Here is a 144,179-nt window from a genome sequence, read left to right on the forward strand (position 1 = left end):
GTACTTAGCTATCGTGCACGGTGGGCGGGCAGTCAGGGTCCAACGGCATCTTCAGCCACGCCTCCTCTTCTGATACTACAGATCTGCAAACTGTTGTGCTGCTAATTGCTATTTACATGGAGTAGATGGAAAAGGGTTAATTTTATATATATACTGTAAGCCGATGACTGGCAAAATAATGGAGGGGGTGTACATCTCACCCAGAGTACTAAGGTGGGTGAGATGAGAAAACTCCAGAAAGAATGTTGAATGATCAAGAATGAAAGAATGACCAAGAAGAAAGTCAGGGCATTTCTTGGCATTGCTGGCTACTATCGAAGGTTTGTGCCAAACTTTGCCTCTATTGCAGCTCCACTCACTGACCTAATAAAAGGTGGGAAGTCAGTGATGATCCACTGGACACCAGAGGCAGAAGAGGCGTTCCAGAGGTTAAAGGGAGCTCTATGCCAGCAGCCAGTGATGATAGCCCATGACTTTAAGAAAGAATTCTTGGCACAAACAGATGCCTCAAATGCAGATTTAGGAGCGGTGCTGTCCCAGGTTGTAAATGGTGAGGAGCATCCAGTAATGTACCTAAGCAGGAAGCTGTCTCCCACTGAGAAAAATTGCACCATTGTGGAAAAGGAATGTTTGGCCATTAAGTGGGCATTGGATGCTCTGAGGTATTACCTCCTGGGTAGAAAATTTAAGTTGATCACTGACCATGCTCCCCTTACATGGATAAAGTAAGGACAGAAATGCTAGGGTTACCAGATGATTCCTGTCTCTGCAAAATTTTGTCTTCAATGTGGAACACAGACCAGGAAAATTGCTAGGAAATGCAGATGCCCTATCAAGAGTGCATTGTATAATGGCCACAAATACCCATCCCTCTGGTCTGGAGAAGGGGGGGAAATATGTAAGCCAATGACCGGCAAAATAATGGAGGGGTGTACATCTCACCCAGACTACTAAGGTGGGTGAGATGACAAAACTCAAGAAAGAATGTTTCTCAGCAGATAACTATTGTCTGCTGAGGGTTATTTCAAAGTTCTGGTTATTGGGCTGGATTTTTAGGAATGGCAGGTAGGTTGGCAGTGGGACCTGTCATTCCACCCCCCTCCATTCCACACTTTGGGGAAGTTCCGGCAGCTACTCAGCTGCAGAGAGTCTCCTCGTCAATGAGGCTTAAGAAGCCAGCTCCAGCAGCAGACTTTGGGCAGAACTTGGCTGAAGAGCAAACAGACAGGTCATATTTTTGAAGCTGTGTCCTGAATGGTTCTACTGGCTTTTTTGATTTCTGTTATTCTAGGTGAGGTAACCTATTCTATGTTCAGTTAGAGCCTAGCCAGGCAGGTATTTATTTTTGTATTGTTTCCTTTTGTTGCTGCACTATATTTTTGAGTGAAAATAAAACTCTGCCTTTATTTTGGACTAAAGAAACTGGACTTGTGTGTCTATGCCATATATTATGCTTTACAAATCTCATCTCTTCTTATTACATTGCATCTTTGCTTCTTAACAGTGAGGAAGAAAGGTATGCATTGACATAAAATATGACAGAAACTAACATCTACAAAATCGATCTGTTTTATTAAATGAAAGAAAATCTGGTTTTGTGGGTCAAATATGAAATAGAATATACAAAAGCTTTACATTAGTCCTCTCAATTGAATAAAACCCTATTGCATGTTAAGCTATAGCAATGTTTTCCTCTGCCTAAAGAGCTTCCAATGAATTATTTCCCGCTCTCAGTTCAGGGCCACACTGAGCTGCAGCACCAGAACAGAGAACCGCAGTTAAAAAAATCTAAACACTGCTTTTCTAGCAAATCCAAACTAATGCACAGAGGAACTTGTAAAAACAGGAGATTTAGTCAGTGAGAATAGTTAGAGGCAAGTGACAAGTCAAGTTTACAATTTTCTCATATCACATTTTCTACATCTATACAAATATATATATATATATATTGTATATATTTAAAAAAATGTTTTATATTGGTATATAAGGAAAGCACTGTTTTCTTTCCATGTGATGGATCTGTTGCCGCCAGTGAACTGCTTTTCTTCTCAGACTACTGTCAGAAAAGCAAGAGACAGAAACATATATATAAAAAATGAGTAAAATAAAAAAAACTAAACAAAAAAACCAAAAACAAACGAAAAACAAAAAAAGCAACAAAATCAATACCCCATCTCTCAAAATCTATAAAGCTTTGACAAAAGCATTTCATGTCTTTGGCATAGCACAAATTTCCCACTTAATACTTGTTTTCTTTGCCTTAGAGAATATGAAATAGTTCTTTGTGTAAAACACCCTTAAAATAACTAGGTCGAAATGTGTAAAACAAGTTGAGTCCCCAGCAAAATATACAAATATGCTACTGTCAAGAAAAAAACAAACTGAAGACAAAAACATCCATACAATGAAACTGAAGTAGCAACACAACAATTCATTTCAGTCATGTGTGCAATAACATAAGTTCCTAAGGTTTCCCTATCGGAAGGTGTGTTCATATGAAGTCATTGAGCTCTGCTTCGATTGCTGCTGCCATTTCATCTGCCTCGGAACTGCTTCCCTCTTCGTTACTGGACTCTTCTTCATCAGCATCATCTTCTTCATCATCATCGTCATCCACATCCAATTTTCTCTTCTGGCCTCTAGAGAAACAGATATAGATTATTAACTCTAATGTAAAAAAAAAATCTGTCAAAATCCTGAATATTAATATCTTTTAAACTTATGATAATATGATTGTTTTTTTTTTTTTTTTTTTAAGAAAAACATAAAAACAAAACCAGTTTCTAGATTTTAGTAAAAGATGTGGCAAACAATAATTTTGGCTCTGTGGTTAACACTGTTGTTTGCAGCACTGGAGTCCTGGGTTTAATAATCTTAGTATAGTCCAACTACCTAGTAGAGTTTGCTAGGATCACCACAATTTCTTCAAAACTTTGACAATACATTACTAAAATCCACCATCGAATATGGTTTACCAGTTATTCCACATCATTTCTGTTCATTTTTATAGAGGTTGGAACACTTTTACATTTAAAAAAGGACCCGTCACCTCTCCTGACTTGTCAGCTTTAACAGAAAAAAAATCTCATTCTCCGTATAATCATTCTGCAGCATCTTTTCTTATAATTCTGTGGAGTGCAGTTCCCCTGTTATTCATCCTAAGAATTGTTACATCACAAGGAACACAATATCTACTAAATTAAGTCCAGAGAGCAGATAATATCACATTCAGGCTTCTTGATGCAACCACTAGAGGGCGCATATGGCATACTGCTCGGGTTTGAAATCAAATATATAAAAGGTGGACGTTTAACCATTTTATGACCAGACCCATTATCAGATTTTTAGCTCACACACTTTTTTTTGAGAGACAGAACATGTTTTTGTTCTGGTTATTCAAATAGTTTTTGTGTCTTTCTGGTGATACATACGGCTTTATTTTTAAATCTTTTTTTTTTTTTTTTTTTTTTTTTCTTGTCAATACCAGGAAAATTGTATCCATTTTTTTTTTGTGCTGCCCTTAACAGACCTTTGGGGTATTTTTTATTTTATTTCCATTTCCCTTGTAACTGGAACAATACAGACCCTAGTACCGTATATACTCGAGTATAAGCCGAATTTTTCAGCCCAGTTTTTGTGCTGAAAAAGCCTCCCTCGGCTTATACTCGAGTCAGCAAAAAAAAAAAAAAAAAAAAAAAATTTTTTTTTTTTTTTTTTTTTAGGAGGATGAGGGGGGTCTATGACCAGCCACAATATCAATGTATAGAATCTCCCATAAAATAGTGCAAAAAATAAAAATAAAAAAATAAAAAAATAAAAGTTCTTAATCCCTCCTTTCCCTAGAATACATACAAAAGTAGAAAATGACTGTAAAACACAAACACATTAGGTTTCCCTGTGTCTGAAAGTGCCCGGTCTACTGAATATAGGGTATCTGCAGTGCTCCTGTTCCGTGGGGAAGGGGTTAATAGGAGCACTGCAGATACCCTATATTCAGCCAGACTGAATTCCAAGTGGGGGAAGAAAAAACAGTCCTCAAGCTCAGGGAAGGGGCAGACAGACAACCAAAACACCCCCTCCCCTTCCCCAGCATCTACTGCACCCAAAAACTCCGACCATTTTCATTTTTGAAATTTTCCAGTAGCTGCTGCATTTCCCCCCTAGGCTTATACGCGAGTCAATAAGTTTTCCCAGTTTTTTGTGTTAAAATTAGGGGGGTCAGCTTATATTCGGGTCGGCTTATACTCGAGTATATACGGTACATACTGTAACAAAGTCTTCTCATGTGCCTATTAAGAGTTGAAAGAATATCTCAGCAAATTTTCATGGGGGAAAAAGGAGTTACATTCAGGTGATCCTGACCTAACTGTGACTGGTGACAGACTCCCTTAAAAAATAATATAAATAATCTTTATATAGGGTAAAAATAAAAACAAATTCTGAAGGTTTACCACACTGATAATGTTCTGTACAGAACAGTAAACCATTTTACATTGGTGAACAGCTGCTATTTAATATAGAAAGCCGCTTAGTTCTTCTGCTGGAATCTTCAAACGGTAAATGGTTTATTAAAATTCAATGAAGCAAGGCTAAAGAAAATATTCTGCCAAACAAAAATGTACTTTTTTAGGGTAATTTAACACAAATCAATCCGAGTCTGCTAATCCAGTAAAACACATGGAGTCAGCACAAATGTGATTTTATGTTGTGAGCTTGAAAGTCAGTGACAGTGTTTTGTGATCATCTCGTTTAGCTTCTACTTCTAAAGAGAAGCCAATAGATGAGGTATAGCATGTAAGATCATTGTACTAGAAAAGACAAGCGGCAGGAAACACAAAGAAACCTACAAGACACTGTATACGCCAACCTCACCCTGATCTGTCCTACAAAGGTTATCAGATGATTACTCTTCAGATCATAGGGGGTTGTCTATAGCATACATGGATCCCAATACTGAAAATGCTATCCTGATGTGTATATATGTGGGTACCTGCATCAAAATCAGAATGTTGAGACTATTATGGGTTCCTTTGGCCATACCACTTAGGCCCGGTTCACATCTGCGTTCGATAATCCGTTCAGGGAGTCCGCATGGGGACCCTCCCCGAACACAGAATGCATTGGCAAGCGGTGAGCAGTGAAACCACAAGGATCCCATAGATTATAATAGGGTCCGTGTGCTTTCTGTTCAGTGTCCGCACAAGTCATGCAGACAGGAAAGTAGATCATGAAGTACCTTTCTGTCCGCATGTTCTGTGCGGACACCGCGCGTAAGGCACACAGACCCCATTTTAGTCTATGGGTCTGTGTGCTTTCATAAGCTCACCGCTTGCCAATGCGTTGGGTATTCCGTTCGTGGAGGTCCCCATGCGGACTCCCTGAACGGATTACCAAACGGAGATGTGAAACAGGCCGTAAAGGGGTATTCCCAAGTTGCATACTCACCAGTCTTCACTGCTGTAAGATCATCTTTCTTCCTGGTTTCTTACATCATTTGGTGGGCGGGGTTTCACATGCAACCTGCTGTTTAGCTCCGCCCCAAATTAGTGCGTAGCTCCGCCCACCGCATAGCGTGATCCTATGGGGCGGCTGAAGGGCCTGTGATGTCATCAAAGGTCCTTAAACACTATATGTGCAATATTGGACTATGAAGTACAGGCAGGATCAACTCCATTCTGTGTTACATACAGAGACTGCCTGTCTCTGCCATAATGAACACAATTGAATTAGCTAGCCTGATAACTGGGAGAACAGAAGAAATGAAAGCAGCTCCTCTCCTCTATCTGAGTGCAGGACCTAGGTCACGTGGTGTAGACACAGGAATAGCTAGAAACACAGGCTCGCTCCCGTGCACTTAGCCCCTCCTCCCTCCGAGCAGGCAGATACATCACTTGACTTTTGAGCAGATAAGTCAAGGGGTGTGTCAACAATGAATTGAATAAAGTAAGATATGGACAAACAAAGCAGTTTTGCTGAAGCAATGTATTTAGGAAAAGTCTTAAATCCACATTAACAAGCAGTATAGATAGGATCCTTGTGATGGGACAACCCCTTTAAGCTAGGTTCACACTAGCATTGTCTCTCTGTTGTTCTGGTCCATGCAGGACCATGTCCTCTGCCACTTTTCAGGTGGACATTGCAGCAGAGTCTGGTGCAAATGTGAATGTAGCCTTAATGATAGCTTTTATGATAAATAACTTCTCAAAATTGTTACATTTGCATCTAATATAATTTTTTTTTCTCCAAATGGCAGCACCAAAGCTTTATCCTGTACAGATATGCTACAAGGCATCAGCGTACAATGTAGGTAAAATGTATTACGCTTAGATAACAGGTTCTTGCCCATTCATTGACTTCAGAAAGCTGCAGAACTTTTTATTATCCAGTGATGAAGCGGTTTGCAAAAGTCTGTAAAACTATTTGTAGATTTTCCTGCATTTTGTATGCCAGAGTCAGGAGTGGATTTAACACAAGGGAAACATCCAAGTGCTTTCTTTATATTTTCCATTCCTTTTCAAACCCCTCCTGACTTTGGCTTAAAAAAACAAAAACAAAAAAACACAGCTAAATCTGCAACAAAAAAACGGTGCGTTTCCCCAATGTGGAGCCTTAGCCTAAAGGCATTGCCTGGAAAATTCAGATTAGATTAAATGATCCGACAAGACTCTTGATGATGGACCTGGGCATTTCAGCCTGGTTTCAACCCCTGGGTCAGGCAAACAGAACCAGCGCTCTCACCCCTCCCTCCTTAACTCATCTCACAAATATTACCTTTTACTAGGAGAGCTGAGAGATCATGGAAGAAGGGAGGAGTCAGAGTAAGGAGGTCCATCATCAAGAGTCTATCGGACAACCCCTCTCCTAAAGGGAGTCTATCGTTGCCCCCAGCTACTTTAAACCGCTCCCACAGTGCTGTAGATGCAGTTAACAGAATAAAAACCATACCTTTCTTAAGTTTCAGAACCCCAGGAATGCAGAGAAAAAGCACTCTTATTCTTTAAATAATTCAAATGAGGGTCTTGAAGCACATTGGGAGTTTTCTTCAATTACTGAGCATTACTGTATCATCAATAAACACACCCATCCTGCATTCAGTCCGTTCCCCCTTCCCGAGGCAGTGTGATTAGATCCTACCAGTGTTAGTGCCTGAAGAAAGCTCCCCCTGTGCTCCAAGATCTGCATTTGAATAACAAATAAAAATGCTTTTTCTCTGCATCCCTGGGGCTCTGAACATAAGAAAGATATGGTTTTTATTCTGATAACAACATCTACAGCATTATGGGAGCAGTTCAAAGTAGCTGGGGGCAGTGATAAATTCCCTTTAAATTATTGCATAGCATTAGGGGAAAAAAATATGGTTTATTTTAATCAAAGACAGTACCACTCATCTATCGGCTGCCATTGCTATAGTTTATCCTCTTTGTACAATGTGAAAAATTAAGCATTTATAAACTAATAAAAATAATAATAATTTGGCTCCAGTAAAATAACTAATGAAACCTGTTACCCTAACCAGTCAAATGTAGACGTAAGAGTGTAATGTACAGCTGCTCATAGGGAGAAGAAACACTATGCTGCTAGTACTACATGTCAAGCCTCCCCCACCTGAGATGACTATTCGTATACTGCATTATTTTTATGTTTGCTTCTGTCTTCCCATTGCCTTTTATTACATACTACTACAAGATGACAAATCCTTTTCCACGCTATTGTGGAAGAGATCGTTTTGAGTCTCCGAAAAATAATATGTTGAGGTAAATTGAAAGATATTTCACAGTCCTTGAAGAGACTAAAATGAAACAAATAGTGCAGAGGAAATGAAGTGTGACTGGCGCCTTAAATCCAATTAATGTGTAATGTTTGATGGTATTGTAAGTCGCAATGTGTACAGTCTACTGCAGGGTGATGCCGCTCAATACAAGAGCAAGGTGCACTGTAAACACTTTAATTACCATTCCAATTAACATTTGCAGCAGGAATCCAATTAGTCAAAAAGCTGCACCAGCCTGCCATTTACTTCTCACTGCACAGTGCCCCTGCTTTCCAAGCAAAAGAATGCACTCTTTTTCGGTTATGCTAATAAAGACCCTTTGTATCTTGTATATACCTTGTATCACTCTCATATTGGCCAAACAAGACAATCATCTGTAGACGGATGTTTCAGGGGGTGAACTGGCATTCTTCCAGTAGACACCTTTCATAAGACTAACAGATCAATCTCAGTGATACATTTGCTCGAGTATTTCAATCCCTACGTATTATCACTTCAATTGTTAACCTCTCGGAAGCCCTTTACTTATTTTACTTACACATGAGAAAAAAATGAGTCTATAAAAAGAAATTACCACCATAAAATAAGTTTACTATTGATACCTTGACTAAAGTACAATCCGACACAAAAGAGGAGTAAGAACAAAGATGCTCTTAATGACTTGCATAGTTAAAAAGTGACATAAAACATTTCCTGTCATCACAGGGAATCAGGACTTCTAATTGTTATCTGGAGAATTGGAACGACAGCGGTGACAGCTAGTAGTTCAGACATTTAATAATGCCAACAAATCCACAGCACTTGTCAGGGCTTCCAGTCACATGTGAGGCAAACATACATTTACAGATGTCAAATTTCTAACTAATCCATTATGCGGATCATGCAAATGGATGCTTACGGCTCGGAGTGTAATTTAGAAAATGATGCTGATGCGGTTTGCCTAATTTGTTGGATGCGCTGACCTTTGTGCCTTTATTTAAATACAACCATGGCGATAAATGCTCATAACCACAGCTTTTCACAACGCTACCTGTCCAAAGCATGTCCTCGGATTTTCATTAAGTCAATAAATTAAGACTCTCACACTGGTAATTGCAACACAGTGAAGTCAAGAAGACAAAGCTCTTCATGCGGGAGGATATAATTAAATATAATTGCCTGAAAATTCTGTCTGCGACGTGTATGAAAACTTTTTTCCTCCAGAAAAAGTAGCAGGCTCTAATATATCATTACTTCCACCAGTTCTGTGTTTTGTTAGTAAAGGCCATGCTTCTAACACTAAAATGGTAGGAGGAGACACATTTTGTTAAGCACACTTCACAATAAAGAGCTATTTTGAGGAAATCAACTACAACTTTGTCTTGCACTGTAAGTGCATGAATATTCTTTATACATATCAATGTATTTCCAAATTCAGAAACTGGATCGCGTACGATATGCCATGCAATGCTTTACCGTAATACAGCCATATTTGTTGTTTTTACAATTTACAAAATGTAATGAATAGATCCCTCCCACACTAAACCAAGGCATGAACGCTACAGTACACAAAACATATGTACTGTTTTAAGCTGCAGATTATCCTGCATGGTCTTGACAGAGTCTTGTAGAAATCTTGCAGAGAGGGGTTAATTGCCCGCTAACAATCTTTTGCACTACTGTAGACAGGACAGTGCAGTGATAAAGAGGTAGGGCAGAGATATCGCTAGGACACAGAGAAGATATCTGTATGTATTACACAGCTTTAATTGTAACATGAGGCACAATAACACCAAGGTAAAGATGGAGAGTAAGGTCCGGTTCAAACAAAACATTTTTTTTAAAATATCCCAGTGCTTTCTCCCCTAGGCCGGGTTCAGGGCAGAGTTTTTTGGACTGGATTTTGACGCGGAATACCTTGACTAAAGAACAATCCAACACAAAATAGGAGTAAGTGACCTTCCCTTTCTTCATGAGGTTTCCTGCGGTGGCGTCCACGTCGTGGCAATCCCTCCCGACAAGGCCCATTCATTTTGGCCTAATCCGGAGCAGAATGCTGCGACTGTCGGAATCCGTGAAAGTTGTGGCAGGAGCTTTTTGGACCGGATTCTGAGGCGACTTCCCACGTCAAAATCCGATCCAAAAAACTCCATCTGAACCCAGCCTAAGGGAGAAAGCACTGGGATATTTACTTTTTTTTTTTTGCATTTTGTATGTTGCAGAAAAGCACGTTTTTGTTGCAGATTTTGAGCCAGAGGCAAAAGTGGATTAAAGGGAGACGTATAAGAGCTTCCTATAGATTTCTCGTTCTGTCAGCTTTCTAGCAGTAAGTAATACTGCCAACGTCAGAGAACATGAACGGTCCTCTTTAAGGACAGAAATACAAAAACAAATTATACTTTCTAGCACCATTTTGGACATGCATACAAAATGCAAACACAACTACAGAAAAAAGTTAATGAACAAGTGTTTTTTTCTAACCTTGGAAACCTCTTTAAGGCTGAGGCCACACACTGCACATAAAGTTTTTTTTTCCAGTTTTTACAGCAGTTTTTTTTTTTTTTTTAAACAAAACCAAACATAGCTAAAAAAGTGAGAAATATAAATATACTTCTCCCATCTGTCTAATCCACTTCTGACTTTGGCTCAAAAATGCAGAAAAATCTCCACCAAAAAAGGTCAGAAGAGAAGGCAAAATCTGTTTTACCGTTTCTGACTGCTCAATCTCTCTCTTAATACTGTATATACAATAGAAGGAGTGGCAGGGTCTAGCAATTCTGGGGGTCATATAAGAGCCTAGAAGTGGCCTTATAGTGACATCTGTCACATTATCAGGGTTGCTTTCCCTTGTAACTAGGGCTGCTATTACAGCTGTAGTTACAGGGGAAACATGTAGTGTAAAAATAAATTAATCATGTCCCCAAAAAGACCTTTCTGGAAGAAGTAGTTACACAGAAAACAAAAATTCTTATTATACCCTGTCAGCACATCAAGTCCTAGCCCAGACGCAATGCCACTTACTAGGTCAAGATATACATCGAAGCTAGCAGGAGCAAATATAAACCACATTTTAAGGTTTCTTTGTGAACAAAAGAAAAGTCATGATAAAAAAAAAATATTGTTTTTACTTTTTGTCACATTCTAAAAAAAAAATTATGGTAATAATAATTGCAATAAATCCTGAATATTATGTATGTAAAAGCGACAAAAATGTCTTTAACAGAATATAAAAGAAAAAAAAAATCTGAACAAAATAAAATACTACATTATTCTTTAACTCAGCTAAAAGGGGCTCTGCTGTTAAGGATGCTTATCCCCTATCCAGATTGTTGGGGATTTGATGATTGGGTCCCTAAATGATCACTGCAGTGTGGATAGTGTCCTTAATGGCTTTATTGATATGCCAATGAGAAGAAGAGTGTGTTGGGGTGTTTGCCTTAGCTTGTCTGGGCTTGGTCTCAGCTCTACACTTCCAGGTAAAGCACTCTTAGGGCTAGTTCACATGGGGACATGGACGCTGATTTTGACAGCAGATTTTGCGGCCAAATCAGCGTCCATACAATGTCCACACTATGTGAACTGCTCCCGCCGCGACCATCGCGGTCGCGGCTTTCACCTCCGCTGTCGGCTCAAATGAATGAGCCGACATGGAGGGCGCTGCGGCTGGGCGGAAGCCGCGGCTCATCGCGAGCGGCTTCCGCCCGAAAGATAGGTCATGTCGCTTCTTTTTCTGCTAGCTCGCTAGCAGAAAAAAAAAAGCGAGCAGTTCACATAGGGATACATTGTATGGACGCTGATTTGGCCGCGAAATCCGCTGTCAAAATCAGCGTCCATGTCCCCGTGTGAACTAGCCCTTACCCTTATTTGTATGCAGAAATTTATGTGAAAATGGGGCTCCAACAGAGGAATATTTGGGAATTGTAGAATACTAGGATTAGGGTTATAATACATTTTCTGCTGAAAAACTCCCATTAAGTGGCAAAGACCGAGCATTCTGCTGACACCACACACAGCGTGGTACAACATACCATAGGTGGTAGAGGTTGGGCGGTATACCAAACTACAGCTGCAATAAAAACAAATATATTTAATAGAGATGAGCGAACACTAAAATGTTCGAGGTTCGAAATTCGATTCGAACAGCCGCTCAATGTTCGTGTGTTCGAACGGGTTTCGAACCCCATTATAGTCTATGGGGAACAGATACTCGTTAAGGGGGAAACCCAAATCCGTGTCTGGAGGGTCACCAAGTCCACTATGACACCCCAGGAAATGATGCCAACACCTCTGGAATGACACTGGGACAGCAGGGGAAGCATGTCTGGGGGCATCTAACACACCAAAGACCCTCTATTACCCCAACATCACAGCCTAACAACTACACACTTTACACACTCAATACCACCTCTCTGACAGTAGGAAAACACCTTGAAACATGTGTATTTGGCACTTGCAGTGAGGAGAGCTTGTCACCAGCAGTGAATTTGGCCCTTGTAGTAAGTTGAGGTTGGCACCAACATTTGTTTTGAAAATCAGGGTGGATTGAGCCTCTAACCAGCAGAGTTTGGGCAAATTCATGGTGGAGGGAGCCTCTAAAAACCCCAGTTTGGACCAATTCATGGTGGAGGGAGCCTCTAAAAACCCCCAGTTTGGACCAATTCATGGTGGAGGGAGCCTCTAAAAACCCCAGTTTGGGCAAATTCATGGTGGAGGGAGCCTCTAAACAGCCCAGTTTGGGCAAATTCATGGTGGAGGGAGCCTCTAAAAACCCCAGTTTGGACGAATTCATGGTGGAGGGAGCCTCTAAAAACCACAGTTTGGAACAATTCATGGTGGAGGGAGCCTCTAAACAGCCCAGTTTGGACCAATTCATGGTGGAGGGAGCCTCTAAAAACCCCAGTTTGGACCAATTCATGGTGGAGGGAGCCTCTAAACAGCCCAGTTTGGGCAAATTCATGGTGGAGGGAGCCTCTAAACAGCCCAGTTTGGGCAAATTCATGGTGGAGGGAGCCTCTAAAAACCCCAGTTTGGACCAATTCATGGTGGAGGGAGCCTCTAAAAACCCCAGTTTGGACCAATTCATGGTGGAGGGAGCCTCTAAACAGCCCAGTTTGGACCAATTCATGGTGGAGGGAGCCTCTAAAAACCCCAGTTTGGACCAATTCATGGTGGAGGGAGCCTCTAAACAGCCCAGTTTGGACCAATTCATGGTGGAGGGAGCCTCTAACCAGCAGAGTTGGTGGAAATCAGGGTGGAGGGAGCCTCTAACCAGCAGAGTTGTGGGAAAGCAGGGTGGAGGGAGCCTCTAACCAGCAGAGTTGTGGGAAAGCAGGGTGGAGGGAGCCTCTAACCAGCAGAGTTGTGGGAAAGCAGGGTGGAGGGAGCCTCTAACCAGCAGAGTTGTGGGAAAGCAGGGTGGAGGGAGCCTCTAACCAGCAGAGTTGGTGGAAATCAGGGTGGAGGGAGCCTCTAACCAGCAGAGTTGGGGGAAATCAGGGTGGAGGGAGCCTAGTATTAGCAGAATTGTGCAACGCTTATGGTGGATGAGTATGAGGATGCGGAGGAATTGGAGAGGTTGAGTACAGACATGGAGTTTCATGTTGGGGTGCTTTACACAGGTGGGCACAAAAATGAAGGCTCTATCCAGTGGTGGTTCATTTTTATCAAAGTGAGCCGGTCGGCACTCTCAGCTGACAGACGGGTGCGCTTGTCAGTGATGATGCCACCGGCTGCACTGAACACCCTCTCAGATAGGACGCTGGCGGCAGGACAGGACAGCACCTCCAAGGCATATAGGGCAAGTTCAAGCCACAGGTCCAACTTCGACACCCAATACGTGTAGGGCGCAGAGGGGTCGGAGAGGACAGGGCTGTGGTCGGAAAGGTATTCCTGCAACATGCGCCTATACTTCTCACGCCTGGTGACACTAGGACCCTCCGTGGCGGCACTTTGGCGAGGGGGTGCCATCAAGGTGTCCCAGACCTTAGACAGTGTGCCCCTCGTTTGTGTGGACCGGTGAGAACTTGGTCGCCTACTGGAGGAACTGCCCTCCCTGCCACCAACGTCACATGCTGGAAACATCTCCATCATATTCTGCACCAATTGCCTGTGGCAAGCATTGATGCGATTGGCCCTCCCCTCTACCGGAATAAAAGACGAGATGTTGTTTTTATACCGGGGGTCAAGGATAGCAAAGATCCAGTACTGGTTGTCCTCCATGATTTTGACAATACGCTTGTCGGTTGTAAAGCACCCCAACATGAACTCAGCCATGTCTGTCACAGTGTTAGTTGGCATGACTCCTCTGGCCCCACCGGAAAGTTCAATCTCCATTTCCTCCTCATCCTCCATGTCTACCCATCCGCGCTGCAACAATGGGACGATTCGAAGTTGCCCGGAAGCCTCCTGTATCACCATCACATCATCGGACAACTCTTCTTCCTCCTCCTCCTCCTCCATTAAACGCGATGAAGCGGACAGATGTGTGGACCTACTCTCCAGCTGTGACGGATCGGATGCTATCCCTAACTCCTCTGTGTGATCTGAGTTATCCCTGATGTCAATCAGGGATTCTCTCAGAACACACAAGAGCGGGATTGTAAGGCTCACCATCGCATCCTCAGAGCTCACCCTCCTTGTGGACTCCTCAAAGACCCGTAGGATGTCACAAAGGTCTCTCATCCATGGCCACTCATGGATGTGAAACTGAGGCAGCTGACTTTGTGGCACCCTAGGGTTTTGTAGCTGGTATTCCATCAAAGGTCTCTGCTGCTCAACCACTCTATTCAACATCTGAAACGTTGAGTTCCAGCGTGTGGGGACGTCGCACAAAAGCCGGTGTTGTGGCATATGCAGGCGTTGCTGGAGAGATTTTAAGCTAGCAGCGGCTACTGTCGACTTGCGAAAGTGGGCGCACATGCGCCGCACTTTCACCAGTAGCTCTGGAACATTGGGGTAGCTCTTTAGGAAACGTTGCACCACTAGGTTGAAGACGTGGGCCAGGCATGGAACATGTTGGAGTCCGGCAAGCTCCAGAGCTGCTACCAGGTTCCGGCCTTTATCACAAACGACCATGCCTGGGCCCAGGTGCAGCGGCTCAAACCATATTGCCGTCTCATCGAGGAGGGCATCCCTCACCTCGGAGGCAGTGTGCTGTCTGTCCCCCAAGCTGATCAGCTTCAGCACAGCCTGCTGACATCTACCAACGCCAGTGCTACAACGTTTCCAACTCGTAGCTGGGTCAATCTAACAGCGGAGGAGGAGGCGGTGGCGGAGGAGGAGGCGGTGGCGGAGGAGGAGGCGGTAGAGGAGGAGGAGGAGGGGGGTGTTCTTCTCGTGTCCCTGCCAGGAATGTTAGGCGGGGAGACGAGGTACACCGGGCCAGTTTGGGAAGCAGTCCCAGCCTCAACTACATTCACCCAGTGTGCCGTCAGTGAAATGTAGCGTCCCTGTCCGCATGCACTTGTCCACGCGTCGGTGGTCAAGTGGACCTTTGTGCAAAGCGCGGAACTAAGGGCCCGCCTGATGTTGAGTGACACGTGCTGGTGCAAGGCGGGGACGGCACACCGGGAGAAGTAGTGACGGCTAGGGACGGCATAGCGAGGTGCCGCAGTTGCCATCAGGTCCAGGAAGGCGGGAGTTTCAACAAGCCGGAACGCCAACATCTCCTGGGCCAGCAGTTTAGCGATGTTGGCGTTCAAGGCTTGCGCGTGTGGGTGGTTAGCAGTGTATTTCTGCCGCCGCTCCAATGTCTGAGAGATGGTGGGTTGTTGTAAAGAAGCGCCTGATGGTGCCTTTGATGGTGCAGGAGAAGGAGATAAGACAGGAACAGGGGAGGATGAGGGAGAAGTCAACAAAGTGGCGGAGGCAGATGAAGTGGTGTCCTGGCTTGTCCTCTGGAGTGCATCGCCAGCACAGTCAGCAGTGGCAGAGGCAGTGGCGTGAACGGCAGGCGGCCTTTGTCCTGCCGTTGCTGCCTGCCACTGATTCCAGTGCTTGGATTCCAAATGACGGCGCATTTAAGTGGTGGACAGGTTGCTCTTCTCAGAGCCCCTAATCAATTTCGAGAGGCAAATTGTGCAGACAACACTATATTTGTCCTCGGCGCATTCCTTGAAAAAACTCCACACCTTCGAGAAACGTGCCCTCGAGGTGGGAGTTTTTCGGGGCTGGGTACGAACTGGAACATCTTGGGAGATTCCGGGTGTGGCCTGGCTTCGCCTAAGCTGCTGACCTCTGCCTCTGGCTACCCTTTTTGGTGCTGCACCTGCCTCAACATCCACACTACTTTCCCCGCTTGACATCCCCCCTGTCCAGGTCGGGTCAGTGTCCTCATCATCCACCACTTCCTCTTCCAACTCCTGTCTCATCTCCTCCTCCCGCACAATGCGCCGGTCAACTGGATGCCCTGACGGCAACTGCGTCACATCATCGTCGATGAGGGTGGGTTGCTGGTCATCCACCACCAAATCGAACGGAGATGGAGGAGACTCTAGTGTTTGAGCATCTGGACACAGATGCTCCTCTGTTAGGTTCGTGGAATCGTGACGTGGAGAGGCAGGTTGAGGGACAATGAAAGGAGAGGAGAACAGCTCTGGGGAGCAGGGACAGTTGGGGTTATTGTTCTGTGAAGCTTGGGAATTTTGGGAGGAAGGAGGACAAGACTGTTGGGTAATAGGAGGAGAGGAGGCAGAGTCTGACTGGCTGCTGGACAATGTGCTGTAAGCGTTCTCTGACAGCCATTGCAAGACCTGTTCCTGGTTCTCGGGCCTACTAAGGTTTGTACCCTGCAGTTTAGTTAATGTGGCAAGCAACCCTGGCACTGTGGAGTGGCGCAATGCTTGCTGCCCCACAGGAGTAGGCACGGGACGCCCTGTGGCTTCACTGCTACCTTGCTCCCCAGAACCATTCCCCCGACCTCGCCCACGGCCTCATCCACGTCCCTTTCCGGGAGCCTTGCGCATTTTGAATTCCCAGTTAGAAATTGGCACTATATACCAGTAGCAAAAATTGTGGGTGCACGTAGCCCCAATATATTCTTTGAATTACCAGTCAGAAACTGGCACTATATACCAGTAGCAAGAAATGAGGGTATTTATAACCCCAATATATTCTTTGAATTCCCAGTCAGACAATGGCACTATATACCAGTAGCAAAAATTGTGGGTGCACGTAACCCCAATATATTCTTTGAATTACCAGTCAGAAACTGGCACTATATGGCAGTAGCAAGAAATGAGGGTATTTGTAACCCCAATATAATCTTTGAATTCCCAGTCAGACAATGGCACTATATACCAGTAGCAAAAATTGTGGGTGCACGTAACCTCAATATATTCTTTGAATTACCAGTCAGAAACTGGCACTATATGGCAGTAGCAAGAAATGAGGGTATTTGTAACCCCAATATAGTCTTTGAATTCCCAGTCAGACAATGGCACTATATACCAGTAGCAAGAAATGAGGGTATTTATAACCCCAATATATTCTTTGAATTCCCAGTCAGACAATGGCACTATATACCAGTAGCAAGAAATGAGGGTATTTATAACCCCAATATATTCTTTGAATTCCCAGTCAGACAATGGCACTATATACCAGTAGCAAGAAATGAGGGTATTTATAACCCCAATATATTCTTTGAATTCCCAGTCAATGGCACTATATACCAGTAGCAAGAAATGAGGGTATTTATAACCCCAATATATTCTTTGAATTCCCAGTCAGAAACTGGCACTATATGGCAGTAGCAAGAAATGAGGGTATTTATAACCCCAATATATTCTTTGAATTACCAGTCAGAAACTGGCACTATATGGCAGTAGCAAGAAATGAGGGTATTTGTAACCCCAATATATTCTTTGAATTCCCAGTCAGACAATGGCACTATATACCAGTAGCAAAAATTGTGGGTGTATATAGCCCCAATTCTATTGCTAGGGGACTTGCAGTGTATTTCTGGGGTGAAGGTGGGGGGGCACACCGTTGGAACGGGTATCGGGGGTATACGGGAATACACTGTCAGTGTATTCCATTCAGGATCCTGGGAAAGCTGGGTTGCGGCGATTGAGCCCGTCAGTGCCACGTTACACTGACAAGCTTCTCCCTGGAATTGAAGTTATATGTAAGCCCAATATATTCTTTGAATTCCCAGTGAGACAATGGCACTATATGGCAGTAGCAAAAATAGTGGGTGTATATAGCCCCAATTCTATTGCTAGGGGACTTGCAGGGTATTTCTGGGGTGAAGGTGGGGGGGCACACCGTTGGAACGGGTATCGGGGGTATATATCGGGTATACCGGAATACACTGTCAGTGTATTCCATTCAGGATCCGCGGAAAGCTGGGTTGCGGCGATTGAACCCGTCAGTGCCACGTTACACTGACAAGCTTCTCCCTGGAATTTAGCTCTTATAAGAGCTGTTGGTTGTCTTCTCCTTCCTATCCTAGCCTGTCCCTGCCTACCCAGAATCTAAGCCCTAGCTAACTGGACGGAAACCTCCGTCCCCGGTGAATTGCAAGCTCAGAATGACGCGAAGCTGGGCGTCGCTGTTCTTTTAAATTAGAGGTCACATGTTTTCGGCAGCCAATGGGTTTTGCCTACTTTTTTCAACGTCACCGGTGTCGTAGTTCCTGTCCCACCTACCCTGCGCTGTTATTGGAGCAAAAAAGGCGCCAGGGAAGGTGGGAGGGGAATCGAGTAATGGCGCACTTTACCACGCGGTGTTCGATTCGATTCGAACATGCCGAACAGCCTAATATCCGATCGAACATGAGTTCGATAGAACACTGTTCGCTCATCTCTAATATTTAACCAAAAGTACCAGTTAAACTATTATAGATTTTAACCACTAGAATTAACATTAAAGCTGAACTAACACTGACAAATGGAAAATTTATGATCGGATAAATTAAATTTTAATCTCTGCACTTAGCATTATGAATATTGAATGGGGTTTCTAGCAAACATTCCCACAAATTGCATTATTTTACAGATCATCAGATCATTTAAACTGCTCTTGAAGTACGACACAAGACAAGGCACAAACTAACAACTAAATTCTCATCCTCAGATCTACACGTTTGCTAAAGACAGGACATTTGTTAGAACATAAAATAGCTCAGACTTTGCCTTTAACCTGCATATACTTCTTAATATTGTATATTAATAAGATTTGGAGATATTCTACTTAATTTCATTTCACATTACACCGTTGGCAAAGTTCCCCAAATCCTGCTGGTCCCTCTTAACAATTAGGAAGGACCCGCTTATTCATCCCCCAGTCACAGCAGAGATTTGCCTTAGCCACCAATTGACTGAATGGGCATTTCTTGTGTTTGCCGAGACAAGAAAAGGAAGGCTTTTTTTTTTTAAGCTACTCTTCGAGATCAGACAGAGAACTACTTTAACACTTGTGTGTTCACCAACTTTTTGATTCGATGAAAGTTTTTTTTTTATTTTTTTATTTTTTTTAGAGCTATAAAGTGAGAATGAAGAGAAGGATGTACGTGGTAAAATACAGCAAAGTCAACTGGTAACATTGGATGATTGTTAAAGAGGACCTTTCATGGGTTTGGGCACAGGCAGTTCTATATACTGCTGGAAAGCTGACAGTGCGCTGAATTCAGCGCACTGTCGACTTTCCCGATCTGTGCCCCGGGTAAAGAGTTATTGGTACTGGTACCGTAGCTCTTCACAGTCAGAAGGGCGTTCCTGACAGTCTGTCAGGAACGTCCTTCTCCACAGCAGCGCCTATCGCGCTTTACAGTGGACCGGGGAGGAACTCCCCCTCCCTCTGCTCACAGTGCTCGTCCACAGACGAGTATTATCAGGAGGGGAGGGAGCGTTCCTCCCCGCTCACACTGTACAGCGCGATAGGCGCTGCTGTGGAGAAGGACGTTCCTGACAGACTGTCAGGAACGCCCTTCTGACTGTGAAGAGCTACGGTACCGGCAATGAAGCATGAAGTGCAAAACACTGTTTTATGTGTAGTCAAAACCAGTTTACAGCAGATGGCACCCCTACCCCAGTTCAATGGGAGCTAAGCTTCAGTGACACCACACAGGCAACGGTGCTGTCCACTTCCTGTTCCATTCTCTGTATATCAGTTGATGAGAGCAGCTAATCTCTAGGGGTTCCAGGTAACTAGCCCCCACTGTTCTGCTACAGTGGTCCTATCATCTGGATAGGTTATAAATTTTTGCCTGAAAAACCCCTTTAAATTTTTGCAACCATTTAAAAATAATGAGATTTTCACAGCAGACATGCATACGGAGAAGCGCAGTGTTTCTTTCACTACACTGTAAAAAGACAGTCACAAAAGATTAATCCACTGCATGGAATGACTTCTAAAAGATTCTACAAGGGATTATTAACAGTCATTCTTTATACAATGGCACATCTTTGATAGCTCATATAATGCTACTTTTGCCTAGCACTGAAAGCATAAAGCTATCAAATGAGGAATTTATGGTCTACTTCATTACTGGGGAAAAAAATGTACAAAGGAACAACAGCCTAGAATTTTATAATGTTGTAAGAACTTTTTGATTTTATAAAAGTAGGTTCAGAAATAAAAGGAATATTATCTTCTACCATTACAGCTTTAAGGAATAGTTTTAACGCCTCAACTTTCTCCATTTGGGAACTGGGGCAGTTGAAATTTGCGGGAACAAGGATGGCGACAATATAGTTTCCTCCATGAATACACTGTTTTCCATACCATTCAGTGCTAATGCTGCTTTGCAACATTCAGATAGTACTTATCTACTCTTGGCAGCCTTTTGCATTAGAACCCAATTCTGCAAGAAGCTTTGAAAAGTAAACCAATTTACTTCGGAAAAAATACATTTGGCACATTTTCTACTTTGAAACTGGAAAAAAAATATGTTACTATTTCAGTGTTTTAGCAGAAATAAAATATTGAGAGCAAACAGCTTAAAGTGGTATTCCCATCTGGGAATTTATGACTTATCCATAGAATATGCTATGAATGCCATGATACATCCCTTCTCTGAAACCAACACCTATCTCAAAAACAGGGCCATGTTGGCAGGCACAAAGAAATGAAGAGGAGCCGCATATACGAGTCTTTAGTCACCTGAATGGGAGGCTGTCTGCTTGGGCTATTTTTGTAACTCCCATATGTGTAAATGGAGAGTCTTGCACATGCACAGCTCCTCCACATTTACTTCCTTTCTTGAATAGGGCCCTCTCTCTAAAACACATGTCAGACCATTATTGTAAATTCTATGGATACAGCCATAAATGCCCAGATGGGAATGCCTCTTTAATTTTCAATCCAAGTTATCTAGAATAGCTTGTTAGAGTATAGGACAGCTCTTGAGAAATAAGGTAGACTTGACTCGTCCTTGCAACAAATGATGGGTCATTCAGCTTATATAGAAGACCATTCATCTAGTTGGCCGCCATATAATATGCTCGGCAAGATCAGCTGGTTGGTGGGGTCATAATCCGCCCCCTCACAATAGGTCTATGTAGACCGCTAGCTGCCCTTTATTCAGGTGGATCTGCGGCTGATTCAGCCACGGCGTCCGCCTCGCGACAGCACGCTCCGGACTACGCACATTCTTTTGGGCCTACTCCGGAGCGGAGTGCCGCGACTGTCGGAAATTGCGGCAGGCGTATTTTGGTCCTAAAGGAGCTTTCCCATGAACATAATTATATCTAAATTGTAGAGAATTAAAAGGTAACATTTTTGCAAATATAAAAGTGAAAGGGGCTCTATCATTGGGAAAAGTCATTTTTAACTAAATATATACTTGCATAGCCCTTAAAAGGCTATTCCACACATAGCTTTCGTATGGTGACATTCTTGGGAACAACTCTTTGAGTAACTAATTATTACATGTCCTTAATTAATTTCTCCTCACTTAGGCTGGGTTCACACTACCGTTGAATTCCGTTATGAAGGTGTCCGTTAAAAAAAGAAAAAACAAACAAACCAAAAAATGGACCACTATCATAACTGACACAAACGGACAGCAAGTCAAGGCTATCAGTTACTGTCCGTTATAAGTCTGTTGGTCATAGACTTCAATGTTAATAAAACAACTGACACTTTTCTGTCCGTTAGAAAAAAACGGACAGAAAAGTCCTGCATGTAGGATCTTTTTCGCGCCACGGACACCGCGGCTGAGTAAGCTGAGGAATCCAAGGCAAGATAGGGCAGCTTCTTTTTTCCGCTACTGTCAGGAGGGTGGTGTCAGGCAGGAACAGACAAAGGGTGTCACTCTGTGCTCTGTTATTGACTGCCTCTGATTGGGGCTCTAAATCATGGTCCCTACCTAACACTGCTCTTCTGACATTATAAAGCTGAAATAGCACATCAGGCACAAAAATCAACTGCACGTTGCTCAGGAAAGAGTGTGTGTGTGCTGCTTGAGTGATATTTTTCCAAGTACTTTTATATGAACTATGAATGTTGTTATAGGAATACCCCTTAAAAGTCATTGAGTAATAAAATAATAAAACAACTGCAAACATATGATTGTTCAGGTATATTGACACAGTGGAAATAGAGGAGTAATTTGAGACCGGGTTCTGCTTCAAACTGCTCTTTAGGCCGGAGTCCCAAGTCGCGTAAACACCGCAATTTGCCCGTGGCATAAACGGCGCAAAAAAAATTGTGGCATTTTCTAGTCTAATCAAAGTAGATGGGGTTCTAGTGAATCCCATGCCCATTTTGCAGTAAAAACAGCAGAGCGGACATGCGGTGATTTCCAAAACCAGAGCGGTATTGGAAATCACAGCATGTCAGTTATACCTATGGAAATGCAGGCGGTTTCCCCATAGGTATAATTGAAACAGAAAGGCTGCAGAGGAAATCTCTACAAACTTTCTGTCTAAAGCACTGCAGGAAGAACCGCGTTGCCACCAGTTTTTCCTGCACCGCTTTTTTGCTGCAGGACACCATGTGGGGCCTTAGCCTTACTTTCCACCCCTCTGGCTTTCACTCACTGATTAGGCTCAGATGGATGGGCTTACTCAGCAGAGATGCTACACTATGGTTTCTGCAGCTGAATCAGCCTCGGAATCTATGACAAGATTGATCAGGGCTTCGTTTTTTTTTTTGTTTTAAATGTCCTGCTTCGATCTCTGTCCTTCACATAAAAACAATGGAAGTCACACTCAGGGAGTCATTTAACCTTGATTTTGGGGCGGAATCTGTCTCGAAAATTAGCGGCAAATTCCACTATATGGAAAACAAAAAAATACCTAAAATTATTTGAACTGGGTAGGTTTGTCTGTTATGTGCAGCAGTTCCAAAGACACACTCTGGCTGAAAAAGAAAAAAAATGACACTGCTATCCACCAAGCAGCAATGCCGCACACTGTCCTGTTATTCCTCACGTAATGAGCCACAACTGCTACTTCTAATTAAACTATCACTTCAGAAAAACAGCACTGCCTCACAGCACATATTCATCAAAAAGCAATCCAAAGAGAACAGAAGGATGCTCGTGGACATCAAGAACATGCCCCAGTTCAAGAGTTTTTTCTTAAAACGTACTTTTATGTTTGCAACCAGTGAAAACAAACACAAAAATTGAAGGCAAAATATATTATTTTTATGTTTGTTGCAGTTCACATACAACCGGTGGATTATGCATTTATTACATGGGTTAATCATTTCCTATTTTTTTGAACCGGCTCACATTCGTTTTATGCTCTCCGCCGCGAAACCGTTTTTTTTTAATCCGGACACAGAGTACTGCATGTCCGACTCTGTGTCCGGATTATAAAACCCGGTTTCGCGGCGGAGAGCATAAAACGCTCAACGCCGCACAGCGTTCTCATCCATTCAAATGAATGGGTGAAAAAGAGTCCTGCAGGTTTCGTCTCCTGCCTCTGTTTTATGCAGGAAATGGAAACCTGCAGTTCGGAGAGGAGAACGCAGATGTGAACGAGCCCTTAGTACAATGTAACATAAAATGGATTTATGAATTTCCAGTGGTAGTCATTCAAATGAATAGAGCTGCACGTGCTAGCCGACAAGCAGCTGTATTCAAAACTGAGGTGCAAAACACTCTTGAGATTCGTGGGGTTCCAACGGTGAGACTAGATACCCACCAATGACCAAGATCCCTGATTTGACAAAACTTGATCATTCTTCTCCACTTTCTACGAATGAGGACTCTACAAATGTTATTCAGACACTCTCCAGAACTACCATCCATTGCATAAAGGGTTACTGAACTCACCGTGGCGTGCCACCTGAGAGAGACTGTTCACTAGATGAAGATGATTCTGTCCTGTGTTCTGGGTTTTTCTCTGAACTCTCTTGTGTTTTATTTGGTGTTTTTTTAACCTTTACAGACTTCTTTTTCTCACTGTCACTGTCATCACTGCCTTCGCCCAAAATGTCATCAACCTGAAAAACATAATTTTTTTTTCTTTTTTTAAAAAGGATTATAATCAAGAAGAAAGAAACATAAAGGCCAATTCAGGAATTAGATAGCAAAAATAGCATGTGAACAGCGAGGGCTGCGAGTAGACACATAAGGTCAGACTATCAGCAGTACTAAACACAACTAAAGAAATAGTAAGAAAAAGACAATGCTATCTGAATACACACTGTATCAATCTGGCTTTCTATAGCATAACAAAGATTATGTACAATAACCAGAACAGGCATATTTTTCTCTTGCCGATCTAATGAGAACACCCATCTGTATATATCTGACTAATCAAACTTTCGCAAGAGTGCATGTAATAAGCTGTACAGCACCCTGCTGGAACATAAGACAATCATCTCAGCTGGCTCTGCACATTTGCAGATGCGAAGCTAGAAGAATTTGAACATTTTATTTCAATCCTGTACTTTCCTTAACAAACTAAGTACATGTTTCCATATCGATGGGTTATATATAGCAGTTAGACACATATAGATCTGGTTGGTAATCGATTAATCTATTGGTTCTATGGTGGTATCAAAGTGAAGTATTAAAGGTATTGATAAGATTCCACAAAAATACAAAATTGTATCTATTGGAATCATTACAAAGATGCATCTATGGTCAGCTATTACATACATACTTTTTTTTTATTGCACCCCGTGTCTGCTTGTTTCCACACTAATCCCTCTCACCTCATTCCCACCCTTCCTCTCTCCCTCCCACTCTATATCTCTAGCTATCCTGTTCTTTCCTACATACTCAGCCCAATCCCTGACCCCATTATATACTTACCCCTCTTCCTTCTAGGCTTTTTCTTGCAGGACAGCTCCTCCTCCTTTAGTGATTCTGCTGGTGCACACTCTTCTCCAGTGCTGCTCTGTTCCCTGCTGCAATGATTCACCTCTACTGCGCATGCGTGGGAGCTGTGCAATAGAGGTGGATTATCGGCAGCAGTGCGCAGAGCAGCGCTTGAAGAAGAGGGTGCGTCTGCAGAATTAATAAAGAAAGATGAGCTGTCCTGCAGGAAGAAGCCTGGAAGGTAAGTATAATGGGGTGGATGAGGGGAGGGAAAATAGCAGTAGTGATGATTAGTTTCCCTGGAAATGGGGAAATGGATCATCACCAGATAAACAGATATTGCCCCTAGGTCAGTCAAATTAGGTATGGGTAACTATACATTTTTGATTAATTACGTTATTTAGGAAGTAGGAGGGTGTTTAGATTAGTGTATGGATTTCCAACTATCCCGGAGAACCCCTTTAAAACTGGTGTACACGAATAATAAAATTTGTCCCAATGTGTTTACGGCTGTGACAAGTCACTGTAAGAGCTTATTGGCATATTACCAAAGTACCGTATATACACGAGTATAAACTGACCAGAATATAAGCCGAGGCCCCTAATTTTACCACAAAAAACTGGGAAAACTTATTGACTTGAGTATAAGCCAAGGATTGGGGGGGGGGGGGGATGCAGCAACTACTGGAAAATTTCAAAAATTAAAATGGTCGAAGTTTTTGGGTGCAGTAGATGCTGAGTGCTGGGGAAGGGGAGTGGAGTGGAGTGTTTTGGTTGTCTGTCCGCCCCTTCCCTGAGCTTGAGGACTGTTTTTTCTTCCCCCACTTGGAATTCAGTCTGGCTAAATATAGGGTATCTGCAGTGCTCCTATTAACCCCTTCCTGACATAACAGGAGCACTGCAGATCCCCTATATTCAGTAGACTGGGCACTTTCAGACACAGGGATACCTAAAGTATATGTGTTTTGCAGTAATTTGCTACTTTTGTATGTATTCTAGGGAAAGGAGGGATTTAGAACTTTTATTTTTTTAAAGCTTTTTTTTTTTTTGCACTATTTTATGGGAGATTCTATACATTGATATTGTGGCTGGTCATAGACCCCCCCCCCCCCCTCAAAAAAAAGGGGGCTTTTTCAGCACAAAAACTGGGCTGAAAAATTCGGCTTATACTCGAGTATATATGGTACTCAATATCAAAGCAATGGAGGCACCAATTCGTAATGTGAGAATACAGTTTGATTCAGGTGGCTCTAACTTATATATCAGCAGGGTTTAGTTCATGTTTTGGCTTCTGGTGATAGACTCCTTTTAAGAATCCTCAAATATACAGCTTTCCTTTCATGACTGTTGGAAAAAAGGTATATTGTCTAAAGATTCATCTATTTTAAAAGTGTTACTATCAAAACATCCATTGTGGTTTTCACAAAGAGCAAGGACATCTTTTAGTAACGGAGTTAGGCAGATTAGCATTTTCTTTTCAGTGGGCTGCTTCTATGTATGTATGAGTCAATCAATCTAGATACTATCTATATAGAAGAAGATTACGTACTAAGTATATCTGCAAATCAACAAATTGCTGGTGTGTAAATATAGGAGAGCTATGCACAGCATCACATGGCAATGCCAAGATATTTGTATTAAGAGGCATTTACATTTTCTTAAACATGCAGGTGACCTTTGAAACAGTATGTTACTTTCTTACATTAAATAATAGCTACAACCCAGCTACAATCAAAAACCCATTTATCATCATAATATGGCCTCCTCATGGCTTCTCGGAAAATAAACCGATGTAGGAAATTCAGAAAGGTACTGGATATATCAATATTAAATGCTTTGAGAACAACAAGAAGGAATTTCGGTTCATACTGAAAAACATATGAAATAGCTTCTTTTAATGTAAATGATACGATAAAAAATAATAACACCTCAAGATGAAGTTTTAGCTGCATAATAAAAATGAAAGCACAACCAGATACTTTGCATGCAGGAATATAAGTACTTTGTAATATTTTTCAATGTATGACTAAATAGCAAAAGACATGAAATTTCAGAGAGATATAGTGTATAAATTGTGGTAGAAAAGTAAAGAAATGTATCACTCATGAACTGTACTGCAGTACGGAGAACTGAGTACTGCACTAAGCAGAAACAACCATCACATATATAAACGGAAATTTAGGTAGCATATACATTTGGCAATTATTATTATTTTTAAATTTGATTTTTATTGAAGAAATTTTTTTTGTTGCAAAATACAAGAAAAGCAAAACAACAGCGGGCCAAAGGGAGGAAAGACAAAAACCCATGGCCGAATTGGGCCGTACAGTACTATACATCAAGTACAATAATCTAAACAACCTCTTATCTAATATAGACACTCAGGAGCATACACAATGGTTACAAAAGCATGAACAGTAGTCCTATCAGTTCCCGAGTGGCAGCCAATAACGCTCCAAACAGTCTACAAATAGAAGTGCAAATGGTCATAACAATTGGAGTACCAACAATAATAATAGCAACAATGATCCGATGCACGTGACCCGTTATGGAATTGCACTAGGGGTGGAGAGGGGATTCTTGGCCCGGGAATTTCTCCTGTCTTCCATAAAAGCGGACCAAAGGGCCCATCTGGAGCAGAAACTGGAGAAGGTATGGTTTTTGGTGGCCAACATCCGCTCCAGGGTGAAAGCCAAGTCCACATAATGGATCAGCTCATTTATTGTCATACAGGGTGTAAACTTCCACTGTCTCACTATCATGGATCTGGCCGCTAGAATTATCTGGCCCAGCACCACATGCATACCCGTGGGGAAAGACCCAGTGTCTAGAAAGCATAACGCCAGCCCTAGGGAGGGGGAGACCATCTACAGAGGACATGAAGCCGAAGACAGCGGTCCAAAAGGCCTGAACCGTGGGGCATTCCCACCACATGTGCAATAGATTGCCTTCGCGACCGCAACCCCGCCAGCAGAGTCTCGAGAAGGAGGCATCAATATGCACAAACTGAACAGGAGATCTGTACCAGCGTAGAAGGATTTTTTGAGCCATCTCCCAGTGGGCCGCACCCTTCAACACCCGCTTAACAAACCCACAGGCCTCATACCATTCAGGCAGAGAAATAGATTTGGCAAGGTCCATCTCCCACCTCGAAAGGCATAGAGGTCTGATCCGCTCTGAGGGGGTGGAGAAAAAAAGTATGAAAAGCTGAGATGCAACTTTTAGGAGGTGTGGTTCGTCTCCACAGTCTCCATGCAAACCTGGGAAAAACAAGTCTCGACGCTCCGTGGGTTTGAAGAAGGTGCCTAAAGCTGCAGGAATTAAAAAAAAAAAAAAGTGAGAGAGATCATATTCCTCCCGCAATACAGAGAAGGATTTAAAGCTATCGTTCTCATAGAGATGGGAGATTTTGCAAAGACCTTTCGCTATCCAACTGCGAATCCTCAACTGGGGGAGAAACGCGGTCGCGTACAACAGTGGGAGTTTTGCTAGGGGGGCCAAATCCTTTAAGGAGGTATGTGACAGGAAATATCGCCACGCCCATGCAGACGCTTTTATACTCAGCAATGGGGCCTGATGAAGCTGCGGGCCAAGGTCCCTGGGGCGTAATATACTCATGAGTGGAGCCTCCAGCATAGACTCCTCAATCTCCGCCCACCTCCAATTAGTGACAAGATATCAGAATTTTTTTTTTATAATAAATCCCTGAGAAGCCATCAGGGCTGGGAGATTTCAATGGTTTCAATGACGATATGGCCTCCTGTACCTCCAGTTGAGTGATAGGCACAGCCAGAGATCAGGACTGTTCAGGAGATAGGTGAGGAAAGGTCACAGAGTGCAGGACGTCATCAATCTCCAATCTAGTGGGTTGATGTGTGCTCAGGTCGCTCTTAAGATTATACAGGGAGGTATAGTAAGATCGGAATTGTTCAGCTATGAGACGTGGGTCGATAATTTTGTCTCCCCGGTCATTCAGCAAATAAGCTATCCGTGACTTATGCCGAGCCTGCTTAATCTTTCTAGCCAAAAAAGCACTAGCTTTGTTGTTATGCAAGTAAGCCTGACATTGAAATTTCTTAAAGGCCAACAAACTCTGTAGCTGCAATTGGCACTTTCTAATCTATGCGGAGAGAACAGGGGTAGGGTTTGGATTTATTGGATACAGGCAGGGAGGTTAGGGAACGGAGTAAAGCATCCACTTTGCTAGATCGTTCATTCTTGGCCCTAGCGCAGGCCTGCTTAAGCACTCCTCGCATGTATGCCTTATGGGCATTCCAGAGGATGTGTGGGTCAGTAGTGGAAGGGGCATTAAGAGAAAAACATTCAACCAGGGCTTTCCTAATACGATCACTGTAAGAGGGGTGGTCTAAAATATATTCATTGAGACGCCATTGGGAAGGTAGTGCCGTATTAAATTTCTCCCGGAGACACTGGGCATGGTCCGACCAGGTAATTAATCCAATGGTGGACGATTCCGTCTGCATAATGCCAAGTTTGTCTGTCAGGAAAAAAAAATCAATCCTGGAGTATGAGGATGAGGAGGGGGAGAAGAAGGTGTAATCCCTCTCACTGCCATGTTGACAACTCCACACATCATACAACCCCTGATCCAACAAAGAAGGAGCCAGATGGGGGAACGCATGCACGGGTTGGACGTGTCTAGAGAGGCATCCTACATTTGCCAATTATGCCTTCAATAGTGATTTTTTTTTTTTTATTGTTGAAAGTCTGATAAATAGTTTTATCATTTATTCTTTCTTGCTTTTGATGAACCACCTCCATCTAGCCCAGATGAAAATAAATGGACTCACCCAGTAATTGGCCAATGTGACCCAATGGAATAAATGTTGGTATGTTTTAAAGGAAATCAATGGTCTCCACCATAGAAAGAAGCCTAGGATATTTGTACATTCATTAAGCAAAACAAATGTTTAATTGTTGGCATCCCATTGACAAGTGACTGTATTTTTTACATTTTTACTTATTTTAAAAGAGTACAATGGAGACTTATTTTTATCGCATATCATAAAACCTCAACATCTCCCTATTTTCACACAGGGTGAAATACATACATATATAAATAAAGTTATCAAATGAGATGGTGGGTGTTGAACGATAGAGAGGAGAAAGTAGCATAAAAGCCATTAATTATTTTGTGAAAGCATTAAAATACTGTAAACCAATTTCAATAACAAGGTTATGTTTTAAAATGAAACATGCTGTTCCTCGGTTATTCAGCTATTTTTAGGATTAGTACAAATGTAGGCGCTCAAAAGTGCCACCACAGGGTACATAAGTAGTTCTCATTATTACCCACTCGATGCGTGGTCAAATGTTCTGTACTGCACACCCGGAGCAGAATGTCCCCCCGCTGTGTACTCTTTGTGCAGAACACATAGGTAAACTGTCAAGACAGGCAGATAAAAGTACCCAGAAATCACAAAAAGAAAAAAAAAACAAAAAAAAACCCATTAAGCCCGAAGGGCTCAGCATTCTAAATGACACAAGTAGGGGAACATTAAAATTCTGAAGGCTAATTGCTGAAAATCATAGGCATATACACATCTATTTTTCCTTTCATGCTCCGAACAATTACTTTCTTAGGAATGTAACAGGCATGTTACATTATAGAAAGTTGCAGAATTACAGAGGCTGGGAAATTCTGTCACTCAGCAGTTTGCGTTCGCCGATTTTGACAGAACAGCAGTATAACTACAGCAAGAAACTTCTGAAATGCTTCACATGTAGAACTTCTAATAAAGAATAAGGCAAAAAGTTTTTATGCTCAGATAGACCGCTACATTCACATGCAAATACTTCAATATTCCTCATTGGAAGAGTAATTAAAATGTCATTGTGTATTGACTTTCCAACCTCGCAGCTGAAACGTTTAGGGCATTCATGTACAGATGTAAATTATAAATAAGACGTCTGAAATCTCCAGTGTTAGGGCAGATTAAGATCACTAATAATATCAAGAGGAAATAAAAGTACCTTAGGACTAGTTCACACGTGGGCAAAGGGGCGGATTTTGACAGCGGATTTCGCTTCAAAATCCACCCCTTTACAATGGTGGTCTATGTAGAAGCCACGCGGGCTCAGCCGCGCGGCTTCCGTCCCAGGCAGCTCCCTCCTATGTCGGCTCATTCATTTGAGCCGACAGCGGAGGGGAAAGCCGCTACCGCGATGGGGTTTTGACAAGAGAGAGACGCGGCGAGCCGCGGCTCTCTTGGTGTTAAAACCCGCGCAGGCAGTTCACGTGTGAACTGACCCTTAAAAGGGTTTATGGGAGCTTTTAATTATCTTAATTTGGACATAGACACCGATTGTGCTAAATATTCAAGACAATTATTTCTCTAGGTTAGCAGATGAGTTACAAATGCCTTGCTGGATCCAGTCCTGTCCACATTAGTTGTTGGCTGAAGCCGACCATCTAATATGTATAGAGTCTGGGGGACCCTCTCTCTTTCAGATGGTAGATGTAGGATTGCTGAGTTGGATTGCAAGTGCCTGATCTTTTTATTCTCAGGAGTCAGTGGCTTTCTTCCCTTGTCCATTCAGTATACACGCACTTCTCAATCAGGTCAAGCATGCATGTTTGTGGAGACTGGATGAGATAGCTATAGCAGAATGACCTGCTTAATAGACCAGAAACAATAAGAAATGTACAGAAATGGAACAGCTTGGGAAGTGATATAACAACAACTAAATAAAGCACTTGGTCCTGTAGACTGATCAGGGATAAGCAGGGGAGTATTTAATATACAGTGCATGAAAGGTGTACCATTTTATAACCTCTGCTTACAAAAGCTGTAGACATAAAAGGAAACCAATATGGCTAAACAGGGAAGTAGGTAATATTAGAAGACAAATCATTTAGGACTTTAAGGCTGAGGGTTCAGAAAAAGCACTGAAGGATCACAAAGATCTCCATAGAAAATACAATAATGAACCAAGTCTACAAAGTCATGCACAGAAATATTAAAATAGCCAATGACATTAAAATAAATCTTACAGATCAATATCAAAAAGATATAATTGGCAAAAAAGAAAGCGTAAGTATCGCTGTGTCTAAGTAAATTAAATATTGATAAAAGTCCCTGACCCAGATGGCATTTATCCTATGTATTAAGGAAATGGAGCTCAGTAATTGAGCAACTTTTATCTCATCATCTTAGACTCCCTTACATCAGAGACTATGACCCAGGTTGATGGGTATGATGCTTTATCAATAAAGATGGGTAAAAAGGTGAATCTGGGAAACTACTGTCAATTGACGCCTGTAATATATAACACAAATAACCCCTTTCTGCTGCAGCCATTTTTATACTCCCCACTTCCTAATGCCAAAACCTTTTTATTCTGTCCAGTTTACAGGGCAAACTGTACATTATAATGGCACCATTTAATAATTTGCATAGTTTACTGGGAAGCTACAAAAAAACGCAGAATTGGAAAAAAAAAGAAGCAAATGTCCAATTTTCTTACAGGTTTCGTTTCTACAGTATACACACAATACATTAAAAATAGCACATTATCTATATTCTCCAAGTCAGTATGATCACAGTGATACCAATGCAGGAACAGTTTGGTACTGCAAAGTGAAATGAAATACTTGTGGTTGCATTGAGGATTAAACGCCCAGGGGGTACCTGATGTGTTGATGCTGACTGTAACATCTAAGTGGTTTACAAAGGAAGGCAATTTCTCTCTTACCTCATCTGTGGAAATTTCCCTAAGGCAACTGTGAGGTGCCGGGAGGTTGCTTTGGCAGCTGGAGACCTGAAAATGACCCCCTAAGTCTGCCATTTTACTACAATATTTAGACCTGGTCAGAGGGGGTAAAAAATAATGCGCTGCAATACAGACTGAGGGACTGTATTACGCAAAAAAACATGTAAAAAAGCCCTTGCATATGATTGAACGCCAAGTCCGTAACAATCCCATCATCTAAACTTCTCAGCGAACGCTATACACAAAAACAAAACAGTGCCAGGATGGCTAAAATTGGGCAAAGGTAAGTAACAGGAATTGGGTATTCACAAGTAAGCCAAGCAGCAGTCAAAAACAAAAAACTAAAAAAAAACAAGACAGATAAAGAAACAACAATATAGGCTTTTACCTGTTTTGACAGATTCTAAGATATTATGAGCCTCATCTTATATCTCTCTTCTAAATACAAGACCTTAGTTTTGGGCTCCACGTTGTGAAAAGGATATAGACAAATTAAGGGGGTTGACTGGTGTACAACTGCATAATAGTAGAAGATTTTAAGCAAAGACCCTCCTAAGGGTCTGGATGTTCTCCCTTTCAACACTGACCTGTAATGTACAGGCTTAAAAACAAGAACAGGTGAGAGACCGACACAAGGGTGGTACGTCCTTTTAATGCAGAAGCCCAATTATAAACTACTTTTCATATATAAAGAACAGGTGAATATAAGAAACTCTGTAATATTTCTTATTCTCCATTTTTCAAGCTAAGTTACTTTTGACAGGGCGAGAGAGGAAGAGGCTCCTGAAAACATACAAAGAACTACAGCAGCTACACTCTGCTATTCCATAAGCCAACTGCTCTGCTTCAATATAAGAATCTATCACTGCACAGAACAAGGAAATAAATTAATTAATGGCGACCTCCCCCTCTCCTTTCCATAGACTTGTGTGTATATGGTGAATACAGAGTCAAATGGAAACACACAGTCTATGAAGAAAAGGAGGAGGAGAGTAGCCTAATAAGTGGAGAAGGAAACTGATCTCCTGTATAAGACATTGCAAAGTTTCTTCTATTCACCTGTACTATTCATTTAAGAAAAATGGTTTTATAATTGGAGGTAAACTTTAAAGTGATGTTTCGCTTTATTTCCTACTGTGTAGCAAGAGGTTTACTGAACATTTTATTTATTTATTTAAAGGGGTTTTCCCATTTTAGTGTTTCAGCAGCTTTTTCTGCAGTCTGTTTCACTTCCTGTATCCCCCCCCCCCCCCCCCCCCCCGCTGAACGGGACACACAATACTTAGGCACATCAGATAATATGCACGTTTGTAGAGAATGGACTCAGTGTTATCTGTGTGTTTAGATAGATTGATAACAGACTCTGCTTTATCAGCAAACTGCAATTAGCTGAACGATTGTCCTGCCAGCAAGATAAGTGAGTCATTGGGGTCACTTGTCCTATTAGTCTGTGGTTATAGCAATGCTGTGTAAACAATGGGAGAAATATATAGCAGGTAAACAAAGTAGAATTTCTAAAGTAATATATTTAGGAAAAGTCTTCAATTTACATAAGCTACCAGTATAGATAGGATCCTTGAGATGGGACAACCCCTATAAGTACAATAAGTTAAAGGGATCCTATCACTCACACACAATTTTTTCTAAGTAACACATCAGAATAGCCTTAAAGGCTATTCGTCTCCTACCTTTTGTCGTCTTCTCTGCGCCTTGGGCAGAGCAGGCTGCGCATATCTTCTCGTGGCCTTGGGCAGAGCAGACTGCACATGCCCACAGGCCATGAGAAAATGGCCGCTTACAATACTGTGCAAGTGGCCATTTTATCATGGCTTATGGGCTTGCGCAGTCTGCTCTGCCCAAGGCCTAGAAGTTACAAGCCACTGCCAGAAGAAGAGGATGCTGCTGATGAAGACTGAGGTGGTGCTGGAGAGAGTTCTCTTGCAGCATTGGGGACTCCTTCAGTGCTGTTTGAGCACTGGGGCCCGCCCCCAGTTCTGCGAGAGAGCTAATTTGCATACTGAGAAAAACCGGGATTGTAGGCGAACGGCGGTGCGGAGAAGATGACGAAAGGTAGGAGAAGAATAGCCTTTCTTAAGGCTATTCCGACGTGGTACCTAGAAGAAATTGTGTGTGAGTGGTAGGATCCCTTTAATATCTTTTAGCAGAAAGAGCATTGCTAGGGAGAACTAAGCATTGTTGGGAAATCCATTTCTAATTCTGTCTGTTGCCAGTATATACAGATATAGCAATGGCCAAGGCGAAGTGGGATGGAGTGACATCAAATATGTATGTCTCGGACAGTGGTCTACATATTGGCCTGAGGAAGACGCTAGACCAGTGTCGAAATGCATAGCCTTCATACCTTCTGTCATTGGAACCAATAAAGTGATTTTTATCATACACATCCTACCCAGCGGCGCTTCATTACCCGGTTTTTATCCGTATATCCTTCATATTTTCACCACCGCCCTCTGGGTTGGTGCCCAGGATCAGCTGTAACTGGGAAATTAATTTTGTTTTTACCAGGGCGCCAGTTTTTATTTTATTTTTATCTGCACATTTGTATTAAAAAAGTGCAGAATTTGATGAAAGTCATTGCTATAAATAAGTGTCCTATTTTAAGAAATGCAACAAGCCTCACTAAATTTTCTTTCACATGAGCTAATGAAAAGTAATTTTGGCCAATGTTATAATCTCTTGGGTCATAATACTTAAAACTGGAAGTATGATTGTATATTAAGCAACATAAATCATTTATAAACAAAAAAAAAATTGCTTTCTTAAAACCATATGCAAAGAACGCTGAATACACAGCTATTTGATCCATTTAATGGTGAAACCTAAATAATTCATAAGCCAAAGACTCCAAACAACTGTCAAAACTTTGAGTAAACTTCTTTGATATAAATATACAAATGCACAAAGACAAAGTTCATTATTATTCTACACTTTGTCCTTTCTTAAGACATAAGGAACATGAGTGTATAAAAGAACCATCAAGAAAATACATAACACTTCCAAAATACTTCAAATGTTCCTTACAATAACAAAATTTTTATGACACAAAGACCTATATGACACCAGATTGCTATGCTGAAAATAAGTAAAAACAATAGGGACGCAGCCTTAGAACACAGGTCCAGCATTAAAGTAATAGTCCCACAAAACATTTTCTCTTTTGGCTTGCATGTAATATATATATAATATGAATAGCAATGTTGGTAATCTTACAGCTTCCTAATTCATGAGTTACAAGCTCCATTCAGATCTTCCACTGTACCATGTGACTATTTTTGAGACTTTCAGAATATAGGCTTGTGGGCGTTAAGTAGAAGTCAGTTTGTCTATGCATTTCTGTGAAATGCTCAAAGTGATTCTCATAGCTTAGAGCAGTGATGGCAAACCTTTTAGAGACAGAGTGCCCAAACTGTAACCTCAACCTTTGAACACTGTGGATCCACAATTGTGGACAGTTGCGGACCCGCAAAATACAGTCGTGTAAATGGGGCTTTACAAAGCTTTTAATAATAAAAACAACTTTGCACTGAAAGGTAAACGTCTCTACATTTAGTACTTTTGAACAATTAATGTTCACTATTTACATTGCACAGGATCTGTTTTATAGTACTAAATATCACACGTCTGCTATAAAACAGATACTGTGTGATATAAATAGTGAAGGGGCCCCACAAAGTACACACAGTGGCCTCCAGACAGTACATTGTGCTCCACAGTGACAACCACACAGTATTATATGCTCCACAGTGGCCACCGCACAGTATAAAGTGTTTCACATTGGTCCACACACAGTAGTATATACTCCACAGTAGGCCCCCACACTGTATTATATGCTTTACTGTAGCTTCCCCACACACAGTATTATATACTTCACAGTAGGCCCCCCATACAGTATTATATACTCCACAGTAGGCACAGTGTTATCTGCTACTTACCTAGTATGCAGTCCCACAAAGATCGTCATCCTTCTTCTAACCACAGGCGCTGATAACTCACGTCATCACATCAGGGCAGAGATCACACTCTGCAGTCAGTGTAGGCTGCATTTGCACATACAGCTGAAAGCAGCGATCACTCACTAAGGGCTAGTTCACACGTGGGCAAAGGGGAGGTTTTTGACAGCGGAATTCGCTTCAAAAACCTCTCCTTTAACATGGTGGTCTATGTAGACCACTAGCTTTTTTTTTCCTCCTAGCGTTTTCCGCCTGAAGAAGCGACATGACCTTTCTTCAGGCGGAAAACGCCTGAAGAATTGCATAGAAGTGAATGGGAGGCGAAAACCGTGCGGTAAAAAACCGCGCGGTTTTTTGCACACAAAACCGCACGTTTTTTTGCAAAAAACCGCGCGGTTTTCGCCTGCAGTTTCTATAGCACATATAGGAAAAAAAAAACATAGCGAAAACCGCTAGCGAAAACCGCGTCAAAAACCTCGTCAAAAACCGCGTGGAATGCAAAAAACAGCGTCAAAAAAACTCCTCGAGGTTTTTTACCTCGCACAAATAAGCTAGGCGGTTTTCACGTGTGAACTGACCCTTACAGGGAATCCTGTACTGTATTCCCTGTTAGTGAGCGATCAGGGCGACGGTACGTGTACCAACAGAAAGAGCTCTGCTTGCCATAGGTTCCCGATCATGGGCTTAGAGAAACTGACTTCAGATTCATGCATATGAGACTATAAGACTAGCAGAATTTGAGTGGTAGTTATGTGGTACAGTGGAAAACCTGAACAGAGCTTAATATTCACAAAAAAGCCAATAGAAGGCAGATTACCTGTTCTACTATTTAACAGTGCTGAGGGGAAGCCAAACTTCCGACTCTTCTATGTAGCTACACTTCCAGCTCCAGCACCTTCAGAAAAGACTGTTTTTAAGTTTCTTTCTTAAACATCAATAGCAAAGCAAGATGTATTAGAAACAAATATTGTTTCTATTTGCACATGACAGTAAAATAAACTGACATTAAAAACAGATTACACTGTTAGGTTTTAACAGGTTATGTTTATGTGTCACTTATTTTTCATCCGTTTTCTAGGTATGTGTGTGTCAATTTTTAACGTTTCAAGGTCTATTTTACATCAGTATTGCATCAGGTTTTTAAATGGGTTTTCCACACAAATACTGTTTTTCTTTATTAAAAAAAAAAAAAAAAAAGTCTGTTAATGTTACTAATAGGTTAATAAATGCACCCATATACCTTTAGCAGTTTTTTGAGCGATTTCTGGATGTCTCTGGGCGCATCTGGTATCTTCTGCATTTGTTTACCTGGTTCAGCTTCCTGCTATGTAACTTCCACAGTAGCTACCTCCCACCTCACTTCCATCCCCTCCTATCTCCCTCCCATACACTTCCTCCCTGTCTCTATCCTGCCCACTACTAGCCCTTCTCTACCTACTCAGCTCAACCCCATTTATATATTTACCTTTCTTCCCTCCAGTCTTCCTCCTGCGGGACATCCCCTCCTCCTTTTCTAATTCTGCCAATGTGTGCTATTGTCCCAGCGCTGCTCTGTTCTCTGCAGCTGATGATCCACCTATACTGTGCATGCGTGGGAGCTGCGAAGTAGAGGTGGATTATCGACTACAGAGCAGTGTTGGGTCTAGAGGGCGCACCAGCAGTCAGAAAACAGGGAAGAGCTGTCCCAAATGTAGACGCCTGAAAGAGAGGTAAATATGACGTATCGTCACCGGATAACCAACAAATATCTCTGGGGAGGTTATATGAGTAAATAAGCCTCAGGGTCATGTTAGCGTCATTACACATAATGACACTGATGTGACCAGAGACCCAATCAGCTGTCACTGACTCCAGGCGGAAGCCCTGAAGAGAACAGAGCCGCTCCGGAGTGCAGGAGAGGTGAGTAACATTGATTTTTACGTTTGTCACTAGAGATGAGCGAACACAATTCGAAACAGTCAAATTGAATAGCACACTCCCATAGAAATGAATGGAAGCGGCACGCAGACTTTGCCGGCAGCCGGCTGCTTAACCCAGGGCAAGCTGTCCTGGACTAGCTTAGCACCGAGCGGTGGATTGGGGAGGCCGCTGGAGCAGCACTGCTCCAGTGGCCTCCCCTCACGCTCAGGCAGAGAGCAGGTCCTCTCCCTGCCTGCGAACGCTAAGCCCCGCCCCCTTCGCTTCGTCACGCCCCCTCCTCCGGGGGGGGTGGCTTTCTATCGTCCACCTCGGGCGGCGAAAAGGGCAGGTTCACCCCTGTCCTGGACACATACATTTACCACTAATTGGGGGCTGCACATGTACTTTCATTGCTTCTAATGGAAAAGTACAGGGGTGTCCTGGGAAACAGCAGTAATTGCATGCGTCCTGAAGCATTTGGTGGAAGCACTGCTGTGCTATGGTTTGTGTTATATGACTTTACTATAGGGGTCGTCAACCTTACAATTATTGACTGGCACTCCCAGCACCTCATCTTTTATTTATTTATTTTTTTAATATCAGCACGTCAAATAAAAAAGGTTGCTTACCTCATCTTAGCCTACTGCAATGACTGCACGACTACACGAAGCTGCTCCCCGCCCCCTTGACTAGTTAAGGTAAATTAAATCTAAATTTTTAAAAGCTTTGCTGGGACCAGTTTAACGTGGAAAGAGCACTTGTCAAGTTCCCTTAAAAATGTTTTGCATGGTATTATAAATATCTACCATGTAGATAAGAATAACAGATACTAAAAGGAAAAAAGTTGTCTTTTCCTTCAGCATTGTTTAGAAGCAAGCGTGATATATGAGATTTAAGACGGGAATTAGTGCTCGGCGCACTGGACAGAACGGCTGAATTAACATTTCATCTAAAATAACCCCACACTTTGGAGTGGCTGAGACTTCTAATTAGTCTGGGCAGTCTCACCCAACACAGCCTGTTCGGATCATGTTCCATTCCATTGCTGGTAGTTAAGTAAAGATTGAGTGCACCAGTGTGAATCAATACAAGACAGGCAGAATTACTCATAGAAATTAATAAGCACGGCTTCCAATGTTTCACGACACACACATCAATACTTACCTTCCAGAAAAAGTAAGCATACAACACATGAAAATGTCAGCTATCTTAGTTAGTATTCACATGTACACACTTCCACAGGAGGAAATTCAAGATTTACAATAGTTTCCTTGAAAAAGATAACCTGCTGTTAAATCGCAGGAAGACAATCAGAAGAGAACACATGCTTTTATCAAAGTACCCTGTGAAGAAATAAGGCTCGCTTCTGTATATTGCTAACTACCTTATGGATAACCCTAGTAGCACAGAAAATATTGTTTGAAGAAAAACAAAAATAAACTTTATTTAAATTTAAGCTACCGTATATACGCGAGTATAAGCCAAGTTTTCAGCACAGTTTGTTTGTTTTCCTCGCGTCAATACAATAATTGAAAATGTCACATGACTGGTCCGCAGTGAAAGAAATCTGTGGGAGGCCGCTGGAGCAGCGCTGCTGCCGATAGGTGGGTGGTGAGGCAGCACTGTCTCCAGGGCCGCCTTAAGATGTTTCCAAGGCAGAGAAGACGCTCTGGAAACATCTGTCTCCAGGACCGCCCCAAATGTTTCCAGAGCGTCTTCTCTGTCTTGGAAACATCGTAAGGCGGCCCTGGAGACAGTGCTGCCTCACCACCCACCAGCAGCGCTGCTCCAGCAGCCTCTCACAGATGTCTTTCACTGCGGACCAGTCATGTGACATTTTCAATTACCGTATTGACACGATTATAAGCCGAGTCACTGGAGCAGCGGCCTCCCACAGATGTCTTTCACTGCAGACCAGTTCAATTACCGTATTGACTCGAGTCAATACGGTAATTGACTGGACTGTATTGACTCGGCTGCAGCGGGCCTCCGGTCCAGTCCCGGCCCCCTCCCCCGGCTACATCACACGCCAGGTGATGTGGCCACGTTAGCTCAGGCCTGCACCCGGCTTGTGTCGATGACGTCTTACTGCATCTCTGAGACGCAGGAGCAGCGGAGGGAGAAAACGAGCAGCAGCAGCGCGAGGTCGCTAAGTATGAGAACTTAATGTTTGTTTGTTTTATAACAGGCCGCTACCTGCTGAAGTATTCCCAGCAGGCAGCGGCCTATTCACCCACCTCCCCGGGCCTGCTCACGGAAGACCCCCACTTCACCTTATACTATAGGCTGCAGGGGCCGGCAGTGAGTAGGCTCGAGCCCAGGCCGCGATCCCACTGCCGCTATTATAATCGGAGCCCCAGGGGAGGTGGGAGAAAATAATAAACAGTTTTACTCAGCTCTCTGGGATCCGATGTTAATCGTAACCCAGGTGGTCTGGAATATTACCATATAGGCCCAAAGCCTGTGCTAGCAGTACCATATAGGCCCAAAGCCTGTGCTAGCAGTACCATATAGGCCCAAAGCCTGTGGTAGTAGTAATAGCCTGTTACTGCTAGCACAGGCTTTGGCCCTGTGTGGCAACAGGCGGTTACTGCTACCATAAGGTTTTGGGCCTGTATGATAAAATCCCAGACGTCTGGGCATTATCATACAGGCCCAAAGTCTTATGGTAGCAGTAACAGCCTGTTGCCATACAGGCCCAAAGTCTGTGCTAGCAGTAACAGGCTATTACTACTACCACAGTCTTTGGGCCTATATGGTAATATCCCAGATCACGTGACGTCTGGGATATTACCATATAGGCCCGAAGCCGGCTAGGATTAACATGAGCACAAACAGGATGTCATGCATTTTTCCCCCTCGGATTATACTCGAGTCAATAAGTTTTCCCCATTTTTTTGTGGTAAAATTAGTGGGGGTCGGCTTATATTCGGGTCGACGTATACTCGAGTATATACGGTAATTCAGATATGTCTGGTACATGTATCAAACTATGGAAAGGAAAAGAGAATCAGATGAGAAAAGCAGCCAATTCTAATGCTCAACTCATAAGGGGTGTTCACATGTAGGAATTTGACCCTGAATATCTCTAGTAGAAAACATCTGCTTCAGAAATCTGAAGCAGAAATTTTTCTGCTTGACAAAAACTGTTGCAGATTTTGAAGATGAATTTGAAGCGAAATTTGGAGAACAGTGCCACTACATTCTTTGCCGACAGAAAATTTATATTTTCCGCCTCCCATTCGTTGCAAAGGGAGTTCTCCAGGAGTATCCGCCTGAAGAATGCTTACTATTTCCACTAGATTTCAGAAGGACTTTGCCTCAAATTCCTCTTAGGAACTGTTAAAAAAACAAATTTTTAGGGAAACATCCGCCTCAGATTCCTCTTGATTTTCCTTCCCATGGCGGAATGCAGATGTAGAGTATAATTAGGATGATAATAACTGGCCCTAAACAGCTGGAACTCTCTAGCTGAAAACTCTGCAGTAGACTAATCTTTTTTTCATCGTCCTGCTGTGATTTCTGCCTCCCATTGAAGATAAGCAGGCTGGATTCCGCTGCAGAATTTGCCATGCGAACAGGGCCTTAGTTTTCAAAAAACATTTGACCCCTCACCATAAAAAAAAAAAAAAAAAAAAGGGAAGCACCTACAATAACTGGACATAACCCCTTTAAATTGTTAAATATACATTACACTTTTTTGTTGTTGTTGAAAAACGGTATCTATTTAAAAGAAAACATGTCTTGAGCATGGTTCCTGATTTATGGGAGACTCATTCTTGAAAAAGAAGAGTTAAACTAATGCTGTATAAACTTTGGTGAGAAAATATTTAGTACAACTTGTATCGGATTCACTTGAAGCCCCACACTTTCTACGCTTAGGATTCCTGTAGGTGACTGACCACCTTACCTGTGCAAGATAGCTGTTAGTAACTGGGTAGGACTATCCACTAAACTTCTAAGAAAAATATACAGGTCCTTTTACCACAAAACACCTATATCAATCTTGATCTATAAATCCCTTTACCCAGACACAACTATTTTATGATGGACTGGCCAATAAAAATGAGCAGAACCTGTTTTTTGTTTTTTTTGGGTTTTTTTTTTTTAACGTGTTCTCAATCTACTGGTAATTGAGGAATGGGAAGGTATAAGAGGGAAAAGAGAAAATTGTACATATGCTTGAAGTGCAGGTAAATTAAGCTTATGGATTTTTAGAACCTAACCAGCAAGACCATTCCAACAGTTTCAACAAGATTCTTTTTTTTTTTTTTTTTAGATATGTATTATGATAGTTTAGATAGGTTTTATTTAAATTATTATTATTAAGCTTACTTCTTTGTCCATGCTCTCCAAGTCCTCTTTACAAAGTGTATATAATGGCATAGTTTCAGACATGCTTGGCTGGCGTTTTCTCCGGGCGGGGCCAGACTGCTCTTCCTCCGTACTTTCAGTAGGCAGTTCTTCGTCATCAAACATTTGTTCTTCATGAGGCTGAACTACTCTGTCAATATAAACATATTCCCATACTTAGAGATTGTGCTACATGCCATGAACTCGACACACTACATTTGTTTCATGTATTTACTTGTCCCCCACTTGCCTTTCTTTTGGGATCTGAGGTTAAAGAGGACCTTTCACCACCTCCACCAACTCAAGCACTTTTCATCCTTTAGGCCTGCGTCCACTGATTCCAGCACACTTGGAATGTTTTCTCTAGCCTTCACTTTTCCTGAGCAATCAGTGCAACATTAACAGCACCACTTGCTCAGGAATGGTGGGGCTATAAAATGATGAGGGGAGCTTAAATTAATGAAGGTAGTAAAAGGTCATCTTTACACCTGTATTACAGTATAATGACAAATCACTTAAAGGGAGTATGTCAGCAATAAATTGGTTATATACACAATCACAGTATCTTGAAGCGGTGTTTCTACAATTTCCAAATATCTGCTTTGCAGTTTCATGCTTTATACAAATCCAAATGAGGGTTTCAGTCTCACATCTAGATGAATAAAAGAGAGATTATACGTTAATGGATCTCCAAAGATGAATAACAGAGAACTATTTAGAGACTGTGATTAGGTTTACAACAATTTTACTGCTGACAGATCCCTTTATGATGGCCTCACACTTTGCGTTAAAATTGTCTGTAATGTAATTAATTGAATTTCAATAGTAACATGGTAGAAATGTCTGAAAATAAAATGTAGTAAAAATGTGCTTGGCAAAGCAACAAGAGCCTGGTCAACCAGACTGTACACATTTTCAATAGCCGACATGACCGTTCACCTTTTCCTCATGTGTTCAATCGGCATTGCTTCAGTTTTAAACGCTCAAAGTTTCATATCACATTTCCACTTTAGTCTAATATCCTTATTTACATGTGCTTTGGTTAATATACTTTTGTATAGAAAGGAGGAGTAAAAGCGACATAAACCCTAAAATAATTGTTTACTCAGCTCTGACAAACAACAAACCACTTTTCCACTTTCAAATGCAGAATCCAGATACAGGCCTGCAAATCACATCAAGATGTTAATATCTACCAGTAATCCTACCGTCATTCCACTTTACAGTAGTTTACAGGTGCTGCATAGATTTTAAAAGCTTATGTTTAGTCCTAGCACTGCAGGGTTTGACAGTATTTTATTGACCCGATATGTCACGGTTCCTGGATTCCCAAAAGAAGTGTGTTATAATCAGCAATGCTAGCAAAGTCAATATACCTCCAAGACATAGAACTCCCACAACAGACTTGAAGAAATAAAACAAAAGTTATTAATACTGATTAACTTGACCAAGTTGATAGAGATTCCAGATCCCTACTGGGTGCCAAAGATGAACAAACACTGGCTGAATCCATGGATGTATTTAGCAAATAAAAGTGCCACGGCACATCAAAAGACAGAATCAGACAAGCAATCCTGTTTATCACAGGATGTCTAACAATGGCAATTCTCTATCCATAAGTCTTATGAGGAGGGTATGAGGAGCTGCACCTGCTCTGGAGGACACATTAATAGAATTTATTCGCTACATTTCCCCCCCACTATGGCTTCCCTGGGCGATAACATCCGTGAAGAGTGATCTGCCAAGATTTGCTGCGAGCCTTTTGAAGATGGTACGAGGTGGCAATTTGCATCCCAAGTGACCAAATAAGACCAATTTAAAATATACCCTGTGACAATTAAGGAAAAAAAAAAAAAAGTGAAAAAAACCCAACCCCAGAAACAACCTCCCTTCCTCCCAAAAAAACCCACAACCCAGACATAGCAGCTGTATCAGGAAACTCCTGGCTATTAGTTGGCAGTGTAGCAGAATAAAATGTTGTCAAACCCATAAAAGAGGAGTCTTGAAAAATCTAATTTACATTTACAGGGATTGAGTTATATTGCACAGAAAAAAATGCAACAAAAATGCTCATGCTAAACATCAGGCCCTACCCACAGCAAACACCAAACCAAAACACAATGGCCATATTTTAAACCTATTGATAAGAATTATCACAACAATATATCTATAAAACATACATATATATGATTTGATAATTGATCTGTATATATCCACACGGTGGGATATTTATGGTCCTATTGCGATTTCTTTTGTATCTGTGTTTTTCACTGGTGTATTCCATCTGCCCTGCTGAATGTATTTTATATAATCTGATAATGAAATGTATATGTTTTATAGATATATTGTTGTGATAATTCTTATCAAAAGGTTTAAAATGTGGCCATTGTGTTTTGGTTTGGTATTTACACAGTGTCTGAAAACATGGTAAAAAAAAAATACTGTGCAACTCAAATTAGGAAAAAACGTTTGCAAGCAATCTTGCTTTATGGCAAACACAGTTATTTGTAACTCTTCTTCCCCACAATAGGGAATAGCTACAGCAATGGCGACACCAACACATAAAAACACACCCCAAAAAAAAAAAAAAAAAGTAATTTAAAGGCTTATCCAATAGTACATGTATAGAGTGCTTCTTGAGAAGTGAAGATGATGGTTTAATAAACCTTTTTTTTTTTTTTTCAGCAATTTTCCATATACTTTCTCCTCCATTATTTTAATTATTTCTTCAAGAAAGGTGGGAAACAAATACATTCTATTTCTTCTTTGGTTGATTCACTATTCTCAACACAAAGATCAAACACTCAAACAAATGGCACACATGAAACCCTACATAAACAGCACACAAAATACAGCATAGTTTACTTTACAATGTTTATTAAATGACACATGCTGCCATGAACAAACGAAGAATACAGACAGGACACCATCACAAGCTCACTTTGGTCCTGCCTTACATTTTCATATACCTGAAGGATGAATGCTCTCCATGGACAGCTACATTTAGTGAAGGACAAGGCGCCTGTATATATGGGGGCTGACTGGAGCTTTGGGAAGCTTTCCGGATAAGCTTCCCAGTTACTGGGTCATACTGCTGCACTTCTGGACCTGGCTGTGTCTTCGGATGGATTGGAGTCGGATGAAAGAGTGGCGTTTGAAAAGCACCATGAATATCTGGAAAGTTGGTCGGACTTATGGTTCTGTTGGAGTACATAAAAGGCAGATGTTAAAGATACATGGAAGAATCAAAGAACTCCTTTTACAAAGGGACTGACTTGGGCGACAGTGAAGTTAATAGAATTCCAGAATGCACAAGCAAACTCAAGGTGAACATTAGCTTAAAGGGGTATTCCCATCTCAAGGATCCTATACTGTTAGCACATATAAATTCAACAGTTTTCCCTAAAAATATTGTTCAGCTAGTTGTAGTTTGCTGATAAAGCCCAGTCTATTATCTCTCTATGTAAACAGACAAAAAAAAAAAAAAAAAACATAGAAAAAAGCCACCACTGCTGTTCTATACGTAAGGCCCGGTTCACAACTGCGTTCGGTATTCCATTTGGGAACTTCGCTTTGGGACCCCTGAACAGAATACCGAATGCATTAAAAAGGGGTTAGCTAAGAAACCACACAGACCCCATAGACTATAATGGGGTCTGTGTGTTTTCCGCACAGTGTCCACACGAATCATGCAGAGAGAAAAGTACTGTACTGCACTTTTCTCTCCGCATGACTCGAATGGACACTGCATGGAAAACACCCTAAGTTTAGACCCAAGACTGCTAAAAATCAGTCTGTAGAGGCCGTGGCGCACACAAGCAAAGTGGCATCTTCCAATTGTTAATGATATCACATTCATCGATCACTTGGTACAGCAACAGCTCAAGTGAATAGGACTGAGCTGCAATATATATAGCGCTGTACTTGGTATTCTGTGAAGAGACTGCAGCACTCACTTGAACACTGCACCTTCTTCAATCAGCTGATTGGTGGAGATGCTGAATGCAGGACCCCACCAATCACATATTGCTGACCTAACCTACAGATAGGTCATCAATATGCATGTCCCTAAAAACCCATAAAAAAAGTTCTATAAAGTACACTTGATCATAAAATGTTACATTGTACGATATAACATGTTGTACATACCTCTGAGATTTCAAATAATCTTCCTTGAGAGGGAACAGTTGTTCTTCTACCTTCTCCCACCTTTCCAGACAGCTCCAAAGCCAATCGGGGTTGACAACATGAAGACTTTTACAATTCAAAGCTTGCCTAACTTTCTCAGTACCTAGAAATTAGACAATATATTTACAGTCTTCTCTCTTTTAAAAGACATTGAAATCCATTAACTTTTTGCCCAAATGTTCCTCTGCAGATTAGTGCTGTTGACTTTTCTAATACGGTGACAGAAATCCTGGTGGGAATTTGGAAAACCAAAATAGAGGAGGCTGACCCTGAATTATATCATAGTGATACCGCATCTAAAAACTGAACATGAAGCAGCAATAGTAATAGCCATCATTGTTATAAGCACATGCTTACAGAGGACCTGTGACAAGTACAAAATGCTAAACGACACACATTACAATGCTGCTGTGCCCATGAATAATTGGCATTTTGGTTCACAAGCAATAGTCCTTCAATGTAATATGTAAATGAGCTCAAGCCCACTTGGAGAGTAAGGGTTAAGTTACATTCAACCTAACAGCTGCCATATCTTTCGAACAAATGATAGGAGGAACAGCTGCAAATGGTATTCTTCAAAATGGTCTCATACAAAGTAACCAGCTCCAGAACAAGTTTACAAGAATTTCTTGCCAGTGGTTCTTATCTAGGGTCCATTTCTTTTCTGTATAACTAATGTTAAATATTCAATTCTGGACACCTAAGGGACACTGTGTCTTCTGCCTCAGATTTCACTCTAGTTTCTGGAACGGTGCATTCTGTGGTGGAAAGCTGAAGAAGAACTTTGACTTTCTGACACATGTTAACTCAAGGCGGGTTCACACCAGCGCCCGATCTCCGTTATGCTGGTTTCTATTTCCTGCCCGAGAAACTGGCAGGCAATTTTCAAACCCATTCATTTGAATGGGTTTGAAAAGTGTCCGCCTGTGAGTGCCCGTGAGTGTCTTCTGCTCTCCGCGGCGAAACAGTTTTTTTTTTTTTTTTTTTTTTAACTGGACACAAAGTCGGACATTCAGAACTTTGTGTCCAGTTAAAAAAAACTGTTTCGCCGCAGAGAGCAGAAGACGCACACGGGCACTCACCGGCAGACAGTGAATGCCGGTTTCCTTCTTTAGGTCGACAGAAAACGGAAACCTGCATAACGGAGATCGGGCGCAGGTGTGAACCAGACTTCACAGACTACCTCCAGACAAAATGGAGCTATATCAAGAGCAGGCTTGGGCAGCAGGTTTTGTGGTTTATCAGCCGCAGAATCCACAGCGGGATCCTTTCTGCTTCTCATTGAATACAATGAGATGCAGATTCCAGCCCCAATTTAAAGCAGAATTTGAGGTGGGGGAGAAGGAGACTGTTAATTGATTTATTCTGTAAATTGCTTCACTAGTAGACTCTTTTCTTGAAACATGGCAGTGTCAGAAGGGTTTTCTCACTCAGATATTAGAGTATATTTTTCTCCCACTCCACCCTCCATAGACTAATATGTAGAATGTAATTCAGTCTAATGAGTTGAGAGGGAAACATTTCTGCAGGGTCTTGCTGGGGCAGTCCTATAAGTTTTACCACTAATAGGTCAATCATGACTGCAGCTAATTTTACTGTAACTCTTAAATTGCAAACAAATAGCTGAGAAATGCCCAAGAGAACATAATATACCGTAATGTCCAGGGACACTGGACTGCAAAAACACAGCATGATGCAGCTTTTTAAAAAAAAACAAAAAAACAAAAAAAAACATACCTTACATAGAAAAAGAGAATTCTGAGCACAATCAAAAAGTCTATGACTAAAATCCAATCAGCAAGAACAGAAGTAACTAGTTACAAGTATACAGAAGCAGCCTCTCTACTTACACTGTAGAAGCTGAAGAATTTTCTGTGCCTGCTGTGCACAGAGAAAGCTGTCTGTAAACATGTGCAGGTTATAAGGAGAAATCAGCCCCTTCCCTCTCAATTCACTGTGTCAAGAGAGAACAGATCCTCCCCCTCCACTCACCGTGAACCTGTTTTAAGCCTGAAGGTAACTATGGTCAGAACTTCCATAGCAACAGGGAGTGAACAGTAACTTAGCTATAAGAGAAACACCTATTGGTTGCAACATCAAAGGCTTTAAAGGCGGAAAACAACATTTATACATAAAGGTGCATTACATTTTGGTTGAGATTCACATGTTCTATTAAATAAGACTAAGTTTAGACTAATTAAGTGACCACTTTCCCTGCAGCACCACCACAGAGAAAATTTAGATTTAACTCACGTTCACACAACCAAGTTTCACCAGTGTCCATACCATATTTACTGACCTGAACATCAATCCAGGAGAGGGACTCCTAGAATTAAAGTTATCGATGATGCTAGGAGTTGCTGCTTCCCAGTGACATAGTTTACTGTACAGATTATGGGACAGTATACTGTTGGGAGGCAGGGTAACTATAGATAGAAAACTCTCTCGTCTTCTCCTCTGAAAATATAACCTGCTGTATTAACGCCAAAAGAATACATGAAAGTGACCAACCCCTATGAGTTCACTACCACCTGCTTTGAATATTACTGCCATTCTGTGAATGACCCTCAAGCATGCAAAGTGTACAAGACTACATAAATCCTTAACTAGAAGCTACATGCATACAAGATTGATAAACCATGAACAAAAAGCAGCATGCTTTAACATCATACGGGCACATCAGATTGCTGCTACTCTAGCCATACACATTAGATTAAAAGGGTTATCAAGTTTCCTTAGGATCGGCCCTCAATATTTGACCTGTGGGGGGTCTGCCACCCAGAACCCCTACAGACCATCTGTATCGAGGCTCTCGCCGAGCTGCACACTCACCGTGGAAACTGTAATGGCGAGCATAGGTGCTGCAGTGCTGTTCCAAAAACTTCAATAGGACAGCGCTGCAGTATCTACACTCAACAAAACAGTCAGCATGCCGTCTGAACTACTACGCTTGTCTTGGTACCGGTGATCTGCCGGGTTTCTGGGTGTCAGAACCACACAGATCTATTTTTAGGATAGGCCATTAATTGTGCAAAGTAGAAATCCCCTTTTGAAGAGCACCTCCAGCTATAAACAACTTTTTATAAATGAATAGTGCATTTAAATATAAGAAACTTTGTAATATATTTTATTAAATGGATTTCCTTCACAACTTATTAAGTTGTCCTCCTGCTCCTTATCTTTAATGTGACTGGTTTGTTTACGTTACATTCAGTCTCTGTATTCAGCCTCATCCATACAACTCAATTGAGTAGGAAGGGGTTGCACAGGATACGCCTGCCAGCTGGTTAGTTGATTTATTGCCTCATTATCAGCTTCTTCTCTACAACTTAACAGTATTAAAAATGCGGGGAGCAGCAGTAATTATTTGAGTGTCTTTTCTCTACTCCCTCCTCTCTTCACAGACTAATATGGAGTAAGCCAATGCCTGAAAAGTGGAGAAGAAAACATATTTCTTTAATAAGCTAGATTACAAAGTTTCTTATTTTCATCTGTACTATGCATTTATGAAATGTTATTATTACTGGAGGTTCACATTAATGTCAGCCAAGACATGTCGGAGGGACCAATGGACAGTCACTGTGTATGAAGGCCTCCTGATACTACCTTGAGGGTAAGTGATGGGGAAGAAGCAGAATGGGGTTGTTTGATTTCAATTAAAGGCTTATTTTCTCCTTCTCATTCAAAACACAAGCAAGTTCAGCTACACCAAGCATTCAAGTCCATAAGTGGGTCAAAAGGAACAGCTGTATGACAAATGAGGGTTTGGTCAATAGTCATCTGTCTTACGTTTGTGATCTCAATAGTATTAAGGCTTTACCAAGTGCAGATGAATCCCCTGTGATACAATGTTGCCTACCTGCCCGTGCAGCAATTAGATGAGTCACCTTGTTCGGGGTATCATCATTTAAAACCAAGTTTTTGCTGATTTTTGCACCCAATGATCTGGCATGGTAATATTCCCGTGTCCTCTCAATAGGAAAGTTTGTGGGGTGAAGGCCACTGAAGGCAATAATTGTGTTTTCCAAGACTTTACTCTTCAGCTCTGGCACAATTTTACGTATATCTGGCATTTCCTCTAACTCCTTCTTGAGGTATCGCTCATACTTTGCATAGTAATCTGTGTGTACCCTGACAAGGATCTCTTCTAGGTATATCAAGTGATCATCTTCATCTAGGTCATCACTGTCATCATCTTCCTCTTCCATGCTCTGATCTAGTGATTCCCCTACTGTTATGCCAGACTGCTCACTATTCTGGGACTCAGTCTCTACCTCCTTCTTATCTGTACATCCATTTCCTAAATCAATAAGAGTATCTTGTTCTACTCCCTGAACCTCCATTGCCTCATCCTGCAATAATAGCTTATCTTTTGTATCAGATAATAGTCTTTTATCACTACTGTGATTCTCAGTCCACTGTTTGCCAGATGAAGGTTCCACAGATGATTCCTGAGAAACCTGGTCTGGCTTTTTTGACTTCCTCCAACTTCTTTTACATTCACTTTCACTCCCAGAAGATGACAAAGAAGGGGATGGCGATTTTTTAACATCAGGCTCACTGTCACTATCACTAGAAAGGTCAAAATCTAGATCTTTTGCAGCACCAGTCTTTGCTTGAGATTTGGCAGCTGCTGTTCCATCGTCTTGTTCTATAGATGGCTCAGCTTCTAACAGAGTTACATTTTTACTTTCTTCGACACAAGAAGGCTGACTTGCTGCAGGGTCCTGCTCCTCTAGTCTTTCACTAGTATCAGAATCCTTTTTAAATGATTCATTGCCTGAAGGGCTGCCATTAACTTCCTTTACAATTTTCCCAAGTCCATTACTCTGCTCCTCTACAGGAAGGCTCTTTGACTGTTCAGGGTCCTGTGGAAGGGTCTCAGACTGTTGAGTTGTTGCAGAAACTTTAGAGCTGCTCACTGCAAGGGAGGAAAAATAACTTGGTAATAGCAATGTCAGTCGTATCAGAAAACTAAGCACACAAGAGCACACATTGAACGGCAATATAACAACTATGTAAAGTTATATAATAAAGTTGCAGTGACTATTGATAAAATACATCAGCTACTAAGATAAAATTCAGAATGGTAAAACAAATTTCCCCTGAACAACATTTTATGGTTTACATCTAAAAAGACAGTGGAGCAAATTTATTAAGATTGGCATATTTATTAATTATAAATAATATTAAAACATCACGACTAGTGCAAGGACAGAAAGATTTTATGAAGAGGCCGTGGCCGCTTCATAAATCTGTCAGTAGTCCTGGCGCCAAAATGGAAATCATAGCAGTAAGGAACTTGTGTAGATTTCCATCTAATTCATGACTGGAAACTGGATTGCGTTTTAACCCCTTCCTGACATCCGCATTAATAGTACACCAAATGTCGGTTATTTAAATATAGTAGCTGCTCAGAAGCTGGAGTGGCCATCACAGCAGAGACCCGGGGCTAATGCCCAAGATCAGTGTTGGCATTAATCCCCTTGGTGCCTTGGTGAGCGCCACCATTTTGTCAAAGATCGCCGGTACTCAGAACGAAATCTGGGGCCGGCATTCTATCCGCATGACAGCCAGGAGATTATTGAAGGCTCCCAGGCTTGTCTGCCATTCATTTGTGTGCAGTCTGATACAAATCCCGATATTTTGCAATGCATTAGCATTGTAATGCATTGCATTAGTGATCAGACCCACTCGGGTTCAAGACCCCCTAATAAATACAATTAAAAAAAAAAATTAAAAAATTTAAAAAAATTCAATCATGCCTATATTCAGCCTGGCTGCAGTTAAGTTAGATTCATAAAGAAGGGGAGGGGGTGTAGGGGTAAACCTTCACCGTTGTTATATTCAGTGGAGATCTCATTGGTCAGACCCCCCACTAATCAGCTACTTATCTTGAGTCATAGAGTGTCAAGTCCAACAGCATATGGTAGCACAGGCAGGTGATAGTAGGGGCTTAAATAAACAAGATCAGTGCTCTGTGGAGCTCTGGCCCACCCACAGTGCACCAAGTACCTAATTTGCATAATACTTCAAAGTTTATTTTATCCAAATCTAAAACAAACATACATAACAAAAGGTATGCTGTTCATCACTGTGCTGTGCTCTTTTAACATGCTGGTAGCAACTGAATGTGCTTGGAGGAGGCTTCAGATTCCCTCTAAGAATTTTTGGTGATGAAGTTTTAATTTTTCTCATTATCTATGTTTAAAAAAATTATATGTTTAGTAATTAATAATAATAATCCTATAAATTTTGCAAATTTGACCAACTTTTGACACTAAACCGAAAACAGTCAAACATGAGAGGACATTGTGTAGAGAGGCATATATAAATTGTGAAAATACCTATTGTGACTTATGGACTAATGAATTATTAAAAAATACGTTTAAAAGGGCTCTATCAGGGAGCGTTACTGCGCATACCTGAGATTTGAATTGCGTATGCTCGAGAATACAGACGCTGGAGGCGATTACTAGAACAGGGGAGGAGGACTACTTGGTGCTCAAGCTACAGAGGATGCAGTTTCAAGGTATGATGTAGGGGGTGCACGGAGGCTTGTGGGAACGCCTAGGGTGCACGGAGGGGCTTATTTACATATTGGTTTTTGAAAAATCAAGTAGCAGCATATGAATATCGAGTAGCAGGCATATGAATATCTCAATTGACCATATACCAATGATAGAGCCCCTTTAACAAACCTTGGAGTTAAAAATATAGTTTATTTTCTGTCACCACATTCCTTGCTGTACTGGCTGTATAGAGCCACGGCATTTTTTTTGCAACTGTGGTCCTTTTATGCAACGTATTGCAATTTGGTTCACAAGATAAGCTATAGAATCTATTAACACTGTCGAGATGAGGACATACACTAAATATACATAACAAAAGGAATGAAAGCTTTTTTCATTACTAACCTCTGTTCCTTATCTGTGCTTCCCTTGAACCAGGAGGTGCGTTGATGTCACCCGTACCTTGAAAGTAGACATACTTCTTAACTGTAATCAAGTTAGGAGCAAACTTCCAAACATCTTCTCTATCATCAATGATGCAGACCATAGAGTCCCCGCATGGAAAAAGATTCCTTAAAATTGCAAAATAGACAACGAGAACTATGACGAATTGTCATAAAAATGTTGGTCATGCAAGCAAGTGCACAAAAATACATAACACAAAGAGACAGAAGACTCATAATTCACGGAAACACATCCACACAATGAAATATTTATCTGCTGTGACTATTCCAAGCAAGTTGACAGACTGTATTCCAGACAGATATACACACAGAAATATCAGCGTATATTTTTAATATTACTTTCATATATAAAGATTTGCATCATTGACACAAACTTTGTGCTACATCCTCTTATTATCCCGGCCTTCAGCTTCCATGGCAACCAAGTTTCTCTATACAGCTAACACAAGTACCCCCAAACAACCTCTGTGCGTTACTGTAACTGGAAAAGCAGACTGCAAGGATTTCATGAATCAACATGCATATAGCAAAAAAACAACATAAATGCAATAAAAATGTCTAATAGACCAACCTAAGGTTTCCGGTTTTAGAAAATGGATCTATACATTCATCCCTAGATAATATTCGATGTGAGAAAAGCTTCTTCTCAGGATCTAAAAACCCTAAAAAAACAAAAACAAAAGAAGAAACATTTTTATGTATTAACAGCTCATATCCGCATTGGGCAGATGTTATTCCCCTTTTGGCTCATTGACAGTGCAATTAAGTAAAGTCATGATTAGCAAATAAAGATACGAGACAAGCTTTCGCACAATTTTAGTCAGTCTAAAATTACGGACGAAAAAGTCCTGCAAGCACGGCTAACCAGATAACGGTGAAAAACAGATTCACGATGGACCCCATTACTGTTACTATTTAGTCCATAATGCTGTTCCTATGGTGGAACACAAGAACAGACTAAATGCTGATGTGAACCCAGACTAAGAATGAAAAATAACATACTACATTGTTTTCACAAATTGTTCTTAAGGATCCTTCTATGGAACAAAGTTCTTTTATGAATCCAACGCCATCCATTTCTGTGGCACTATACTGCCCTCTTGTGTAAGTAAATATTACAAAGCAAGCTCTCTGCACTATTGAGATGAATATCACCTTGCTATAAAATGTGAGTGCTCAGAGACAATAAAAATATTCATCAGCAATCTTAATTGTATTAATCACTAACCATTATTTTGTGTGCTAGTATAAACCACCATTACCAACTGATGAAAGTCTGCTGCATCAATATGAACACTGAGGCTGAAGATACACACAAGGCAGATTTATTCACACTGACTAAATGTTAGAAAGTGCAAACTTAAACCAGACAGTCCTAAACTTAACCAAATTTATTGAAGTTTCTAATATTTTTTGGTCTAAACATATGCCAGATTTATCACCTAATAGATGGCAACAAACGTGCCAATTTTTTGTGCACTGTGTTGCAACTTAGACTATGGCCGCTTTTCAATAAGCCACACCCATTCCCCATGAAGCTATGAGATTTTTTGCACAATTCATAAATGTGCATAAAACACTTGATACATGTGTGTGTCGCTCAAGGCATGATAGTTTTCTCACACAAATTATACTAGAACTGGCGCATTAGAGTTTTCGTTGTAGTTTTTGCTGCCGTTTTTTGAGCCAAAGCCAAGAATGGATTCAAAAAGAATTGAAAATATAAAAGGAAGGACTCAAACATATCATTCCTGATAGTACACTTCTGGCTCAGACTAAAAAAAAATTATTTTACTAATACTGAAAGGCAGAGGAGTCAGGATTAAGAGGCTCCGGCCAGAAAACTGGTAGGACGACAAATTTCCCCCCACTGAGTGTCTGCAGCCTTAAAGAGCTGTTCAGACAGAGGTTTTGTTGAAGAAACTTCGGAGACTAAAAATCCGTTCCATTCATCTAAAAGGAGCATGCAACAATCCATGTGCTGGGATTGATCTGCAACAAAGCAACATTCTGTACATTTATTGATGTGTTTTTTTTTCACAGCAGCTGGTGTGGATGACATTTCCTAAAGGTTTGTGAAAAGCTTGATATTGATGGCCTATCCTTAAGACAGTTCATCAGTATCAAATTGGAGGTTTAACACCTGATCAGCTTCTACTAGACCTGTACTGTGTACAAAGCTGAAAAAAAACCATGTACATAACATTATGAAGTGACATTCACTTAAATAAGAGCTAAGCGGCTTTACCCTGGCATGGCTATCGCAAGGAGTTGGCTACTTCTGGCTCTGTACACTGCAGATCTGGCAGCTGATTGGTGGGGGTGCTGGGTGTCTGACCCCCTCCCTCCCCCAATGATCCAATATATTCATGAATCATGACCTATCCTGAGACTAGGCTATCAGTATAAAGTTTTGGCCATCCCCTCTAAAACCTTATGCACTTTCCTACATATCAGTGATTGCTGGGGCTCTCTACTATGCTGTGACTGCTTTTGAGTGTAACACAAGAAAGGCAGAAGCAGACAAGAGCGAATAATTAATAAAGCGGACAGGCACGAAGGTGGGGCATAAGCTCTATGGCTGGGGAACTATACTATGGCAGGAAACATTATGGAAACTCAAACAAATCATCGGTAACCCACTGCACCCTCTTCATTCCTCATGAGTCAACTTAGTTCCTTCTGCTGCACTGTGGTGGGGAAAGTTTTAGGAAAACATACATCCCTTCAGGGATCTCACTCTTCAAGAACTCTGCATATGCCTGGTGTTCTAGTATTCACGTGGCGTGCCACAACAACTAACTATATGTCCTGTACGAGTGCCCCACCTTCCCCTGTATACACTATTGTGACTATGATTAAGTTACATTTGTTATGCTAGGTGTTCTACCGAGCCGCTGAATAACTAAATTCCTTCTGGAATCAATAAAGTATTCTATTCTATATTGCAAACTCTCTCAGTCTTTAGGTCAATGGCTTAGTCTGAACTCTACATAAGCAGATCAGTTTACAATGTCGATTGATGGGGAGTAAGAGTAGGAGAGAGATAAGGCCAAAGGCAGAATGAAATGTTTCACTTCTGTAAAGAGAAGTCTGGATAGTAATTCCTGGTAACTCAGCTGTATTGTGAAAGTGAACTCTCTATCGCAGTCTCGAAGGGCTCTTCTCTTTCGCCACCAACCCTCTACATCAGGGGTAGGGAACCTTCGGCTCTCCAGCTGCTGTGAAACTACAACTCCCATCATGCTCCATTCACTTCCATGGGAGTTCCAAGAACAGCAGAGCAAGTATGCATGCTGGGAGTTGTAGTTTTGCAACAGCTGGAGAGCCGTACGTTCCCTACCCCTGCTCTACATAGATTTCTATCTGCATAGACAGCGGTAGTGTTAAACTCACATATTGGAGAGAGAAGGATTCTCTCGCGCCGTGGAATCCGTGGCAAGATAGGGCAGCTCGATTCTTTTTTCTACTACTAGCTAGGAGAAAAAAAGAAGCATGCGGCTCCCATTGAAGTCAATAGGAGCAGCGGATTTTGAGGCGGATTCCGCCTCAAAATCTGCTGCCAACTTGCCTTGCGTGAACTAGCCCTTACTATCACTTTTGGGTTAAGTGTGACACCCATTAATTCCTGGCTGTGATTTTGCTATTGCTGCACCACCAGTAAACAGAAACGTGAAAGTATCGGCGGCCGGGGAAGCAGCATCCAGATACATAATGTGACATCACCCTACAGATGTTACCTCACTCTGCTACCAGTCATATACATTTACCACTAATTGTTGGTTACACATCTACTTACATTTCTTCTAATGGTAAAGTACAGGTGTATCAAGGCAAGTAGTGGTAAACGTATGTGGGTAGGAGCACAGTATGACAGCACCCCTATGTTACGGTTTGTGTTGTATGACTTTAGTATAGGTGTCTTAAGGATTAAAATAATTGTGCAGAACTCCGAGATCCTGATCTTTGATTTTTTTTTAATTTAAATCGGCACGCCAAACAAAAAAAAGTTTGCCTGCCCCTGGTGTAAAGGGTTCTTCTGACTGTCCCCCTAGTGTGTGTCCACATGTGCCCAAATTTCAGACTGTGTAGAAAGCTAACAAGGTACATTAAAAAATGAAGCATCACAGAATTTTAAACTTCCTAGAATGGGGGAAAATTGATCTTATTTTCTCAACGTCGGACATTAACGTAACCCTTTTATTGCCTGAGGTTTTGGTAAAAGGGTTACATTTTTATATAACTTAAACATGCATTATAAAACACAAATAAAACCTATAGTCATAACAAAAAATAAAAATAATAGTACCGTGTTTCCCCGAAAGTAAGACAGTGTCTTACATTCTTTTTACCCCCAAAAGTCCCACTATGTCTTACTTTCGGGGTATGTCTTATATTGGGAAAACCAACCCCCCCTGAACTCCAACCCCCCTCCCCCCCATCATCATCATCATCAATCATATGGATTGAAGAGGCGGCACGCAAGGAGTTAAGCGGCGGCCGCCGGCAAAGTCTGCGTGCCGCTTCCATACATTGCAATGGGAGCGCTGGCTATGGCAAAAGGTAGGAGACAAATAGCCTTTTTTAAGGCTATTCCGACGTGGTCAAGAGGAAAGAACTTCTTTTAATGTTAGAATCCCTTTAAGCAGCGGCCGCCGGCAAAGTCTGCGTGCCACTTCCATACATTGCAATGGGAGCGTGCTATTCAACTTCTTACAATTGAAGTTAGAGATGCGCGAATACTATTTGAATAGCGCGCTCCTATTGCAATGTATGGAAGTGGCACGCAGACTTTGCCGGCGGCCGCTGCTTATGGGGATTCTACCATTAAAAGAAGTTCTTTCCTCTTGACCACGTCGGAATAGCCTTAAAAAAGGCTATTCGTCTCCTACCTTTTGCCATAGCCAGCGCCGCCTTCTTCCTGAGCTGCGTCCTCCCCTTCTGTGTTGTCTTCTTTGGGCCTCATGGATGACGCATGCGCAGTTGGCTCTGGCTGCGAGAGCCTGTTAGAGCCGACTGCGCATGCGTCATCCATGAGGCCCAAAGAAGACACAGACGAGGACACAGACAGGGCGGACGCAGCTCAGGAAGAAGGCGGCGCTGGCTATGGCAAAAGGTAGGAGACAAATAGCCTTTTTTAAGGCTATTCCGACGTGGTCAAGAGGAAAGAACTTCTTTTAATGGTAGAATCCCTTTAACTCCTCGTGTGCTGAGCGCTTCCATTCACTTCAAAGGAAGCGTGTCATTGAAATGAATAGAAGCGGCTGGCACGCGGGGGGTTAAGCGGCCGCCGGCAAAGTCCTTCTTCACAGCACAGCCAATCGCGCTGTGCTGTGAGAGCCGGGGGGAACGCCCCCTCCATCTCGCAGTACTCGTCCATAGATGAGCATTATCAGGGAGGGAGGGGGCGTTCCCCCCGGCTCTCACAGCACAGCGGAGCCCCGTGTTTCCCCGATACAGTAGTAACAAACCCCCCCCCCCCCAAGGTAAGACAGTGTCTTACATTCTTTTTACCCCAAAAGTCCCACTGTGTCTTACTTTCGGGGTACGTCTTACATTAGCCGACCTCCCTAAAACCCCCACCATGTCTTACTATCGGGGGTGTCTTACTATCGGGGAAACACGGTAAAACTATAACAGCCAGTTGTACTTTGGACACTCATTCGATTTTGCATCAAAATGGTTTGTTTTTTTAAACACACACATGAAAAGAATTAAGTTTGTGAATCGTTTGTGGATAAAAGCGGAATGTTGCATCACCAACTTTAATCCTGGTAATGTTTGAAAATAGACTATTTAAAGAGGACCTTTCACCACTTCTACCAATTCCAATAGCTACTGCTCCACTGATTCCAGTGCACTTGTTGTTTTCTCTTTAGCCATTCCCAAGCAACAAGCGCAGATAGTTTTGATGCCCGATTTGCTATTTAAGCTCTTTAATGTCAGAAGGGCAGAGTGCGATTCAGAACTCTAATCAGAGGCAGTGTTGTAGCTTAGAATCACACCCCTTGCCTGCTCCTGACAGTACAGACCCTAAATAGCATATCAGGCACCAAAACTAACTGTATCGAATGCTCAGGAACAGTGGGGGCTATAAAAAAAAAAAAAAAAAAAAAATCTAACTATGCCCAAATCAGTGAAGCAGCAGCTAATAAATAATATAAAGAGCTGAAACTGTTGGAGGCGGTGAGAGGTCTATTATATTATAGAAAAACTGAGCATTATAAAAAGGTATAATATTCTCATTCTTCCACTTCAAAACAACAAAAGTGAATGGGGTTGTTGTGCCACTTCCAGATACACTTGTAAGAAATCTAGTAGTGTTGGATTTCATGCAATTGTTGTGTTTTGTGTTTCAGGTCACAATGCAACACCATTCACTTTCATTGAACTGCAGCATAGTAAAAATGTGATCTTTGTTCGTACAGCACATTCCAAATCATTCCCATCAAATAATACTTACCAGCAATAGTATGTGCATAAAGCCTGCTTCCAAATGTGAAAACATGCAACTCAAAAAGTTTGGCAATTTTCTCCAAGAATTCTTTACAATGTGGGCGCAAACGAGTGTGCAACATTGGTTCTCCTCTACCTAACTGGAAATGGAATATGCCCTGAAAAAGAAGAAATAGAAATTAGGAAATTACAAACAAAAATTTGAAATATACTGTGTTATTACATATTCATGCCATATTCATGGGTTTCAGATGGTCCCATCAAATAATTACCTATTACACTCCTTGGAAAAACTCCGATTGGGCCTGAGGCAGGTGTAACACATATATTATATTATTATTATTATTGTTGTTAAAAAAAAAAAAACTAAACTAAAAAACACAAAACCTCACAACAAGAATAATCACATGCTCCCAGGCCTCTGGTGCCCCCTGGAAGCCCTGTATCCCATGTGACCACTGAGGCCAATCAGTGGCTTCAACGGTAGCTGGAGAGGATCTGGTGACATATGTGAGTGAGGTCAATGTCACTGATCTCTCCCATGTTGTCAAACCCTACATATAATATAATATATAATAGGAGGACTTGCAGCTGTATGAGCCTGCCCAAATTTGTGTTCATATGCACATTGGAAGCTTCCATTGCAGGTTAAATAATAAATAAATAGGATTTTTGTGCTCACTGTAAAATCCTTTTCTCGTTTTATTCCTTGGGGAACACAGTACCATGGGTATAGACCAGGCTACTAGGAGGCTGGCAGTAAAAGACGTTGGCTCCGCTTCCAGGATGTACCCTCTCAGAGACATATATTCTGTGACCTCTTTCAATGCCAGCTTGGGTCGCAAGTAGATGTGCACTAGGTTGCTTGCATGACCGTTACTTCCCACCCTCTGGGACTACTTTAGGACATCTCATGGTCCCCCAATAAAATAATTGAGAAAATTGGATTTTTCTCCATTGTACTCATTGGGGGACACAGATCGTTTTCTTGTTGTTCCTGCCCTGGGCTATTTTGGGTCATTTTCGAGTTCTGCACTTGGTGGTAGTGTTGGTTGCATGTACTTTTTTGTTTTTATATGTCTCTCTCTCCTTCTGCTGCAGTACAAATTGGCTAAAACACTGTCTGTGAGAGGGTACATCCTGGAAGCGGAGGCAACGTCCTTTACAACGTCAATTAATATTATTGTATCTAGAGATACAATAGATGTTTAACATTAAAAGATGTTGTAAACGTCTTTTATTATTGAGAAGAATCCCGGCTGCCATGTTAACAGGACAGCTCTTGCCATCAGTGGGGCGGTTGATGGGTCGCCCAGTTACCGAACATGATAGGTAAATTGAACGTAACCACTGAGATGCCGTATTCTTGCCCGCAACATCTCAGTGTGTAAATACCTGCGATCGGAGTGATCTGATCTGTGTGAAACAGCATAGACCCTGCAGCTAGTGCGTCTGCTGTGCTACATGTACATTCTCATGCGCAAATGGTTTAACCATATTAAAAAAAAAAAAAAATGGACATATCACTAGCTAAAAACGTAGTCGGAGTGTTATTTTTACATGCACCATGAACCCCAGTTTTCATGTTATCCATTTTTATAAGTTGTATAAAATTGGAGAGTTGAAATAACCATTCCTGCTTTGGCAAACGCTACAGTTCTACATATTAGCAATAAAAAAATGTTCAAACAAACCCCAGCATGATAGAAAAAAATAAACCAGGAGTTACACTTTAATGCCATCTTCAGAAAAATTGTGATATTTTGGTCCATGATGGACTTTTAACAATCAATCATTTTGGCTGAAAAAAATGGGGGCCTCAAGGTAAGTAAAGTGCAAATGGAGACAATAGTAATAACTTGCACTATACACATTTCCATGAGTGTGGTGCAATTCATTACAATTAATGCATATGTAATAACACCTTAATATTTTCTACAAACCAATAGGAAAACAGAGATGAATCTCAAGTGAACCTTTTTTTTTTTTTTTTTTAATCTGACGTGAAAACAACCATCAAGGTGGTACCTTTCTAGACATATGCTGGCAGTGCTGTTCTGTAGTATGGATTAATGTCTGATCTAAATCAACCATCAGGACAAGCTTCTTGTTTCGATGTAATCTATGTTGGTCCTCACGTCCCAGCTGTTCAGCTTGCTAAAGAAAATTGAGAAGACACTTTTGTAAGACACAAATTATGCTGCCTCAACCCCCCAAAAATTATCAATACATAGATATGTTACATGTGACAAAACATACAACATGTAAAGCTAAAACTACAGTGGCAAATAAAACGGATGTCTTACATGGCTGAAGACTAGTCAGCAAACCTGCACAGACAGATCTGCATCTCTGAAACATCCCTGACCCAAACTTTTAAAATATATTAAAAGTGTTGTCCAGGATCCCCACAGATCAGCTGTGTGAAGCAGCACCCCTTCGGCTTCACATGCCAGTTACGTAACATTTATTTATCATAAGGCCCAATGGCACTTCAGTCTCATTCAAGTGAATGTGGCACAGCTGTAATATGACCTTCCCATAGTGTGCAATGTATGACGCCATGCTTTGTATTTAGTGAAAAGGGTGGAGAGCAGTAGACTCTTCAAATAGCTGATCTGCTTCAGCTTGCAGTCCCAAAACAACAAAAGCCATCACAATACCATAAAATAATACCATAGTGTAGTTATTGAATTAAATGTTAAGGGAAGTCTATCACCTACATCAAGCATTCTCAAAAGTCAACACAATATTACAGAGCACATTAGAATGAGAAATACTATATTTTTGTTATGTTTTGAAAAATAACAACAAAACAAAAACAAACAAGAAGAATTATGCAAATTAAAGGGATCCCATCATTAAACCGCATTTTTTTGTCACTAACATGTAGGAATAGCCTTAAGAAAGACTATTCTTCGCCTACCATTAGATGTCTTCTCCGTGCCGCCATTCAGTAGAAATCACGGTTTTCTTCGGTATGCAAATGAGTTATTTCGCAGCACTGGGGGCGGGCCATTTTTCTTGTGGCCGCGGGCAGGCGCAGTCTGCTCTTCTCAAGGCCTAGAAGTTTGACCCCCAGCACTGGAAGAAGACGAGTGAAGAGGCCGTTTCTGAAGTTGAGATGGCGAGTTCTCTCGCAGCATTGGGGACGCCCCCAGTGCTGCGAGAGAACTCATTTGCATACCGACAAAAACCGAGATTTCTACCGAACGGCGGCGCGGAGAAGACATCTAAAAGGTAGGAGAAGAATAGCCTTTCTTAAGGCTATTCCTACGTGTTAGTCGCAAAAAATTGCAATTTAATGCACTGGGGCAGGCCTTCAGCACCCTGGAACATTGCTTGATGCCCAGACCCCTACAATCTCCTGACTGACCACTCCTTGCAACGGGAGTAGATTCTCCCATTGCTAGGACATTAGTGATCCAACCTATGCAGCAAGAGCAGTGCTATAGGGAGGTGAACATCTGCCCACACAGCACCAACTGCCTCATTTGCATAACACTTTAAATTTGTTTTTCTCCAAATCTACAAACGTGACCTACATAACAAAGGTATATTATTTCTCACAGTAATGTGCTATGTAATACATTGTTGATAGTGGAGTATGTTTATGGGAGGTGATAGACTCCCTTTAAGCTAAAGTTAGCTAGATCTGTATGTCTACTTGCCCATGAAGAATTACCCATGTACATGCCTATCATAAATACATACGGGAAATTAAGCAACAGTCAAAGGCACTGTTTTTAGCAGTTTGCATACATCTACAGTTTTTCAGCAAGTGACAATTCTTGACTAGCAAACTCCGCTAGCATATGAAATCACTTTTAGATCAGCGGGGGCAGTGCTGGATGCTTCACCAATCCTGAAAAGGAAAAAAAATAGCAAAGCAGCCCCTTTGTTTCAGGCGTGGTGGAGGTCATAGCAGTAAAACCTAGAGAATTGCCATAGCTTACTTAACTGGACATCTTACCTCTGAGCTAACCATAAGTTCTGGAATACTGTGGACCATAGAAACAGTAGCTGTTGATAATGGCACCTGTTGCTTCCCATTCTTGCTTTGCAGCCTGAAAAAAAAAAATACAGGGTATCAATCCAGTACAAGACAACCACATTAGTTATATTCTGGACAAGCCAAAAATCCTCACAACATCACTAGGTAGTAGTCATGCTATAATCTGAGAAAGAGAATGCCAAAATGCAAGATAGATAGGAAATAGTTAAAAGGGGTTTATTTAAATGTTAAAAAAATGCCATCTGTGTATGTATGTATGTATGTATGTATGTATGTATGTATGTATGTATGTATGTATGTGCCACTCTCTTGTGCTGGTGTTGAAAAAAAAAAATGCTTTGAAAAGTAAAGGTGGAGAAAACCTCTTCACTTCAGTGCCACCATATTGTTTAGCAAATTATATTTGGGGGGAGGGGGGTAAAACCTTTTAATAACTAGTTCAGTGCTGCCGTATAAATAACTATTTACTTACTGTGTCAAGTCTTGGCCACACTCTGCACACAAGCCCTTCATAACCACTGGGTGGTTACAACTCGATAGCCTTACCAAAACACCCCTGTATTTAAAGAACACAAAAAGAAAACATCACATTTAGAATAATGTCACATCAAAACTATAAACCTATTACAACCACCTCGATAAATAAAACCGCAACACATACACGGAAGACAACCAAGAAAACCCATAGAATAGACAGTAAAACAAAAGAAACTGAAGTAAAAAATAAAAAGCAAAAAGGAAAATACAAGAATGTGATAGTAGGTGGGCAGAGTAGTAAGCATTCAGAATCAAAAGAAAGTGGCTGAGGTCATGGCGTATCTAAGCAAGATCTCTAAGATCAAAGTAGAGAAATTCTGCACGCCAGGTCTAGATACAGTGGGGAAAAAAGTATTTAGTCAGCCACCAATTGTGCAAGTAGTCCCACTTAAAAAGATGAAGTCGGCCTGTAATTGACATAATAGGTAGACCTCAACTAAGAGACAAAATGGAGAAAACAAATCCAGAAAATCACATTGCTGGATTTGGAAAGAATTTATTTGCAAATTATGGTGGAACATAAGTATTCGGTCACCAACAAACAAGCAAGATTTCTGGCTCTCACAGACCTGTAACTTCTTCTTTAAGAGTCTCCTCTTTCCTCCACTCATTACCTGTAGTAATGGCCCCTGTTTGATCTTGTTACCAGTATACAAAGACACCTGTCCAAAACCTCAAACAGTCAGACTCCAAACTCCACTATGGTGAAGACCAAAGAGCTGTCAAAGAATACCAGAAACTAAATTGGAGCCCTGCACCAGGCTGGGAAGACTGAATCTGCAATAGGCAAGCGGTTTGGTGTGAAGAAATCAACTGTGGGAGCAATAATTAGAAAATGGAAGACATACAAGACCACTGGTAATCTTCCTCGATCTGAGGGTCCACGCAAGATCTCACCCTGTGGGGTCAAAATGATCACAAGAACGGTGAGCAAAAATCCCAGAACCACACCGGGGGGGGGGGGGGGAGAGAGAGAACTAGTGAATGACCTGCAGAGAGCTGGGAGCAACGTAACAAAGGCGACCATCAGTAACACACTACGCCACCAGGGACACAGATCCTGCAGTACCAGAAGTTTGCAGTACCAGTCTGAAGTTTGCTAGATAGCATTTGGATGATCCAGAAGAGTATTGGGAGAATTTCATATGGTCAGATGAAACCAAAGTAGAACGGTTTGGTAGAAACACAACTTGTTGTGTTTGCAGAAGAAAGAATGCTAAGCTGCATCCAAAGAATACCATACCTACTATGAAGCATGGGGGTGACAACAGCATGCTTTGTGGCCGTTTCTCTGCAAAGGGACCAAGACAATCGTGTACAATAAAAAAATGAATGGGGCCAGGTATCGCAAAATTTTGAGCGCAAACCTCCTTCCACCAGCAAGGGCATTGAAGATGAAACATGGCTGGGTCTTTCAGCATGACAATGATCCCAAGAACACCACCAGTGCAACGAAGGAGTAGCTTCGTAAGAAGCATTTCAAGGTCCTGGAGTGGCCTAGCCAGTCCCCAGATCTCAAACCTTTGGAGGGAGTTGAAAGTCCGTGTTGCCCAGCGACAGTCCCAAAACATCACTGCTGTAGAGGAGATCTGCATGGAGGAATGGGCCTACATACCAACAACAGTGTGTGCCAACCTTGTGAAGACTTACAGAAAACGTTTGACCTCTGTCATTGCCAACAAAGGATATATAACAAAGTATTGAGATGAAATTTTGTTATTGACCAAATACTTATTTTCCACCATAATTTACAAATAAATCATTTCCAAATCAGACAATGTGATTTTCTGGATTTGTTCTCTCATTTTGTCTCTCATAGTTGAGGTCTACCTATGATGTCGATTACAGGCCGACCTCATCTTTTTAAGTGTGAGAACTTGCGCAACTGGTGGCTGACAATATTTTTTTCCCCCTGTAGATCAGCCATAGGTTTCCCGATGCACATTTTTATATCAACATTTTAGGTCCACTCCACTACAGTGTAAGGAGTTAGGTGCCAGCCCCCCTTTCCCACACAGCAGTTTTCATTAAGTTTTCACATAAAATAGAAATTTACAGTTGGTACAACATGAATACAGACCACACTTCAATCTGCAAATGGAGGAATACAATCTGGAAAATCTGGTCTGTACATTAGCTGGATTTCCTGGCCCAAACCTAGTCCGAATACCCGGATTCCAAGCAACATAGTGATAACATGCTATATACATGATATATGAATTGGACAATATAGCCATGGAGAGGTGAGGTCTCAATAGGAGTTTATTTTTGTTTAGTTTTATTTGTAAGCTAGGGAAAGGTGGGCAATTGAATTTTATTGTTTTATTTTCTTTGGAAGCCTCCACAGGAGACTTGAACCTGTGATCTTTAGATTGTTTGACGCATGGACAATACAACTGTATCCAGGAAGTCTCAAAAATATGCAAATCTATTCTCCTGGATGGAATTAGGAGAACAGAGTGCACTCTGTACACCACCCTATAGAGGGCAGCATCCTTAACATCATGAACGACTCAGTTATAAAGTCTTTTAATCGTGATGTGGATTTAATTGCCAAATCAGTATTTCTGTCCCAAAAGGAACCGATTCCCAGCTATGGACAGTGCTGTTTCAGCCTATTGGGCCATCCTAAGCATAGCATAGGGATACTGATTGGCAGAGTGAGAGACTATAGACCAGGACGAGTGTCCCCAAACCCAGGAAGTCTCATGCATATTAGTACACAAACAAGACTATTCTCAATACATAAAAATAATTTGACAAGCATCTATGTACAGGTGTTATTGTGACCTCTGCTCAGAATGCTTTATTATTGGCATAACACAGGACTCGCAGCAGAGCCCAACTTCTCTCCTCCTGACAATCATTCTTCTAGACATCCCAAACAGTCAGGGTTTGCGACTCAGCAGAGAGAATAATTCTACTCGAGTCCCCGGAGTTTCTGCTGGATCTGCCTTAGATGTCTTCTTGGAGAAAAGTGGCTTCTTTCATGATTGTCCAGAGAAGAAAAGGTGAACAATATCAAGAGTCTCAGGGATAGTATACCTCATGGTGAGAGCAGCGCCGCACCTCCCATGAGGCAACCTGAAGCGAGCGCTTCAGGCAGTGCTATGCCAGGGCCTCAGGGAGGGCGGCATTTTTGCTAACCTAAGCCAGTCCAGGACAAGCTTTCTGTAGTTCGCCTCAGGCGGCGAAAGGGGCAGGATCACCCCTGGTTGAGATATATGGTAAGACATCCCTGTACAACGTACTAGAAGACATTTTAGCTAGCTGACAAACTTTGAGAGGGTCTGTACCATTGGACTAAGAGAATCAGAATAAGAATTTCACATAGTAGTCTACAATCTAGGCCATTCTGACCTAGCTGTTAGGTGCTGGGAGCAGTGGGTACCTAACCCTTAGTTCACATCTGCATTTGGTAATCCATTCGGGGAGTCCGCATGGGGACCCCCTGAACAGACTACTGAACACACTGGCAAGCGGTGTGCAGTGAAAGCACACGGACCCCATAAACTATAATGGAGTTCGTATGCTTTCCCCACGCTACCTGCTCGAATCATGCGGACATGAAAGTAGATCACGATCTACTTTTCTGTCCACATGTTCCATGCGGACACTGCACGGACAGCACACGAACCCCAATGTAGTCTATGGGGTCTGTGTGCTTTCACTGCACACCGCTTGCCAGCGAGTTTGATATTCCGTTCGGGTGGGTCCTCATGAAGACTCCCCAAAATGGATTACCAACGCAGATGTGAATGAGGCCTGAGGGTGCCTTCATCACAAACTCCTGTCTCTGCTCAGATAATTTCTATGCGTTTATCAGAATGAAACTGGTGTCAGGGCATCCACCATGTGTCGTGCCATTAATAGCCAGCTACTGCCAACTTTGTTTGTATTGGCAGAGTGAATGATGCTGCTACATATTGGAATCACACTGTTTTTAGCGAAAAATCTATCAACTATTTTGGGATGTGATGATGGTTGGGTTCTAGTATGGAGGTCTCAGCATAATCACGTCAATCCTGCCTTTGCTGTTCAGTGGCATGCTGCTAAAACTGCTGGTGTGATGATGGAAAGCCAAGAGGTCACCTCTCATAGTGATATGAGGCAAGCGAACAGTTCAGGTGCCACATGTGTTGCTTCTCATGACAGGGCTTTCATAAAGCTTTGTTCAGCAAGATAATGCTAACCCACACATAGAAAGGGTTTTTAAGGAATGTTTTAACATTTCCTTAGCCTGCTAAGTTGCCATATTTATGGCCAACTGAGCATTTAACAGGCCCAACTGCAACATCTTAGGCAAATCTTGGCTAGTGGCCTAACAGGATACTAGAGCCTACTTACAATTGTGCCATTTTCCCCAATAAATGTATCTGTTTAGGTTGACGGCCTATATTGCTGAAACGCAGCTACTTTTTGTTGCACATTTTGCAGCAGTTTTTTGACCCAAAGCTAAGAATGGCTACTAAAGAAAAGGGGAATATATAGGAAGTTCTTATATTTCTCCCTTCCGCTCAATCCATTCCTGGCTTTGGCTTAAAAAAAACGCAGCAAAATCTGCAACAAAAAAAGCTGTGTTTCTGCAAACACTAATATTGTAATTACTTTCACATCATCTAGAGATGAGTGACTACTATTCGAAACTCCCGTTTTGAATAGCACGCACCCATAGGAATGAATGGACGCAGCCGACACGCAGGGGGTTAAGCGGCCGGCAAAATCTGCGTGCCGGCCCCTTCCATTCAATCCTATGGGTGTGTGCTATTCGAAGCCATTTTGAATAGTGCTCGCTCATCTCTTTTAACAACTTCTTAGGGTGTCATTTTATTTCTGTCAATGAGTGTCTATTGGGGGGAGGGGTATATAATGAAAAAGAGGGGGCAAATTTCTGATTTAATCATTTTTCATTGTTATGTTTTGCAAGCGTCACTCTGGGGAAAGTTTTTATCATGCTCCATCTGTAACTGAAATGAGGTAGGTGTACTTTTCGGGCACTTTATTCTTGCATTACCAGCTTTGTTTGAGTCCTCCGCTGCACCATGTGACCTGCATTCTGGCTGAGTTCTGCAGTGTCTGCTGTGTTGACAGGAAGTCAGTTTATCAAAGCATTTCTATTGTACCGAGCACCTCATAGCAATGCATAGAGAGACTGACATTTGGTCCACACATTTAACTAAATAGACTGCATGTCAAGTGCTATACAAGAAGAATGAAACTGTGCTGATAAAAAGTTTAGAAACTGCTCGGTAAGTAACATTTTACAATAATACTAAATAAAATGTAAAAGCTTTGTGGTTATTCTGTATTTCTCATCACTGTGTGTTCGTCAGCCTCCTCCCTGGAGTAGCACATGGCAATGTTCAGCTGCAAGAACACCCCCTTCCTTACAGAAACAATTGTTTACTACCTATCCTCAAAGGCATGGAAAACAAAAATGGCCCTTTCTCCTATCTCTCTAGAGACTGTAGCTACACAGATGGGAACACAAACAGATGTGCTTTAGATGGAGTATAGAAAGCCGCTTGCTGGAGGGAAATTATTACCAAACTGTTCTTCTCCCTTACTTTGTACCCACACAAATTTATTATGGAAGCTCTGTACAAAGGACATAGTACCAAATAAACTTCAGGCTGCAGGGCAGCACACATGCTCAGCAGAGAAATATTAGGAGGTCCTGTGTCCCCACTATAAGATACTAGGTCACAGAATACAGAAAGGACGTCTGACTCTCTCCTAAGCTTTAGTATGCTTGTTAAAGCTTCCGCCACACATTTAAGCTGCTGAATCACCTTCTTGGGAAGAAAAAGGGAAGCAGCCACCACCAAAATCACTTCTATTCCACTTTCATGCTGTTGTAGAGATGGCTAGTGACATAGTGAATATATGTTTTTTTCTGTCAAAGTGCTATCTTGTTTCTGGGAAATCCACATCTATTAAACAGTATGCATATGAGCTACCTGCTGCTCAGTGCACTATGGAATAGCTGGACCCAGTTTACATCTCCGGTTGCCATCCAGCATCACCCTTTACAAGGGCTGACCAGTGCTGATGTCCCCCCGACCACAGGTAAAAATAGGTGCAGTGCTCAGGGTGCACTGCACAGTTTATTTTCTCAGCAGCAATGCTACACTAGCATTCATGTTCCCGTTCTTCGGGTCTGCTTGGGGACCTGAAAAACAGAAACCCTATCTGTAAAAAAAAAAAAAAAAAAAAAAGGTTGCCCATGGAAACCTGCAGACACCATATGGCCCACCAGGTTTCTGCCCGGATTACGTCTGAAATCGGCAGAGAGAAAAGTCCCACTTGCAGAACTTTTCTCTCCAACATATTTGAAGCAGAATGGGGGACGGGATCCCAAAACACTAGTGTGAACCTAGGATAAGATTATACAAAAAGAAATGCTCACTATGCCCTTACAGCAGCATATAAATAGATTAGACATACAACATCTAAGAAATTTTGGTGGTGAATACAGCCCTGGTTATTAAAGGGGTGTTCCATTTGTGATATTTACCAGAGTCTCCAATCTGGTTATCTTCTGCCTGTGCAGAAGCAGAACCATTAATCCGTGGCTGAGAACTTACACACCATTTGTACAGAGCATCTGATTGGTTAATGTACTCCCAGGGCAAAGGTCAAGAGACAAGAATGGAGACTCTCCGTTGTATCCCCAGCTTAACGGACAGGTAAGTATATAGTAGCTGTTATTTTAAGACTTGATATGCAGTAAAAATAAGAAATGGAACAACCCTTTAACAGTAAATAATTATTGTTATGTCTATACTATTAAAGTCAGCACTGTGGGGTGGGTAAGCCAAACTGCCAACTAAAACTCCTTCATAAATGGTTGTTTTTATTTGGCTAAATATGTGCCTGAGGGGGCGTTCACACTTGCGCCCGTGTCCGCCTGCCAGGTCTCCGTCCTATTTCCCAGATGAACGGCATAGGGGACGGCTTCCCAGCGGTCAGTTTTAAAACCCATTCCTTTGAATGGGTTTTAAAAGCAAACCACTGGTATCCGTATGCAGCCTCTCCACGTGTTTTTTTTTGTTGACCGGACACAATTTCAAACATGCAGGACTTTGTGCCTGGCCAAAAAAAAGCGGTTTCCCGCGGAGAGGCTGCATACGGACACCAATGGTATTCTTTTAAAACCCATTCAAATGGCGGACACGGGTGCAAGTGTGAACGACCCCTTAGATTGTTAAAACACAATAGATGAAATTCCTAAATGCCTATAAAAGTAATCATGCAGCAAACTATGCATTTAATACGTTATTATACAATATTAGTAGTACATAATATTTTAAGATTTTATTTTGAAGCTGGAGTTGAATCAGTACATTTCTATTAACGCCAACTTTGACACCACAGATCTGATAAAACTGATCAATTCAAGAAGAATGTTTGAAAATAACATGGCTTTACCCCTGGCATATGATGGAATTTGGAGCCAATTCTGGTTGGAATATGCATCCCATTGTTTTCAATAGGAGGCAGCAACAGATTTTTTTTTTTATTTTTTACTTGAGGACACTGTAGAAGGTAGTGTCCTGCTCGATCTTCCTATGGATTCAGTCACAGAATCTATGCCACAAGACTCACACCAATTGGCGCCCTTGTGGGGATAATCAGCAAGCAAAGCTGTCCCAGACAGTCGAAACTCTGCCAAAATTTGGATCGGAATCTGAGGTGGAAGACCGTCTGAAATTCCTGTCCATATCCTTTCTTATGTACTCCACCTTAGAGTATGTCCACAATTTTGCACAGCAGACTCAGGCTTCGTTCACTTCTGCGCTCGAGTCTCTGTGTGAGACTAACCGGCAGATTCCAACGAAAATCATCAGAGAGAAAAGTCCTACATGGAGGACTTTTTCTCCGTCGGTTTTATACTGAAGCCCGCCAAACCATTATAATCTATGGGGCTCATGGGTAACCGCTGTTTTAGCGGGCAGGCTCTCCGTTGTTCGGGTCTGAATTCTAAGAAGTAAAGCCAGTTGCAGAAGACTGTGTGCTTCTGGCCGGCCGGGAATTAAAAGGCACAGGTGGTCAAGTGGATGTTACCTGTGTGTCGCCATTGCTTCTGCAGCACCTTTCATTAAATAATAGGAGCCATAGAAGTATGGCCTCAAAATAGGACAGGAATAGGACCTGTTCTATATTTCGCAGCCCGGACTGTCGGACCGCATATGTGACCCTGTAACTCACAGTCATGTGTATGGGCCCATAGAAAAGAATGGGTCAGTGTGCTATCCAAAAAACACATATAGCTCACTGATTGCGGTCAGGATAGTCTGCAACCTGCCTAAGGTTGTATGTCAGAGCTGTTATCTCCAGCTCTTCCAGTTATCAGGTCAACTAAATGAATTTTGCTGATAAGGGCTCAGATAGTAGATATGTTCATTGTCTGTTATCCTCTATTTGTAAACAAATAGCTAACAGTGAGTTTTTTGCAAGTTGACTCTCCATCCTGGCGCATGCAAGTTTTTTTTCTCTCCAAACCTGTGCAAAGTGATATACATTTACTTTGCAAACTATTTGATTAGCATTTATATTAGATTGCTAGTAATCAGAAGAAACAATCTATCATAGTAAAATCAATGTCTATATCTGAGATACTCCATAGTCATCTATCCATCAAAGAGTCAAAGCTCGCCCAACAGTCTGCTGAAGAATACAGTAAGTGAGAAGAAAAAAAAAAAAAAAAAAAAAAAAAACAGCAAGAAATGGGAAAACCTCTTCAAAAAGGACCTTTCGCCAACTCTGCCTAGTCCAATTCTTCACATTATTTAATAGGTGCTGCTCCACCTATTCCAGCACAGTTGGAATTTTTTTTCTCTAGCCCCTTTTGTTCCTGACTAACAAGTGCTGTTAGTATACAAGACACCAAAACTATTAAGTCTCTCAAAAACTAAATAGCATATCAGGTGCCAAAACTAACAGCATTGACTGAGCAAGAACAGTGGGGGCTAGAGAAAAAATTCCAACTGCACTGGAGTCAGTAGAGCAACATAAATTAATAGATGCTACAAACTATAGTTTACGTAGGCTCGCTTTAAAAGGGCTCTATCATTGGGAAAAGCCATTTTTAACTAAGCACATCCTTTATATAGGCTATTCCACACCTACCTTTTGTATGTAAATTGCTTCAGTGGTTTTTAAATAAGGCCATTTTTATTCATATGCTAATTAGACTGGGTGCATGATGCATCGTGCACCCTCTTTGCTATTGTTTCCTATGGGTGTATACAGCACAGGCTGCTGCTGCTGATGACTTGGCTTCCTGTTTGCACACACACAGGAGATAATAGCAGAGACGAGTGCTGCTGGGAACTTCCAGTGCTGGCTGAAAGCTCATTAGCATATGAATAAAAATGGACTTATTCAGAAACCACTGAGGCAATTTACATACTAAAGATAGGTGCAGAATAGCCTTTCTAAAGGCTATGCAAGGATGTGATTAGTTAAAAATGACTTTTCCGAATGATTGAGCCCCTTTAAAGGCACAAGTAACAATTAAGAAGCTACTGAACAAATTTACAATACTACATAACAGCAAAGTTTTCAAACCATGCAGTTTCACGGTTAAACTATGATGCACCTGTAAAGACACGCAACAATTGTGAATTATTAACAGACTGGTATTTTTTGGCCACAACCTAACCATGCCTCAACTGCTATAATTGTTGTCAACCTTAAAGGGAATGTGTAACCAAAAACACCAAATTTTTTAAAACTTAATTTTTATGAAAAACACAATTGCATGTATTTTTGATGATTTTATTTTTGACTTTGTCCACAAAACCCTAACAGCAGCCTTACACTTGCTTATTTGGCATGGAGGTTTTAATGTAGCAATGACCTCATTTACATCACAAACTAGACAAACAGGATCACAACAGAAGATCACACCACTACAGATAACACTCATAGTGACCCATCATTATATCCACTACTGACAATAGCTGAGGTCATAGCTTACAAACTCCCTCTCCCTGTACAGAGCTTGTCTAAAAAAAAAAAAAAAAAAAAAAAAAAAACTGTCCCATAGACCTCAATGAGTCAGTTTCAGTCTACTGCTACCTAGGGCCATTAGTCCAGTGTCCTAATAGTGAAACATATGGATCAGATAAAAACATTTCTAAAATGAGATCTCTTACGAATAACATGGAGACATAACTAACAGCGGCATGTTACAAATTCAGCAATTATACTGCACAACTGCACACTCACATATATATATATATATATATATATATATATATATATATATATATACACTCACCGGCCACTTTATTAGGTACACCATGCTAGTAACGGGTTGGACCCCCTTTTGCCTTCAGAACTGCCTCAATTCTTCGTGGCATAGATACAACAAGGTGCTGGAAGCATTCCTCAGAGATTTTGGTCCATATTGACATGATGGCATCACACAGTTGCCGCAGATTTGTCGGCTGCACATCCATGATGCGAATCTCCCGTTCCACCACATCCCAAAGATGCTCCTCTATTGGATTGAGATCTGGTGACTGTGGAGGCCATTGGAGTACAGTGAACTCATTGTCATGTTCAAGAAACCAGTCTGAGATGATTCCAGCTTTATGACATGGCATTGCATTATCCTGCTGAAAGTAGCCATCAGATGTTGGGTACATTGTGGTCATAAAGGGATGGACATGGTCAGCAACAATACTCAGGTAGGCTTTGGCGTTGCAACGATGCTCAATTGGTACCAAGGGGCCCAAAGAGTGCCAAGAAAATATTCCCCACACCATGACACCACCACCACCAGCCTGAACCGTTACCGATACAAGGCAGGATGGATCCATGCTTTCATGTTGTTGACGCCAAATTCTGACCCTACCATCCGAATGTCGCAGCAGAAATCGAGACTCATCAGACCAGGCAACGTTTTTCCAATCTTCAATTGTCCAATTTCGATGAGCTTGTGCAAATTGTAGCCTCAGTTTCCTGTTCTTAGCTGAAAGGAGTGGCACCCGGTGTGGTCTTCTGCTGCTGTAGCCCATCTGCCTCAAAGTTCGACGTACTGTGCGGCGTTCAGAGATGCTCTTCTGGCTACCTTGGTTGTAACGGGTGGCTATTTGAGTCACTGTTGCCTTTCTATCAGCTCGAACCAGTCTGGCCATTCTCCTCTGACCTCTGGCATCAACAACGCATTTCCGCCCACAGAACTGCCGCTCACTGGATGTTTTTTCTTTTTCGGACCGTTCTCTGTAAACCCTAGAGATGGTTGTGCGTGAAAATCCCAGTAGATCAGCAGTTTCTGAAATACTCAGACCAGCCCTTCTGGCACCAACAACCATGCCACGTTCAAAGGCACTCAAATCACCTTTCTTCCCCATACTGATGCTCGGTTTGAACTGCAGGAGATTGTCTTGACCATGTCTACATGCCTAAATGCACTGAGTTGCCGCCATGTGATTGGCTGATTAGAAATTAAGTGTTAACGAGCAGTTGGACAGGTGTACCTAATAAAGTGGCCGGTGAGTGTATATATATATATATATATATATATATATATATATATATATATATATATATATATACACACACACACACACACACACATATATATACACTATATAGACAACATGCTAAGATTTTATGTTTACAGCTCCTATGGAGATCTATATAAGTGCAGACAATAAAATAAACTATTTGTAGTCCAATCCTCCTGCCTGTCTTAGATTCGCTCATAAATGGCCGACAGCCATGGTCAGACAGAAGAAGTAAAAGTCCTCTAATTCATAAAAAAAGCCAGTAATTGAATTCCTATGAAAGTAAATCTGTAACAAACAATACAACTAATTAAATTATGCAATATTAATAATTTCCCAATATAATTCTAAATAATTCAGCAATATATTTTGAAGCCAGCATTAAAGTTTTTACTGACGCCACAGCCCTTTTACCATGTGTTGCTCCTGACCACCCATCCCCTTTCTTGCTGGTTTATAGGTTTTATATGATTCTTATTATATTATGATTACTAGTAGAATACCAACGACTTCGCTCGCGGAAAATGTGTTAAATTCTTGGTTATGCTAAAGTAAAATTTTCAGTGTCACACTGAAACTGACATTTTCAGAGCGCTACAATAAATCTTTTTTTTCCACCTTGAATTTTTGTTATTTTGCCATTTTACTAATTTGTCGTAACATTGATGTAAACAACTTTTTTTTGCATTTCAACATTTTTATTGATTCTATATAGTCAATACATATTATGTTGTATAAACTATTACAGCTATTTTTTGAACTATTTTTTAAAAACATTAACACCAGGGGTGTAACTACCGGGTAGCAGCGGTAGCGGCTGCCACAGCGCCCAGGACATTAGGGTGGCCCAGCGATAGCTACGTTTTTGTTTGTTTAATAGGCCGTTACTGGCAGGAGTTACTCCAGACAACAACAGGCCCTATTTACTTACCAATCCTGGCAGTGACCTCCACAACACAGCCCCCCGCCACTATATGGCATAATACTGTGTGCAGGGTCCACTAAGGGTCATAATGCTGTGTCCAGGGGCTACTATGGCGTATAATACTGTGTGCATAGGCAATAATGGGACATAATACTGTGTGCAGGGGCCACTATATGGCATAATACTGTGTGCAGGGTCCACTAAGGGTCATAATGCTGTGTCCAGGGGCCACTATGGAGTATAATACTGTGTGCATAGGCAATAATGGGACATAATACTGTGTGCAGGGGCCACTATGGGACATAATACTGTGTGCAGGGTCCACTAAGGGGCATAATGCTGTGTCCAGGGGCCATTATGGGGTATAATACTGTGTGCATAGGCCATTATGGGGCATAATACTGTGCATAGGCAATAATGGAACATAATACTGTGTGCAGGGGCCATTATGGGGCATAATACTGTGTGCATAGGCCATTATGGGGCATAATACTGTGTACAGGGGCCACTATAGGGTATAATACTGTGTGCAGGGGCCACTATGGGGTAAAATAGTGCACGCAGGAATGTGGGGGGGGGGGGCAGGTCGGTCGGGGTCTTCAGCGTCGGGGGGTCCATGTCAAAAGTTCGCCACAGGGTCCCACCATTCCTAGTTATGCCACTGATTTACACCCAATTAACAATAGTGTACCCTTCCACCCTCCCTCCAGTGTAATCTGTAAGTAGTTCATGGACAAAAGAGTAAAATTGGTTTCCAGTTACACATCTATCTATTGTAGTGCTTCAGTGCTGAAAGCTCCCTGTATAGTAAGCAATAATGACAATCTTACTATCAGGCAGTTTTCGCCTGACCAATATTGCTGCTCAGTAAGGCTGCTTGCACACTACAGTAACACTACAGTCTCCGGGCCGTGGATTCTACATCTCCATAGACTTCTACGGAGCCTGCAAAATTCACAGTTTTGTGCACAAAGAAGTCTATGGAACCACCAAATCCATGGCCTGGAGGCCTGTGAAAAATACTATAGTGTGCAAGCAGCCACTAAGGATACCAGACGTGTTTTGTCAATGCATGCATGCATGCATGTACATGTATGCGTGTGTGCATGCACATGTGTATGGTCCGTGTATATGTATGAGTGTATGTATGCGTGTGTCCATGCATGTGTGTGGTCTGTATATATGTGCATGTGTGTGATCCATGTGTATGTGTGTGTATGTGCATGCACGTGTGTCATCCATGTATGTGTGTGCATGTGTGTGATCCATGTGTATGTATGTGTGTGTGTACACGTGCGAGCGTATATTTGTGTGTGCGCACACGTGTCATCCATGTGTATGTATGCGTGTGTGCATGCACGTGTGGTCCATGTATATGTATGCGTGTATGTCCGCATGTGATCCATGTGTTTCTGCATGCACAGTATGTGTCCATGCGTGCAGTAGTTGTGTCTGAGTACGCAAGTGCTCTGTTTGTGTGCGTAGTGTGCAACCATCTGAGTGTCTTTGCATGCGTGTGTGTGGTCCGTGTGTGGTATTTATGGGGTGGTGTTGTGGTATTTGTGGGGTGGTGTTTGTGTTGTGTGTGTCTAGAATGCTCTGGTGTTTGTGTGGTGTGTTGTGGCATTTGTATGGTGTTGTACTTGTGTGCTGTCTGTGTGATGTTTATATGGTGTTTGTGAAATGTTTGTGTGTTGTGGTGCAGCCCCTTTAGCAGCGACTCTTTGGCGCCGCCGCTATAATCTTTCCCTGTAAGTAACAACTGTTGTTTTCCCCTCAAGCGCTTTCACTTTTCCCCATTATATGTATAGGGCCTAAATTTAGGGGCCCCAATCTCATGACGGGAGGAAGCTAGAGAGATGTAACATGTGCAGTATTCTGCTCCTGTGAGTGGAAAGGGGGCATGCCAAATTTCACTCAAATCGAGCAAGAACTGTGGATTTGTATAGAGCAGACTACTACAGAATTTTAGTTTTATATATATAGATTATGCAAAGTTCCTTCCATAGTCTATAAATTTAACAATGTCCTGCTGGATCTCTGCTAAACCTATACAGTCTTTATGTGGTTGATGTGAAGCCCCCTGGAGAGGGCAATAAAAATCCAGCAAGACCACTTCTGTACAGCAAACGCTCTCCACGATCATAGAGAACAAAAAGGCAACTTTCTGTTTACTACTCTGTGATGGGGTACAATTTTATCTCACTCACTTCCAGAGGTATTAAACCAAAGATGCAGTCTGACATTTTGAGAGATGTTTTGAAAAGATCTGTGAATTTGTTTTTAGCTAATGGGAACAAGCATAGCATTTGCAACCTCCATAACATGAAGGACTGACCATGACTACAAGTCTACAGCAGTATAGAGAAATGTCACCACACAATAAAGAGTATCTACAAGAAACTCAAAGTATTTTGTTTCAGTGGGCAATAATGCACCTGTAGAAAAGCACCCTAAACCCTCATTCAAGATGGCGATCAATACTGATGTATTTAGGTAAAATACAGTGAGGAGCATGCTCATAAATGTTTTTTTTTCATTTTGTGTCAGATTGCTAGAGTGCCACTGCAACAATTAGGAGAACAGGGACCCTAAAGTACTTCTATGAATGGAGTGCCAGTGCACATGACCAATCAGCGCTCCATTCAATTAAATGGGGCTTCGCGATATTGCAGCCCCGGAAGCTCCAATTAAATGAATAGAGAACTAGTTGCCCATGAACACTAATGCTATATTCACAGGGAGACTTCCTGGGAACTGTCAGGCCTCTGTCGGGCCTGGGAACTGTCGGGCCTCTGCTGGGGGTCTTAGTGGTTGAACCCCCAGCATTCTGACACTTATCCTTTATCCTATGGATAGGGGCCAAATGTCTGTAATGACAAAACCCCATCAATTAGTTCACATTCACACGTTTGATGTGTACAATATTCAGCATTGTGGACACCATCAATGCCATGGTAGCTGAGTTAGCACTGTTGCCTTGCAGCACTGGGGTCCTCGATTCAAGTCTCCAAGGTGTTAGCATGTTCTCTCCATGTTTATCTGAGTTTCCTTTGGTTTCCTCCCACACACAGTATAGCGAGTGATGTTGATCTCTGTAAAATCACTGGAAAATATTTTGGTACTATACCAGTAAGGCTGGATTCACACCAGCATTCAAACTCCGTTCAGGGGTTTCCGTCCCCGAATCATCTTGAACATACAGAGTGAAAAGTTCTGCAAGGACTATTCTCTCCACATTTTATGGGCGAAACCCAGCAGACCACAGTAAAGTCTATGGGGTCCGTGGATTTCCGCTTTGTAAGTGGATTAGGTTACCGCTTTTTAGGGCCCGAAAGAATATAAAGTTGAATGCTAGTGTGAACCTAGCGTCAGAAATAAATAAATTGCACGGGGATCCTAAAAGACGCAGCACACAATGTAGAACCAACCCCATTTACATTCATGCTATGGATTTTCAGCTACAAACTTTAAGACTGAAGCCCCACATTGCGGAAACGTTGCTTTTTTTGTTGTTGCAGATTTTGTTGCTTTTTTTGAGCCAAAGTCAGGAGTGGATTGAACAGATGGTAGAAGTATAGCAGCTTCCTATATATTTCACGTTCCTTTTTTAGCCACTCCTAGGTTTGGCTCAAAAAACCGCAACTAAATCTGCAACATAAAAAGCTGCATTTCCACAATGTGGGGCTTCAGCTTTAGGGTATGTTCCCACAATGGAAAATGAAGAGGAATTCTTCATTTTCCACCACGGTCAGTACATCGGCATTCCGTTGCAGCATCCCGCTGCTGATTAGACCCGGATGATTGGGCCTAGTCAGCAGGGAGTATTGAGCAGCAGACTCCGCAGCTAAATCAGGGTTTCACCTGTAGCTTTCAACCACTGTAAAGGCTATGGAACCGCTTTAACTAACTAGTATTTTACAGGAATTACATTGTAGTAATAAGGTTACCAGAGAAATCTGCACTGTTTATCTATAATTTCTCACTGTCACAGCTGATGTGAGCCCAGATAATACCCAGTGTTCCTGGCACAGTAAAAGGGACCCAAGTGATCAATCATGTGAAATACAGGAAGAGCTGCTGCCACATCCTCTATTTAACCCACAAGCCTCACTCACTCATAGCAGTCAATCCCAGCTCAACATTCACCTCTTCAACTACCCCAGAAAAGTCAAAGCTGCCCTCTGGTTTGATATTATGGACAAAGACAGTGTTACTGTTGCAGTTTGGCAAGATACGTGAACAAAAAAGGATAAAACATACTTCTGCCTTCACTCTTAGCTGTTAATTCCAGCTAACTCTACAGTTATCGTAAAGGGGGCCAACAAACATTCAACAAACAGAATATCATCTTATGACAAATCAATTTCAAATATATTTGCATTATGACGTTTGCAGTAATTGCTGAATTTCTCAATCGCTTCTGCTTTTGTCATATCCTTCAGGTTTCTTCATGAGTTCCTGCTCCAGCCATTATACATAAAAGACAGTAAGGGAGCGTTCACACTACCGTCAGTCTCCGACAGGTAGTGTCCGCTCCTAGTGTCCGTTCATAATCTGGCACGGACATTAGGAGCGGATACTAGCTGTGTCCGTGACACTTGTCATTTATTTAAATGGTGATCGGGTGCGTTCTTTTGCACTCCGTGCCCTTCCATCACTGTCAGCATGTAAAGATGTCCGACTTTTCAAGCGGACAGAAAAAACCTACATGTCGGGTTTTTCTGTCCGCTTGAAAAGTCGGACATCTTTACAAGTGGACAGTGAAGGACGGGCACGGAGTGCAAAAGAACGCACCCGATCACCATTTAAATAAATGACAAGTGTCACGGACACAGCTAGTATCCGCTCCTAATGTCCGTGCCAGATTTTGAACGGACACTAGGAGCGGACACTACCTGTCAGACACTGACGGTAGTGTGAACGCTCCCTTAAGGGGTTTTTGAGACCATTTTTATGAAGAATACATTGGATAGGTCATCTATATTGGACTGTCCGAGGGGATGGCAGGCCGAGACCCAGAAGTGCTACTGTACAGCTGAGATCAATAGCTATAGTACTTTTCGACAACAGAACACAGAGCTGGAAGCAGACAGCTGTGCAGTGGCAGTTAGGCCTTATTCACATGCTAATCAAAAATCCATTTTTAGAATGGTTGTTATTAAAACCATCAGTTTCCATGGGTCTATTCGCATGTCCTTTTTTTAGACATACCATTTTTCATCATCATCAAAAAAAAAAAAAAAAAAATTACACTTTTTTTTTTTTTTAATCCCATAGACCCCTGATGGCGAGCCTATGGTACGGGTGCCAGAGGTGGCACTCCGAGGTACTCATCCGCGGAACACATTATACTGTGTGGGGGCCACCGTGGAGCAAATTGTACTGTGTGGGGGTCAAAGTGGAGCAGAAAGCTGTATAAAGCCCCAGTCATATGACCATATTTTACAGGTCTGTAAATGTGTGCAATTGTGGATTCGCACATTATTAAGGTTAAATTGCCGTGTTAGCACTTTGTGATAAATTAGTGGGTTTTGGGTTGCAGTTTGGGCACTTGGTCTCTAAGAGGTTAGCCACCACTTCCATAGACATTCAAGTGTTTTAGAATGTCCATGTGATGGCTATGCAAATAAGTCCTTTTAATGGACCAACAGAACCATTTTTCACAGATGACCAATCCTAAGGATGTTTTGCCTGTAAAACCTCTTTAATGACACCACAGGATTCCCCTCCACTTTTGTATAATGTAACACTCAGACATAAACCTGAACTAATGTATATTCCATAACCATACACCAGCACATAATATACTGAGTGGTTCTTGTCTTTGCTGAGATGCCAATGTTACAAATTTAGGAAAACTGCTGTGGATGGAAGTAAACAAACCAGGCATGGTGGTTTAGGGAAAGTTGGGGGAAGATACAGAAATAAGCCAGAGGTATCTGGGAGGCTGTTTAGGAGTGTATACCAACCTTTGTAGGCTCCAAGCACATGAACCTATGCTTTATCAGTGTGTTGGCTGTGTTATTCACAGCTAGCACACTGACACATTATTTAACATGGCTCACTGGTGGAGGCATATGTAGATCCATAGAGAGCAAGGATGGCATACACATATCATCCAAGTGCTGTTTTCTGCCAACACTATGAAATACACGTTTGTGTGCAGACCCTTTAACTATAAATGGGAAACACATCAACATGGACTTCTTCAAATCTGTTGAGCTAGGTTTATTGAGGGTAAATAGAATTCTGCTTAGTAAATCTTCACTGATGTATTATAATTGAGGGAGTTTTTCTGGCCCGGTCACATCTGATCAGTAAATATTTGTTTTCTGCAGGAAATAGTTCTGCTGGATGCTAGGTTAACACTGGCGATTGCTCTCCGCTGTTCAGGTCTGTCAGAGGAACCAAACAACGGAGCGGCAGACCGTTAAAACGGCAGCTAACACGCAGCCTTGTGGACCCCACTGACTAAAATGGGGTCCGGAGAGTGTAAGTCATTGTTAAACAGTCCTCAGTGTAGTCCTTGATTTCCACTGATTTTCAGCGGATTCTGTGATACAGATGTGACCCTAGACTGACTAGTTCATATCAGCAAAGCCAGAGTCACCCATCTATAGTCAGCACTATTTTAAGAGGTTTGCCCTTCATCAGTAGAGAATAGACTTACTAGACAGATGGATGAGGAACTTTAGGTGGTACGGTTCCTCACTGAAGAGACACAGTGCTGTAAGGAGACTTATTTTTCAGGCAATGCGCCATTAAAAACAAAAATACGTGCATCTCCTATAAATGTATAAATAAATTGCGAACCTGCAGATACCAACGGAGAAAGTGTCCCTATACTGTCCATTCAGCATTGCCAGTGTCATATTGTCTATAACCACACACACACTCAGGAGGAATAGCAGAGGAATGACATGATATAGCGTTAGATAATAAGAGATGTGCCAGAATTGACATTTCATGGCGTATACAAGCGTTTACAACAACAGATATGTTAATAGAGACATCAGGTTCTCTGTCTTAAAATTTCATGTTTGCAAAATTCTGCCCTTCCATCCTGCGTCCACTTACTCAAGCACCATTAAATGCATATAGCTGTAGCAGTGTGCATATGTGTACAATGTCACCCCACTTCTCTGACATAGCCTCAATGTACAGTTGTCCTGACCTAGAATAGATTGGGGGCTTATAGTTACCCATCAAGGACCGCTTCCAGTACATATGTAGGAGCACCAAAGACGAGTGCAGTGACATGCCAAAGTGAAAAAATATTTAGCTTGGAAAACGTATTCATTCATTAAATACTGAAAAGTTGTAACCTCTGCTTGCTGTCTGTGAATGAAAACATTACTTTTCCAGAAGGAATACAATATAGATGGGATCCTCCATGAGGTTGGGTATTATTGCACTATACTGGGCAGAAATTAAAATATATATACATACATATACAAGACAAGATATGCTGGGCGCATGCGCAGTAGCATGCTGCTTCTACTACGGCTACTGCGCATGCACCCAGGCCTTTTTTTTTTAAGCAATGCCAGTTCGCGAGTGCCGGCGATGGACGGGACCCGAGGACATCGGAGGAAGAGGAGGCCTGGATGAAGAAGACTGCGCACCCTGAATGCCCGCCCAGCATGCACGTTCAGTAAGTTTATCACATTCTGCTTTAGGGTTTTATCTTAAAAAGGGGGGGGGATAGTTTAATATAACATTTACGGTGCCTGAATAGCCTTTTTAAAGGCTATTCGCGCATATGTGGGGCTCTATCAGCATGATTTTGCTGATAGAGCCCCTATAAAAGAGATTTGGTATCAAATGACCTATGGCTTTCCCTCTGGTGATGTATGAAAAATAGTGGAGGAAAACACATAACTAGTTTGATGTCCTACTTCCTATAGAGTGATTTTTGTGTGTGGTGGCCTCAGTAGTAAAGTCAGATGTTAGCCAGAGCTCGATAAGAAACACAGACTACAAAGTTTTGCTATGGACAGAAGACAAGTGCTACAGTCATGTTACTGAATTGTTAGCTATGATTTGTAAAGAAGTAAAACAATGTTAGGGCTAAATGCAAGGGGTTATCCAGTAATGTTTACAGCGCAGTTCACAATTTGAAGTGGCGAGCTTAGGTACTGCAGCACAGACCATTGAAGTATAGGCGGCAGCACTGCAGTACCTAAAGTTGTTGCTACACTTTGTACGGCAAGTGAGCGGCGCAGCTTCTGGCATGTAAACATTAACAGGATTTGCGTTGTCCTGGTTATCAGATCCTTGCAGATCTAATAAAGAACACCTATCCTAATGACAGGCCATCACTGTAAAAAATAAATAACCCCTTTTACTATTCTTTACCTGACATTAGAGGCCAATTTTACATTAGTTCAATAAAAAAAAGCATTTCTGCAGTTGTATTCCTGTATTGTCACATACAGAATGATGAGGTTAGTTGGGATATTAGGATCCCTGGAAGTAATATCAAAGTAGAATTACACTTATATTATACTTGCAAAAACTGACTATTGGATTAGAGGGCTGCCTGACTGCAGCAATTTACATGATGCAAAGCCATGGGTATGTAACCTGCTGTGATCTGCAACATCAGCAACGTGGAGGACATGTAAACAAATCTCATCTAAAAGCTGTGAAGGAAACTTGCAGCAAGTCAAATATCCAGTGCACCAACCCCCCTCCAACAAACACACACCCCTTCCCCCAGTGGGTTGGGTGTTATAGATCCCTATTCTGGAGATACTTCTTGATCCCGGTGTTGTATAACTTTTAAAACAAAACCACCCCTTTAACAAGCCATGCACCTGTAGACTTGGCATATCAGCAGGCCTCATATAAAGTCTGGGTGCAGATCCCTCTCTGGTCACTGCCTGGACCTTTTTTGTCCTGCATGTGCTCCAGTGGATATGACCCTAAGAAAGCGCTCGTTCACTTCCTCGCTCCTCCGATGTGGATGGACTCGATCACATAGCGAGCAGAGGTCTATGGGGCTTTCTGTATTGTCCTGCACTAGGATCTCCTGAGCGGACAGCACACACTGCAGCCGGTCCCGCGGCCTGATCGCAGCACGGCCGCACATGTAAACAAGTCCAGCACGAGGATGCCATAGTGCTCAGACACTTGGAGGAAAGCGCTGCTGACAGCCACACACGGCCCTAGCTCACACCACACTCCGCTTACCCGGCAGAGACCACCTGTCCCGGCTTGGCACAAAGCTCCAGCACCACTCCGGCCCGGTCCGACTTGACTTTTCTCTCAGGCGCTCTGCTGGGCCTCCCGGCCTCGTCCTGTGGCCCTCGGTGCTCCCTCGCATCAGCCCCCGGGATGGTAATCCCAAGGGCCAGTACGGAGCCGATCTGCACGGACATCCCAGTGGACACCTTCCATTCTAGCAGGCGCATAGGTCGGGGCCCCAGGAAGCGGACGTCGTTGCATGGGCTCGCTTTGCCCACTTCTCCGTCCTCCTGCGTTCTCCGCTGCATGCTCAGCATGTCCCGGCCCGCACTTAGCCAGGCTGGGCCGCTAGCTCGCAGGCCACGGTCTCTATGGCAACAGAAGCGGCCAGGCGCGGAGCGGCAGTGACGTAGGATAAGGAGGAGCCGCTAAGGCGCCCCGCGCGGCCAATGCTCGGGATATGACAGGACAAGTCGAGCGGACTCTAGAGCTGAGGGGGAGCGGCCCCCATGTAAACAGCCAGGCCGTGCCAGAGAGGGGAGGAGTCCGGCGCAGCTCGCCCTCTCGCTCTAGTGATATGGGCGGGGGCTGCTCTCCTCAGGACACAGTTCACCGTCTTCCCGCTTTGGTGAAATTAGCATTGCGTTTAGAGAAGGAAAGATTGGCGGCGTGACGTCGGTCAGCGTGTGAAACGTAAACACAACGCGCGTCAGCGCTCAGCACGCCATGTTGGTGGGGGAAGTTTTCGCTCTGATCTAGATCACATCTAGATACGGAAGTGTTTTGGCTGCACTGATCCATAAACTGTTCTGATCTCTGCAGCGTTACTGGCTTTGTTCGCGATTTGTGGATTTATTGTAGACTTTAGTCCTTAGGCGAAGTCATTTTTACGTGGTGTCATAAGCGTGCATACGAGTGTACAAGTGAAGACAACGGAGGAGACTTGTGACTGGTGCAAAAGATAAATTAAGCGAGTGTCGTTTGCATCCAATCACCTTACTGCTTTCGTTTTCTTCAAGATGTTTGGAAAAAAATGAGAGCTTGTATCTGATTGGCTAATCTGCTGTTTACTAAGTTTAGTTTTGCTGAAGTTCTAGTTTTTACTGTTCTATCAGGTTGTGAAGGAGCAGTATGTGTCATTCAAGTGGATTTTAATCCCATGCAGTACCGTAAACTAGTGTACCAAATTGTGCAGCGTGGAGTAAGGCTATGTGCACACAGGGCATACACTCCACGTTTTCTGCCATGGAATTGCTGGTGAAATATCTGCTGTGTTTACAATACCTGCTAAAAGTGGGTGACATGTAACCCCTTAAAGTGGTTGTAAATGCAAAAATAAATATATATATATATATATATATATATATATATATAATTAAAATTGTCCGGAGGCAGTGAAAGAGATGAAGAAAATGATACTCTCCCTTCCCCAGTTCCTTGCAGCAAGGTCCAATCTTCCCGGCAGGTAAACCATTTTACTTTGAGAAGACACCAGAGAAGCAGGAGGACTATATAGCATCCAGCCAATCAATGCTGGTTCTGCAGCAGGCTCATCTTTGCTAGTCGGGAGAGCTGGCAGCTTGCGGTTATGCGGGAGCTGACTTTGTCTCACAGGAATACATTGACCAGCGTTGATTGGCCGAATGCTATACAGTGTACAGTATTCGGCCAATCAACGCTGGTTCTGCCAGAGGCTCGTCTATCACGAGGTGGAGTCTAAGATCGGACCACAGACGAGCCTCCGACAGAACCGACGTTGATTGGCCGAATGCTGTACACTATATAGCATTCGGCCAATCAACGCTGGGCACAGGCCGGAAGACCCTCAAGCAAGCCAGATGGAGCAAGGATGGCAAGGTGAGTATAAGTGTTTATACTTAACCACTTTCCCTGAACTTCTACTTATTATCTTGTGTGGTCTGAGGAGACCCTGGAGTATAATAATGGCACCCAAGTGGAGGGCTGAATCTCACAAATATTGTGGGGTTCATCTGAAGTGGCTCTATGGGACCACTGTGGGAAGTACATTATGCTGTGTGGGGGCCACCGTGGAGCACATTATACTGTGTGGGGCCCCTTCACATCACACACCATTTGTCTTATAGTAGCCATGTACTATTATTACAGCCTGTAATAATTTTGCCTGGTGATTATAACATTGGTACATCTTTCCTATTGTATTCTACTAATATTATAAATGTGAAAGTTTGTGTTTGGATGTTTGTTACTCAATCACGCAAAAACGGCTGAATGGATTTGGATGAAATTTGGCACAAAGATTGTAACCTTGATTAACACATAGGCTTTTATCCTAGTAAATGACATGGTTTCACGACTGTTATGAATTTATGTTCATATATTATATTAAATTGCCCTTCCTGCCAGGAGAATCAGCTAATCTGCAGCTTGCTGATAACGCCTGCTCTGTTATATCTCTATATAAACACACAGATAACAATAGAAGACTCTGCATAAGTAAGTCTTCTTTGTCCTGTTGAGCCAGAAGGAGGAGGGAAGACACAAATACAGAAAGTCAGAAGCAGACTCTGGAGGCAGCGTGTTTGGACATGACTTGAGAAAAGACCTTTAATAAAAATTGGTAGTTTCCCAATTTTAAACATGCCGAGGAAACTAAAATTGAAGTTGTCGCAAATTTCCAAAAAAAAACAGAGCTATGAAGGTAGCCAGAAGTCAATAGACTTCTGCTCAAGCGGAGCTAAGGAGTATTCAGCAAGATAGGCGTCAAGCGGCTCTTGATCACTTTTTATTAAAATTTTTATCACAATCAAAACAGTGAAAAAAAGGCGGTTTGGCACTTTCGACTATTTTTCCCACTACGGCGTTTACCGAACAGGAAAAATATTTTTATAGATTTGTAGAACGGGCGATTTCAGACACGGGGATACCTAACATGTATATGTTTCACAGTTTTTAACTACTTTTATATTTGTTCTAGGGAAAGGGGGGGTGATTTGAACTTTTAATACTTTTTATATTTTTAATATTTTTTTTACTTTTTTTTTTTGCATTTATTAGACCCCCTAGGGGTGTTGAACCCCAGGGGGTCTGATCACTAATGCAATGCATTACAATGCTAATGCATTGTAAAAAATCATCCTTTCTTTTGCAGGCTGCATAGACCAGCCTGCAAAAGAGAGGATTTGCAGACAAGCCTGGGAGCCTGTACAAGGCTCCCGGCTGTCATGGCAACGGGACGTCGGCCCTGGAGCATGCTCCAGGAGCCGGCGATCCCGGGCAAAATGGCGGCGCCCATGCGCCGCCGGGAAAATGGCGCCTCCGGCGCCTTTGACCGCGGCGCCGGAGGGGTTAATGCCTCCGATCGGTCCGGGGACCGATCGGAGGCATTAGAGCCGGTTGTCTAAAGCTTAAAGCAGTAGACACCCGGCGGCTATGGCGGCCGCCCGGCTCCCGGGCGGTCGCCATAGTTACAGACCCGACATGCGCCGTACTATTACGGCGCATGTCGGGAAGGGGTTAAAACCCCTTTCAAATGAATGGGTTTTAAAACTGACTGCTAGGAAGCCATCCCCTGTTCAGTTTCTCAGGGCTGAGGATGGAAACCCGGCAGAATGACACAGGGTGGACATGGGCGCAAGTGTGAACGCCCCCTTACACTGACCCTATCCTTTCCATTGTGTTTTTTCTGCAGAATTTTTCAGTGAGTTTTTACAGCATTTTTTTCTGTGGTTTACTTCCCCCATTCAATATATATAGAAAACTTATATACACATATAGATAAATAAGGAAAACTTTTTGGGGGGATTCATCAAATGGTTTTGAGTAAAAAAAAAAAAAAAAGTAATTTGTGCCTAATCTGTTTTACATTATTTTTTGTCAGGTTTGTACCACTAGCATTTGTGATTTCATGTAAAAGTGGGTATGACACACTTCGCAAGATGAATCTCCTGGGAGTCACACAAAATATAACCTTGCCACGGGCCTGCGGCCTTACTTGTTGATCCCCGGATCCTGCTCATAACCGCTTCCACTTTCTCTTCTTCTTTAAGGAGGCTCCGTTCATCCTAGATCAGTATTGTGAGTGCAAAAGGGTATACAGAGGCGACTGTGAGCAGGAACGGTACAGTAAGTAAATAGGGCCTGTTGCTTGCTAGGGTTAATCACAGCAGGTAACAGCGTCTTAAAAAAAAAAAAAAAAAGAGCGTCCTGGCCCCATAGCGGATGCTATGGTGAAAGTTACACCACTGCCCGATGCTTAAAGTACACCAGGACATTACGTCCTGGCATTCTTCAGCATCGGGACACACAGTGTAGCACACTGTTGAGGCAGAAACACAAGGTGGACTTGACAGGAATGGGATTGGTAAAATATTGACCACTACTTATTGGAATAGTCCAACAATTAGTGACCTAGCATTAGGGTTTAGCCAAATGAACCAGAAATACTATTATTATAGTCTGGGGTCTCCTCAGATACCAGAGTATAAGTGTAGGCCCAGGGTATGTTCTTAAGAATGACAAACAGTTATGCTTGCCTTGCCTCACCTCTCCTTGAAATCCTTGTGGCATTAGTCACAAAAACCCCTTATATGCCATGTTCATGACTAAGGTACCTAAAGGGTTAACACCCTTGGTCAGACTTCGTGCTTTCAGGAGGACTTGTTTCAGCCTTGTAAACATAGAAGAAAATTCCAGGCACTCCCTGTCTGCAAGGTGAAAACGTAGAATTTTATTTTACATCACATGGTGATAATACCTGGGTCCAGACAGCATAAATATTATAAACCGTGTCAAGTGGCATAAGAATTTTACACGTTGTCAAGCCATATAAATATAGATCTAATGAAAATCACAGACATTTCTGTAATTCTAACCTTCTTCGGTGGGAAATGGCAGACCAGGTGTATGTAAAGACAGACGTGAGTAGACCGTGTGCTGGATTCCAGAAAATTTATGACCAGAAAGTTTATATCTGTAAAACAGTAGGTGAATATAATGTAGGATGAAACTGAAATACTCATGGAATACTTTTAGTTTAGTTCAGACTCTTTCCAGAAGATGAAGCTATCATCAATGAAACAATATTCGGCCAGAAGGCTGGTGGTGCAGGTGGACAGCAAGTCACTCTCCACAGTTACAGCTGGGGCATAAAAGGATTTGTATACTGTGGTGCTGTTTTATTCTCCATCGCTGTACAGGTCTACTGTAAATATACCATATCACCAAAGCAAGATTAATTATGTGTGAGAATGAGTCTAGTAGGTTTCACCACAGCGTTCATTCTTCTTTCCCTGCTCCCCCATCAAGTCCTAGCAGGCCTATAAACCATCTTGGTGTGGAATATTGTGACGATTTCACATCCATGATTGCCAAAATGGTTCCATCTGGAAGGGGACCTATTGTTGGTAGTTTATTCAATTGGTCTATTCCTTCACCAACACCTTTCCATACAAAAATTTACTCAATAAGGTACCCATTCATGATCAGTCTTCCAGGATTCCAAAGCTTGTATATTTTGTGAAGCATATAAAATGTCCCTCGTCCTTGGACTTTTGATTAGGGTTGAGGGATCGGAAAAGATCGGATTTCGATCGGCGATCGAGTAAATTTCACGATTGAGATCGGAATTCCGACCCGATCTTTTCCAGCGGGATCGAGATCGGAGGTTATCTCAAGATCGGCTCAACCCTAAAAGTGACTTTTCCCATAGAGAAGCATTGACTAGGGTTGAGGATCGGGTTCGGAAAGGATCGGATTCCGATCGGCGATCGAGCAAATTTCACGATCGCGATCAGGATCGAGATTGGCTGGAAAATGATCGGAAATCGGATTTTAAAATCGATCTTGAAATCTCAAGATCGGCTCAACCCTACTTTTGATATGAAATCCTACAGTTTCACACCATCAGACTTTTCCGCCTGCTCTCCTTGCGAGTAGCTGTGATCTACCGCCCACCTGGTTCACCCTACCAATTTCTGGATCACTTTGCTTGTGAAACTCCAACCCTTGTCATGGGAAACTTTCACATTCAAGTTGACACCCCTTTCTCCCTAACTACCTCACAGTTTCTCTCAATAATCACTTCTTTTGGTCTTTCACAACTTTTCTCTTCCCACACACAAAGACAGCAACACGATTGATCTTGTCTTCCTCCGACTCCTTGCAGTTCTAAATTTACTAACTCTTCTCTGCCCCTCACTGATCATAACATTCTCTCTCTAACAATCAGTACGTTCTCTCCTTCACAGGACATGCCAACCCATCATACATATAGGAGTCTATGTGCTATTAACACCCGCACCTCACAGACAGTCTACAGACCTCATTGTTGCCCATCTCTTCACTCTCCTGTCCCAATCTGGCCACCGGTCTCTGCAATGGACAAGGCAGCTCCCCTCTCCACTTGAAAATTTTGACACAGGAGGCAGCAACCCTGTCACACATCACAGACGTATGTTCTTCAGTGGTGTTCTAGGTGTCCTGAACGTTTGTGGAGAAAATCTAGTACAACTGCAGACTTCCTCCACTTAAAGTTCATGCTCAAAGCCTGTAGCTCTGCCTTTCACCTCACCAAACAAGCCTTTTAATTGCTCTCATCTCTTTTCTATCCATATAGCCCTTATTGGACAAACCTTCACCAGATTTAGCTCCTAGTACTATCTTTATGCTGACAACACCCAACTATGTACCTCATTCTGTGACATCATGACACTGACTGGTGATGGCTCATACAGCCTTATTTATGTGTAATGTAATTATTTATTGTGTCACCCCCTCTATCTCATAGATTGTAAGCTCTCATGAGCAGGGCCCCCATGGTGTGAATTGACTATAATGTTTTTGTCTGTACTTGAACCCTTCAATTTGTAAAGTGTTGTGAAATATGTGGGGCTATATAAGTAAAGTGTATTATTATTGCCCATTACACTTGTAGCCATACTTGGCTTTGGCTCAAAAAAACGCAACAAAATCTACAACAAAAAAAAGCTGCACTTCCACAATGTGGGGCCTTAGTCTAAGGCTGAGGCCCCACGTTGCAGAAAAGCAGCTTTTATGTTGCAGATTTTGGTGCAGATATTTGAGCCAAAGCCAGGAGTGGATTGAGCAGAAGGTGGAAGTATAAGTTTTCCTATATATTTCCCATTCATTTTGTAGCTAATCTTGGCTTTGGCTAAAAAAAAAACGCTACAAAATGTGCAACAAAAAAAGCTGTGTTTCCGCATCATGGGGCCTTAGCCTACAAATAGAAAAGAAAAAATAAATCACAAAATCCCTTCACCCATGGTTCACACCTGTGTTGGAGTCTCCTCTGCAGATACTGCCAAAAATCAGCATAAAGAAAATTCCTGCATAGAAGACTTTCTCTCTGCCGGGTTTCAGTATAAAGCCAATGGAAATCCTTCTAGTCTATGAGGTCCACAGGTAACCGCTGTTTTAGCAGACGAGCTTTACGTCGTTCAGGTCCCCAGGCAGACCTAAATGATGGAGAGCCCAAAGCTAGTGTGAACCTAGCTTAAAGGGGTATTCCCACGTCGCATACTCACCAGTCTTCACTGCTGTAAAATCTTCTTTCTTCCTGGTTTCTTGCGTCATTTGGTGGCGGGGTTTCACATGCATACTGCCGTTTAGCTCTGCCCCCAAATTAGTGTGTTGCTCCGCCCACCGCATAGCGTGATCCTATGGGGCGGCTGAAGGGCCTGTGATGTCATCAAAGGTCCTCAAACAACACTATATGCATAATATTGGACTATGAAGTACAGGCAGGAGCAACTCCATTCTGTGTTACATACAGAGACTGCCTGTCTCTGCCATAATGAACACAATTGAATTAGCTAGCCTGATAACTGGGAAAACAGAAGACGAGTTCAGAAATGAAAGCAGCTCCTCTCCTCTATCTGAGTGTAGGACCTAGGTCACGTGGTGTAGACACAGGAATAGCTAGAAACACAGGCTCGCTTCCGTGCACTTAGCCCCTCCTCCCTCCCCCATGAGAGCAGGCAGATACATCACTTGACTTTTGAGCAGATAAGTCAGGGCTGTGGCCACAAAGAACTGAATAAAGTAAGATAGTGAACAAACAAAGCAATTTTGCTGAAGCAGTGTATTTAGGAAAAGTCTTAAATCCACATTAACAAGCAGTATAGATAGGATCCTTGTGATGGGACAACCCCTTTAAACCCGTACAAAAATGAAACAAACCTATACAATTTATTATTATTTCCATGCCAATAACAACCCTGAACTATTAAATGGTCACTTTATTTGACCCACAGTCAGTGCCTTAAAAAAATTGAAAAGCACAGAAATTTATGAAGCAAAGCACAAGTCTGGCAGCATAAGGACAAGCTGACTGTCAATTTCACATGATATGATTTTTTATTGAATATGTTTCTCAGTATATTTTAATAAATTGCAGTCAAGTCCTTTTTACAACTGAAGGTCACTACAATATGTCCACTCATTTTTTGCAGTAGCAGCGAAACTATAAAGCAAAGGTGGTGTGCATGTACAAATGAACTGAGGGGAAGTGTTTTAGTTGCCTGTTATTTGTGGAACTGGAAGGAGTTTTTCTCCTTGTTGGATATACACGTAATAACATCCGTGGAATGCAACAAAACTGGTATCATTCTAATTGTTTAAACAAACTGGGCATTCTTTGTTGTTTGCTGCACCAGGAGTTTTTGGAACAGCAAATAGATTTTATATTATTGCCTTATAATACCAAAGTTTCGTTTTTTATTCATCTCTACTGACAAACATTTGAAATTAAAAGCAATCAAAAATTTGTATATACAGTACACCGAGAAGGTACCGATGAAAATGTCAACTCATTCAACAAAAAAAAGCCCTCGTATAGCCTCATCAATGGAAAAATGTTTTAGGCTAAGGCCCTATGTAGCAAAAAAGCGCTGTGGGAGAAAACTATGGCAGCTGCACATTGCGGTTTTTCATGCAGTGCTTTTTGCAGGAAACCTCTATGGACTTTCTGCTTCCATTATAACTATGGGGAAACCATCAGCATTTCCATAGGTATAGTTGACATGTGTCTGCTGCACATATTTTTACGCAAAGTGACTGTAAAAAAAAAAAAAAAGCACCAAAATGTTAAGTACTTCATTTAGCATTTTGCATAGATCCACTTCAATTTTGCACAATGAGGCCGAGACCCCACATGGGGAAAAAAACGTGGGATCCCAGCCTTATTGTGCAAAATTAAAGTGGATCTATGCAAAATGCTAAATGAAGTAATTAACATTTTGGTGCTTTCTTTTTTTGTTACGTTCCACCACCCATTCAAAAAGTATGGTCCCTGATAGGTTATATGTAAATTAGCCTAGACATGTTGCATATTAAAATTCTGTAATTGAAATGATTCCTATAATAAAGTTAGCATGTTAAATATGCTGCACTGTGAGCAGCACAAAATTTATAACACAAAAAAATGGTAAAATTGCATTTAGTTTTTTCCACACCGGAAGAGTTAATGACATTAATCAATAAGTTACATGTATCCCAAAATGGTATCATTGAAAAATAAAACTTATCCCTTCAATTCAAATACTGAAGGAATTTTTTTTCACTCAAATATGAAAAAAGCTTGGACATTAACCCTTTCCCTACATCTGCCATACAATTATATATAATAGTTATACATGACATGTACTTTCAATATGGTGGAGACCTGGTGGCAATGCCTACAAATCAGTGCCAGAATTAATAAAAAAAATAACACCCCCCCCCCCTGTTATTTTGGGTTGTATCGCTGGCCCTCAGAATGAGATCCAAGGCCAGCAATCCATTGCCATGACAGCCGGAAGCCTATTGAAAGCTCCCAGGCTCTGATATGCTCTTGGATTAAATGGCACAATTTTCTAAAGCATTACTATAAATTATCAGTGTATTAGTGATTAGAAAAGATCTGAATCACCATTTCTTCACTGTTTTGTTTTCCATAAAAATTTGGATAAAAAGCGGTCAAAGCAATAGACATTCCACAAATCAGTATAAATAAAAAAGTACTTGGGGCAACACAGTGCCTCAATGGTTAGCACTGCAGCCTTGCAGCGCTGAAGTCCTTGGTTTGAATCCTGCCAATGACAACATCTGCAATGAGTTTGTAGTATGTTCTCCCTGTGTTTTTGTGTGGATTTCCTCCCTATTCCAAAGACATACTGATAGGAAAAATGAAAATACATATGGCCCTGCAAAAAAATACGCCTTATTCATCCCTGTCAACTTGTTTCCAGGCTTGAAGAGACCCAACAGGGTACTAGAGCCTCCTTTCAGTGGTACAGTTTTTGCCAACAAACTTATTATTTTGCTGTAATATTGTAATTACTTATATCTTATTTACATTCACAGATATAACGCTTCATTCAATTCCAACAATTCCCCCTTGGTGCCTTATGTTTTTTTGTCAATGAGTGTACAACTCCTGGCATGATCTGAGAATTCATCATCATCATCATCATCATCATCATCATCATCAAATTACAATGGGAGCGGGGGAGATTGTGGTGGAGGGCTGTGTTTAGCGGTGGAGACCTGTGGTCGTATAGCTGTCCTGTCCTCCTCATAATCTGGCCCTGGATAGATTAAACCATATAGACGCTTGCAGTTTACAAAAGCTCAATTGAACACAGTATGACACTTTCTCCATCTAGTGGCTGAATATAACCCCTGCATCATTTTGTCTTTTATTCAGGGGTACAATGATATAGTAAGTTTTCTGTGAATATATTATTTCAATGGATAAAGTGTTAGGGCTTAAAAATGAATATTAAAACATGTCTCCCAATTTCTGTAGGACTTCTGTTCCATCGTAGGGATGTGAGTAGACGCAGGAAAGAGCTAAGGTTCCACTGCTGCCAAGCACCTGATGATTTGTTCTTTTTAAGGCAGAGAACTTCCCCAGACACAGGCACTGTCTTATCTAACCTCCTCCTAATAGCGGTGCCAGTGGGGAAAAAATGTATGAAATCATCAGAACCTTTGTGAGGAAGAAGTGCCAGCTCCTGGACCTCAATGCAATATACACGGTGTCCGGAAAGTAAGTACACAAAATGAAAGAGTGGACTTTAGTCTGTATATGAAGTGTTTTTTTTTTTATTAATAAACATGTGACCGGAAATGCACCGTGGCGGTGCTGCAGGTAGACCGACACAGTGATTGTAAGCGTATTTGCTTTCAGGCATTTTGTTGACATGAGCTATGCATCGATTCACATGGGTGGAGCAAGCAGACATGCATCTGGCCTACGGCGCCGCAGATGGAAACGTTAATGCGGCAAGGAGGATTTGCACAGAGAATAACCCTAACCGTCGTCACCACTGACTGCTAGCTTTGTGAGCATGGAGCGTTTCAAGCACCTGATCGCATGGGCTGTCCTCGCTCTTTATGGACTCCGGAGTTTGAGGAGGATGTCCTCCAGAGATTTGGAGAGAACCCTATATGTGGCCCTAATCTTTTGTTTGGAAATACAACTCAGAAGTCAAAGAGCACCATGTGCATGTAAGGCCTAATTTGGTTATTTACGTTACATTATTAGGCAATTGCAGCGGCTGTGAGGTAAATTTAAAAAATAACTGAAAAAATTTGACCCATTTTACAAACTAGACATGTAAAAGAATAAATCCTGGAGTATAGTGATCATTTTGAGCCCAAGAGAGCTTCCAAAAAATGAATGTGCATAATCGAAATATTTTAGTGCCTAATACGTTGTGCCTGCTTCGTGTCATCAGATTATGCTCTCATAAAACTTTATTGAAAAAAAACAAGAAAAAGAGCTTTACAATAACTGCATAGCAGAGAAAACAAGAACCAGTAACAAGGCAATATACAACTCGACTGGATAGTGCCACAAATTCACAATGTCACAGAATCAAGTTATCAGCCACAATTGAGTCCTGAATGACAAATAGGAGAGGTGAGCGGCCGGACAATTGTATAGTATGCGAAATAGGCACTTACACAGTGGAGGAGGAGTGAGGGAAAGGGAAGGAAAAGGAAACAAAACAATGTAACAGTACATAGCTCTATCAATACCCATGCAGTAGTAATAGGGTAATATTCGTAATAGGTTCTAATTGTAATATGTGACCAAGAGTGAATTGCAGGGCAGCTAACAATTGTTATGGGGGGGGGGGATGGTCAAACCTCTAGAAGGAGCATCTCTATCACGTTCCACATAGTCAAACCAGAGTGCCTACCTGAGCACTGGAAGCTGGGGTATTTATGGTTCTTAGATGCCAGCATCCTTTCCAGAGTAAAAGCTAATTTGACGTGTTGGATGAGCTCCGCCACCGTCAAGCAGGGCACACACTTCCTTTGGCGTGCAATCATGGCTCTGGCAGCTAATATAACCTGACCCAGCACTGCACACATGCAACTTGGGAGAATCAGTGTCCAGAAGCAAAGTGCCAGACCTGGCGAAGAGGGATGACAAGACCTGCCAAGGAGGGCAGAAACTGAAAGGTGGCAGTCCAAAAGGCCAGAACAGGAGGACAGTCCCACCACATGTGCATGAGGGTGCCTAATTGACCACAACCCCACCAGCAAAGATTCGAATAAGAGGGATCTATGTGTGCCAGTTGATTAGGGGACCTATACCAATGGAGGGAGATTTTGAGAGCCGTCTTCTTCTAAAACTTTAAGTAAGTTATCCCAGGTACAAAAACTTTGCATGTGTGGAAGTAAACTGCCACTTTGGCACACAACAGGGTGCAGAAGGGAAGGAGTGCCATGATTTTTGGTTTTTAGAATGGAAGCCAAATGTCTTTTGCAGAGCCCCTGATGTGTCAGTAAAGTAGAATTCCACAAGCAGTGAACTACATCCCTCATACAATTTATCAAAGTGCATAAAGAGCATTTTTGACCCGTGAGTGTTAACATTAGCATTAACTTAATTTCTAGAAATGAAAAGTTAGAACTGTAGGTTTTCCAGAGATATATCATTCCAGTGCCCAGCTTAGACACACACTGCAAACACTGTTAGGCTAAGGCCCCACGTTGCAGAAACACATTTTTTTTAATGCAGATTTTGCTACAGATTTTAGAGCCAAAGCCAGGTGTGGATTGAGCAGAAGGTAGAAGTATAACAACTTCCTATATATTTCCCATTCCTACTGCAGCCATTCATGGCTTTGGCTAAAAAAAAACCACAACAAAATCTGCAACAAAAAAGCTGCATTTCCGCAATATGGAGCCTCAGCCTTACGTTAAGGCCCAGGGGATGACCCACAGCTATAAAGCACTGTGGGAAAAACCTTTCAACAGAAAGTTCTCAGAGTTTTCCTCTGCAGAATTTCTGTTACAATTTTATCTACGGGGAAGCCGCTGGCGTTTCCGCAGATATAATTGACATGCTGCGATTTCCAAAACCACGTCGGTTTCGGAAATAGTAGCGTGTCTGCGCTGCGGTTTTTACCGCAAAGTGAGCATGGGATTCACAAGAATCCCATCCACTTTGTGGTTACTGTAAAACACTACAGGCAAATTACGGAGTTTCTGGCCCATGGTGCCCCGGCCTTAACCAGTTTATCTCAGGTAAAACAGCTTTTGGAGTGTTCTTTTCTGACACACTTGCAATATATAATAGTGTCAAAAATGAGTGTAGCACAGTGACACCTGGGTCACATCTGCGTAATGGGGACCCCCCCGGAATGGAATACCAAACACATTGGCAAGCGGTGTGCAGTGAAAGCACACGGACCCCATGGTCTATGGGGTCTGTGTGCTCTCTGTGCAGTGTCCGCACGGAACATGCAGACAGAAAAGTAGATTGTGATCTACTTTCATGTCTGCATGATTCTTGCGCGTAGTGCGCGGAAAGCACACAGACCCATTATAGTCTATGGGGTCTGTGTGCTTTCACTGTACACTACTTGCCATTGTGTTCTGTAGTCCCTTTGGGGAGTCTGCATGTGCACTCCCCTAACGGATTACCAAACGCAGATGTGAACCAGGCATGAGTCTTTTCCAGCAGCATTCCCTTCCCTTTTCATAGACTTCTATGTAAAAAGTAACTCAGCTTGATATGTGGAGAAGAAAGCATATGTCTTTGATCTTTACAGTATATTGCAAAGTTTGTTTTATTCACCTTTACAATTCATATATGAAAAGTGTTTGTTTGTTTTTTTTACCATTGAAGCTATGCTCTAAGTAAAAGAAAGGCTGTCCTTGCAGGTGGATCCACACAGAATAGCCACATTGCTGAATCTTCAAGGCAATAGCAGTATGTTCTCTGAACTCCCTGATATTGAGGTATTTCTACTGTGACATATCCGCCAGAATCATGAGGTTGAAACCTGCAGTAAGAGCTGACATGCTGCGGGTTGAAAACATGCAGCGCAGGTCACTTTTTGCCTTGTGTTTTAGTTGCAACATGTGAATGAGGTTTGTAGAAATCTCAACCACTATGTTGCTTTTGTACATTACAGGATTAGGTTGTGAAGTATTTGAGAGGTGGTTGTAAACCAACCAGTATTTTAGATTTAGCGGTCTAGTTTAGCGGTGCAGTATGATCTTTACATCATACTGCACCAAGTGCTGGAAAAAAAAATGTATGATAACTACATTATTATTATTCAGGAATACAAGAAGACAAGTTAATAGAAAAATAACAAATGCCAGGTCTGGTAACTTGTAAGGTGTCATGAAACACCATTTTATAAAAAAAAATGTTCATGTGGAATAAGGGACTCATATGGCTCCAATTCCTTTTTGTTTAAACAGCAAACTTGCTGATTTTCTCACTTTCACAGCATTATTTGGATACAAGTTGAATATCATACTTGATTAAATTACAGCACGGTGATCCAAAGAAGACTGGAATGAAACCAAACCATATGCACGCTTTCATTAATAGCAGCAGAAACGCCTGTTCAGAAATTCAGTATTTTACATTAGTAATCTGATCTCTCCTGATCTGCATCAATTGCACCAATTTAAAGTTAATATATATATAATATACTATACTATATATACATAATATGGAAATAAATGTGTTTTCACAAAAATTGTTTAACATTCATAATATTGAAACAAATATGTTTTTCTTAAAATTATAAGCACAAGTACCACTATAATAATAGAAAGAGTAAAATTAAAGGCGTCATGCTGTAAGTATTTATCCTCTTTCCATTGGATATAGGATAAATACATGGGGGGGATCTGACTGCTGAGACCCCCACTAATCCAAAAGTACTTTTTCCCCACTATGCATAGGTACAGTATGACTTGTGGTGGAAGCACACCTTGGTTTTAAAAATTCAACATGCGTACACGTCACAGTCTTAAAAAACATGTCAATCTCTTTGTTGTATCAGATTGAATATCAACTACAATTTACTTAAAATGGTGGTTTGCAATATGTAGTATGTACAGAAGTGTATCCACAGAGTGGGTCCACACGGAGGCTCAGTGGTTAGCACTGCAGTCTTGCAGTGCTGGGTCCTGGCGTTCAAATCCCGCCAAGGGCAAAAAAAACATCTGCAAGGAGTTTGTATGTTCTCCCCGTGTTTGCATGGATTTCCATCCCATATTCCAAAAAGACATACTGATAGGGGGAAAAAATGTACATTGTGATGTATGGGTACATGTAGGGCATCCATAATAGAATAAAATAATCAGGGCCGTCACATATATCTTTAAGAAATGGACTTAAGATTGTGAATGATAAAGAGGACTCATCAGGTATCCTCCCATTTCTGTTTTAGTAAATACTTGCATTCCTCATGTTATTGCACTTGTGAAACATCTGTACTTATACCCTAATATTAATAACTTTCTATTATTCTGTGTTGTTCCTAGACATTTATGATTACATTGACAGCTGGGTTTTACAATTGCCCTCGTCAAGGGGGTGTATCCCCAATGTGAGAATAAATTGTTAACATGCATTTGCCATTTTGTTCATGAATTGTTAGAGGAAATAACAGAGGAATGGAACAATGCAGAACTATAGGAAAAAATACCCATGCAGTGGCGTAACTAGGAATGGCGGGGCCCCGTGGCGAACTTTTGACATGGGCCCCCCCATCCCAACTGACGCCGAAGACCTCGACCGACCCCCTCCTCCGCACTCTATTATGTCCCTTACTGGCCCCTGCACACAGTATTAACCCCAATAGTGTCCCCTGCACACAGTATTAACCCCAATAGTGGCTCCTGCACACAGTATTAACCCCAATAGTGGCCCCTGCACACAGTATTAACCCCAATAGTGTCCTTCTGTGGACACCCATAAACAATTATTATACTCTGGGGTCTTTTCAGACCCCAGAGTATAATAATCGGAGACCCGGGGAATAAAAACATTAAAAAAAAAAAAACACTGTTGCTTCTTACCTGTTCCCTGGCTCCTGTGCTGTGCTGTCCTCCTGTGCTGATCACCGCTCGCGTCCTTCGTTAATGACGTCGGACGTCACATGACCCAGGAAGCATGCCGGGTTCATGTGACGTCAGAGAAGTCAGACAACAGTAGGACGGAGGCCTGGCAGGATCGCGGAGAGGTAAGTAACAGTTTTTTATGTTTATTACCTCTCTCGATCTGCCGGTCATTATACTCGGGGGTCTGCAAAGACCCCCGAGTATAATGATAGCCCCTGTGGGGCCCGCGGTGTCACTTGCCGATCCCGGCCCAGCCAGGATCGGCAAGTGAATAGGGCCCGTAACAGCCTATTTAAAAAAAAACGCAGCGGTAGCGGCTGTCACCGGGCCCCCTAATGGCCCGGGCCCTGTGGCAGCTGCTACTGCTGCTACCACGGTAGTTACGCCACTGTACCCATGAATTATTATTTAATAAAGAATACAAATAGTTACTATAAATATATGTCAAGAAAGCTAATGGTCCACTATAAATGAAAAATAAATTGTGATCTGCACTAGGCTTTAAAGTGTAACCTCAATTCATTAAATTTTATTGGTTTACCACTATACCCTTATTATTATTTCCATAGTGTATATTTAGAGAGTTGATAGGTTTATCTTCCTTTTAAAAATGTAAAATAAAAAAAAATGACCGGTTCTTTACCCTAGAGCGGGCACTTCCTTTGTGTTATTGATGTTTGTTTCCAAGTGCCCTGGCATGTGACTGCTGTAGCCAATATTGGCAATAATAATACTACAAGTGTCACTGCTCACACATTGGAGACATGAAGCCAGTAATAATTCATGTAACAAATTGGGTCAGCAGAGGTGTAACTTGATGCTCCTTGTCAATGTAAATTCTGTAACGGGGCCCCCAATTATCATGTACTATCTATAATACAGGTGAATTTTTAGATTGTACAGAGGCCATTGGGCCCCCTCAGGCTCCAGGGCCCAGTAGAGATTGCTACCTCTACACCCCCTTTAGCTATGCCTCTACACAGCAGTCATACACTGGCACTTTGTAAACAAAGAGTAGAAAGACAGAGGGAATGCCACCAATGAATTGCCTGGGTAAAGAGGTGAGTAATATCAGAGCAATACCACCTATTGCATTGATCAGTGGCAGATCCAGGCTTTGCAGGGGCCCTGGGCAATTGACTTTGGAGGGGCCCTACTTACCAGGGGGTCTGGGGGTCCCCCCCCCCTGTATTTTTTGAAAAAAAAATAGCCCTAAAATGCGTTTTTGAGGTGGTTTTTTAAACTAGTTAGCTGTGTTTGACCAACTTATAAAACTGACCTTATTTGTGTACTCTTAGCTGCATCAGGAGCGCGCACACAAGGCCAGCGGCATAGAAGCGACGTCATCTCGCCGCTGGCTTTGCATATGAAACCCCGCCCACCAATTGACGCAAGAAAACCAGAAAGAAAGAAGATTTTACAGCAGCGAAGGCTGGTGAGTAAGGGACATGGGAATACCCCTTTAAGGGCCTCGCGCTTCTAACCCATACCTCCTAACTTTTGAAGATTAGAAGGAAGGACAAAATGTGTGGCGCTCGCAGCGCGCCGCTGCAAATTTGGCTCCACCCACTTTCATGTTGACTCCGCCCATTCTCATTCATTTTTCATGTGCTCCCACACAGTATAATCCTCCTACAGTCACCCGTGAATTATATGTCCCCCCTCCATCTCTCCCCCAGTTTCATATACACCCTTCATCTGCCCCTAGTTTCATGTCCCCCCCTCCATCTCTGTCCTCAGTTTCATGTCCCCCCAGTTTCATGTCCCCCCGTCTCTGCCCCAGTGTCATGCCGTTCTCCCCTTCATCTGCCCCAGTGTCATGCTTTTCTCCCCCCCTTCATCTGCCCCAGTGTCATGCCGTTCCCCCCCCATCTGCCCCAGTGTCATGCCGTTCTCCCCCCCTTCATCTGCCCCAGTGTCATGCCGTTCTCCTGCTTTAAATGCCTATGTATTCAGCTCATTGGCGTCCGTAGAGTTGAAATCAGGACATACCTCCCGCTGACCGTTTTGTTAGGTCCGGGCCACGCCACGGGGCCCCGCTGGGCGTGGGGCCAAGGGTGGTTGCCTGGCTCACCCGGCCCTGGATCCGCCCCTGGCATTGATGGTGATCTTGACTGTGTATGGGCAGGTTCACACCTGCGCCCGGTCTTCCCATTGTGGGTTTCCATCTTCTGCCGACAGGAGATGGAAACCCGGCATTCAGTGTCCACCCGTGAGCACCCGTGAGCGTCTTCTGGTCTCTGCAGTGAAATTGCTTCTTTTTTAACCAGACACAAAGTCCTGCATGTCCGACTTTGTGCCCGGTTAAAAAAAAAAACGGTTTCGCCACGGAGGGCAGAAGACGCTCACGGGCAGACACTTTGAAAACCCATTCAAATGATTGGGTTTGAAAACTGTCTGCCGGTTTCCGTCTCCTGTCAAGTTTCTCAGTTTCTCTGAAAGTTGAGACCGGGCGCAGGTGTGAACCCGCTCTATCCCAGTTTTTGACTTGGGGACAGCAGTTCAAGTTCAATCAAGTTAATAGCATGGAATATTCATCTTTTTGCAAGAAAGAGTTAATAGGTTTCACCAAACGTAGAGCTCAAACTGAAATACAATCTATGTCAAAATTCAGTATCCAAAAACATCAATCATGCTTTTCTTGGATTCTAGATTGCATTTAGGAGATGAAGGCACAATTATGGAAGAACAAAATATAGCTCACCCGTCTAGGCTTCAGATTTCAGATTGCAGGTAACTTTTTGAGGTTTATGTAGTTGAAAATAAGAATGTGAACCCTTCAGCTGTCAACCTCAATGTTTCTTGTCCTAAATAGAATGCTTTTCCGACTTTGTAGAGATACTTTTGTGTCATATTTTGATATAGGGCACCTATTTACACAAATATCTCTGCTACAGATTTCAGTCAGAAAGTTTAATAGAATTTGAAGGTGACATTAGGTTCACCTAGGTTCAGTGTCCCCTCCTAGAACAATGTCTCTTGTTTTAAAACTGAAACTTGCGGAGGAAAAATTCCTCCATGCATGACTTTTTTTTTCTGACGATTTTCAGGTGGAGATTGCAGCAGAGACTCCTGTGCAATTGTGAATGTAATCTGACAAGCATAAACTATAACATCCCCAAAAATTGGAGTGAAACAGCACACTGTTATCTGGAGGACAGAGTGAATTGAGAAACTACTGTCATGTTCTGACATCAAGGGAAGTACCACTTGTAGTCCTGCAGAAGTCACAGACAGGATAGTGCATGCACCCTCTGGGTTATTATAGGATTTGTCTAGTAAACTAGGATATATGATTCAAAGGAACTTTTGTTCTCACCCTTAACCTCTCATGCAGTGCCTTGCAAAAGTTTTCATATCCATTCAACAGTTTCACATTTTGTCACCTAACTCTGCTTTAACCTGTCTGGTAAGTTCCTTGGCTTTCATGATGCTGTTTGTTCACTAGTGTTTTCTAAAAAACCAATGAGGCCTTCACAGAACAGGTGTATTTATACTGAGCCTAAATTACATACAGCTGGACTCCATTAATTAATTAAGTGACTTATGAAGGAAATGGATTGCACTATATTTTATTAAGGGGTATCAAAGTACAGGGGGCTGAATTCTTTTGCATGTCACTCATCTCAGATTTTTGTTTGATTGAAATTTTGAAAACCATGTATCATTTTCCTTCCAATTCACAATTACCTGCTACTTTGTGTTGGTCTATCACCTAAAATCTCAATAAAATCCTTTTAGGTTTGTGGTTGTTAGTTGACAAAATGTGAAAGAGTTCAAGGGGTGTGAATACTTTTGCAAGCCGCTGTATGAATATAGACTTTGCTGTAGTGTATTTCTAAGGTTACATTCACCAGAGCAGTCTTCAACATAGAAATTATGGACAAATTCCTTTGGCTCCTATGTAATACATGCCAAAATGCACTTTAAACAATGTTGAATGATGTTTTAAATATCATTTATGTGAAAATTTGGCACCAATGGCGGTTATATGCCACCCTTGCAACTCTCTGTTAAGGTGATGTGATAAAAGAGTGCAGTTGGTATGTCCAACGGTGTAAATGATAACTACAATCTATGCCAGCTATGAACTGACATAGATTTCAGTCTAAACTCAAGGACTGCTGGGGAATTAAGATTCTTTGCCTTCACAGGGGTTGTCCGTCCAGTGTGGCGTAGAAAACCCTGGCCTTGATAAATGTGCCCTAGATTTTTGCAATCTTGTAATTTGTATCTGTCACTTGTTAAAATTAATCAGTAGTGCTATGAACTTTTTTTTTTTTTTTTATAAACCTGGCCTTATTACTTAAAGAGGACCTTTCACCACCTCCACCAATTCAACTTCTTAGGTGTGGCTCCACTGGTTCCGATGCAGTTGGAATTTTTTCTCTAGCCCATAGCATTCCAGAACAATAAGTACTGTTAGTTTTAGTGCCTGATGTGCTATTTAACCCCTTAACAGCCAAGGATGTAATAGTATGTCCTAAGTTATATGGGGCTCTTTGGAGAGAGCTTAAAATAATACAGCCAGCAAGTGCTGACACCGATCGCAGCTTTAAACGGTTTAGATGCCACAGTTAAATGTGACTGCAGCATCTAAAGTGCGCAGGCACCAGGGTGGTTGGTTTCCATGACAGCCAAGAGCCTATGACAGCCAGGCTGGTCATTACATCAGTATGGCAGTGTGTAATAGAAGTCAAAGTTATTTTACTATTCACTGCAACTGATTAGTATTGTAGTGAATAGTATCAGCGATCACCTCCCTTTCCCTTGATAACACATAAAAATAAGTAAACAAAAGTAAACTTAAACACTTTAGATATCCCCGAGCTCAAAAATGCCCGTACTTAAAATGTTAAACTATTTATCCATATGGTGAATGGTATGTTGGGAGGGGGGAGAATCAAAATAGATTTTGAATCTAAAAATAGAATAAAAAGTGATCAAACCAACAGATCTTTCCCTCCTCACCAGCCGCACTTCAGACTGTCTTTTCTCATCTTTTGAACCTGTTACAGAAGAGGAAGTCTCTCAGCTACTTTCTTCATCTCGTCCTACAAGCTGCAGTAGTGACCCCTTCCCCTCGCACCTTCTCCAATCTCTGTCGCCTGCTATCACGACTTACCTTACTAAAATATTTATCCTCTCTCTCTCTTCTGGAATCTTCCCATGCTCCTTCAAGCATGCTGTTATAACCCCGTTATTGAAAAATCCCTCCCTGGACCCATCCTGTGCTGCTAACTATCGACCCGTCTCTAACCTCCCCTTCATCTCTAAACTTTTGGAACGCTTGGTCTATTCTCATTTAATCCGCTATCTCTCTGCTAACTCTCTGCTTGACCCCTTACAATCTGGTTTCCGCGCTCTGCACTCTACTGAAACGACTCTCACAAAAGTCTCCAATGATCTCCTAATGGCTAAATCCAATGGTGACTTCTCTCTTCTTATTCTTCTGGAACTCTCTGCAGCTTTTGACACTGTTGACCATCATCTCCTCCTCACTATGCTCCGCTCAGTCGGCCTCAATGACACTGCGCTCTCCTGGTTCTCCTCTTATCTCTCAGACCTCACTTTCAGTGTATCATTTGCGGGCTCTGTTTCTTCCCCTCTTTCCCTTGCTGTTGGGGTTCCTCAGGGCTCGGTCCTAGGCTCCCTGCTCTTTTCTCTCTACACAGCCCCCATTGGACACACCATCGCCAGATTTGGCTTCAGGTACCATCTTTATGCTGATGACACCCAATTATACACATCTTCCCATGACATCACCCCTGCATTCATACAGAACACCAGTGACTGTCTTTCTGCTGTCTCTAATATCATGTCCTCGCTCTATCTGAAACTAAATCTCTCTAAGACTGAACTACTACTGTTTCCACCATCTAATAGATCTGTCCCTGATATATCCATTGCAGTCTCAGGCCTTACTATAACTCCTAGGCAGCATGCCAGCTGCCTCGGGGTCATGTTTGACGCAGACCTTTCCTTCACCCCTCATATTGAATCACTCGCACGTTCATGTCACCTCCACCTCAAAAACATCTCCAGAATACGCCCTTTCCTCACCAGAGATACACTAAAGACACTTATTGTCTCTCTGATTCATTCTCGCCTTGACTACTGTAACTCCTTACTAATTGGTCTTCCCCTCACTAAACTCTCCCCTCTACAATCTATTCTGAATGCAGCGGCCAGGCTCATCTAACAGGCTAGACGCTACAGCGATGCCTCAGGTCTGTGCCAGTCACTACATTGGCTGCCTATTCATTATAGAATAAAATATAAAGTTATCACTCTCATCCACAAGGCTCTCCATAATGCTGCACCTTCCTACATTTCCTCCCTCATCTCTGTCTACCGCCCAACCCGTGCTCTCTGCTCACTCAATGACCTAACACTTACATTCTCTATTATCAGAACCTCCCACGCTCGTATACAAGACTTCTCCCAAGTTGCACCACTTCTCTGGAATGCTCTACCCCGGACAATCAGATTAACTCCCAATTTCTATAGTTTCAAACGCAAACTAAAGACACATCTTTTCAGACAGGACTATCACAATTTCTAACGTAAACCCTTCCGTACTATAATTAGAATCCCCAAAATTTAACCTTCCTCTGTCCCCGTTCCCACATTACCCCACATGATATGATGTCTTTTTAGGCTAACTTTATTTGTCCAAGCTCCATCCACATGTTACAGGACACCACTAGTGATGGCTCATAAAGTTTTGTTTCTGTAATGACAGTAACCTCTATTACAAAATTGTCTGAATACTGTATAAGCAATGCTGCCCCTGCTACCACTTGTGTCACCCCCTCTACCTCATAGATTGTAAGCTCTTGCGAGCAGGGCCCTCAGTCCCATTGTGTGAAATGACGTTCTTTGTTATGTATCTGTCTGTATTTGAACCCTACAAATTGTACAGTGCTGCGGAATATGTTGGCGCTATATAAATAACATTTATTATTATTATTATTATTATTATTATTATTATTAATAAATGTTATCAATAGAAACATCATCTTGTCCCTGTGTCCTGTGGTTAGACAGAGTATATAAAACAGCATGCACATAAAATATGATGCATGCAGGATAGATAGCATATCAAATATGACAACTGTATCCACTGTATCATACAGTGCTCATAATTAGAGCTAGCCAACCAGTTACCAGAAGCACAAAGAATGATGAGCTACAAATAAAATAATACCTGTAGACATGATGTATAATAGTCAGACAGCCTCCGCAGTATGAAGAAATTACCCCATTGTTGAGGAATCACCTTTTCTTTTCCAATTCCACCTCATTCTGAATTTTTTTTCAGCTTCCCAGTACATTGTACAGGATATTGAAAACTGCCATTACAAAGTACAATTTGTCCCGCATACAATAAGCCATCATTTGACTCTGGACCAAAAAAAATAAAAAATGATGGCTCTTGGAAGGTGGGAAGGAAAAAACAGATATGTAAAAATGAAAATTGGCTCGGTCTTTAAGTCTTTACTGAACTCAGTAATGTCAGGAGGGCAAGGTCAGGCAGGGGGTGTGACTCAGAGCTCCAATCAGAGGCAGCCATTGTCAGAGCTCAGAATGCCATCCCTTACCTGCTCCTGCTTGACACCGCCGTCCTGACAGTACAAAGCCTAAATAGCATATCAGGCACCAAAACTAATAGCATTATTTGCTCGGCAATGGTGGCGGCTACAGAAGAATAGAACTGTGTTGGAAGCAGTGGAGAAACTGCTATTATTTAACATAAAGAGCTGGACTTGGTGGTGGTGGTGGTGAAAAGCCCTCTGTAAGTAACCATACAAAATTTAGCAACAGGTACATGTGACATAATAAAAACTGAAGACGTGAACTTCTGAGTACTGGCCCTTAAAGGGAAACTGTCAGGTATTTAAGGCACCTTCCGATCAATTAGGACCCCAAATACCCCTATACTAACTCTATCTGTGCCAGGGTTTTAAAATAAAACCAGCATCAGATATCACCTGGTGACCCTGCCACATTTACAGTTTTTCACTAAAGTCATAATAACACATATTGGTTCAATGTTTGGACTGGAGTATAATTGAATTTGGGGCCCTACTACACAGCTACATGTAAGCATTACCTGACACTTGTTCACAAGTTTCTAAAATATACCTTACATTTTGTTTTACTGTAGTAGCTTAATGCTTAGCTATTGCTTCAGATTTTTTCTATCCTGGGGTTCAGTATATTGTATTGATGCATAACCTGGTTAGATGCTGCTGTATAATGAATATTTGTATAAATCCCAGTGTACTGTGCCAGTCCAAGCCTGCCTCAGTTTCACTGTGTATACACCCGACCTATAACACTGCCCTGACTTCATTTGACTGCTCCTACACTAAGAGCACCAGAGATGAGCTTCACTAGACTCATCACTAGACAAGTATTTTTAGTATTTCTTAAATTTTTTTCTAGACAGTTTTTTTCCTAAGTCACAGACAACCATAGTATGGAGTTATTTGGGACACTAAATCACCAGTTCATAAAGGCTTGTTGGAGCTTTAGTGTCCCAAATCTTGGTGACAGCTTCTCTTTAAATCTAAGGGACTGCACTCATGACTGGACCAGCAGATGGCATAAGAGAGTCAGAGAAATAAGCAATAGGAACATACAAATACTGATACTGGAGGAAGAACCCTTGAGATATGTTTTTAAACATAAAGTAATACTGTATAAGTCCTTGGATTTAGTCGTTCTTGTTTTTTTTTTCAATGAAGATAAGTGTTTAAATGTAAAATAGCTGGAAACTAAAAATATAACTATGGCAGTGCATGAAGTCACAACCTTAACCCGGGTGTAATCTTCAGAGAGAGGTAAAGTTTAGCTAGTCAGTACTTAAACATCTATATGTATGCTATAAAACATATATACAACTTGGACATTTTCATTACAGTGATTTATTGGACATACTGCTACCCAGTTGTAGCAATGGTTTTATGTTAGGTGTTTGGCTTTTGGGACATATAACAAAGAATCTCTTTATAAGTTTAAGCAGCTCCTATGCAAGATACGGATTTCATTTATATCATGTTACACAGAAACAACTGTATTTCCTTTCTGCTGTTTATATAGTCCCAATATATTCTGCATTGCTGTACAGACTTTGTCATTACTCATGACAGTGCCTTTCCCTTATGGGCTCAATCTGATTTCCCTCTTTATAGCAACTTATCTTCAGTTAAAGGCAATGTGTAGTTATGTACTATATTTTTATTTTCTTTGCCATGTTGCATATAAAACAAAAACTAAAATGCTTTTGCAGTACTTATGGATACAAAACAAGATGAAGTATAGATACCGGTACTTCATTTGTGGTAGTTTAGATGCATTGCAGTCATAAATATGGAAAAAAATATTTACATAACCCCTAGCTTAAAGTGTTTGTGCTAAAATTGCAACATATCGACCAATCCTTTGAATTACTGATAAGTGCCATACCGATAATTATAATGGCGGAGGTACTATGTACCCCATTTGAATGAAGCAATAGTTGTGCAAGCACTTCCCCTCCATCCAGTCTTTATGAGAATGATGGAGATAGCCAAATGCAGCGGTTAGAAATCTTCCTCAGTCTCATATACTTTGGAGCTGCAGTATTAGTGGTGGGCGAACTGCACAAAATTCGTTTTGCAAATATGGACAAGGTTTGGGTTGGTTTCAGTTCAACTAGAAATGTTATTATTATTCTCTGGGGTCTCTTCAAGGTATTTGTAGAGACCCAATCAAAAAACAGATAATCACCTTTTCTTACCTCTCCTGGGCATCCAGTCCTTTTCCCCAGCATCCAATGCTCACCCACATGCTCTTTTCATGATGTCAGTGACCAACACACAGCCTACATGTTAGAAAATAGTATTTTTAACAACCAGATCAGCAAAACCAGGGGAAACCTGCTGCACCCCACCCTACAGTAAACAATTTGTAGGAAATGAAGCACTTAATGTCCCAGGTATCACAGTTTTTTGAGCTCCTTCATCCACCACTGCTGTTCACGCATTCTGTAGACCAGGCAGCCGGCAGAAACACGTGCTTAAAGGGATTGTTCAGTTATGGACAGGACAGGAGATGTGTCCAATTGCTGTGGGCCCAATTGCTGGGTCCCCCAGTGATCAGAAAACGGGGGACCGAAAGTCCCTCTAAGGCCTCCTTATGAATGGACCCCCAGTGTGCTTGCATGACTGGCACTCTATTCACTTCTATGGGGATCGGACACTGCTGTAGATTGCAGTCCTGGCGACCCCATAGAAGTGAAGGGAGGCCTAGTCACACAAGTCCACTGGCGCTTTACTGATGAGGAGGTGGTAGGGGGACCTCCTGATCACTCCTTAGTGACACAAGAAGAAGCAGTCCTGTCTCCAGACCTGTCCTGTATAATGAAGATAACGTAGCACTGATTAACCTCTTAAGTACTCTGTTGAGTATGGGCAGTAATTTGGCAATGGGAATTTTAAACTTCCATGATCCTAAATCTTAAATTTACCCTCCATGCCAGACTTCACACACCACCCTAGTGTAGCGACCAGAGGGTCTTTTTTCACCAATTGCCAACTACACAAAGTCTGATGTAGGAACTTAGGCTGTTTAGGGTTTAGGGGTCTGCTGCTCTGATCACTGCTGACTGCTATAATATGTAGTTAAAGGGGCTCTATCAGCAAAATCATGCTGATAGAGCCCCACATATGCGTGCATAGCCTTTAAAAAGGCTATTCAGGCACCGTAAATGTTATATTAATCTACCCCCCCTTTTTAAAATAATAACATAAAGAAGAATGTGCTCTACTTACGGATCGTGCACGCTGGGCGGGCATTCAGGGTGTGTCTTCATCTTCGTCCACGCCTCTTCTTCCTCCGATATCCTCCGGTCCCGTCCTCCTCCGGCACTCGCAAACGGACACTGATATAAAAAAAATAGCCTGGGCGCATGCGCAGTAGCATGCGGCTTCTACTACGGCTATGCACGCATATGTGGGGCTCTATCAGCATGATTTTGCTGATAGAGCCCCTTTAATACACTGGAGATCTCCTCCATATACAGTTTAATAGATAGATGTGAGCTATATACAAAACCATAGTGGTAGATCTCCCCTCTATCAGTTCCACTGCTTTCAGCTTCACAGATCTACAGTTAGGATGACTCGTGTAGTTCCCCCCCACAGTCCTGATCATTTTCTTGATATAGGTGATCTGAACATATACATAGGGGTCTGATATTAAAGGGGTTCTCTATATTTAAACATGCACTCATACATAAAACACAGTCTGCGAGAAGACCTCTCCAACTTTTGTCCAAACCTGCTGTTCGCTTATCACCCTATTAAGGGCTCCCCTAGGTCTCTGGTACTGTCAGGAAGCTTACTGCCCTTCCATTAAGTATGATCAAAAACTCTACAACTCATTACTACATTATAATTGAATGCAAAATTGGAAATATAACTTCATTAAAACGTAAGATAAATATGTGATTTTTTTTCCAAGCTCTATGGTGTTATTTACATGGTCTTCCTCTTCTTGCCACAAGGGGGAGTCATTGCAGTTTTTAAACAGAATCAGTTTAGCTGCTTACTCCTCGCACAGAAGAATTAGTCTGGATCTGTAACATCAACCCAAAACTAATATAAGAATCAGATCAGCATCAAAAATGTCAACGAAAATAATGAGGGGGCTGTCTATAAACAGGTCGTAAGTCATTTCATTAAGTGCTTTTGGTAAGAAAGGAGGTTACTTACTTGACTGAGCTACAGTTTCCAAAACTTATTGAATGCTTTAGCCAGAATTGATCTGGTGGTCACTTTGCAGTAAATGGCAAATTTTCTTAGCCCTGACCCGTTCATAGAGTTCAAGGGTGGCTGCAGTAGGAACATGAGCAGATAAATCAATAAGTAAAACATGGCTGTATTAAATATTTAATGTATATATTTACATATCACATTGTACAGAAAGAGACAAAAGTCAACTAGATATAGCAGTAGTGAGTGTCCTTATGCATGTGTAATATGGCAGCTTTCAGGCTTATGATATCATTTGTGTCACACTGTACATCAACAAGGTCATGCTTTTTTGGTTCTTAAATTTTGTACTAAAAATTACAAAATAGATCCAAGAGGCCCAAGATGCAAAGCTGTGTTCACACTTGAGAAGTTGCTTTCATTCTTTTAAGATGCATGATGGATTTGCTGAACCTCATGATCTGTTACAATCCTATATATTCTACTGTTTCATCATTGTCTTAAAGAGTTTGTCTTGGATAAATGTCAAACTCGGGAGGGGGGGGGGGGGTAGCATGGTGTAAAATAAAATAAAAATGAAGTGATACTCACCCAGCACCAGTCTTTCATTCAGCGGGTGCATTTCGTGTTATCTGGAATGGCCTCAAGCGACTTCTGTGGTCACTCGCCTATGTCAGCTGTTACATGTTGGGCACTGGTGATGTAACAGCAGTGATGTCATCTCCACCAGTATGAGAACGCTGAGGCCAGGTATACTGTACATCACAGCAATCACCTGAGTGTATACAATCCCAGCCAGTCCAGGAACCAAAAAGACGCACCAGCTAAGCAGAGAACTGGAGGGAGGTAACACTTCTTTTATTTTTTTCCACCACTCCTGCCCTTTCCCTTTTTGCCATTATACAGAATACTAGTCTGTTAAAAAGCAATGGGAACCTGATGAAAAAGAACTGTGGCCTAGATTTACTATTGTGGTTACATGACTAGACTTTGTCATAAATGTGGCACAAGCTAAAACTTTTCTGACTTGCTTCTCAAAAAAAGGATGGAATTACAATATTATGCTGCCCTTGCCATCTTTCTGAAAGTGGACATGGGGGTGTAATGTTGGCAGGATCACAGGCCCCATCAGATTTATCATCCTTTGCTGTTTTTTTGTGTATATTATGCCTGAAATCTATACTATACTGGGTGCTGTGGCGTGTAACTGTAATCCTACCTTCTCTGGGAGGCTTAGGTTGTGGAATCACTCGAGATTGGGAGTTCTGGTCTGTGCTGCCTGGGTTTGGTGTTTGCACTATGCTCATTACTATCTTGGTGACTTTGGTCTAAGGACAAGTGCTCCAGGCCAAATAAAAACTACTTATTGCATTATAGGATTGATGCAGCACTTAAGAGAATGAAATCTATTAAGGACTGGCTTATATTTCAGTGCAGGTGTGGCAACCCTTTGGATTCAGCTGGGAGGAGTAGTAATCCGATTCTCCCAGAGGAACTGACAGCTACCATTGTCTGTAATTGATCTCTGGTGGACCTGTTTCGTATAGAGGACTTGGTGGATCTTCTGATGCTAGAGATCAGGCCCTTTGACTATCTCACCCCTGTACTGAATCTTCCTAGGACAGAGTGGATCTGCTATCAGCAGATTACCTACTTCACTTCTACTCTATTTGACTCCTTAAGCGTGTCCCTTCCAGGGCCGCACCTCATGAGGCGATGTGAGGCAGCCGCTTCAGGCGGCATTTTTGGAGGGGGTGGCGGCAAAGGGGCTTTTTTTTTTTTTACCTAAACATTATTAAAGTAAAAGCACCTGTGATGATGTCATCAAAGGTCCTTTAAAGACATCTAGATAGATCTAGAACCTAGATAGATGTCGAATTGCAAATCAGCTAAAGGACCTTTTCATGACATCATCACAGGTCCTTTAGTTCACTAGGCTATGAGCAGACTCGTTAGTGTGCGGAGCCACACGGAATAGTACAGTGTTACACAGAAAGAGCAAGCTGCCAGGAATGGAGACTGAAAGAAGATAAGGAGGTGAGAAGAGACAGCATGTGTGAGCAAGAGGAGCGAACTGGGGGCAGATGTAGTGGGCAGTTTAACTGAAGGCAGATAGAGGGGTGACATTAAATTGGGGTCAACTGGAGGAGGATATTAAACCGTGGGGGGTAATTGGAGGGGGACATGTCTGCCCCACATCAGCCCTTGCAAGCTATATTATGCCCCACAGTGGCCCCCTGCAACCTCTATTATGCCCCACATCAGCCCCTGCAACCTATATTATGCCCCACAGTGGCCCCCTGCAACCTGTATTATGCCCCACAGCGGCCCCCTGCAGCTTCTTTTATGCTCCAAAGCAGCTGTGGGACATTATATATATATATATATATATATATATATATATATATATATATATATATAGGTTGGGTGCGTGGAGAAGTGAGGAGTCAAAGATGTCTGTGTTGCAGACTTTACAGAGTCAAGTCACAGCTGGAAGAAGTGGTCATGGCGGTCCAAAGGGAAGACGTCTGGAAATTATGGTGCCTGGAAATGTGGGAAGAAGTCTCCTGTAAGTATCAAGATATTACTGCACTGTAATGTTACTGCTAGGACACACACCTTTCCCCCGCTACCTGATGCAGACGATCAAAAGAAAAACCTAATCGCGCCCCAGCCTGAGGGGCTAGGTTCACCACTGCTCCCTTCCTACTGCTTTTGAAAAATTATGCCAAGCCAGAACCTCCACCAGAGGCCTATCTATCAGCTTCTCTTCTCGCCTGAGGGTCGAACCTCTCCTACCCATAGATATATGTTTAAAAGGAAAAAAGCAATAGGGCATCCAATTTCCCCTGGTCAGTGGCAGATAATATGGTCCTAAGCTTCCATGTGTTAAAGAGGTTTTCCGGGTAAAAAAAAATATTTTAAAAAAGGTATTTTAGTGCTATTAATGGGTTAATAATTGCACTAAAATACCGTTAGCAGTGTTTTGAGTGATTTCTGGCTTTCTCTGGGACCTACTGATATCCTTTGTATTTGTTTACAAGCTTCCCTAGCTTCCTGCTGTTCTAGCCTACAACTCCTATGATCCTCCTTTCTCTCACACACCCTCCCTGTTTCCCTAACTAGCTTGTGGACTAGTACATCTATCTATCTATCTATCTATCTATCTATCTATCTATCTATCTATCTATCTATCTATCTATCTATCTATCTATGTACCTACCTACCTCAGCTCCAATCCCTACCATAATTGTACTTACCTATCTTCTGTGTCCTGGAAATCAGCGTCTTCGGTCTCAGTAGCATCTTCTTCTGTGGACTTCTTGTGCATGCATGGTATGCACTCTTCACTTCTCTCAGCTACTGTACAATAAAGCTTTATTGCTATTTATTCCAGAAACCTCTTTAAGGAAATGCAGTACAAACTCCCGATGCACTGGTATCATACCCCTGCCCTCCTACACTCCTTAAACTTTGCAATCTCTTTTGTCATTCTGCACTGGGCACATATTTTCTGTGACGGCCCCTTGACAGGGAGTTTTTGGACTGAGGAGAAAGAGATTACTGACACTCTATTCCTACAGTTCCATTAGACTCTCTTCGATACTTACTTAATTTGCCCCCAAGCACCTAGATAAGAAATCTGCCAAAATATTTCTTTACCCATGCACAGTGGCCAAGACCCTTTCAGCATTACATTGGAGGAATGTTCAGCCTCCATCCGCTGCTGGCTTCCTGACCCGTACGAAAGATGTTTGCATCCTAGAAGACCTGACTGCAACCTTGACTAAAACTATAGAGGTTTTCTAATCAGTCTGGTCACCATGGGATACTTATTGTATTCTATAGGGCCTCTGATGATCTCTCCCCTGCCGTTAACCCCCTTTTCCTTCTCCACTTTTTCTCCCTATTGTGCTTCCACCTTCACCTTCTGTCTTTCTCTTTTATTGACTGTCAATTAGTTCTTTGTATTATTGCACAGTGTGTGGTCATTTTTACCTTTTTTGTATCTTTATATGAAAATTTTAATAAAAATTACATTTGAAAACAACTCAATCAAATTTCTTCCAGCTGTTCTCCTGGGCTGGTGCAAAGCTGAGAGGGCTGCTGTGTCTCTGATGGTGGTGGTAGTATCTCCTCCCTGAATCAGATAGGAGTCATAATGCCTGTGATGTTAATTCAGAAATAAAACTTGAGGTTGCAGGGAACAGGCTAACTCGTAACTTTACTTGAGGTAAATCACAGTAGAGCAGCTTCCATACATGAAGGCACACTTCTTGTACCAATGTTCAGGGTTCAGGGTTAGCTGGCATATGGTACTCCCAGATGCAGCCTGCACTTGTTTCTATAATGAATCCTCCACTTTTACCTGGTGTGAATCTCCTTCTCTCTCTCATGTAAAGTCCCAACAGGGTTTCACCAGTAAACCCTGTCCGTCCTGTTCTCTGAGGCCCTTGTACAACTTATCCTCAGAATACCTAGTTTGATACTCTCTCCTTCTACTATAGGAAGTAAGCAGCATTGCACTTCATGACTGGCTGATGCGCACTGCTGGGTTGGCTGGAGGGTCTCCCTGCCAGGGATCTTGCTCAGACTCTACAATACCTCACTGCGCTAAGCTAAGTGTCTCTACAGAAGTTCAGAGAAGGCTCCCAATCCCCTCTCATCTTCTAGCACTCTCTGCCAGGCAGGGGCATACCAAAACTCCACTTCCCACTCACAGTGGCCCAGTTAAAAGGAGAAAACACTTTCTATGCATCAACTATGTACAAAATGCCTGTATTACTCTAGCATGTATACACCTTGGCAAAAGTGCTGCCACGTTACTCTAGCATTTCTCCACCTTATTCTGTTTGGAAATCATGTCATGAAACATTGACCGCATTTGCAGCAAGGAGAGATTTTTAGCCTAAAGATAAATGATGGCAAGCGCAGCTTTGATCAAAACTTTGGTGTGAGACTTGCCATCTACTGAGACTGTGGCAAAAAATGAACGCAACTGATCATCCTGCGAGGCGCCACAAATTTCTCCCTCAATTATAGCATTTTTGGCTGCCCTCCACTTCTTGCACTTGCTACAACAGAAACCTTTGTAATCTTTCTGACGCATATGCTTGGATCACCTGCTAACTGTTCCGGTGCAATGAGGGGTGCCAAGAAAACACTGTTCTTGTTGTTGTTGTTACTGCTGCTGGAACTGTTGCTCGGAAAGAAGTAAGCCATTTTGACGAGTGTGCTCAGAAGCTAGTTCCTCAGTGGATATTAGAGTACAAAGTTCGAACATACTAGGATCTTGCAACGTCATTTCGGCTGATTCACAAAACGGTATAAGCCACAAAAACAATATTATCCTTACAATCTCAGGTTATCTGTTGTTAGGTACGTACATATCTACTATTAAATCCTACTGTAAAGTATATGATACATTAACGTGGATACAGTTTTTGTCAGGGTGGCGACATGCTAGAGTAACGGGGCTTCACTTTTGCCAAGGTGGATACATGCTAGAGTAATACCCAAAATGTCAATATACACATTACTAATACAATATATATACAGTCCTATGAAAAAGTTTGGGCACCCCTATTAATCTTAATCATTTTTAGTTCTAAATATTTTGGTGTTTATAACAGCCATTTCAGTTTGATATATCTAATAACTGATGGACACAGTAATATTTCAGGATTGAAATGAGGTTTATTGTACTAACAGAAAATGCGCAATATGCATTAAACCAAAATTTGACCGGTGCAAAAGTATGGGCACCTCAACAGAAAAGTGACATTAATATTTAGTAGATCCTCCTTTTGCAAAGATAACAGCCTCTAGTCGCTTCCTGTAGCTTTTAATCAGTTCCTGGATCCTGGATAAAGGTATTTTGGACAAACAATTCAAGTTCAGTTAAGTTAGATGGTCGCCGAGCATGGACAGCCCGCTTCAAATCATCCCACAGATGTTCAATGATAATCAGGTCTGGGGACTGGGATGGCCATTCCAGAACATTGTAATTGTTCCTCTGCATGAATGCCTGAGGATTTGGAGCGGTGTTTTGGATCATTGTCTTGCTGAAATATCCATCCCCGGCGTAACTTCAACTTCGTCACTGATTCTTGAACATTATTCTCAAGAATCTGCTGATACTGAGTGGAATCCATGCGACCCTCAACTTTAACAAGATTCCCGATGCCGGCATTGGCCACACAGCCCCAAAGCATGATGGAACCTCCACCAAATTTTACAGTGGGTAGCATGTGTTTTTCTTGGAATGCTGTTTCTTTTTGGACGCCATGCATAACGCCTTTTTTTTATAACCAAACAACTCAATTTTTATTTCCAAAATGAAGCTGCCTTGTCCAAATGTGCTTTTTCATACCTCAGGCAACTCTATTTGTGGCGTACGTGCAGAAACAGCTTCTTTCTCATCACTCTCCCATACAGCTTCTATTTGTGCAAAGTGCGCTGTATAGTTGACCGATGCACAGTAACATCATCTGCAGCAATATGATGCTGCAGCTCTTTGGAGGTGGTCTGTGGATTGTCCTTGACTGTTCTCACCATTCTTCTTCTCTGCCTTTCTGATATTTTTCTTGGCCTGCCACTTCTGGGCTTAACAAGAACTGTCCCTGTGGTCTTCCATTTCCTTACTATGTTCCTCACAGTGGAAACTGACAGGTTAAATCTCTGAGACAACTTTTTGTATCCTTCCCCTGAACAACTATGTTGAGCAATCTTTGTTTTCAGATCATTTGAGAGTTGTTTTGAGTAGCCCATGATGCCACTCTTCAGAGGAGATTCAAATAGGAGATCAACTTGCAATTGGCCACCTTAAATACCTTTTCTTATGATTGGATACATCTGGCTATGAAGTTCAAAGCTCACTGAGGTTACAAAACCAATTTTGTGCTTCAGTAAGTCAGTAAAAAGTAGTTAGGGGAATTCAAATCAATAAAATGATAAGGGTGCCCATACTTTTGCACCGGTCAAATTTTGGTTTAATGCATATTGCACATTTTCTGTTAGTACAATAAACCTCATTTCAATCCTGAAATATTACTGTGTCCATCAGTTATTAGATATATCAAACTGAAATGGCTGTTGCAAACACCAAAATATTTAGAACAAAAAATGATTAAGATTAATAGGGGTGCCCAAACTTTTTCATAGGACTGTATTTTGCAGAATCCAGTGGGATGCTGCATAGGAGCATAGCCCATAGCAGGATCCACCTGATTTGTGAGGAGGTATGCCTCTTCATAAGTTAGGAGCATCCAGAAGCGCAGAGGTTATCAAAAGCAGGGTACAAAATGTCTTGATAACTTTCCTCAGTATATTTTGGTATTAAAGAAATTTCCCATAATCACAGCTTTCCAAAATTAAATCTTTTCACCTTGTAATGCCACCTGGTAATGATACCCCACATCTTTTCTCGGCCTGCTGCACTGCTCTAGTAGGCTGTGGGCGCTAGGCTGCAGTAATTGCTTTTAGAGAGCGCTAGGCTTTTAAAGGGGCTCCATTAGCAAAATTATGCTGTATGAGCCCCACATACAGTGTGCCTGAATAGCATTTACAAAGGCTATTCAGGCACCGCTGATGTTATTTTAACCCCCTCCCCGTTTTGAAATAATACTCCAAGAACGATTATTCAAATTATACTTACCTGTACATGCTGGGCGGTCCTGCACTGTCACGTCATCTTGCTGTCATGTCTTTCTCTTCTTTCTTCTTCCAGCATTGTCCTCCTGTCCTGGCTCTTTGCCGCCTTGATCTTCTGTTCTTCCAGCGGGTTGTGTTCAAATCCCGCGCATGCGCAGTATCGCTCCCTCCGGAGCGCTACTGTTCACGTGCCGGCACCATATTTGTTGTAGTTCTAAGTAACCCTTAGAACTACATGAGCATACTGCACATGAGCAGTATGCGAGCAAACTTCTTCATTCCGGAAGAAAAGAAGAATGAAGCGGGGGAAGAGCGAGGACAGGAGGACGTCGCCAAAAGAAGAAGAAAGAAGAGGAAGGCATGCCAGAAGATGACGTCGGACTGTGCATCACTGCCCACGATAAGTATAATTTACATATATGTTTTTATTGTTTTTATCTTAAAACGGGGGGGGGGGGGGTGTTAAAATACCATTAGCGGTGCGTGAATAGCCTTTTTAAAGGCTATATGTGGGGCTCATACAGCATCATTTTGCTGATAGAGCCCCTTTAAGAAGCTCTAATTTTTGCTTTTTGTTCCCCAAAAATCATCTGTTCCTGTGGGCTATTTAAGGTAGCTTCCTCCACAGGATGATCCTTGACCTGTTTTTTATGTCTTTGGTGATCTCCGCTATGCCTGATACTTATATCTGACTGTGGCTTGTCTATGACCATTGCACCTGAGCTGCTCGCACTGACTGCTTACTTTCCTGACCATGCACAGGTTCTGCCTGTTTATGGATTGCTATCACGTCTGATCCCTGGTGCTACTTGTCATTAGACCAGCTGTCACCAACCCCAAGAGGTCACTACCTAGCAGTTTCTTCGCAGCTAAGTCCACATCCCTGGGTATGGGTTGAAGGGGTTATCCCAGGAGTTAAATCTACCTGCCTTCCTGCGGTGGTTTCTTCAAGCTGGACTCGCAGATTCTGGCCTGGTTCTGACCCCGGGTCACATGAATGGAATCAGGCCCAACCTCCACGTCGTTCTACCTCCTTCCTCCTCTCCTATTGTAATTTTGCTTGAGGCAATGAGATAACTGCTAAAAAGTAATCTTATGCTAGGTTCACACTAGTGTTCGGGCTTCGGTTCTTTGAGTCTGCTTGGGAACCCATTAAACAGAAACCCAGTCCACTTAGAAAGCGGTTACCTGCAAAATACGTGGACCCCATAGCTGATAAAGGGGTCCGCCAGATTTCCAGATGAAAAATATGGAATGGGGAAAGGAATTCCCAAACGTAAAGTGAGTGTGAACCTGGACTTCGGTTAAGGCTTCCACAGGGGAGAAAAGCCTACATTTTACAGAACCACTAAGTGAATACGTTTCTGGTTAATCTCATCCACATGTTGCAGAAAAAAGAGTTGCAGAAAAGCTGCATTTTCAAAAATGCAGTATGTTAACTTTACCTTCCAAGTATTTATAACTATAGATTTAAATACATTTTAGCTGCATTTTGCTATGTGGTGCCTTAAAGGCTACCCGAGTTTTCATGAAAAGGTGTAATATCTGAAGGAAAGTCTGTGACTGTATAAGACTTCCTTTGTTGTGTCCTGTCAGTTTTTCTGCTGCTAATAGCACCATTATTAGAACATTTTATATTCATATTTGAAGCAGGGGGTTGTGTACAATAAGGAACGGGCTCCCCCCCTTACCCAGTAGTATAACTACTACTTTACATATAACTCTGCCAGAAGTAACTGTACAATAGCAATCAAATAGCTGAGAAAAGCCCAAGTGGGCTCCAGGAATACTGAAATGCAAACACAGTGCAAGTATATGAAGATATGATGCAGACATGATGCAGATAAAAAGATCCCTGTCACAGGTAAAGAGAGATTTATAAGCATAGTCAGGAAAGCTGCTTACTGTCAGTGGATAATATCCCGTCTGTATAAGCAACGAAAAGTAAATGCCACTTGTGTAAGTATATAGAAAGTAAGTACATACATAGATACAAGTATGTAAGTAAGTAGACTTTTCTTACTGTAAGATGTGCAGAATATAAAGTCCAGAGAAAGCAGTTTGAAGACAAGTGTGTGGAGACGGAGAGGAGAATCAACCTCTCCCCTCTGCATTCACTGTGTGACGAGACCAGTCCTTCCTCCTTCCAATCACTTCCATCTAACTTTTTTAATGTATCTTTGGATGGAAATTCCCTAGTAACAGGGAGTGAACTGCAAAATAGCTACAAAGTAGACACCTAGTGGCAGGAACTTTATAGAAGTCTTTCAGGCAGAAAGCAACATTTTCATTTAAAGTGCATTCAATTTTGATCCAGAATCACATAATCTATTAGATGAAACTAAGTTGTTTGAAAACCTAGCAACCCTTTAAAGAAACAGGGAGTTTGAGACCAGTGACCAGAATGAAAACTGAAATATTTCAAAATGTGACATTTTAAAAAATATATCTAACATAAAATCATTACTTAAAACAATAGGTAATTTTCTTATAATCTGATATATTCCCTTAAAATTTTCACTGGGACAGATTCTAATTTTTATAATTTTATGTATTATATTTTATGTTTTATATACTGACTAATATTACTTGAATATATATTCGCCATGGGAGTCACAGTAAATAACATATTCACACGTCAAAAATGTTTAAGAAGGGGAAATAGAGGTTATCAATATCTATGTTTATAATAGATAGTAATACTAAAGTGTAAAATGAGAGGATGTGGCTGGCAAGGACTACGCGAGAGATAATTTGGTAAGTGACATATCATTATGAAGAGCAAATATATGAAGATAAGTAATTCATATATATATATAGATATACAGTCCTATGAAAAAGTACGGGCACCCCTATTAATCTTAATCATTTTTAGTTCTAAATATTTTGGTGTTTGCAGCAGCCATTTCAGTTTGATATATCTAATAACTGATGGACACAGTAATATTTCAGGATTGAAATGAGGTTTATTGTACTAACAGAAAATGTGCAATATGCATTAAACGAAAATTTGACCGGTGCAAAAGTATGGGCACCTCAACAGAAAAGTGACATTAATATTTAGTAGATCCTCCTTTTGCAAAGATAACAGCCTCTAGTCACTTCCTGTAGCTTTTAATCAGTTCCTGGATCCTGGATGAAGGTATTTTGGACCATTCCTCTTTACAAAACAATTCAAGTTCAGTTAAGTTTGATGGTCGCCGAGCATGGACAGCCCACTCTCAAATTATCTGAAAACAAAGATTGTTCAACATAGTTGTTCAGGGGAAGGATACAAAAAGTTGTCTCAGAGATTTAACCTGTAAGTTTCCACTGTGAGGACCATAGTAAGGAAATGGAAGACCACAGGGACAGTTCTTGTTAAGCCCAGAAGTGGCAGGCCAAGAAAAATATCAGAAAGGCAGAGAAGAAGAATGGTGAGAACAGCCAAGGACAATCCACAGACCACCTCCAAAGAGCTGCAGCATCATCTTGCTGCAGATGGTGTCACTGTGCATCGGTCAACAATACAGCGCACTTTGCATAAGGAAAAGCTGTATGGGAGAGTGATGAGAAAGAAGCCGTTTCTGCAAGCACGCCACAAACTGAGTCGCCTGAGGTATGCAAAAGCACATTTGGACAAGCCAGCTTCATTTTGGAAGAAGGTCCTGTGCACTGATGAAACAAAGATTGAGTTGTTTGGTCATACAAAAAGGCGTTATGCATGGCGTCCAAAAAAACAGCATTCCAAGAAAAACACTTGCTACCCACTGTAAAATTTGGTGGAGGTTCCATCATGCTTTGTGGCTGTGTGGCCAATGCCGGCACCGGGAATCTTGTTAAAGTTGAGGGTCGCATGGATTCCACTCAGTATCAGCAGATTCTTGAGAATAATGTTCAAGAATCAGTGACGAAGTTGAAGTTACGCCGGGGATGGATATTTCAGCAAGACAATGATCCAAAACACTGCTCCAAATCCTCAGGCATTCATGCAGAGGAACAATTACAATGTTCTGGAATGGCCATCCCAGTCCCCAGACATGATTATCATTGAACATCTGTGGGATGATTTGAAGCGGGTTGTCCATGCTCGGCGACCATCTAACTTAACTGAACTTGAATTGTTTTGTAAAGAGGAATGGTCCAAAATACCTTCATCCAGGATCCAGGAACTGATTACAAGCTACAGGAAGCAACTAGAGGCTGTTATCTTTGCCAAAGGAGGATCTACTAAATATTAATGTCACTTTTCTGTTGAGGTGCCCATACTTTTGCAATGGTCAAATTTTCGTTTAATGCATATTGCACATTTTCTGTTAGTACAATAAACCTCATTTCAATCCTGAAATATTACTTTGTCCATCAGTTATTAGATATATCAAACTGAAATGGCTGTTGCAAACACCAAAATATTTAGAACTAAAAATGATTAAGATTAATAGGGGTGCCCAAACTTTTTCATAGGACTGTATAAATAAGCTTTCTTGTCATGTCATTGTCGGTGCACCAAGGCCCTTTGCCTGCCTTACTAAGGGCCCCTTCACATGGAGTAAACGCGCGCGTATTTTGGCAAAATACACGTGTAAAAAATACACGTGTAAAAATCAGTCTCCCATTGACTTCAATGGCATTTCTTTTTACACGTGTAAAAAAACATGTCAAAATACACGTCAAAATACACTTCAAAATACACGTGTAAAATGTCATTGAAGTCAATGGGAGTCTTATTTTTACACGTGTATTTTGCCAAAATACACGCGCGTTTACTCCGTGTGAAGGGGCCATTTCATAGTATGAAAGGGTGCTTTGGGGTATCTAATTCTGTTTCATAGAGCAAATGATATAAAGAAAATCTACTCATTACCCCTAGGTTAATTTTATTGGGGTCTGACATAATCACTTTCATAGCATGCAAACAGATATTTTTATGGGATCCAGTTTTTAAAAACTAGTCAGTAGAATAGACAGCTGAAATAGACAGAGCGGGTCTGCCTAATAATCTCGCCCACGTATCCTCTTCTACTCAAGCTGTGTTTATGTGTTACAATGTGATGGTTTCCAGCTTGTGGTGGGATACTTGGTAATCTAATTATGTGGCTTCTTAAGAGCAGGAAGTCTGCAATGGTGCCATGGCGAGCTAACACATCGGAAACAGTGTTTTTGTCACCTCTAGAAACAATTCACTACAAAATTCTTCCTCCTCACTAGAAATGATGGTGTTTATGAAACCCAACAAACTCATTGAGGTCTGTGCACCAGATACTGTTTTGAATGTTTACTCAATGGTCCTATGAATGTAACAATAGGGAGTCCTTTTATTATCCAGAGCAGCACTCTCCTAGAGTATATAGGGGCAACATTGCCAGGCAATAAATGTCAATTAGAGGGGATTTCAGACAACTTCTTTCATTTATTCTTCTACAAATCTCTCACAATGTACCTGAGTAGGGATTGGGAAAAAGGAACTGCGTATTAATACACTGATCAGCCATAACATTAAAAGCAGGTAAAGTGAATAACACGGATTATCTTTTTACAATGGTAAACTGTTAAATGTCGGCTATATTAGACAGCAAGTGAACCATCAGCTCTGAATGTTGGAAAATGGAAGCAACTGTGGCCAAGTTGTGATGGCTGGATGATTGGTTAAAATTTCCAATGTAGTAGATCTTGTTGGATGTTTCTGGTAGGCAGTGATACTATATGTACCTATCAAAAGAAGCCAACTTGATGTTGAAAAGTTAGTCCTGTCAGTGGTAGAAATGCTGATTCCTATCCATCACTGAAAGAAGCTACAAAGGGTAAGTGAGCAACAGAACTGGATCAGGGAGCAACAGAAGAGAGTGACCTGGTCTGAAAGGTCACATTGTTTTTACTTTCTGTTAATGGTCTGAGTCTGATGCATGTGCATTACTTACTTCAGGAAAAGATGGCGGCATCAGGATGCAATAATGGAAGAAGATAAGACAGCAGAGTTGCTGTAATGCACTGGAGCAGTGTTCTGCTGGAAATATTTAGTTCCTGACTAGAAATCTTTGAGTCCATATTGAAGTTATTTTGACAATTGCTGTCTACCTAAACTTTGTTGCAGATTTAGTACACCCTATCATGGCAATAAAATTCTCTAAAGGCAGTGGCCTTTCTCAACAAGATCATGCACCTTGCCACACTACACAACTTGTTCAGGAATGGTTTAAGAACATGACAGAGTTCAAGGTGTTGAATTGTCCTCCCAACTCCCCAGATCTCATTAGAGCATTTGGTGAGGCTCCACCTCATACCTTCCATGAATAAAGGGTCCCCAGTTAAGATCTTGGAGCCAGATACTGTAGGATATGTGGTATCAGAGGTCTTGTGGAATCTATGGCTCAGTGGGTCAGAACTGTTTAGTTGGCACAAGTGAATCACACAATATAAGTCAGATGGTTAATATAATGATAGCAGTGCAATATGGAGACTTCTCAATGACAACAGGAAGCAAATGTTCATTATGTCCAAAAGCAAAAATGGACTGCACAGTGGCATAACTAGGAATGCGGGGGGGGGGGGGGGGGGGGCGTGGCAAACGACCTCGACTGACAGACTTCCTCATCCCTGCATTCCTACATGCACTATTATGCCCCATAGTGACTTCTTCACACAGTATGATGCTCCATAGTAGCCCCTGCACAAAGTATGATACCCCATAGTGGCCCTTGCACACAATGTCCCATTGTGAACCACCCACAACTTTTCAGACCCCAGAGTATAATAATCAGAAACCCATGTGAGATTAAAAACATAAAAAACATTGCTACTTACCTCTCCTGGGCTTCGGCACACTCCCGGCTAATGTTGGCCATCTTCAATGATGGAAGAGACGTCACTTGAGCCAGGGCTTCCATTGTGACACAAAAGGATACAAACCCAGCCCACGTGATGTCTGTGATGTCACCAAGTAACAGTGTTTTTTATGTTTCCTCTCCTCTCCTGGGCCTCTGATCATTATACTCGGGGGTCTGAAAAGACCCCCGAATATAATGATAGCGGTGTTTGTGGCCTTACTTACCAATCCCAGCTCCTGGTCACAGTTGCCTCTGCAGAAGGGAAAGCACCAACGGCCGTGAGCAGGAGCCAGGATAGGTAAGTAAAAAGTTAGTTACTCCAACAGGTAACAGCCTATTAAAAAGAAAAAAAATTAGCAGTGGAAGCGACTGCCGCCGGGCCGCTTAATGTCCTGGGCCCTGTGACAGCCGTTACTGCGGCTACCCCGGGAGTTATGCCCCTGGGCCTGCATGGATGTCACAAAGCTTGTCCACTGCTAGGGATTCCCTCTGAGCCACTGCCACTATGGTGAGCATAGTGTGTAATACACTTTATGCACGCTTTATGTAAAGCCACATTTCTGGTTTTAGTGGTGAGACCCACAGTAAACTGGTTCTCCTGTTGCAGTTTCTAAAGTTTTTAGTCTTATCAAGTTGACGATTGTAAATGTTATTACTTTGTTAAATACATGTTCTCCTATACAGAGATATCTGGGGCTATGTCAGAGTGGTTGAGCCATGTTTTTTGGACATTGGGAGACTGTGGGCAAGCTACATACCGTACACATTTTAAGCAATTCTTTGGATTTTTTTGTTTGCCACTCATCAAAATTATACCGTATCTGTACCACAAGACATACAGGGGACATGTGTTAAGTCTAATAATAACTGACCATAGGCACCACCATTTTTCCTACATGTCATATATTTTATGCCTGACCATCATGACATGCATGACTTGACCTGTTTTACGTTAATGTGTAAACATCTCATCATGGAACAGGTTTTCTTTGCCTTTTGTGTGACACCATGGTTTACTGCATAAGCGTTTGTGCAGGCAAAGCTGATCTTCAATGCTTTGTGTAAGTTTATTATTCTAAGGATATAGTCTAAGTCAACAGAACTCTACAAAGGTCGGGAAAGCCGTAATATCACTACTGTTTAAAACAAACGGTCACAGATTGCTTCAAACCACTTGAAACTTCACTTTCTTTTTCCCTTAATCCACCAATGACTGCTCGACATCTTTACTATGTTACAGACTTGTATTAGAAGCGTGCGAGTAAATCATGTTTATATGTTCTTGTATTTTGTTAAGTTTTTGTAAGAATAAAGGAGATACTTGATTTACTGTATAATACATTATGAAGTACACTTCTGTGCAACTACCAGGGGACACTTTTTATTTAAGGTGTTATTCCAATTTGCACATATCCTTCAAGTGTCAGCCACATCATTACAGCTTACAGAGAACCTAACATGTACACAAGCAACTTCCTGGACACAGTTTAGATGTCTTGCAGATTTCTTTCTAATATGTGTCTAAAATTGATAAACAATATATTGTATTGTTATAGATATTAGGTACAAGATAATTTATTTGTGTTATGAAAAGGAGACACAAGTTCTTAAAGAGGACCTTTCATCAGATTGGGCACAGGCAGTTTTATATACTGCTGGAAAGCTGACAGTGCACTGAATTCAGGGCACTGTCGGCTTTCCCGATTTGTGCCCTGAGTAAAGCGCTATCGGTCCCGGTACCGTAGCGCTTTACAGTCAGAAGGGCGTTTTTGACAGTTAGCCAGGGACGCCCTTCTGCCCAGCAGCGCCTATCTGCTGTACTGTGGAGTGGGGAGGAACGCCCTCTCCCCTCCTGATAATACTTGTCTATGGATGAGCACTGTGAGCAGAGGGGGGCGTTCCTCCCTGCTCCACAGTACAGCGCGATACATATACAGGGTGTCCCAAAAAAATGTATACACATTTTAGCAGCTGATAACTCAATTATTTATTCTTTCTTTACAGACTGAACACATTAAACCAAGTGATGGCATACAGACTTGACTTTGAAGAAAGGAAATTTATTCTAAAATGCTACTGGAAGTATGAAAACGCAGTAGAAGTGCAAAGACAATTTAGGAGGGAGTTTAACAAAGAACCACCTACACGAGTTACCATCACTCGAATTAGAGATAAGTTTGAAGCTGATGGAACTGTTCAGGATGTCCATAAGAAGCGTTCCGGAAGACCACGTACCTCGACAAGCCCCATAAAAGAAGAAAGATTACTGGAAATGTTTCATCGAAGTCCAAGAAAGTCTTTGCAGCAAGCTAGTTGTGTGGTGGGGATTTCAAAATCATCAGTCCATCGCATCATGAAACGTTGTCAGTGGAGAAGTTACATTCCAAGATTAGTCCATGCTCTTAATGACGATGATCCAGACCAAAGAGTACAATATTGCGAGTGGTACTTGGAACGATGTAACAAAGATGCACACTTTCCCACAAAGATTGTGTGGAGTGATGAGGCCACATTCAAATTAAATGGTTCGATTAACAGACACAATTGCACCTACTGGGGACCTGAGAATAACACATGGTAGTGTGGAGGTGCCCCATCTTTCTTCTTTTATGGGGCTTGTCGAGGTACGTGGTCTTCCGGAACGCTTCTTATGGACATTTGGTTTAATGGGTTCAGTCTGTAAAGAAAGAATAAATAATTGAGTTATCAGCTGCTAAAATGTGTATACATTTTTTTTGGGACACCCTGTATATATATATATATATATATATATATATATATATATATATATATATATATATATAAATTTGAAATTCTGACAATTCTTGGTCTCGGGGTGACACAAAGCCCATCAAAAGAAAAATTCACTGTAGTCTTGCATACGTATAGTTCAGTTACGTGCTACTGTAGAATTTGACAGATTGTTGTTGTTGTTATTATTATTATTATTATTATTATTATTTTATTTTGGGTGTTTCATCTGAATCATGGCCAAACCTCTTATACTCTTGAAGTGATTACAAGAAGCATAGAAAAATATCCCTGCAGATTTCTTTGGAAACCTGAAAACATATTGACCAAAAATAGAAGATATATAGCTTTTGGAAGATGACGAAAATGCAAAAATAAAAAATAAAAATTGAATGATAAAAATAGGTAGATAAAAGAGATGCAACTGAGTCCAAATAATTGTAAAGATATATACTGTAAAATATTACCTTAACCAAAGTAAGACCACAACACCGTGATGTTTAACAGTATAATACATATAGGAATTACATATATGAGTTGCTATATCTTTAACAACCCTTGAACAGACATTTGCCCTTTAATCTCAGGCAGTGCTTTAGTGGAATATAATGACAATTCTGTGCACATTTCTGCTTTGCCAGTGTTTTTCCATGAATCCCTTTTTAACCACAAAATATTTTTTACATTAAAGTTTTCCAGTAGAATGGGAAGAATATATTATTTTCATACATAAAAAAGAGAAGTATTGGTGAAGAACATCCTGTCTTTCTTCCGCTGCAGACACGTGTGCACACTCTTAAAGTTCCACATTTTCTAATAATAAAGCTATATTAGCAGACTTGCCAACAACTATGTGAAGGGACATTTTATATGACTGCATTGTCTGACAATTTAAGATGCAATATGCTTACTAAGCAGAAAAAAACTACTATATAATTTTAGAACTGACTTTTTGCATTGTGTTAATAATTATATTAACTCCTACTATAGTTGAAACCGGGTATTTCAAAGCCACAAATGAACAACTGGACTATTGAACAATATGGTCTTGCTATTGCATAATCCAGCAATCCTCTGCATGATAATTTAGCCATAGATTAGTTTTAAAGGGAAGTCCACAAAACTGTATGAGGACAAGGCCCCATGCTGCGGTTCCAGCAAAGTGAATGAGATTTAATTTCATCCACACACTGCAGGAAAAATTGCAGCATATGAATTATAACCGCAGAATTGCGAGTGGTTTCCCTATATATGTAATAGGGGAAGAAAAAATGCAGAGAAAAAGGCAACAAAATTCAATGAAAAATGCCAAAGAAAAAAATGCAATGTGTTTTCACAGTGTTTCACTATGTGCGGCAATTATTTTTTCGGGGCCCGATGCCTGAGACTCCAAAAACCAAGGACAGATGGTTCATCATTATTGAATCCCTTGAACTTGAACTGAGTTGTGTTACATTTATTTCACTGAAAATGAATCAAAGCACTGTGAAGGAGATGAAGTTCTTTATTCTATTTTCTACAGACAGAACGCCATGCTCATGGGTCCCACTGCAAAATCTGTGACAGGGTCTTCCATCTACCATGTTCCACTTATAACACTTGTGTATTTGTAATATCAGTGTTACTTTTGTGCCATGCACAACTGATGCATTACCTCTGCATCATATATTGTCAGGGGCTTAACTACTGGAGTAGCAGCAGTAGCAGCTGCCACAGGGCTCGCTGCAGATTTCTTTTAATAGGCCTTTACTGGCCCTATTTACTTACCGACCCTAGCTCCTGCTCATGGCCACTGGTGCTTCCCCTTCTGTGGAGGTGGCTGTGAGCAGGAGCTGGGATCAGTGAGTGAGGCCACGGGCCCATGAACCCCACAAACACTATCATTATACTCAGGGGGTCTTTTCAGACACCCCCCCTTCCCCCGAGTATAACGATCGGAGGGCTAGGAGAGGTGAGGAACATAAAAAAACAATGTTACATACTTCTCCTATGCTTCGCCCTATTTGGTGACGTCCCAGACGTCGTGTGGATCGGGGCTTGCATCCTTCAGCATCAAGATGCAAGCCTGGGACCTGTGGCTGGGCCTTGGCTAAAAGGCTGGCCTTTTTCGACTTGCTGATGTTGACTACAGAACCCATGCTCTCTTCCCATTTGCTGAGATCCGGTCTAAATTTGACCTCCCCGGGTCCAGTGAGTTTACGTATGTTCAGATTTCTCATTTTGCTTCCTCTGTGGTACCACACGCCAGCTCTTCTCCATTCTTTTGATAGGTCTATCCCAGACTGCTGCTGGCGTTATGGTGCCCGCCCTGCACATATTTTTCATCTATTTTGGTCCTGCCCCTGCCTTGTCCCTTACTGGTGTCAGGTTCTGGATCTCATAGGCCGGGTGATGGGAGTATGTTTCCCTCTCTTTCCCAAGACGTATCTTTTTAACCTTCTCCCTGTTAAACTTCGCAAGCCAGCCCTCCGTCTATTTTTGTTTCTTCTCACCTCTGCCAGGTGTTTGATCGCTAAGCACTGGCGCCAACCGGCCCCCTGTCTCTTGAGGAGTTATATTGCAGGATCAGGAATGCACGATCTCTGGAATATTTGACGGCCTTGCTCAATAATGAGGAGGAGCGCTTTCACACTATCTGGAATTTGTGGGATGAGTTCTGGGCCTCCCAGCCTTTGTGATTACACTATAAACTGGAACGTCACGCCACCCCTTTGTTGTTTCTTACCCTCGTGTTTTCTGGCCTTGTCTTGCCCTTGTCTGTGGGTTGTGCCTTTTTGTCTCCTTTTGACATGTTACTTATTTTTACATTGCATTGAAACTGTGTTTGTTTGTTTGTGGATTAGCATCGGCCATGTCATGTTCTTTTATTGAAAAACCTTTTAAATAAATAAACAATTAAAAAAAAAAAAAAAGAAAAAGATGCAAGCCTGGCTCACGTGATGTGACGTCTGGTCCATCATTGAAGTTAGACGATATCAGCAGCGAGTGTGTCAGAACCAGGGAGAGGTAAGTAACAGTGTTTTTTATGTTTGTATCTCCCCCTGGGTCTCCAATTATACTCTGGGGTCTGAAATGACATACTGTTTGCAGGGGCCACTAGGAGCATAATACTGTGTGCAGGAATGCGGAGAAGGTCAGTCGGGGTCTTCGGAGGGACCCATGTCAACAGTTCGCCATGGGGCTGCGCCATTCTTAGTTACACCACTGTATATTGTTATGCCCTTTTAACACTTTATTTACCTGTAAGGCCCTTATAACTAGAGAAATACCAATTGGGATGGTATAAAAGCAATGTGACAGACTCCAAAACTAACCATTTGTCTGCAGATGTTTTACATTTACTATTCTTGTCTTACTCGGCATTGAATATGTTGACTGTGGCTCTCAACAAAGACTGAAAGTTGAATGTGGCACATTGTGTGAAAAAGGTTGGGGTCTCTGGCTGTGAAAATCTTCCCAAAGTGTTATAAAACATTTCACATAATGAAACCAATTTTTTTTATAAATGATATATGAACATAATAAAATGATAAATTCATAATAAATGTATTATATTTTGTCACCGTGCATTATCGAGAAGAATACAATAAAGTATTGTTTAATGACAAAAGAATCTACGCTATAACAATAAAGATGAAATCATTTTCCTGGCCCCGTTCTGTTACATAACAACAACCTCTGTGGTCAGATGGCTAATAGCTACTTAATGTGAGCCACAAAAAACAAATCTTACTCAAATAAGCCTCCAGTTTATATGTGCTCAGCCTTATTGTTTTTGCACTAACCACTTGGTTTTCCCAGAACGGACATGTAATGTTTCCATAGCTAGGCTCTGAAGTCTGGATGAGTAGCTCACATTACCCTTAAATGGATGAAAGTGATAAGGAGCCGTTCAAGAAAAGGCTCGAGGGAGAGCACAATATGTTCCATAGATCCTTAGGTTCATTATTTTCATTATTTTATCAGTATACAGGGAATATTGTTATTGCCCTCCAAATGTTAGTAGGCCTACTTGGTGGTTTGGTAAAGATGATCCGTTTTTTTTCAGCAAACGGCATAAATATACTACTGACAGGAACTTGGAGGAAGTGCGGAGTGAAATATAGTTTCCCGCTTCTCAGACTCAGAAGGAGAGACTTGTCTAAAGCTTCTGTAGACTCAGTGGAAAAAGTACAGGTCAAGGGGCAGGTCTGAGTGGTCTGAAATGGACGAGACATTCTTGGGTCATTTCCAGTGCTTCTTCATTGCTCCTTGATACATAATGCAAGACTTTGATGGACAACCAGCTTTTCAATCACCCTTCCAGTCCACATTAGGTATAGATGGAAAAACCGATAGACCAAACTCAAGTAAGAGCATAAATTCATTTGCACCCTACTTCTTCCAGTAGACATTAGATGTTTGCACAGACAGTGCTTTTATAATCTATAGCATCTTGGTCTGTCTTGACTCCAGAATGCCACTTATCCACAGACACTCCTTTCTTTGTTAAATTAGAAGACAAGGACTTTTCCTTATTGGTTTCACAGCAGCCAAGTTTCTACAACTGCTGAATAGCATGTTGCAGAGCGTAGCCGGATATCTCCCAGCTGCATTGCATTGAAAACTTGTTGACATAATGTAAAACATCACTACAACTCAAATTGGTACCGTGTGGGTAACTATGTAATAATGTAACATATGGTTTTGTTTTGTCAGTTTTCTTAGGTTACTTTTTGCAGAAACCTAATTGCTTTTGGTAAAACACAATCCCTGTTGTTTTGCATTATATTATTTGACTTGTTGCTTGGGAGGTAAATAAATCAGCATGTCTGTGAATTTTTTATTGCAGTTCACTGGGGGACTGAGATTAAATAACTGACTGATTGATCAGATTTCATTGAACCACGTCTCTCATTAGGCACATGTTGTTTCACACGTTGCCTGATTTGGACTAAGTGATGACATATCTATGCTGATAACACAGTGCTGATGATTTGCTTAACATACAGTTTCATTCCCAATTCTACAGTCTAGCTAAAGTGTAACAGGAGGTATTCTATAGGTCATTGGCACATCTTATAAAAATAAAATATTGACAATAGATATTCGGGATTATGCTTAAGGATTTGGCTACATGATGTACCATGCAACACAGTAGCTGCACTCCAAGAATGTGAAGTACTAAGTACTAACAGAATATGGACTTTCACCTATTAGTGGTCATCCCTTAACTTGTAGGAAACTGGAGCTAATAATGCAGAAAAGCTGTTAATATATTAGTGTTTTCACTTAAATAAATGAAAGCATTGATGGCCCCATACTGGAGTGCGGTTACAGGTCCACATAGTTTGTTATCTGGCAGCTCCCTATTATGGATGATCAGATTATTGGTCAAATTGACAACTATACTATTGGGTGCTCTAAAGTCTAGTCTAGGCATTCATCATTATGAACTACATGCAAGGGTGTAACTTGAGGGGGTGCAGAGGGTGCAGTCACATCGGGGCCCAGCAGCCTTAGGGGGCCCATAAGCACTGGCATCAGTATTGAGATTGCAGTTTCCATCTGGCCCATAAGCCAAGGAGACCCACAGATTACCTTAACCACACTAAGGTTAATGAAACTCCTTAGCACCCGTAACCATCACTATCAAGAATTTGCTGTAGGGATGAGGTAGGGGGCCCTGGACAAAAGATTGCACCAGGGCCCACAAGATTTTAGTTACGCCACTGGTTACATGGGCTTAGGTCTTTCTATTTAAAGGAAAAATTATCTGTGAGACAAGGATAAAATATTGTTCAAAATGGTAATTTATATTCTCTTGGTCACAATACAATATGCAATGCGAAATTGAGATAATTTAACATTGTCTCACTTAGTAGTTTTTTAAATTTCATTGCCTCATTTGGTTTCTAGAAGTAATATCAGGTGTACTCATCCATGAACCCCATACTTTATCAAATATACACCATTACTTTTTCTAATCTGATCAGGGCATCTAACTTAGTGCACAATTCTTTATGTGTAGGTATGGTGGATTAGTTCCAGCAGTCAGTTATGTTTCCTTGCCCAATACAGCATATGGGATATCCCATAAATGGACTATGGTCTATGTTAGCATCTATCAGGTCACAGACCTTAAATTCAGCAACCAGTGTGATCCCATACACCTTCTGGGCATCTATTCAATAGGGTACCAATTAGAGCATCCCCAATTCCATAGCGTGGAAAGCATGGCTGACACCCTCAGACACCACCTCCCCCACCGTCCTATCCTATGGAGGTCTGCAATTCTCACATACTCCTCGCCCCAACTATAAACCTGGTGGAGGTGGAGGTGTCGTCCTGTTAGACAATTGCTCATTCGCCCCTATCCAAGCACTACCTGCCCTCACCCTCCCCTCCTTTGAAGTGCACTTTGTTCGTATCTACTCACCCTCCAACCTCCAACTGGCCATCATATATCGACCACCGGAACCTACTGCTGCCTTCATCGACCACTTCACCACCTGGCTCACACACTTCCTATCCACAGACACCCCCACCATCATCATGGGTGATTTCAAAATCCCCATTAACACAGACCACCCCCCCGCTTCCAGTCTCTTGTCCCTCACTGCCTCCTTTGGTCTCTCCCAATGGTCCTCCTCTGCCACCCACATAAAGGGGCACATGCTAGACTTCATATTCACCCGCCTCTGCTCCATATGCAGCCTCTCTAACTCTCCATCCACTCTCTCTGACCACAACCTGTTGACATTCTCTGCCCTCTCCTCTCCAATAGACACCCCAACCTCTAAACCAATACACCCCCGCAAGAACCTCGACCGACTTGACACCTGCACCTTCTCAGACTCTCTCCTACCACTCACTGACATATCCTCACTCCAGGACACAGTTGCCGCTGCTGCCTTCTATAACTCCACCATTACCTCGGCCTTTGACTCTGTAGCCCCCTACACAAACATCAGAGCCCGACCGATCAATAGGCAACCATGGCACACCAACCTGACTAAAAAACTGAGACGTGCCTCATGGGTTGCAGAACGCTTCTGGAAGAAAAGCCACTCCCAGGAAGACTTCCTCAGTTACAAAGAGGCAGTTCTCACATTTAAGAACGCACTCACCTCTGCAAAGCAGGTCTACTTCACCACACTCATATCTGCACTCTCTCGCAATAACAATCAGCTATTCAACACCTTCAACTCCCTCCTCTGTCCTCCTGCGCCCTCTCCGACATCACTTATCTCAGCTGACGACTTTGCTTCTTACTTCAAAACTAAAATTGACACCATCAGAGACAGTCTCACCTTACTTCCCCGACAACCCCTCCACCCAACTGCTCACTGCTCATCATCCTTGACCTGTTTCTCCTCCATCACTGATGAAAAACTCTCCTCCCTAATCTCCAAATGCCACCTCACCTACTGCGCGCTTGACCCAATCCAGTCACATCTCATCCCCAAACTCACTGAAGTCATTGCTCCAGCCCTAACCCATCTCTTCAACCTATCTCTAGCCAACGCATCCTTCCCCTCTGCCTTCAAACACACCACAGTCACACCTATACTTAAGAAACAGTCCCTCCACCCATCCACTCCAGCCAACTATCGTCCTATCTCACTGCTCCCGTACGCCTCAAAACTGCTTGAGCAACACGTCCACTCAGAACTTTCCTCTTATCTCTCGTCCAACCTGCTCTTTGACAGACTATAGTCAGGCTTCAGACCCCGTCATTCCACTGAAACTGCCCTAACAAAAGTCACTAATGACCTTCTAACCATCAAAGCCAAGCGCCATTACTCTGTCCTCCTCCTCCTTGACCTCTCCTCTGCCTTTGACACAGTTGACCACTCCCTCCTGTTAGAAATTCTCTCATCCCTTGGTATCTCAGACCTGGCCCTTTCCTGGATCTCCTCATACCTCACCGACCGCACATTCAGCGTCTCCCACTCGCACACCACCTCATCACCACGCCCACTTTCTATAGGTGTCCATCAAGGCTCCGTCCTAGGACCCCTCCTGTTCTCCATCTACACCCTTGGCCTGGGCCAACTCATAGAATCTCATGGTTTCCAGTACCATTGCTATGCCTATGACACCCAAATATACTGTACATCTCTGGACCAGAGTTCCAGACTGTTTAGCAGCTGTAGCCTCCTTCCTCTCCTCCTGCTTTCTCAAACTCAACATGGAGAAAACAGAGTTCATTATCTTTACCCCACCCCATATGGGCCCTCCACCTACCCATCTATCAAAGTTAACGGAATCACAATTACCCCTGTCCCATGAGCACGTTGCCTTGGGGTAACCCTGGACTCCGACCTATCCTTCAAGTCACACATTCAAACCCTCAATACTTCCTGCCGCCTCCAACTCAAGAACATCCATCGAACCCGCTTCTACCTCACCCCTGAAACTACTAAGATGCTCATCCAGGCCCTCATAATCTCTCACTTAGATTACTGCAACACCATCCTCCATGGACTCCCAGCTAATCCACCTCACCCCCAGATCTTCATCGGCTGCTCCCCTCTGCCAATCCCTCGACTGGCTACCCATAGCCCAGTGAATTGAGTTCAAACTACTAACGTTAACATTCAAAGCGATCCACAACCTGTCCCCTCCATATATCTCCAAACTAATCTAACGCTACCTGCCCACATGTAACCTCAGATCCTCCAATGACCTCCTACTCTGCTCTGCTCTCATCCGATCCTCACACAACCGTCTCCAAGATTTTTCCTGTGCATCCTCCATACAATGGAACTCCTTACCAAGATGCATAAGACTGACCCCCACAATCACAGGCTTCAAGAAGGCCCTGAAGACCTATTCAGGAAGGCCTACAACCTCCAATAACACTATCACCACACTGCCATCTGAACAGTCTCCCCCTCTCCTTCTGTCTCTATGCACCTTCCCTCATAGATTGTAAGCCCTCGCGGGCAGGGCCCTCTACCCCACTGTGCAAGTTGGTCATTGTTAGTATTATATCTACCTGTATATTTTGTGCATTGTATGTAACCCCCAAATGTGAAGCACCATGGAATTAATGGTGCTATATAAATAAACAATAATAATAATAATAATAATAATAATAATAATAATAATAATAATAATAATAATAGTTTTGGGGTGGAGAGGAAAGCCATATACCGTAAGTAGAAAGAGAGGCATTTTTAGTTGCAAAAAAAGCGGCACTGCAGAAAAGGTTTCTGCCGTGTGAACTAACACTTAGACTGTGATTCTCCTAGGGAGATCTGTCAAGTTCAGTGGAAGAGAGGAAGTCTGTGCAAGAATCTAAAGTTGCAACCTACAGCCTTACATCGGATTTCCATAGAGCTCTTAAACACTAATTTAAATTGAATTCTTATCAATTGAGCTTTCGATTTCTTAGATGGATTTCTGTTTGAATGAGACAGAGCAGTTTGTAGTCAAAACAATTGAGAATTTCTGAAAAAATCTACTTGAAAAATGTCTTTAGTGTATAATAGGCACAATTCAATAATTAAAAACGCTCACAAAAGTGCCCGTAACCCATTGTCCATTGTAGAAAATTTTCAGATTGAATAGTTTAACACACATTGCCTCGATTTCCGTATTAGCTACATTTATTGTAAGTATTGTGAATTGCCAGTGATACATATGCTGACGTTTATACATGGTAAGAGTACAGAAATGATCCTTCTCTATTGGGAATTGAAATATGGAAATAGCAATCACAGTACCCTGCATTCTGCAAATGTCTGGAAGATATTTTTTATTAAGTTATTGATTTGTGTCTATGCCTAATTTTCTGGATTTCAAGAATGACCTTGAGGTGAAAGGTTCTATATTCAGTGTGACCAGAATGAACCATCTGTTCCTATAAATGTTAATGGCTCAAAAATACACAAAGTAAACCACAGATAATAGGAAAAATCTTTAATAGTGTCTAAACCTGATTGCCTGAATGAAAATATATTGAATGGCTAGTTGTGCAACTCATAGGGAATCACAACCATCTGTAAATCCCTGTTAATATGAGATAATCTATCTATCTATCATCTATTTTATATCTATCTATCTATAACCTATCTACAGTATCTATCTATCTATCTATCTATCTATCTATCTATCTATCTATCTATCTATCTATCTATTGTGGAATCATGCAGATACTGAACACACTGAAGTTATTGTACTATATATTTTACATTCTTTATATTAACCATCCTTTGCCTTACTTTGATATTATCTTAAGTAACATATGTGGCAGCTAACAAGAGTTCCCACGTGTACTGAGCAATTGTTGGCTGTTTTATCTACATTCCCTGGTTGCTAACTAAACCATACCCATTGGATTTAGGACAGGTCAGGTTTTACACAGCAGGCAGTGCCTGAAATGCTCTTTTCTCACGTAAAGGACCCAAAATGCAAAGAACTGTGCAGTAGGTGTCAGTGATAGCCATACAGGTGTCCATCCTCAACACCCACTAAGGTCAGCCAATTTTTGTTGAATGGGAAGAAACCCACGCAAACACAGAAGAACAGAAGACCATACAAATTCCATGTAGAAGTTGGCTATGATCAGATTCAAACCCTTGGTCAGGAGCAAACACAGGACCTGAAATGTTTTTTTATTTTCACTTTAGGTTAGTGGACTGAACAGTGCCTGCAAATCCATATTGCAAGGTGCACCTAGTGAACTGAATGCTCCTACATTTGCCAATGCTATGTAAGTATGAACATAGTACATTCCCTATAGACTGAAAAATTGTTGTATTTCAGTATGTGGTATAAACAAAATAATGATTCCTAAGGAGGCAATAAAAAAGTTAAGAAAAATAAAAGCTCCCTTTCTCTTTCTTAGTTCTTGGAACCACTTGTCTATAAAACTTTTTAATCTTGACATGCTATTTAATGTGTTAAAGTCTATAACACATCTTTATTATGTGTAGTGGTTTCAAGTATTGGATACATTATAATAATATGATAATATAATTATTAGCTACGTGTTTTTGTCTTACTTACAATATTTGCCAGCATATAAATATTAACAGATACCGTGTCTTCTTTGTATTCAGATGCATTGCTGATGGACTAGATAGAAAGGAGCCAAGAACAGGACCTTAGCAGCACCAATGGCTGAATTTAATAGGGTGCACATTCAGGATGGGATCGACCACTTTCCCAATAAAAAGAAGTAGAAGAACAGCACATTGGTTCTGGGTTTTCTTCTTAATTCTGTTTTCATTGTATTCACATCAAACACCACATGGATATAATATTTCAGTGCGTGTTCTGTTTACTGTGTATAATCACGTGTCAAATGCAATGTTTCAGGTAAATACCCGAAAAGGAAATATGCACATAACAGAACAAAACCTTAATACACTATCATACAGACAATGTAGATAATAAAGCAATGCGTGAGTATTGGGCAGAAAGTAACTATTCAGGTAGTAACTATATGGGTTACAAGGTAAACATACAGATAACTCACAATAGATGTACTTTATCAGTAGAAAAATACTTATCTACCAAAGTATCATTATTGTCCGGGCTAGGAGGGTCATGTAAATAAATACATACCATAAGTCATAGATCCTAGTAGGAGATCAGATGCTGGAGTGATAATAGAAGGATATATTTTCATGAATAGTGCTGCAGATAAAATATTCTATACATAATGTGAAATATAAATTATTTTAAATTAATGTGAAATATAATATGTATATAATGTGGATCAAATATAAGGTGATACGCTAAGGCCCCATGTAGTGGGCCACTACAAAAACGCGCTGGTGGAACCTAGGGTGGACACGCATTGCGTTTTTCCCCACAGTGCGTTTCACAGAAAGTCCACTGAGGTTATCTCTGCAGACTTTCTGCTCCATTCATACCTATAGAGAAACCACCAGTGCATATTACTTACAGTATTCTTAAGTTGGCGATGTTGTTTTTTTCAGTTTGTTCATATGTCTTTTGTATTCCTCAGTTTGTACTGTGTTCTGTCATCTTTCATTTTACAGCAGCACTGGTGACATGCTAACAAATACATAGCAAATAGTAGGGCATGCTCTGTTAGAGATGAATGTATAAAATGACCTGCTAATAACTGCTCTTGTCACTCTTTGTC

The 144,179-nt window shown here is 41.8% G+C and overlaps 1 protein-coding gene across 1 annotated transcript; it reads right to left on the reverse strand.

Annotated features, from left to right (window-relative positions):
• Nucleotides 1-1,553: 1,553 nt before the first annotated feature.
• Nucleotides 1,554-87,469, reverse strand: CTDP1 (CTD phosphatase subunit 1). The gene is made up of 13 exons (XM_075270912.1): nucleotides 86,743-87,469; nucleotides 65,033-65,116; nucleotides 64,519-64,612; nucleotides 62,574-62,702; nucleotides 60,553-60,703; nucleotides 54,661-54,751; nucleotides 54,031-54,197; nucleotides 50,973-52,034; nucleotides 47,075-47,216; nucleotides 45,895-46,125; nucleotides 42,908-43,076; nucleotides 23,976-24,145; nucleotides 1,554-2,639 (listed from the first exon to the last, which is right to left on the reverse strand). Exons 1-13 carry the CDS (start codon nucleotides 87,051-87,053, stop codon nucleotides 2,492-2,494), a joined length of 2,949 nt encoding a protein of 982 aa, XP_075127013.1. The 5' UTR covers nucleotides 87,054-87,469; the 3' UTR covers nucleotides 1,554-2,491.
• Between the last annotated feature and the right edge of the window lie 56,710 nt (nucleotides 87,470-144,179).

The sequence above is a fragment of the Leptodactylus fuscus genome, chromosome 4 (genome assembly GCF_031893055.1).
Source record: "Leptodactylus fuscus isolate aLepFus1 chromosome 4, aLepFus1.hap2, whole genome shotgun sequence".
NCBI classification, from domain to species: Eukaryota; Metazoa; Chordata; class Amphibia; order Anura; family Leptodactylidae; genus Leptodactylus; species Leptodactylus fuscus.

What these genes read in the sequence shown, in the direction of transcription:
- CTDP1 (XM_075270912.1), bottom strand. Translation starts at nt 87,053, where the DNA reads ATGCTGAGCATGCAGCGGAGAACGCAGGAGGACGGAGAAGTGGGCAAA. An exon ending in TGTGGCCAAGACTTGACACA is followed by an intron (nt 64,613 to 65,032) that starts GTAAGTAAATAG and finishes TTTTTTTTTCAG; the next exon opens with GCTGCAAAGCAAGAATGGGA. An exon ending in TTATGCACATACTATTGCTG is followed by an intron (nt 54,752 to 60,552) that starts GTAAGTATTATT and finishes TTGTTTTTTTAG; the next exon opens with GGTTTTTAGATCCTGAGAAG.